Source organism: Cupressus sempervirens, chromosome 8, assembly GCF_028749045.1.
Source record: "Cupressus sempervirens isolate cs-2001-9-10 chromosome 8, ASM2874904v1, whole genome shotgun sequence".
In the NCBI taxonomy this organism is placed as follows: Eukaryota; Viridiplantae; Streptophyta; class Pinopsida; order Cupressales; family Cupressaceae; genus Cupressus; species Cupressus sempervirens.
The window spans coordinates 166,871,784-167,015,962 of record NC_143125.1 but is presented as its reverse complement, the minus strand read 5'-3'; the positions used below and the strand labels follow the sequence as shown (position 1 = coordinate 167,015,962).

Here is a 144,179-nt window from a genome sequence, read left to right as displayed (position 1 = left end):
TAATGGAGTGGAGAGAATGGAACCATGAGATGGAGTGATTTGATCATGACATGAAGGATTATTAGTGGATGGAGTAGAAGGAACATCTTCATGAAGTGGAGGATCTATGGATTCTAACTCTTGAGATGGAATGGAATCAGTAATGTGTGTGGTACATGGAATGTCTTGATCTTGATTAGCAAGCGGATCATGAGATGGACTAAGAGGGATAAATGGATCTTAAGGGATAAGGGAATAATGAGATGGAGAAATACTTGGATCTAGAGGAGAAGAGGAATCTATAATGACATGCTTTGGAAAAATTTCTTGAGATGGCACTGGATGTATGACTTTGGGTGGTTGGATCACTTCATTTTTAGTTTTGTATTTAGACAAGCTTTCTACCATTGATTATGGGACAAAGAAATACTTATTACGAGGTGGTGATAATGTTGATTTTGGAGGATTAGGATTGTGTGAAGGTGGAGGTATGGGTAGGGGATTGGGATGATATTTTTGGACATTAAGTTCAAAGTATGGGGAATTACGTGGAGGATTTGGGTTGGATGGAACATGAGGATTATGGACTTGGAATCATGGGGGAAGAGGACATATGTCATGAAAGATAGACTTTGACTTTTGATTTGATAGACTCAAGATAGAATTCTTGAGTTCCTCAATTTCTTTGGCTATGAAATTTCTATTTGAGTAATTGTGTGGGCTATGAACGGAATTGTATGAAGGATAATGAGGTGGATTTCCCTTTTCAAAGGTAGAAGAATAATGAACATGAAATGGATTAGAATTGGATATGAAGTTTTGAGGATTGATTTGATATGTAGGTTGAATGAGAGGTATAACTCTAGATTTCCTTTGAAGATCTTCAATCATCCGGTTAAGCCAATTATTATCCATGGAACTTTAGATGAGGGGTGATGACAGATTTGATGATGGATGAAATATGACCTTTGGACTAGAAGCAATTTTGGACTTTGTGTTTGATTTGATTTGAATTGGATTTGACTTGATATTTATTGGATTTGATTTGATTTGATATTTGGATGAAGGTTTGAGATAACCTTGAAAAGATTTGGGTCATTCAAGATAACTAGGATTAAAGTCCAAGGATTATGATGGTTCTCCTAAGTCTAAAGTAGAAGATTTTATGGAAATTTGAATTAGAAGAATATTTGAATCGATGAAATTAGAAAGATTGATTTTGGATGAGTATGCAAATGGATTGAATTAGGAATTGATTAGAAAAGAATGAATTAGACAAGAGATTGGATTAAGAGTCATGAAGATGAATCATTGAATGAGGGAATTGGATTTTGATGTGGATTATGAACCATGATTAGGATGAAGATTATAGATTTGATTAAATGATTAAAAAAATTAGGAAATGATTTCGATGATTAGAGAAGATTAAGATTTTGAGGAATGATTTGAATGATTATGACAAGAGATGCATGATGGTGATGAATTTGATGGATAGAAGAAGTGATGTGGAAAGCAAGAGCTTCTTTTTGTTGTTTTTTTTTTTTTTTTTGTTTTTGAAATGTTTTTGGATTTTGAACTTTTATGATTTTTTTGGATTTTTTTGAAATTTAACATGCAAAGCATACAATGAATTATATACAAGAAAAAGTTTAGATATGCATTTCCCTTTCAATGGGGAGGTTTTTTAACATTCAAGCACGTAGAACATACCAACAATCCTATAAGGCTTTAACTAGGATATACAAGCTTAGCTAGGTGTGTCCTTGATATTCGCAAGGTACTTGAGACCCAAATCTATAGATGAAAGAAAAATAATGCCACACAGCTGGGGAGAGATGGTAACCCAAATCTCTGCCTTCACTTCCCAAAGGTATAAATTTCTTTAGGGCTTAGCCAAGAGTGACAAGATTTTACTTCCAAGAGAGGTGTCTTTCGATTCACCTCCTGATTCTTATACTCTACCAAAACACTGGAGTTGAGGTCATCCCAAGGGGTGTTGAAATCCCTAAGCAGACCTCCTAAAAAAGAAGAAAATAGGACCACTTATTTCTTATGCACTCAAGATCACTCGAAGGCATGAGAGGAGAGAATATGTAAGTGGCCTCGGATTTAAAAAACACTTGTTGTTTCCCAATGAAGCTTTAAGTTTTTTAATCTTCTCTTGAAGACACTTGTGTTTAAGCATGCATTATTCTTTCCCACTTGACAATGTCGTCAACATAAAAATCAAGAGTTTTCCAACATAAGTAAATCGAGTGTCATCAACATAAGCAAGTTCGATAAGGAAAGAATCAATTCCTTTATGCATTCAAGATGGAGTGAGTGTTCATTTTAAGCACCAAATTGAAATGTGCATTAAAATGTTTGTTGATCCTTAGACATGCAAGATTGTTCTATCATCCATTCCACTAAAATGTTCAATTTCCTAATGGCATTCAAGATTGTATTGAAATATTCATTCTAAGTCAAAGGTGTTGTTCAATTAACTATGCATTCAAGATTGAATTCGATTGTTTTAGCTTTAACCATTCACAAGTGTGTTTGAATTTTGGATTTAATTTCAACATGCATTCAAAGACAAGTGTTTAATTATACAAGCTCATTCCAAAACAAATTTAAGAAAAAACCTACAAGAAATATGGTTAGTGATTTCTAGAACTCTCCACCCTTAAATACACAAGTGAGAATATATCCCTGCAAAATCACAAGTTAAAGCATCGGAAATGTATGAAAAACATGAAATAACCCTACAATGAAAATGTTAACAACAAATTTTATCTTTTGACATAAAAAATAGATATCTAAACAGCATCAAAATCTAATGAAACCAACACCATCATGACGGGCTTAGAATCATTTTTTCAACGATATTTCATTTTCCAAAAATGGATTCCAGATGCTCAAGTTATGAGAAAAAAATTGAACGTTGCTCCTTATGGTCTAGAAGAGCATGTGGAAGACTTATGTAATGATGATGTCAGCAACCTACAATCTTAAATTTGATGGGTAGATGGATGTCACAGGAAAAAAAATTTATTTAAAAAAAAAAAAGAAAAATACCCTACTGGTAGTCATTGACTGTGTATGATTGGGTGTCATGTGTTAATGTTGATGCGGCTAGTACCCAACAGATAGGTGCCATGCGTCAGCAAGTTGCCAGCAAATTCATCAAGAAATGGTCCTAGTTGCTGGAAGGTCATCAGAGGTAGGTGTTTGGCAGGGTTTGAAGGTATGGGAGAGGCAAAGGAACCTGAGTGGTGGAAGAGAAGGGAAGCGCGAGTCGAGGGACAAGTGAAGGGAGTAGAGGCATAGGCTACACGGGTAGAGGGATAGCAGAGCAGAGGGAGCAAAGGTACGGGCAGCACAGGCGAAGGGATAGTAGAGCATGTTAGGATAAACCACAGATAGAAATAAAAACTACATGCAGATATAATCAATAACAGAAAATAATAGAACACACAGAAATGAACACAAGGCACCAAGATTTAACGTGGTTCACCCAATCCCTGGGCTATGTCCACCAAACAGCAAGTTCGATCTTATTACAATCTAGTGATTACAACCTGATTACAATCCGTAATCCCTTACAGCTCAATACCACAACAAGAACCAATTTCGTATCACAACATTATAAAAAATACCCAACCCTAAGCCCTTTTATACAAGTATTAGACCACTTTAGGGTTATAACATGTCGGCCATATGTTGGCCATATGTCGCCCATAATATGTTGGCTACCATGTCAGCTACTGCCCAAAAAAAAAAATTTGGGGCAATGCCCCGAACCCCACTATTTATGAAGTATGTACAGTACTTTCCTGATCAGTCACCACAATCTAACAATCTCCCACTTGGGGACTGATTAGGCTCCACACTAAACAAAAATCTCCCACTTGGAGACTGATCCTGTAGCAATACCACTACCACATGGGGCTCCCACTGGATCAAACCATCCTGGACTCTACTGTTCTTTTATTCATGTTCAGTCTAAAAGACCAACCAAAGCTGAAGAGGAGTTCAACTTCTCCCTTTTTACAACCTTTGTGAACATATCTGCTGGATTTTCATTGGTATGTATCTTCTCTAGCTTTAACTGTCCATCCTCCAAAACTGACCGAATGAAATGGTACCGCAACTGTATGTGTTTGGTCTTAGAATGCATAGCTGAATTCTTAGCAAGATGAATGGCACTCTGACTATCTGTGAACAAATAATTATCCTTCTGAGGATGTCCCAATTCTTCCAAGAAGAACTAAAACCATATCATCTCTTTGGCTACCTCTGTAGCAGCAACATACTCTACCTCTGTAGTGGAGAGAGCATTAATCTTTTGTAACCTAGAAACCTAGCTCACGACTGCCCCACCAACAGTAAAGACATAACCTGTAGTACTCCGCCTGTATCAATATCCCCAGCCAAATCTGAGTCAACATAGCCCTGTAAATCAATAGTAGAGCCCCCAAAGTGTAAACACTTATTGGATGTTCCTCTCAAATATCTGAGAATCCACTTGACAGCATTCCAATGCTCAAATCATGGATGACTCATATACCTGCTAACGACTCCCACTGCATGTGCAATATCTGGCCTAGTGCATACCATAGCATACATCAAACTTCCTACAGCTGAAGCATAGGGTACCTTGGACATCTTATCCTCCTCTTCCTGTGTCTTGGGACACATCTCCTTAGTCAATTTCAAATGACCAGGTAAAGGTGTGTTGACAGCTTTAGCATTCTCCATAGAGAAACGTTGCAACACCTTCTCAACATAATCAGCTTGAGATAGTGTCAATGTTCTGTTCTTCCTATCTCTGCAAATCTTCATACCAAGGATTTGTTTTGCTGCCCCCAAATCCTTCATAGAAAATGCATGTGCTAATTGGCATTTCAGCCCCTTAATATGATCCATGTTAAACCAAGCTAGAAGCTAAATCAAAGAAATGTGTCTTTGTTGGATATGGCATTAATGAATTTGGTTATAGGCTTTGGGATTTTGAAAATCTTAAAATTATTAGAAGTCGGGATGTCATATTCAATGAGAAAGTGTTGTACAAAGATCTGTTGCAGCAACATGAGAAGAAAGAAGATGATTATGTAGTGTTGGATGATACTCCAAAAGTTGATGTTCCAGCCATTCCTCATGATGTGCAACAACAAATACCACACACACCAGTGAATGTTAGATGGTCAAAAAGGCAAATTAGACCTCCACAAAGGTTTTCTCCCTCTTTGTATTCTATTTTACTTACTGATGCTGGTGAACCTGAAAGTAATGATGAAGCTGTGCAGGTGGATACTAAGATTCAGAGGGAGTCTGCAATGAAAGATGAAATGGACTCTTTGCTGAAAAATAAGACATGGGATTTATGCAAGTTGTCTGCAGGTAAAAAAGCTTTACAGAATAAATGGGTTTACAGGTTGAAAGAAGAGGAAGGAGCTAAGAAAAGATTTAAGGCCAGGTTAGTTGTAAAAGGATTTGCACAGAAAAAGGGAATTGATTTTGATGAGATATTTTCTCCTGTTGTTAAAATGACTTCTATTCGTACTATTTTAAGTCTTGTGGCTACTGAAGATTTGCATTTAGAGCAGATGGGTGTTAAAATAGCCTTTCTTCATGGTGATTTGGATGAAGAAATATATATGGCTCAGCCATAGGGTTTTGAGGTCAAAGGTAAGGAGAACTTAGTGTGCAAATTGAAGAAAAGTTTATATGGCTTGAAGCAAGCACCTCGGCAATGGTATCTGAAATTTGACAGTTTTATGCATGAGCATGGATATAATATAACCATTTTTACATAACCCATAATAAATCTAAAATAAATATGGAAGTAAATCCACATGCAAGAGAATAGACAACATACCCACAAAATTGTGACACAAGATATACCCTGGGAAACCCTCATTGAGGGAAAAACCCAGCCTCCAAAAGCATCCATCACCATGTATTATTCAGCAAAAATACCATTGCCATACAACCATGGAAGCCTTCATGGCCATAGCCACAACCGAGCAAACTATGTGAACAAGCATGAATCCACACATCCCATGCCATGCTTTCAACATTCACAAATGCTCCCTTGGCTAACCTATCAAGCCTTGTCCTGCTCGACTCTTGCCTTTTGTCTTCTCCTTGTCACTCTCTACAACAACTACCCTTGTGGCTGCTTATATAGTAGCAAGTCCCACAAAACCACTAAGTGGTATTACATAAACCATGTGCTAAAACCATGTGCTACCTAACTCACTGACCCCACATTTAATATTTGGGCATTTAATTTTTTTTTTCCCAATATTAAATAATTACATGAAATATTATTACAATGTTACAATACAACTCATCAAGAATATTCTATGGGAATCTTTAAATGTTGCACATCCATCTAGGCACCACATTACATAATAAAATAATTAAATAACAATATTATGCAATGTGTGCAACACCCATTATCTCAACAGAGCAGAGGGAGTCGAGGGTTCAATGGGTTGCGCAGGTGGAGGGATAGTAGAGTGGGCTGAGCAGCATGGGTAAAGGGATAGTAGTGCAGGTTGAGCAATGTGGGCAAAGGGTTTTAGCAATTGAAGGGAGAGTAGTGGCACAGGTGGGTGAGCAGCGGTGCAAGTGGGTGTTTGAACAGTGGCAGCGAGGGTTCAACAGTCAAACGGGGAGGGAGGAGCCATGGCAGAGTGGGGAGAAGCCAATAGCATAGGTGGGGGGTTGAGCAATGGTCAAGGGAGGAGCAAGGGCTGCATATGGGGTTGTAGGAAGTGGTGGGCTAGGTTGCGCAAGGGTTGCACTCGTGGGCGCCGCCGGTGGTGGTGCCTGCAGCACTAACCTACAAAAAAAATGACTTTTAAAATTTTAATTTTTTTTCCATTTAGACTTTTGAAAACATTTTTTTTTTACAATTTTTATAAATATATATGGTAGTATATATATTTATATTGTTAATATATATATAGAAATGATTAAAAAAAAGAATAAATAAGATAAAATAAAATAAAACAAACTTTCTATCTATTTATTTGTCAACCAACATAGATTTTTTTTTTAGTTTTCTATTTTCCTATTAACAAAGAAGTATATTTAATGTATATACACTTCTATAACTTAGAAATAGACAAATAAAATATATATAGTGTTATATATCAAAAGACTTACCTTATGTGCTTCAAGAACGATGGTGGGATTTTTGGCTTGATTTGAGACTCCTCATGAAACTTGATCTCCAAGTGCAAGCCTTCAACCTACAACCTTAAACTCATAAAATACTCTCAAAAATACATTAGATGATTATTTTGAACCTGTAAAGTGGGTCCCATCGAATGTGCCAAAATGTATGCAAGAAAATCTACCTATTGGAAGCAAGAGAAAACAAGAAAAATGTTAGCTACAATAGATAATATCAATGATTTAAAGTAAAATGAATCATAACTAACACTTGCTTAAGTTTTGCAACTCAAAGCAACCAAAAGACCAGTCCTCATTCAACCTCAAACAGCTCAACAAAAGCACCCATGAGAGGCACTGTTGGTGTGTTTTAGATTGGAAGGATGTTGGTGTGCTCTCCCAAAACACAACTATGGTGAATCCCTTGATAAGAAATGAAAACATGAGAATGAAACTATACTAAATGAGTGAAGAATACTTCAAAAAATGGCTATGGAAGCAGCCATGTTTGAGAGCATTCAAAGGATATGGATGTGGAATGCAATAAAACAAACTAATCTAACAATGCAAGATGAAATGAAAGCTATTAACTACCAAGAGTTAGTAACAATGCAACTATGAAAATCACTAAGAGCTCTAGCAATAAACTAGCATGATAACAATGAAAATGAGGGAGATAAAAATGCTTGAGACAAGGGCTCTATTTATAGGCTTGAGAGAAACCCTGGTGAGGTTGCATCTATGTAGCATCCACATAGGTGCCACAAGGGAGACATGTAAGCAAGTCATGCAAGTGGTCTACATTCAAAGTTTGCTCACACATGTGTGAGAAAACTTGAAGAAGGGAGTGGGGGACAAAGGTGTAAGAGGTGTGGAAAGCATGAGGGGTGTGAAAAGTGTGAGGGTTCCTCACACATGTGTGAGCACACACTTAGGAATAAAAAGGGGTTTAGCAAGGTGCTTAGAATTAATAAGTGGAATTAAGTAATGGGTAGGCTTAGAAGGATGAAAGTGATGGGTGTAGACTAGGTTTTAGGCTAGGTTTAATATTAAATTAAAAAGGATTTAATTTAATCATAGATTTAAAGAATTTAATGGAAACGGGGGGAATTAAATAAATAAGATTTATTTAAAAGGAGAATTATGGAGGATCATGCATTAAATAAATTTAACACATTAGGGATGGAAGTATTTAAATTATACATTAGGAAAGTGAACCTATTTAATTAAATAAGTAGAAGAACATGACAAATTTAATTAATTAATTAATAATCAATTACAATGTCAAGGGAAATATTAAATAAATTAATATAGTGTTTCGGACAGTTTCAAGTGTCTATAGTACCTAAAAAGGAGGGAAATGGTGAATTTGTGTAGATTACAGAGAATTGAATAAGGAAACCAAGAAGGATCACTTTCCTTTACCCTTCATTGATCAAGTTCTAGACAATTTTCTTTTCTTAATAGTTATAGTGGTTATAATCAAATAAGTATAGCTCCTGAAGGTCAAGATAAAATCACATTTACATGCCCATGGGGTACTTTTTCATATTTTGTCTTGCCATTTGGCCTCTATAATGCACTCACGATATTTCAAAGAGTTGTGATCAGAATTTTTGCTAATATATCACATGACTGCATGGAAATATACATGGATGATCAGGGAGTGGTGCTTGGTCATCTTATATCATCTATAGGAATACAAGTGGATCTAGCTAAGATAGAGGTAATTCTTACATTGCCCATACCTACAAAACCAAAGGATGTAAAAAAAAATTTTAGGTCATGTTGGCTATTATAGGCATTTCATCAAAGATTTCGGTAAAGTAGTTAGTCCTTTGTATACATTTTTTTACTAAAGAAGTTGAATTAAATTGGACACCCACATGTAATGAACCCTTCCTACAACTTAAGAAACTCCTCACCACGGCACCAGTTCTGAAGGGATCAAATTGGTCAATTCCATTTCATATCCATACTAATGCATCAAACTATGTTGTAGGTGTTGTATTAGGACAAAATCCTACTAATTTTGAAAATGCAATCTATTATATTAGTAAAAGCCTCCATGGTCCCAAACTAAACTACATAGTAACTAAGAAAGAACTTTTAGTTGTAGCCTATGCACTGAAAAAATTTAGACATTATGTAACTGGATATCCTATTTTTGTTCATACTAACCAGTCAACTATAAGGTACTTAATGAAAAAACCTATTGTAACCAGTAGATTGGCAAGATGGCTCTTGTTGTTGCAGAAGTTTGATATTACCATTATTGATAAGCTAGGCAAGTCCAACATAGTTGTTGATTATTTGTCCAGACTACACATTGCCAATGAAGATCTAACTTCAATTGAAGATACCTTTCCATATGATCATTTGTTCCACATAGCAACTCATACACCATGGTATGCAGACATAGAAAACTATCTTGCTACAAATTGAATGCCCCCACACTTCTCTCACAAAGATAGGAGGAAGGTAGCAAAGAAAAGTTTTCATTATTCATGGATAGATAAAAAACTCTTTTATACTAGACCATATCAGGTCATGAGGAGATGTGTTAGAGAGGATGAGATATATGACATACTACGTGTATGTCACAAAGAACCATGTGGGGGCCATTTTGTAGGAAAAAGAACAACAATAAAGGTACTTACAATAGGATATTATTGGCCAACATTACATAAGGATGCAGCAAATTATACCACCAAGTGTGACAAATAATAGAGGATGGGCTAACCAACCAAGTCAGATGAGATGCTACTCAATCCACAAATTATTGTAACACCCTTTAACAAGTGGGGTATGGACTTTATAGGTCTAATTGACCCACCATCAAATGGAAAATTTGACATCTTAGTATACACAGATTATTTAACTAAATGGGTGGAGGTCAGGACAATGAAAAATGCAAGAGATGAGAAAGTCGCTAAATTCTTATATGAGGAAATATTTACATGCTAGGGAGTTCCCAGAGAACTTTTCATAGATCAAGTCACCCAATTCACATCAAAATTGATCACTGAAGTTATGAAAGAATATAGCATAAGGCACCAAAAATCCATTCTTTATCACCCTCAACAAAATGGGCAACCAGAGGTCACCAACATAGAAATTGAAGCCATTCTGACCAAGATAGTGCAAATACACAGGAAAGGTTAGAGTAGCAAGTTAATTGAAGTTGTTTGGGCATACCGAACTACATGGAAAACAATAACTAGATTCACTCCATTTGAACTTGTGTATGGAAAAGCAATAATGTTGCCTATTGAATTTGAACATAAAATATTGTGCACTACCTTGAAAATGAACATTAGTCTTCCTGCAGCACAACAAGAGAGACTTCTCCACTTGAACTCACTATATGAAATGAGAAAGACAGTGTTGGAAAGAATAGAGATCATTCAGTACCAACAAAAGAAGTGGCATGATGCACATATCAGTAATAAACAATTCCAAGTGGGAGATTGGGCTCTCCTATACGATTCTCATTTCAAAGAGAATCTAGGGAAGTTGCAAACTCAGTGGCTAGGGCCATTCGATAATGGAGCAGTTTAGCTAACAACCATTGATCATGTCCACTTCAAATTTATTTTAAATGGCCATAGGTTTCACCTCTATCATAAAACATAGGCCAAAGATGAGTTCTTGCATCAGTTCCAACTAAACAGTTTACCAGCTGACACGGTTCCTGTAGCAGAAGGTGAAACCTTCTTCCTGTAGTTGTACCATGACAAACCCTCAACGAGTACTCATAATAAAACCTCATTTAATCTGAGGTCCATTCTTTCATTCATTTTTGTTTTTCTTCATATCAACTCATCTCATTTCTTTATCTATCATCCACTCACACTCCACGTCACCCACAAATTTTATTTTTACTGCTTTCAATAAACCATACCGTCAGCACCTTTTCTATGGTCATCAAACTTTGTCACCTCATCAATTTGCATGCAGAAGTATGCTCTCAAATTTTAGGTACAAAATTTTTACTCTTTATTCATTTGTAGTGCATAGGTTTCAATATTTATATATTATACTACGTTAAATGTATCGTCTAAGCCTTAACCCATTTTCTCATTCCTATGCCAAAAATTTTAAGTGTGGACACTTGGAAAAATTTAATGGGGGGTTGAGAAAGTGTATTAATTTCTAAATGTAATCTCCACATCACCTTAGTCATGTCCATGTTATAGGTTGTACTTTGGCGGCGGTCTCATTTTAATTTTAAAAAAAAATTGTATCTGTCGTACCTTTTCATTACAATTTTACGAAAGATCTCTTGTGATTGACATGACTGATTTATTACAAAACCACTTCCAGTTAAACCTTGATGTCCTTCATAATTAATTGCATCATCATTTTACATGCCAAACATAATAGAGTCTTGATAAGAGAATGTGGTATTGGTATTTCTTAGAAAGATCAATTTGAAATTCTGAGAAGAGGGTATTTCTAGAAGTGTTAAAGGGGGTAAAACTTATTAGGGTGGTGAGAATAGAGAAATTTGAGGCTAAGAATTTTGAAGATGGGAGGATAGTTGCATAGATATGAGCCAGATGTTCATATTATTTTACTTGCAGATGTAGAAGGAGTCTAACGATTCCATGCTTGTGGATGGCTTGGCTACTTCTTGCAATTAACTAAGCTCAATGAAGAAGTAGAAATGGAGTTTATGAGAACATTTGATGAAGGGGAAGCCACAGTATGGGGATTAAAAGTAATTACTACTGAGGAGCAGATAGAAAAAGTCAAAGGACATGGGGAGCATTATCCGAATAAACATTACGCCAAGTCATCACAGGCACAGTTCTCTTAGTTGAGTGACCCTCTGTTGGACATTTCAAAGCAAGGGTGTAAAAGACTCTCTCTTCTAGCTCCATATCCAGAATTGGAAACCCATATCATTAGGTATTTGACCTGCCAAGGCAAGTTTTCAAAATTGTATGCTCACCATTTTAAGTTACTTAGTTGTATAAGACACAACTTCAAGTTAATATCCCCAATTTCCTTTATAATATGTTGTGTATTAATGTTGAAGAAACTCAGAAAGGAAATGCAAATTCTATTTCTCATCATGCCCTCATCAAACTTTTAGTTGAAAGGTCTCTTAGGAATTCCTCCCCTATATCATGGGCAAACTTTATTGAATTTTAAACCTTGTAGCCTCAAGCCAACCCTGTTCTACAAATTTTAGGGAATGAGGAAGAAATTGCAGAGCCTAGTAAGAATCTGGCTGAAATAGAAAAAGAATTAGTAATACCCTCTCCTGATAAACTTGTTGAGCCTATTTTAAAGGGTGATATACCTAGCTCTTCAAGAGACAAAGGCAAGCGTAAGGTTGGTAAAGAAAGCCCTAATCTTGAAAAGGAAGCCCCAAACCCTTCTGTTAAAGTAATAAAGAGAAAAAGGTATGTTCTTGCAACAACCACTCCTATAGTGTTTACCCCAGTCACACCTAAACCAAAGTGGACCCACAAAATGGTCAAAGCTAAAGAGTTTCTTGTGCATAGAACCCCTTGCATGTGAGGTCGAGTATTCCCAGTTTCTACTAAAAACTTAAATGCTTCAATTTCAAAATCTTATACAAAATCAGTAGTTGATAATATTCTAGATGACTCTCTTGTATAGTTGAAATGCCAAAATGTGGAAACAAATGAAAATGAGCTTGCTAATGAAATGTCATGGGGGAGTAATGAAATGTGTAAGTTAGACTTCACTGCTATCTCAGAAAAAGCCCCTAAAAATCATCAACCTACCATGCCACCAATCCTTGTATATTCTAATATTTCTAACATGCCTTATAGATCCTCCTGGTATACCCATTACTTCCAGCAAGTTGCTAAGGAGAAAAAGAAGAAAACTATGGCTCAAGAATTCATTTCGTCAACAATTCAATCTATATTATTTGGTCTATACAATCATTTCATTTTACAAAAGGCCTTGTGGAGGCAAGAAAGGGACCAAATGTAGAAAGTAATATTTGACAAGGATGAGAAAATTGAGTCACTGAAAGAGCAACTTGAGAAATAGAAACAACAAATGAATAAAGCTTTAAAGTTAGCTAACCAGGTGATGGCTTGCATGCCACCACCCAAGGTGTATTCCCTTTGTCTAAAGGAGCATTTTCTGCTATTTCAATTGATGATGACAATAAGGGATGTTGATTGTGAATTTAAACATGCTAAAGATTTATACAATGTGTATCAGACTTTGCCTTCGTGGCCGAAGAATTTGTTGTGTGGACTTTATTTACATAATTCCACATGAGACCAAGTGGAATCCTCTGCTTTACATAGGGAATGTTCACCTCAGAGCTTTAATGTCCTGGATGCACAATGAGACAAATTATGATAGGCGGTTAGATACCTATAGAGATCTTGAGAAATTTGAACCATTACCACTATGGGCTGAATCATGTAAGCCTGATGACCTTCTAAAAGACTAGTTCAGATTAACCTATGGAAGACTAAAACTAGAGATCAGGGGAAAAGTGTTTGCAGAAAGAGAAAAGGTGTATAGAGAGTACTAGACACTTCTAAACTTTACATAGCAAAGAGCTATTGCAGGGATTAGGAACCAATGGAACTGATTGCCAGAAGCTTTCAAAAAGGCAAGACCATGTAACCCTGTCAGTTATGAGGTAGTGGTTAATAGGGTGGCTAATTATATACAATCAGGAAGACAAATTAGAAAGGAACTATGAATGTCATTGACTTTTCAGCCTCCTACCCTTCTTTGGCCTCTTTATGATAATAATGCTACCAGACTAGATCCATTGGTTGAGGAACACCTGGGTGAACATTGGAAGTGCACAAAGGATTCTTCTACACTTTTAGAAATGGGAAGCAATGGAAAACTGCATTGGAAGATTTTAGAGCTATGGCAAAGAAGTATAATGCTTTGCACAAGCATTTGAATAGTGGGGGGTAGATGATGAGGCATATTAATGTCTCAATTTGAATATAGTTTTTATAGTTTGGACTTACTCTTTGTGCTTTGTCTAGAAACATTTCCAAAACATTTGTGTAAATCCTTGTGAACTTATGTTAGAGATAGCTAGAACTTACCAAACCTATGGGTAGTGTGTATGACATACCTTGCTTAATATTATACATAGAATGTAGTATTTCATATAAATATATTTTAAGCTATGTTCTAATACTTGAATGAGAGTAGAAATGTTATCTTGCATATGTATTCCAAATGTTTCTAACTTTCAAGAAATGATGAGCGACGCAAAGGGTGGTGATTATTGCATTAAAAGAAGAGGAATGATGGAGACTTATCATGGCAAGGAAAGCGTAGTTCACTTCCTATGGATAAGTCAAACCTACAGAGGAGTTACTGTTCCAAAAAATCCAGAAAGACCCGATTTGCTATATTTCCTACAAGTTGTTATTTTGTTAATGGATATGGTTCATCTTAGTAAGGAAGTAAGAAGAAAATAGATAATGTTGGTTTAAGATTCAAAATTTATTCTTTTTCTTGTTCTTCATGAATTATTCAATTGATATAATCAAAGAAGGATTTGAATGAAAGAGTGATTTTGGAATGCTTGTTGTATTCTTAGTTAGTTGAAGCCAACCAAGGGGGCCCACTTGGGAGGTGGAATAGATTTAGGTAGAGTAGATTCATTCCTTTCTATTTTCTATTTTCAAGATAGATTTACTGTGTTAGTCCTCCAGCATTGTTACTGTGAAAGTTCCTACAGCACTTGCAAAAAATGATTATGGTGGATGTTTTGAGTTGTTAACTAGTTTAAATTTTTTTTTTGAAAGCTTTCTATAGTTATCTGTTGTTAGTCCAAGTTTGTTTACTATTTTATCACAGTAGTGTAGATTCCTTTCATGCATTTTACTTTCCTGTAGCATCGATTTTAAGACTCTTATACTATGTTGACCCATTTCAAGTCCTACATCCATGGGTTGACAATTCAAGTGTATTTCATGATGGAATATGTAGTCTCCAGAATAGATATAATATCCTTGAGAAAGACAATGGAGTGATTATCTTCATCTATTATGAAACCCTTATAGGCATTAAATAGCTTGCATATCTAAATCATTTATTTTAATTTAGCCAAAAAATACATGATATACAAATTATGTAGAAGACAAAAATTACATGATGCATTCATCGAAATCATGATGATTCATCATCGCCTTGATCATCACTATCTTCCTCAGCATAATCATGATCATCATCATCATCATGATCGTCATCATCATCATGATCGTCATGATCATCACCATCATCATCAACATCACCAAAATCATCATCTTCTTCTTCTTCTCCATCATTGTGTAACAGTTTTTCATGATCATCATTTACTTCATCTTATGATTATTTAGTATCTTCTTCTTCCATCACATTATACTTTATCAACCTTCCTCTTGGATCATTTCTAACAAAAAATGACCAAACTAGTTTATGTGGAATGCCAAAGTAAAATAGTTGTTCACATTGGCTTAGAAGAACATAAAGCTCATCTCCAACTAGCTCAAATGACCTTATATTAATCATTGTAAATCCACTATCATGTTCAATAACAATCCTATCAGGATCATTTTGATTCAGTCATAGCTTGTACCATTTGATGAAAAATAGAACTAATTTGAATGAATTAAAGTCGTACTCAAGTATATCATCCAAAATATCATAGTATCAATTTTTAAATTTTTAAATATGTATGTCATTTCTAGATGAAATATTGGTGACCTCAAAGACTACACTTATCCTAGAATCACGAGCTTTCTTCATTTTGTTTAATTTTTTTATGTAAAATTTACGACTATGGTAGTACATAGCTTTGTGTTGTTTGATCTAAAATTATTCAAATATGTCAAAATTATTTGCATCAATTTGTGAGTTGATATTAAACTTATGGATCATGATTAGTAATCTTTTACGTACATTTCTATCTCTTAAGCCATGTGCTACATCAAGTACCATTGGTGTAACATTGAGATCTCTATTACAATGAGCTTCTTTAACCAATGATGCAACATCGTCTCATGTTAATGAGTGACCATTTTCTTGAGATTATTGAATTTATATTATCATCCAATCAAGATTACTTGCAATATACAAATGTAGTCCATCTCACTCACAACCAACTATAAAGAAAATAACTAGACTAGTTAGAAACAACTTATATTGATGATGGATAAGAATTAATTAACTACAATAACATCTTATAATTATTTCTCACTTTCTTCAATCTACCTTTCTCCATCAAGTACTCCCCTTTGAATAGGTTAATAGAGTTGAGATTTGAAATGTGATGTACATAGAACTTTGATGCAAATTTGAGAAGATATTCACTAATGTACACCATGGTCTGGTATACCATATATCTCTCTACTATAGAGCCCTCAGGATGTGCTCTTTGTCAAACCACACCCTTCATGAATTTCAAGTACTTCTCAACCATCCACATTGACTTAATTTGTACATATCCACACAATTCAATCTCCTCAACTTGATGTATGAGGCAGTGTTCTTGAGCATTAAAAAAAGTTGAAGGTAAGCACTTTTGAATTTCACACATAAGCTATGGAATGTTTCTCTTCCAATATTTTATATCTTTTTTTATTAATATATTTAGATGATAACCATATAAAAGAGATTTAACACGCAAGAACATATAAACAATATTTCAAATAAAAATATATAATAAGTTACATAAAAAGTAAAGCAAGTCATAAATATAATATATGTACAACAAATCTAAGAAATAACACTCCTAACCTCATGTATTTTCCAAGATCATATATAACTTGTTTAATGTTGTTTTCAAACTGGTGTGAGAGGGATAAAGGTAGGACATGTTGCAATCATTAAAAAATTATATTTTCAATATATTATGACATAATACAATAGGTAGTACATAAAATTTTACAAATATATTGTAAATAGAGAACATGACTTACCTTGACGAATGTATGTCAATCATGTATTTTTAACCTTGGCCCAAAATTACCTTTTTTTGAGACAAGACTACTTATATTCGTAGCAAATATTGTGAGAAATTTTTTTTATGACTTGTTTTAATGCATCTCTTTGCTGCTCCGTTAATAACCAATGAAGGGCACTCATATTTATGCAGTCTCCATTGTTATTTGATTCAATAAAAATTTTCAATGCATGATTGGATTCATGAATGTCATTACAAATTTTGGCAATTTTTTCTTTATCATGTCTTATATCCAATATTTTCCATAGTGTCTCTATTAAATTTTTTTCAATATGCATAGCATCAAACAAATGCATGATTAGGAGATCCTTGTAGTACATTAACTTACTAAATTGAGTAGGATAACTTTTTATTCCTCTAGGAAGTTGGTCATTGATGTCTTGACGACCCTTCACAAGCATCAATTACATCATTACTAAATAAAAGACAATATAAAAATATAAATTTCAAACTTTGAACCACAAATTGGACATTACTTCGGTGATTTAGGTGATCATATTCCAACTTCCATAGATGAGGTGTCATTCTTCATGGCCTTGATGTTGTCTCTTATTTCTTATTAAAAATATGTTTTTCAATAATTTGATACTTATGATTATTGTGGAGAAAGTGCCTAAACTCATTGAACACCTATTTTCCTAAACATCTCAAATGACAAGATTTTATCTTCCAACCACAAACTGGACATGCAAATTTTTCCTTTGTCTAAAGACCTAAAAGGTCATGTACAATTATCATGCGCAACTTAAACATATAAAAATAATGTGTAAGCACTATAACAAACAAAAAAATGTGACCTTAACAATATAACGTACCGCAAAAATGAGTTAACCCAAGGGCACCATGAATTGTCCATACAAGCATTACATTTAATTGAAATTATCTTTGTCTTATTGGTCCAGAGATGTCACACATAGTGACCCCATTCCATAACTTCCACAACTTGTTAATAAGGGGCTCAATATACACATGAATCATATCTTTAACTTACTACATACCTAGTAATTGAATGAACAAAAATATTACATAATTATTATGACCATTTTAATGCACTATTTATAAATTAATTTAGATAACTATTAAATAAAAAAATACCTGGTACAATCATTGATAACATTATGTTCTCCCTCATTATGGACATCCAAGGAAGAATTTTATTGTTAATAAGAATGTTATTGGTTATTGTTAATAACCAATACAAGCTTGAGATTACGAGGTTCTTCTTTAAAATATGGCTATATTTTTTCTATCTCTTTAAATGTAGAACTATCTACAAAAATTTGTATAATGTCATCTTGACTTCTATTGTGTGCATGGTAATCTATAAATTGTGTCAAGCTAGTGCACTTGAATAATTGTTCAAGGCGTAAATAATGAGAATGTATTGAAGAACCTTGTGAGGCACCTTTTTTTTATTTGATCTGACCGATATATATTAATATGAAAATTAGGGCATTCTATTGCAAATTCATTTTGTTTATGATATAGAATATGATCATTGGGACATGCATATATTGTCTCATACTTTATTCCAATTTGATTCATAATGGTAGATAATTCTCGATATGAATGAGGTAGAATGTTTGATGGTGGTAACAAAAACTCACCTATCAACCTACAACAACAAATATGAATTGTTATTATAATGAATAGCAATGGTATGCTAACATTGAAGATGACAAAAATGGTATACCTTAGCATGCATGACATTGCTACATTGGATAAACCATTCATAACCTTCAAGTTCACCAAAAAACTATAGTAGAGAGAAGAGTTGCTTGGGAGCTTTGGTATAGGGGCTCATATGCCTTCTCAAGTATAGGTATATCAAGACCATCTTCATCATCATTATCAAATGCGCTAGTACCATAATCGTGAGCATCTTCATCAGTTGTGCCAATACCATCTTCTTTAATCATGTGCGCTAGCACATTATCATCTTCTTTCATGGGAGTGTTATCCTTAGCTTGTATATTCACACCTCCATGTTTCTCCTATTGGAAACCCACATTCATCAATCGATAAAAATTGTGGCCCCCTTCAACATGACCATGTTGCCTACAATGACTTTAGGCTATTGTCTCTAGAATTATTTGATTCTTTAAGCCCTTAAACTTTTTGCAAAGACAGTGACATTTATCAACTTTTCTTCGAAACTGAAACCACAATCTAGCAATTGTCTCATTATTTTGTTCTGGGTTCATATTGTCAAGTGTGGTCTTTCTTCATAAGAAAATATATCTGCAAAATTATTAGACATGTTGTACTTAATGTTTATATTTGCACATTTGATTTTGAAAGAAAAATTTGGTGTAATTAATGTGTACATCTGCAAAAAATATTGGACATGTTTTACTTAATGTTTATATCTACACATATGGTTTTCAAAGAATAATTTGATCTAATTAATGTCTATATCTATAAAAATATTGGGCATGTACTTAATGTTTATATTTACACATTAGAGTTTGAAAGAAAAATTTGGTCACCTCGCTCAAATTCACCCATATTATAATCAATGAAAAGTTGTCCACTTACAATGCTCTTTGTTACTTGTCACTTGAAATGTGCATGGTTTGGTATGGACCTTGTTGCCTTGTGGAAGTTTGTGATCTTGTGAAAATTGGCATGATGTCTAAGGATGTATGTCAATGCACGTGAGTATGAGGGATGTATGCAAAATGCACTTTATTTTTTTATTTTTATATATATTGTTTGAAATATAAGTGTGAAAAAATGCACACTAAGGGTATGTATGGAAAAAAATAGAATTTTTGAAATTTTGGATTATGGAATTTTGACATCAGTAGCAGAATCTAGGCAGAATCTGACAAACTTTAGACTTCTTCTTTTTTAAGTTCTTTTTTGGACTATTTTGATCAACTCAATCCTCCAACCCTAAAATAAACAACTAAAAAATAGCGAGTTATCCTAGGACTAGCAGTGATGTACTCTCTAGCACAACATATTCATGATTAATTTACAACATATTACAATATGAATCCATGGATGATCATTGGAGGGAGGTCAAAACCTTAGGGAAACTAAAATCTAATTGAATATAAGCAATTTCATTTCAATATTTTATGGGACAGATAATTAGAGTTAAATTTGTAACTTGTTTGAACTAAAAGACTTGTTTATTCCTAGATTTTAATGTCTCAAGACTTGCAAGTAATGAAGGAAACCAACCTCCACTTGGAGGCACTCTATGATTAATCTATTATGGCTCAATATGTAGTTCATTTTAAGATTTGCAAAAGGAATGATCATTGCTTTGAAACTTGAATCAATCCATGATCCAAGGTTTGTTTTGATACTAATGCAATGTACTCTTATGAAAACATTCAAAGTTTATCATTCAATAAACTTGATTCTTTTCCCTCCTTGTTTTTCAAGGTCAAAGATGTAGGGTTTGAGAGGTGGAAGATGGAGATGATGTTACAAGCTCAAGTTTGGGACTTCGAATGAGATCAAGCTACATAAGGAGTGCTCCAATTTTCAAGATGTCCAAATGAGAGGAAGATACATCATCAAAGTACAATTTAGGTTCAAAACCAAGCCAAGTATAATCACATGAAGACATCTTCAAATACAATCGATTTCAAATTAAATTGAGATACAAGTTCAAGATAAAAATTCAAGGTAAGGCATGAGAAAGATCTCAACAAATAGAGAAGACTCGTAAGATGAGGCATTTGAGAACATCGGCCAGCGCATTCATCTGCAAGAAGTTGATAATTTTAGAAGAGCTAACCAAAGTTAGAAATGGTGAGAGTTACTTTCTAATAATTGACAAAGAAATATTTTTAGTTTTAATAGCCACATTGTACAAACCAGCATTGAAAACACATCTTCTCAAATGGGGCTATAGGATAAGGATGATGAGGTGGCACCAATTTGTCTTCTCCAATCAAAAAATTCCAATTCAAGCATAGTTAATCACATTATTCCAAGTGTCATTTTCTCATTAGCTGAAAAATTATTATAATTTTTTTATTGGCCCATAATGTAGTATGCTCTTGTAATTGGTTGTAAAAGATATGCATTGACAGAATCGAATATGATTTGAGTTTTGTTGTCCAGTTGGCAGAAACTATTAGATTTTGGTGTGAGAGAAATTACCAACATGGATTTCTCTAATATATTTATTTAAACAATTGATATTGCTTCACAATCATCTTAGCTATTTAGGGGTTATTTTAGCAAATGCTAGTGTTATTCTTCCAGTCATCGAAGTTTGATTTTTGTCATGTTATCATTTTTTATGCGTTTATCTACAAAGGAATGAGTTATTATTTAATCATATTTATATCATTAATTTATTATTTCATATAGTTATTCATTTATTTAAATCATATTTTCTTATTTAATCAAATGTTGTTAATTATTTATTTTCAGTAAATAGAATTTTATTTTTTATTTCATTAACTAATTTATTTAAAGAATCTTTCATAGATGATTATGATATTGATCATTTTGATTCAATCTATGGTAGATTATTATAATATAATCCACACATGAATTAAGTTCCCATCCTTGTTCATGACACTCAAGTCACTTCATTTTTTCCAAGATCTTATCATTGATAAGTAAACTCAAAATAATCACAATGCCCACTCTCTAGAAATCTATAATCATAAATGCAAACAGTAAAATCACTTTCTATTCTTTCAATTTTGAGTTGCATACCTCTTACAGAGTTTCAGGTGTTTTGGGTGCCTCTTCAAACAACCCTTGAGACTCAATAGCTTCCTTGTACACAGGTGTATCTTTAAAGTTTGTTGCACCAAAATTGTATGTCATGACTGCTACTCCACAAGTAAAATTTACAGAAAGAAGAGATCAATATCATTTGTTATTGAACACAAATCATAATCCCACAAATATATAGGCGTATTTAAAGAGCACAAGAAAATTATATTGCTTGAAATCCTCCTACCATTAAACATAGATGAAATATTTATGAACTTTGACCTTCTCATCCATTGCAAGATAAATTTCTTTGAATGCCTCCTTCTCAAACAACAACGCCATCATTGAAGGGGCCCTACACTACTAAAGAAGAGTAGTGGGAGTTCCCTAAAATTATATGGGGTGTTGTTGGTGCATCTTGTGATCGAAAAGTTGTGTATTGAAAACCCGGCTCTCACTATCCCAATGCTACCCAGCCCGCCTCTAGTCCCAACTTAAAACTTCATACACATAGTCTCACAATCTCAAATTCTACTTACCAAAAGATTTGATGATCTTGCTAAGAACAATCATTCAGAGTGTCATTTGCTTGCATTTGAAATCTTGCAACTAATAACCTGCATTTGAAATGGCATGGGGCCGATGACTTACCAAATAAATGAACTTGATCTCTCCTCCTACACCCACAAGTAATTGGCTCATAGTGAAAATCAAACCTCCAGTGCACTTTTCTCTTCTTCTTTTTTGTTTATAATCCTTTTTGGTCAAAATTTTGACCAAACAAACTCATGGTCAAATTTTTAACCAAATCGAGATCTTAACAAAAAAAATGTTAAAATCAAATAGAAAATGGCATAAGGTTGAAAATTAAGGTCGAAAATTAACACCAAATCTACTAGTATCAGTTCACCACTCCATACCACTATTTTGTACATTTTTTGTAGATTCCCTCCATTGTTGGACAACTTAAAGCTATTATCTTTGGCTTGATCTTACTCATTCAAAACCTCTATATCTATTGGGTAGTATGAGTATATTATTAATCTTTATATTTTTCTTTCACACATTATCATTGTTTATCTTTATTTCAGTTATCTATCACTTGTTTTAATGTGTTTAACGGTTATCCATCAATGTAGAAACACTAAAGCAAGGGCTTGACTAAATCAAGCTTCTTTATAGCCACAATAATTTTCTCTCTTTGATTGTGTGCAAGTTTTCATCATGCAGTTGAGGACTTCATTTAGGATCTCATTATCAATTGTTGAACCAAATTTATCTTTCTCTCTTTCTCTTTGTCATTTCATTAGTTGATATCTGAATTTACAAGATCATTTTTATCTCATAGTCATAGCCTTTATTCCATTATCTTTACTTTCAATTGGCATATCTAGAATAGCTCTTATATTTTGCAGCATTTTGTTTGTTTATATTGTTGTTGTTTGTCTTTTTACTTAATTCCTACTAAATTTCTACTCTTCTTGAATGAGACGATAGTGTGGTGCACTAGTGTTCATTAATCATGCAATAGTCCTCTAGTCACATGTCTATCTGAGGGTTTAATCTCATGGAGCTCACTATTTCAATATCTTAGTTAATTATTTTAATTTCCATAATCAAAACACTTAATAATTCATGTATTTGAGTTGGTTACAGTTGATTGACTTAGTTGCACTTGGATACTTACACACATGTTTAATCGACATCTAATCAATCTAATCCACACTTAAGCACCTAGATAATTGCACTTAATTAACATCTAAGCCATATCAAGAATCTTATTTCATCTAGTGTCCAATTTCCCTACAAATCCTACCTACAAACATGAGGTGGTGCAAGAAAGTTTTGCATCCCTTGAGGCTTTAACCAACCTCTAGGTAGGTGCATTATTTTCTTCCCTATATTTTGGTGAACCTAACATGAATAAGAAACTTCAATAAGGTTTGTATGAGATGGAGCTCTATGAGCATTACAACTCAAACTATGAAAGGAGTTGTTATGTGAAAATTCACAAGTAGTGTCCCTCCTAATGGTACTACCCTGCTAAGCCAGTATCCATTTTTTTGGGGATATGGATGTGAATAATATAAGTGGTTCTTAGATCTCCTTAGCACCAATCTTAGGGCTTATCACTTCTCTAAGGCCCCATTTGGTTGCAAGAATTGGGCAGGAATAGGAAAATCTAAATACCTGAGTTCACCAATTTGTTTACAAAATACAAACTTGGAATTAGAATTTGCCTATCCTAATTTGACCCCAAAATGAGCATAGCTGAATTCTTTAAAAAAATGCAATAAGAATAGCTTATTCTTATTCCAATTTTTAATAAATCCAATTTGATAGGTTTTTAGGTCCATGACTTTGTCGTTTGATTGTATTTTGCCACTCAAATGCTTTTTTGGACTATTTCTTTGTTCATCATAAGATTTAAACTAGGTCAACATTATTTAACATTTAATATGTATTTTTTCAATAACAAAAAAGGCTAATATCATATTGGATATCTTTTCTAAACCGTCAAAAAATTATTTTTACAAATAAATCCTGCATTTAGTCTTATAATTAAAACTATGTTGAAAGATCATTTAAATATCATATTAATAATCTCGACTTATTTTTATTTTTATTTTCTTTAACACATTTTAAAATAAAATAATTTTAGATTTGATCTTATACTCATTAAAATAATTTGATGTAATTTAGAATTAAATTTATAATATACAATATAATATGTCCTTTGAATTTTGATGAATTCCAAAGGTTGTGGTATATCTTTCACTTATAAAGTCAATTTAAAAAATAAAATAAAGGCTAATTAAAATAATTTGGCTTTTTAAAAAATTAATAAAAAATGAGTTTTTATAAATAAAAATCTTGTTTATTTAAAATATGACAAAACTAAAAAATATATATTATTAAAATTTTAAAACAAAAATTTTTCCAATTCATGTTTTGATTGTTGCAACCAAACATAGAATATGTACATTTTGACTCCTCTTCCAGGTCAACCAAATAGGTCCAAATGATATTTTAGAACTTATTTTAAGAATGTACTAATACTAGTAGAGAGCTTATTCTAGCATAGGTAAATGTCGCATTTGATAATTCTTGCAGCCAAACGAGCTCTAAAGTTAGGATCTCACCATACTACACCAAATAGTTCTCCCTACGATCCCCTCTAGCAGTAAACCACGATTCAACCCATATAGTTGACTTTAATAAGGTCCCATCCCTAGATGATTGCTTGAATGAATTCAAAAAAATTCTCAAGATGAAATGATGAAGGGTGCTCCCCTTAATACCATAAACACATAACAACAACAAAGAAACAACAAAAAATGCGAGAACAAAATATGGACTTCTTATTTGCACCGCAAATGTGGAATTACAAAATTCACAAGTACAATATGAAAACCCACATGAGCACCTTCATTATAATAATTTTCAAGACAAATTACAAACTATCACCTTGAGTTGTTCTAGAGAATGTTCAAGCCTTTCTTAAATAAGCAATTTTAGTCCACCCAGGAAGGTTCTAGACAATAAAACTTAATACTTAGGGTTGACAAACCCTAACAATACATATAGAGTCGGCCAAATACATCTTTGACAATTATTTTAGATATTTTGGGTGGCCTAACTTTGGAAGGCCATAACTCTCGAACTGTTGCTTTAATTGGCTATTATAACCACTTTTTGAAAAATTTGACTCCTGATCTACAAGCTCGAAACCATGCAAGCGCCCTTCCCTCAAGTTTTCAGACTTCATTTGAGCACTCTAAGGCCTCCAACGGTGAGCCTGAAAATTTTTCTGCAAATTTTTCCACCAAAAATCTGCAATAACTTCTCTAATACTTAAGCTTGAGCAATGAGATTTTTATGGTAGGCTTATAACTCTAAAATGAACCTTCTTGTAGAAAATGAGAACATTCCAAGCTCATATGAAAAACTAAAAATAGCAAATTCTCATAAATAGTAACCACCCTATCTACTAGTCCTTATTAAAATAGAAAAGATTGAAAAGAGAATATATTTTTTTGGGGGTGATGCAAGATTACTCTTACACCCAGGATGCTCCTACATCATGAAAGGTGTCTTCAGTGAAGCTAGGGAGACCATTTGTAAACTAAGGGAATTATTGGTGGTGGTTAAACAAAGTCTCAAAGTGTTTCTAAAAATAGGAGAGAGTACATGAGACTATACCTCTCCCTCCTAACCAGCAAGGAATGCACTCTGATCTAACTAGAGAACAAATAGACCTTACCATGCTTGGAGCATCTATGTACATGGTGGAGCTTTCCACTGAAACTACTCCCAAAAGTGGTATTGGTGGTCTCTGAAAGAAGTAGAGTTATTCCTAGTATCATAATAAATAAAAATATATTTGGTTCCAGCCAATAGAATATTGGCACTAATCCCAGAGGTGGTTGTGGAGGAGCTACATATAGCAGATCTTTTTCTTTTCCTGAGGGTGGAAGCTATACAATATGTCTTTCTATTAATATGGGGATAAATACCATATTGCAAAATATGGGTCAATAGCAATAGAAAATAACCAACTTGTCAACTACAACAAACCAAAGTTCCTTAACTTTGTTCTAGTATTGTAGTCTATTGACTATGTAGGTATTGAGTACTCTACTACCACCTAGGGCTGAGACCTTTAAGTTTGAGAGGTATAATATTGATGGAGACCTACAAATCTATGTTGAATCCTTTTTAACCCAATGTAGTGACTACCACATTGTGGATTATGCTCTATTCATGTTATTTTCTAGATCTATAAAGGGGACTGCAATTGAATGGTATAGTTATCTCCCTGATTACTCAATTTGGAGTTTTGACCATTGGATATATTTTTTTTTTACATGCTTCTATGCTAACATTTGAATCAAGGTTACTATAGTTGACCTTGTACATTGTAAACAAAATCCAAACAAGAAGGTAAATGATTCTATTTGAAGGTATCAATCCATCTCTAAGAGAGTAATTTAGACCCTACGAGATGTCAATCACTAGAGAATATTCATCAGTAACCTCCAACTAGTTTTAAGGGAAAATTCATCCCTTGCACTAAAATATTATCAGCACACCACAACTCAAATTGGGGTTTCTTCCTCAAGTGCTTTGCGAGGGGCCTCTACCTTTGGAGGATCCCAAAAGAATGAGGTTGTGGCCAATGTTATGGGATTACCACAACTTAGTCCCTAGAGAAATTAATTCACGATAGACCCTCAAAGGAATTCAATGATCACTAGACTTGTAGATTATTATTTTGGTATCTTCTAAAAGTTACTCAAGGGTAACTTGGTCACTCTTCCAAGATTAAACCCGTACCTGGTAATCATCCCTATCCCTAATGGTATTATGATTCAAATTTTTGTTAGTACCATCATGTGCATTTTCATAACACTGAAATTTGTGTCCTCGACATTGTTGACATGAAAGTTTACACCCTTGCTTAAAGTTTTTTACCTAAAGGCAACCTCATTTAACATGGAAACAATCTCAAAAGTGTGGGACTTTGCAATTAGAGATTAAGTCTCTAGAGAAGGCCAGCTTCCTTACTATCAGGGTGCACCTAACTATTTCTTGAGGGGAAAAGGGAGAAGGAATGCATGAAAGAAAGTTATCTATTCTAATCTAAGAGGGGTGATACACCAAATAGTCTTACCCAAAGAAGCATTTTTTATCAATATAATCCTCAGACACAAAAACTCTATCTTATCTTTGACTCAACAATCATGCATAGTTCAAAAATCAATGAAATGGTATAAGGAAGAGACTTCACTCTATATCATTCAAATAAAAATAGACACAGTATATAATCAAAGAATGAAAGAAATACATCAATATAAGGCAAAAGATGTTGCACGATATATTAATGGAAGGAGATACAGTTGAGAATTATATTCATTCATAGGCAAAAGGGGACTTACAGTAACAAAGCATAGAATACTACTGCTATAGAATTAGAGAAAAGATCAACCCTTAGAGTGTTTACAAAACTTGCTTTTATAGCTCAAGCATAACTAAGAAACTTCTACCCTAAGCCAAGCTCAACTGCTATCATTAAATTTCCAAAGAAAAATTATTGCCAATCCTAGAAAGATCTGATCAGACACACACTCAAATGTGGTAAATCTAATCTTTGCATGTAAATTAGAGCATGAAGAGACAAAAAATGATTGCTATTACTTCTTTGGAAGGGTGGATGGATAACGAGGTAGTAGAAAGGATGAAATTTGCATCTACCAAGCCTGGAGCACACTCAAAATAGTGTTTATAAGCAATCAAGGACTTGTGCACCATTAAATAATTGCATCAAATTGTGCCTCTATACCAAATCAGCTATATTATTAGTCAACTAAAGTCAATCACCTAATCCTAACATGTGGCCCAATGCCTTTCAAATATTTTTCCACCTCGCCAACCTTTTGTTTCTTTCTTTGACTTGTTGACTACCTCATTTTGCAACTTTGCAACTAATTTTCTCTATTAGTTGTTTGATCCTACAAAACTATGAAGCTATGTCTTTCTATTTGATCATTGCTTTGTAGCTTGTCTTCATCTTGGCTCTTTGATTGTTGTGAACCTATAAACAAGTAAAATTGACTGCTCTTGCACCATTGTCACGTTTAGGGACCTTAGCATCTTTATTCTTGTGATTTTGTGAAAGCCTATGAACCTAACTGCTTGATGTTGCACATAAACTCGTGGTCTATTTCATTAACTCATCAACTAACCCTGTGATTGTGTGAACAAAGCATTTGTATCATCACTGCCTTGACCAAAGTTATCCTTTAACCCTCTGCGAAGATGCAACAACACAGGCCTTAATTACAAATGGACTCCTCGCATGTTTGCAACTTGAATTCTGACTATAATGTAGCCTTGCAACCTGAAAATCTTAACTGCTTACTGACCATGTGATGTTGCACAAACCATTAGACTTTCCTATTAGATGTCATCGCAACCTCACAACCTTTATATCTTCAAGCCTCTAGCTACCCATGATCATGCAAATCATAATCTTTGCAAACTACTGGAGTTATAGATCGCAACGTCACAGCCTAAAAATGAAAGTTATCCTTCTCACTTGCAAAGTTGTGCTGACAGTTTGAGTTAACTATTTTGCACCTTTGTGACTTGTTGAGCTGCCATTTTGCACGATGCTTAATGGCAAGAATCCTTTTGAACTCCTCTCTTGAAAAGCTAATCCAAGGATCAACTCCAAGGTTTCAGGTGATCTTGTGACCTACTGGAATCTGCTAAGTTGAAGATAAATGTGAATGTTCATGCGGAGGCCTTTTCTAGTTCGAACCAATTTCAGATCAAATGACCAATATGCTTGTTGTTTTAAAATTAACCACAAAAAAAGATATGTTTTTGGTATTCTCTATTTTTAAATGAATGCAATCTAACAATGCAACTAAAATGAATTCCTAAATTAACAAGAGGGTTAATAAATCAAATAACAAAGATAAGGTAACAATAAGTTTAAGAAAATAACATGGAATTGAAATCCTAATAGACATAAGCTACAGCAAACAACACATCTGCGAGTTAAGCTCTTGAAGAAATCGGTAGGTAACCAATGAAAGTAGGAGCTGCACTTCCTTAATTCCATTGATGCAATCGTCAATGAGAAACTTAGAAATCATATGATATTTCACTCTTCATCAAATTAAAATTCCATAGAAAGTGTACTCATGCGAGACAGAGAGTAATGCAGACACAATTCGATGATTTCTTCTCGAGCTAGATATGTCATCAGAATTTGTCAAACTGTAGCAAACATCAGAACTAAAAGATCGCACAACCAAAAACAAAGCAATAAACCTTTGGCTCAATCACAATTCAATGAAAAAAACTCAAAAATATGACACATTCAAGCAAGAATCACTACACTCTAAATGCGAGCACCAAAAGCATAATTTTATTGCAAAATAACGGCGGCCCCAATTACATATTACAATGGAGTATTTATAAGAAATTGTCTCTTCAATTTGTGTTGAGAGTGAGAGATATCTTCATGTAAGAAAATGCTTTTAATTTAATAAAACAAACTAATTATATACAAACTAACAATCTAACTGGTGCATAGTAAGATTCCATCCATTTTATATTCAATAATTGGATGCATGAGCCTTTACATGTCATAAAACAAAGAAATTATGAGAAAATAAGAAGAAGAGAGCCCTTAGTTGATGTAGAAGTGTTTGAAGTATAAAAAATAGAATCTCATCCTTCACTAGGCATCTATCAGAGTTAAACTATTATCAGAATGCGTATTCGTTGCATGGAAAGCTTTATTTTTGAAACTAGCAATTAACTATCAGTGCACCTTTGGAGAAGTGCACCTACATGAATTGCGCACCCACGCACGTACATGAATTGCTCACCTTCGGACTTGTGCACCTCAACTGTGCACCAACTCAACTGCGGACTTGCAAACCTACGCACCTCAATGAAATTTGTGCAAGGTGCTCAAATCGCCAAAAAATCAAAGTTCTTGGTTTTGAAAATGGTTTTTGGGTTTTGCTCAAATGGGGTTTTAGATCACTTTTGTGTACTGAATTTGATCCTTTTGATTATTCATACCATCTTTATGGCCAAAAAATTTCATAGACTCGAACTCCTTCTTCCAAAATCCCAAGGCACTTGAGCTAAATCTTATCATTGATGGTTGCATAAGATGAAGAACCTATTCTGGTTCACATATCTGACCTCTATATCTTTGATCTTTTGTGTAAATTGATTGATTCTTTCTTCTCTCCGACTGCTCGATCCTTTCCAATCAAAGACCAAGTGATCCAGATTACCCAAAATGATCAAATATTTTAAACTTTTTCACAAGATTTTCTAGGCATTTTTAAATGGGCTTTTTCGGAGGTCTTCTGCTCAAAATTTCAAGTTGAAACTTTCATCAATCCTTAAAATTGGGCAGTCAAAAGCTCCCTATTTTAGGGACTGAAATTAGATCTTTAGTTCTCCTTTCCAACAATGTAAAAAGTTTTGAATTCTGAGCTCTAGGTCAAGTTAAGGATGCCTTTTTACCCAAACAAAGAAGCAAACATTACTCCGGAGAGATGAAAATCAAACCCAACACAAACCCTAATTATGACATGAGAAAACCCAAAAAAACCTAGCAGACAGAAACATCTAAAAACATGACTTTTACCCTTGGAATGCAAAAACAATGTGCACTTGGTGCATCTCTGAGGTCTGCCTAATGCGCCATTTCCTTTAGCCAATGTTCAAGTATGGGTGTGTAGTAGTGCACCCTATTATCATTTTGGAAAATGTTTAAGCTTTTTAGGGGGTGTGCAGCTATGCAGCTGATTAGGTGCGCTACTGCGCACCCTAATTAAGGTCTTTGCATTGTGTTTTAAGGTTTTGTCAAGTTTTTTGCAAAAAAAGGAATAAGGTGCACAAGCGCGCACCTAATTAGGTGCGCTACTGTAATGCCCCGCCAAGGGATCCAAAGAATTAACCTAAAGTTTCACTAAGTTTGGCAACATTTTTTTTTTTTAAACATGAAAGTAACCACTCATAACATAGTAGCAGAAGCAATAATATTTATCAACTGAAAGTAGACATAAACATACATAACAGGTTACATTCTTTAAGGATCCTTTAACGTTGAATCACATCTAATTTATCTATTCATCTAACATCACATCCTCATGAAATAATAATGATTCATCTAATGTACTTAAATAATATACAAGTGTCCTTTTTGTAATTACATTTCAAATTACTCAATCATCCACTGTACATGTCATAGGGTATGAAAGGCTTAAAAGAATATGCATATGTGTAAATAAAGTACAACTTCATCCTAACTCTAATCCATGATGCAATAACATAAATGAAACCATATATCATACATGATACATCTTCACAAGAGATAACCGTAAATCACCACATAATTAACTAAGTGCACGATTCTTCACAACCGTAAATAGCATCATTACACCATCGTGGGTCCTAGCCATCCCTCCATGCATAACATTCCAAATCACCAAAGAGATCATCAGTATTATCAAATGGGAATGTTACTCATAAAAACATACTACATCATATGCAAAAAGTAATCTAACATGCAAAATAAAGCATAGAATAACATCATCTAACATATGCTAATCATCAATATAAGGATACATGTCCACCATCATAATCCATGAACATAATGAAGATAGATGCCAACAAAGAATGCATTAGCCATGATGTCTCCAACGGATCTCAAATGATAAGAGTGAAAAAGCACTACCACCCGACTGCATGGTACCTAAATGGTCCACTCCCACCGCGCTAAGGAGATAATCTCAAGTCTCAAACAGGCTATCAAAATCATATAGCACAAATACTCTCTAAATCTAAGAATCCTAAAAGTATACTAACTCAAAGGTTCCAACACAAATTGACATCTAATCCAAGAGGCGCACAAAGACATGTAGGAAACCTACTATGCAAGTGAGAAAGTGTCATCGCACGGATCACGCTAGAGTTACTCTGGTAGTCTCCCAATAGACCTCGTCCCCCTAGTGATCCCTGTGCAGCCACTAGTATCCTCTCATACGGATGAGGCATGCTACAGAATACAAGGTCGAAACTAAGCGTTCTCTCTACTCCCATCCTAGTTTGTACTAGCACTCGAGGCATGGGCGAGAACAAAACAATTATCTTTTTAGGTTCATTTAGTTAGTATTAGGTGTGAATGTTTTCACTTATTAAGACAACTTACAATGAGTTACCCCGGTAGCCTCTTAGGGCCCCGGCCCCCATTGCAAGCCACTTCTTGACACTACAAGTAGATAACCTACCCTAAGCTCATGGAATCATAAATCACAAAATCACCAAAAGATAATCCACAATATAAACATCAAATCTCCATGAGTCAACTGAAAAAATCCATAGATAATCATGACCATAATAGTTCTCTATTGGTAACTGAAGGTATCCCTAATAATCACAATAATCATTGGTTCTTAACAAGGAACCAAAAAGCATTTCAAAGTAATACTGATCGAAGACTCCAAAATGGTTGAGTCAAAACATGTCACAACATGACATCATCAAGATCAGATAAACAATTTCAATTCCATCAAATGACTGTAAAGTAACCCAAGTATAATTGATCGATGACTCAAAATGGTTAAGTCAAGTGTCTCATACATATGAAACTCAGCTTCACACAAGAAGACTGGAAAGCAATAACAATTAGTAAATACAAACATCTCATAGAGCATACCATCACATAACCATGGTTGGGTTTATAAAGATCGGAATCAAAAGACATCATCATGACATCACAATCATAACCCTCAAGCTTCTGGTAGACGTCTTATAACTGGTCAACACTAGTCAACCCAAAATCCAAAATAGATAGCATAGAGAAAACACAATGCAAGCACATGTTTTGGTTTGCTAAAATTACGTAGTTGAATAAAGTGTGAATGTTTCAATTTCTGATTACAAGTATACTTTAAGTGTATAAAATTATTCATTAAATCTCCAAGTCAACCCTTTTATCTCTATAACAAAACTTATCCAATCTCAACATAATAATTTACAATTTCATTAACATTGATATCATCAATGATCATATCAGTTATACCCCTTGGCATAACTCGATAATCAATTTAATAATTAATTAGACTACATTATCTCTTCTATAATTATTTCATATATACAGTTGAATTGATTAGGGTTTAACCTCGTGTGATCTTGAAATCAACCCTTTCCAATGCCAATTCAATTAAATTAATCGAATTAATTAACACTTATTTCCAAAAGACGTCTCCCATTAAGACTTATCAACATTCAAGTAGATAGTTCACAATTTCTCTAAAACTCGTGTTACCAATAATCATATCATTTTAACTCCATTGAATAACTTAATTATCAATTAAATTTAATTAATTCTAGCATTAATTAAATTAATTAATAATTACATAACTATGTTAACAAGTCAATGAATAACAGTCGATTAATAATTTAGCAATAATTTTTTAAATTAAAAATCAACTACTTTCTAATTCCATTCAAATTAATAATCTAACAATAATTAACAAATTATTATTAAATTCGATAATTCAATTATCAACATTTTAACAATGTTAAAATCCAACACTGAATATATATATATATAGTAATTATTAAATCACATATTTAATATATTTAAAACCTATATATATATATATATATATATATATATATATATATATATATATATATATATATATATATATATATATATATATATATATATATATATATATATATATATATATACACACACACACACACACACACATATACATATACATATATATAAAACTTACAATATTATAAAAAAGCTATTATAATCGAATTGCATCATATATTAAAATGATGTATATTGATAAAATCAAAGTATAGCATCTGCGTTTTTAGAAACATGGCGCAGGCTTTAAAGTCGCTACCAATCGCATATATATTCGGTCGTGTGGTCCTGCCTCTGTCGCAGGGCCTGCGACAGCAAGCACAGACTGCCATCGATCTGCAAAAAGGGGACGGGGTGGGGTAAAACCCCCCCCTCCCATCCTTTAATTTATTTTTATTTTTTAAAACATTTTTCAAAACGTATATTGCATGCGCGATCCGAATTTTCAATAATGTATTTCCTCTGTGATTTTAAAATATGTCGCATTTAATTTTGTGTGTGTGTGTTCGCAGATCAATAAACAGCACTATAAAATTTTATATATATATATATATATATATGCAGATTTAAAATTTATATGTATTTTTAAAAAAAGAAAACAAGAAGGGCTTCCCAAATCTATAAGCTAAGAATTTTCCATTTAAAATAATTGTTCTCTAAATTTAACCATTAATCCATCTAATAGGTTTGTCCGTACGCATCTAAAAACCCTAGCCCCATAGATTCCTCAGATCTACACATAAGAAGTTTTCTCATAAAGATTTTAAATATAATAATTTTCTTAAACAAGAAGGGCTTCCCAAATCTATAAGCTAAAAATTTTCCATTTAAAATAATTGTTCTCTAAATTTACCCATTAATCCATCTAATAGGTTTGTCCGTACACATTTGAAAACCCTAGCCCCATAGATTCCTCAAATCTACACATAAGAAATTTTCTCATAAAAATTTTAAATATCCATGACAAGAATAAAACAACTAGAACATTCACACATAGAATCCTCAGAAAGTATTTAGAAGACACGAAGAAGACAGGAAGTGCAAGAAGTGAAAATGACATATGCAAAAATCACAAGTGTCTACCTGGACACTGATGCTAATCACTTCTCCTCAGAAATTGTAGAGCAAGCTCCTTCCTTCTCCAACGTTCCCCGAGTCCTCCAAACACACTCCCTAAGCTTCTAGGAGTGCTTGAATATAAAGAACTCTCAGGAAGCACCTAGAATGTCTCTAGAAACAACCAGAAGGTGTTGGCAACTAAGCATGAGTATTTTCCAACCTTCTAGATGAGTCACAAGGTTGTAGACACCATGTGATTAATTAGTGCACTAACTCCTGTGTTGTTGACATATGTGCAATCAAAAGGTGTGTTTACTCCTAGGCAAGCTTATAAATTTTATTTTAATTCTTTTATTACTTTTATTATTATTATTTATTTATTAATTTATTATTATTTATTTATTAATTTATTATTATTTTATTATTATTATTATTATTATTAATTTTAATTTCTAATTTCTTTTATTTAATTATTTTCTCAATTAATTCTCATTTAATTAATTATAATCAAAATATCAAAGATCATGATATAATATTTTTTTTTCTCAAATAATTAATTTATTAATTAAATCTATTTGTTAAAACTTAATTAATAGAAAATTCACCATAGACCTCCAAGATAAAATATGAAAACCCATCATAGAACAATCCATACAAAATCAGTCCAAAGGGTTAAAAATCATGAATTATGTCATCCGACACATTCTAAAGGTAAAATATCTTGGATACTTGTCCTACCTCACTAGGACAAATGGTTTAGGGGTTTAGGATTTGGACTTGAGAATTTATCTCCCCTCTCTTACCATTGAGACAGTGCGATAGGGTACGCTCATCCTGGCAATTCAGGGAAGTCGATACCCAAGACCTGCAACCTGCATAAAAACCATGCATGTACATACAATATATATATATTTATATATATATATATATATATATATATATATATATATATATGCTAAGCTAAACAAGCAATGGCAGGAAGTGGTGCATCATGTAGATCCCGACTAGCAGGTGACTACAACTCCCTTCCTTAACCACATCAGAAATGTAATACATAAGAAAAAACATGCACAACATACACATGCAAGTATGGGGTAAGTATCCATAATAAAACACATGTGATAATAAACCATCTAACTAATCATAATAACTGAAAGCAATGTAATAGTCATCATGCATCCATGAAATGTAGAGTCTAAGTAATCTCATCACATATAAACTGAATCCATAGCACATTATCTGATAGTCTCAAAACAATGCTACTAATCATCAACACAAAACTAGTCTAACAGAGTTTGTCCATGATAGCAACAATGCGACCTAGGGGCAGGCACTACAGCTATTGTGCACCTTAATCTTTGAAGTTTTAACATGGTTTTGTCTATGTTCTTGTAGGGACAAGGCAGAGGATGTCCACCTTGGAGATGTGGGGGGTGCGGCATGATAGAGCTCGGAGAGCAAAAGAAGACAATGTGAAGAGAGAGGGGGAACCCCCCTAGCTTATATAGCCCACGCACCCTTGCTTTGGGTTTTGGTGCACTAGTGCATCTGATTAGGTGCACTGGTGTCCCTTTCTTTTTTGCAAAAAATGTCTTCTTCCTCCAAAACTTTATTTTTCAATTTCTCATTTTTCTAGTTGGGACCCGCATTTGACCAAAAACCCTAAAAAAACTTGGACCCTGAACTAGGATTTCAAAAAGCCTAAAAAAATAAAGTAGGGGGTCCCCATTTCTAGTTGAAATGGGGTGTGCATTGTGAAACCACAACAAATAGCCCCAACGAAAAGGAAGAAATGACAAAGGCATTTCTTCATCAGAAAACATTCATTTGATGTGTATCAAACACCAACTAAATCCTAAACATTCCAAGCACATTTCAAATCCCTTTACAGTCAAAACCCACAAATAGACATTTCCTTAGTCAAGCTTGAGACCAAATTGAGCACTCTATTCATCTCTTCTAATGAAAAATCTTATTTTGAAGGAGGTATCTTATCATTATGCAATGGGGAATCAATATCATAGTAGGAAGAATTGGTATCTTCATCTTGATGACCTTCTAATTCAAAAATCTCACCAACCTTGGGATCTTCTTGTATCTCCATCACTTTTTGCAACTCCAAGGAGTTTTAGAACTTCAAAAATTTCTAGGTCCTCAAAATTTCTTGGCATGTCTACACTTATTCCAACATAAAAACTTAGAATAATTTCTACATTGAATGGGAACACAAACTCCTCTTGATCATCTTCATCATTTTGTCCTCTTGTAGATTTATCATATGATTCAAACATCATTGCACTAAATTGCAAAGGTTTCTCCTCCATGTTTTGGGGAGGCTAATCTGAAACATCATTATGCCCATATCCATTTTTACTTGGTCTCATACCTATAATACCATTATTCTCATTGTTTATGTTACTATAAATGCAAAAATTTCTACTTTAATTTTGAGAATAATTGTTCTAGGCAACAAGTTGTCTTGGATGATCGCCTTGATTTCTTGAGGAATTCATCTTTATTCTCACAAGTTCACTAGATAAAGGAGACATCGTCTCCTTCATGGCCTTAAACCCTCTAGCCATATTGTTTTCTACTTCAAATGATGTAGCTGCCTTTTGGGACTCATACCCTAAATATGTAATTGTTGACATTGGAGCAACAGTAACCTAATTTGTGAATGTAACAGCCTCTTTGAAAACCTTTTCAATGGTATCAATGTCTCTGGGTGGGAGCCTTCTCATAAAATTAGAAGTCAATGAATCCATTGTTCCAAAATAGATCTGAATGATAGGTATAATGTAAGGAAACTCCATTCTTTGATACATCCTATAGAAGCGATGATTAGACTATGAAATAGTCTCATGGGGATCCCTCTTAATCAAGATGAAGTGATGATATAAGATAGATAGATCAATATAGATCTTGAATTGTTCAAGAAACTTGCTCTTAAAAGAGTTTCAATCCCTTGTTGATGCTGGTGGCAGATTGAGGTACCAATTGAATTTCATTTCCCCTAAAGCGTAAGGAAAAAGGTGGCATACCACATCCATATGTTGAATCTGGTTTCGATTACAAATCTCCTTGAAAATTTTAAGATGGTCCTTTGTTGTTCATGATTCTCCATAGATGAACCATGGGCAAAACTTTTCAGGATTTTTGGGCAGGTCATGTAATGGACAAGTTAGATTCAAAGGTGAACTTTGGGCATTGAAGAAAGACATGGTGCATAATGATGGGAATTTGTGAAGTAGAATGTAAAGTGAATGATGATTTTGGAATGTGTAATGTGAATGGGTGGAGTTCTTGGTACCCCTTTATCACTATGATGCTTGTGACAGTGACTGAGTTCTAGGAACTTGTGTTTGTTTTGGAAAAGCACACCTCTAAAGAAGCACACTTTCTCAAAAAAGTGCACCACAGAGTTTTACACACCTACGCACCCGCATAGCTGTGGACCTATGCACCTGCGCACCTGAATTTCTTAAAAAACTCAAAAAAAAATATGAACTTGTGGAAAGCGCAGAATTTCGCAAAAGTGTAGAATTTTAAAACTTTGGAAAATTTTCCACTTTCTTTCAAGAATCAAAAGTGTGGCCCTCCTTCTAGCGCCACTTCTATTGAGTTGTCATTTTGCATAATGCTTAACGGCAGGAATTGTTTCGAACTCCTCTCTTGAAAAGCTAATCTAAGGATTAACTCTAAGGTTTCGGGCGATCTTGAAAACTCCTGGAATCCATTCAGTTGAAGATAAATGTGAATGTTCATGAGGAGGCCTTTGTTGGTTTGAACCAATTTCGGATCAAATGACCAATCTGCTTGTTGTTTCAAAATTAACCACAAAAAAAGATATGTTTTTGATATTCTTTATTTTTAAATGAATGCAATCTAACAATGCAACTAAAATAAATTTCTAAATTAATGAGGGGTTAATAAAGAAAATAACAAAGATAAGGTAACAAGAAGTTTAAGCAAAGAACTTGGAATTGAAATCCTAACAGACATAAGCTACAGAAACCAACACATTTGTGAGTTAAGCTCTCAAAGAAATCAGTAGGTAATCAATGAAAGTAGGAGAAACACTTCCTTAATTCCACTGATGCAATCATCGGTGAGAAACTTAGTAATCATATGATATTTCACTCTTCATCAAATAGCAAGTCCATGAAAAGTGCACTCATTTGAGACAGAGAGTTATGCAGACACAATTTGATAATTTGATGATTCCTTCTCGAGCTAGATACGTCAACAAAAATTTTCAAATTGTAGAAAACACCATAACTAAAAGATTGCACAACCAAAAACAAAGCAATAAACATTTGGCTCAATCACAATTCCATGAACAAAATTCACAAAAATATGACACATTCAAGCAAGAATCACTACACTCCAAATGCGAGCACCAAAAGCATAATTTTATTGGCAAATAATGACGGCCCCAATTACATATTACAATGGAGTATTTATAAGAAATCGTCTCCTCAATTTGTGTTGAGATTGAGAGATATCTTCATGCAATAAAATGCTTTTAATTTAATAAAACAAACTAATTATATGCAAACTAATAATCCAACTGGTGCTTAGTAAAACTCCATCCATTTTATATTCATTAATTAGATGCATGAGCCTTTACATGTCATAAAATAAAGGAATTATGAGAAAATAAGAAGAAGAGAGCCTTCAGTTGATGTAGAAGTGTCTGGAAGTATCAAAAATAGAAGCTCATCCTTCACTGGGTGTCTGTCAGAGTTAAACTACTATCAGAATGTGTTTTTGATGCATGGAAAGCTCTATTTTTTAAACTAGCAATTAACTATCAGCACACCTCTAGAAAAGCGCACCTCAGAAGAAGTGCACCTACATGAATTACGCACCTACATGAATTGCAAACCCACACACCTGCATGAATTGCACACCTTTAGACTTGCACACCTCAACTGTGCACCAGTGGACCTACGTACCTCGATGAAATTTGTGCAAGGTGCTCAAATTGCCAAAAAATCAAAGTTCTTGCTTCTGAAAATAGTTTTTGGATTTTTCTCAAATGGGGTTTTAGATCACTTTTATGTACTTACTTTGTTGCTTTTGATGATTTATATCATCTTTATGGCCATAAGCTTTCATAGACCTGAACTCATTCTGCTTCTAAAATCCCAAGGTACCTAAGCTGAATCTTGTCATTAATGGTTACATAAGATGAAGAACCTATTCTGGTTCATGTATCTAACCTCTGTATCTTTGATCTTTAGTGTAAATTGCTTGATTCTTTCTTCTCTCTGACTACCTAATCCTTCCCAATCAGAGACCAAGTGATCCAGATTATCCAAAATGATCAAATGTTTGAAACTTTTTTACAAGATTTTTTAAGCATTTTTAAATGGCTTTTTCGAAGGTCTTTTGCTAAAAATTTCAATTTGAAACTTTTATCGATGCCTAAAACTGGGCAATCGAAGGCTCCCTATTTTAGGGACTGAAATTAGATCTTTAATTATTCTTTCCAACAGTGTAAACAGTTTTGAATTCCAAGCTCTAAGTCAAAAGTTATGACCCTGACAAGTTAAGGATGTCTTTTTACCTACATAAAGAAGAAAACATTAGTTCATAGAGATGAAAATCAAACCCAACACAAACCCTAATTATGACATGAGAAAACACCTAAAAACTAGCTAACAAAAACACCTAAAAACTTGACTTGTACCCCTGGAATGCAAAAACAATGTGCACCTGGTGCATCTTTGAGGTGCGCCTAGTGTGTCATTTCCTTTAGCCAATGTTCAAGTATGGGTGTGCAATAGCACACCTCATGGGGTGCATTGATGTGCACCCTATTATCATTTTGGCAAAATTCTAGGCTTTTTAGGGGGTGCGCAGCTACACACCTTATTAGGTGTGCTATTGCACACCCTAATTAAGGTCTTTGCATTATGTTTTAAGGTTTTGTGAAGTTTTTGCAAAGAAAGGAATAAGGTGCGTAGGTGCGCACCTTAATCTTTGAAGTTTTAACATGGTTTTATGTATGTTCTTGTAGGGAGAAGGCAGAGGATGCACACCTTGGAGATGCGGGGGGTGCAGCGTGACAGAGCTCGGAGAACAAAAGAAGACAAAGTGAAGAGAGAGGGGGAACCCCCCTAGGTCATATAGCCCACGCACCCTTGCTTTGGGTTTTGGCGCACGAGTGCACTTGATCAAGTGCACTGGTGCACCTTTCTTTTTTGCAAAAAATGTCTTCTTCCTCCAAAACTCTATTTTTTAGTTTCTCAATTTTCTAATTGGGACCCACACTTGACCAAAAACTCTAAAAAAAACTTAGACCCTAGACTAGGGTTTTGAAAAGCCTAAAAAAATTAAGTAGGGGGTCCCCATTTCTTGTTGAAATGGGGCGTGTGTTGTGAGACCACAACATGACTTAGTTGACAGCTACTCCTTAACTGCATGCGATCCTGCAAAAGGAATGATTGCATCATCACAACTTAGAATTGTTCCTTCAAAATGAAGGTCTTAAGAGACTTAAGACTAAAAGAAAAGTCAAGACTTTATCGTATTCCAATTGCTTGCATGGTAAATAATGAATAATCCAAAGGACATAAACATGGTTGCCACCCTGAAAACTGAATTTGGAAGGAAGGGCAAAAATGGTGAACAAACACCTTTTGCAAGTTCATATCGATAGAGGAACAATCAAAGTGAACAAGTGGAAGCATAAAGACAACAAGTTTGTTGATGAGATGAATAGTGAACTATTGATTACATTGGTCCCTTTCTACGTCATTCATCTAGTTTCATCATATCTTCTTCCTCATATCCTCCATCATTGAATGGTAGCGTGTATGTAAATATGGTGACCCTCAATCCCACTCCTCCAAAATCTTGAAGGGTGCTTTAAATAATAATATATTTTTCCCCTCTAGATGATCCCTATAGAAGAGAATCATCTCCCTTATATGTCTCGACATCTATCAATGGTATCACTATTAGGGGTGTCTTGGTCAAACCTGTTGGAAATATTCAAGATATAATAGGTTACTGAGAGGGGAGGGGTGAATTAGTAACAATAAAACTTTTAAGTCAATTCAGAATAACCATATACATATAAGAACTATTAAACATTTAAACCATACATGCACAGAGATTTGGTGACCCAGAAACCTTCCAAAATAGAAAGTAAAATTGGGGTGGGGATGATACCCACAAAGCTTCGTTACTGCAATATGAAGTTGGTCGGTTAAGGCTTACAATGATCACTTATGGTGATCTGCGCTGTTAGGAGCACAGAGGATTGCTAGATCCACCTTGTTAGAGGATTTACAAACATACTTTACAAGTATGCACTCTGATAGGAGATTTGAATAAAGACGGTTAAGTCTACCTTGTTAAAGGATTTACAAGAATGATTCACCTGTTTGGATGAACCAACTAATCAACTTACAATTTGACTGGATTCTTTATTGTAGATCACCTTCTGTGATTAATGAAATCATTTCTGCTCCTTGTAGACCTTGCTGAGTATTCTTTACTGTTGATGAATTCGCATTATCATAATTCCATATATTCCAATTCTCATATCATATCTTATGTCCCTTTTTTTTGCAATATTCTATATCTTGTGTATCTTCTTTGAATGATATAATACATTACATATATATACCATTCTAATAATTATTCATGCAAGGTCGGCCAAACACAAGTAAACAAAATATAACTGAGTTGGTCAAATAGTAAAATAAACTCGGGTTCTTCAGACAGACTTGATGACCTTCTGATACGCGGCATCCACTATGTTACTCGGCATCGTCATGCACTCGGTAGAGGTAGGGGCTCGGTTCATACTAGTCATACAACGTTTCCTGGAACTCAGTAACCATTGGTGACTCGGTAGATATAGTGTCACTCGGTAGAAACTAACTTCTTTGTTAACCTCCTGAGCTCGGTTATCACTGAGTCCTTCCTCACTCGGTTAATACTGAGTGCATCTTCACTCGGTTAACACTAAGTGCATCTTCACTCGGTTAACACTAAGTGCTTCTTCACTCGGTTAGAACTGTGTCTTCAACGCTCGATTTGGACTGTATCTTCGACGCTCGGTTTGAACTGTGTCTTCAATGCTCAATTTGAACTGAGTTGCCATCACTCAGTCTGAACTGTATTACTCGGTGCTCGGTTAGAACTGTGAGATGAGTGTTGTCACTAATGGAAAATAACTTTATGCGAACAATCTCCCCCTTTGGAATTAGTGACAAAAACAATTATGATTCAAAGTTTATGTGCAAAAATTAACATACAGTTCTGAATTTTCAAAATTGATCTTTGCAAGTCTTATTACATATATCTTTCTTACATGTATCTCCCCCATATAATATGCACAGTTTACACATATCTCTTGCACAATTATCTCTTGGAGTGTGTTATCTCCCCCTTTTTGATAATAATGCCAAATTAAACAATATATATTTACACAGAGATTCCAAAATGAGAGATAAACTCATAATGTACCTTGAGAATAAGAGCCAATGTCTTATCCCAATTTTCTTGCAAAAGTTTGCTGGTGGAGAGTGCTATTTGAACTTCTGCAGAGAGTTCAATCATATGATCTGCAATTGAGAAGTTTTTGTCATGAATCAATGTTTTGGAATGGGCAATATGCTTCTACATTGTGTCCATGACAGGAAGGATCATATTTTGGATGTCAATCAGAGTACACCTGATCCTTGCTTCCTCTCTCAATAATTCTGCCTGTTTCTCTAACAAAAATCTTATTCTGAGATGATGGGATGAACTTGAACTGTGGTCAAGCTGCAACATTTGGGCACTGACCTTCATATCCTCATCAATTTTATTCAACTTTTCTTTGATTTCCTTAGTATACTCGGTAACATCACAAAGTTTTCCAAAAAGTGAAGTTACATTATTAAAAGAATGTTCAAAATTACTCAAAATTGTAGATAATTCTACCTATTTTAATGCAATATGCTGAGCAATGTGCTCAAGCACCTTATTGTCAAATTTCTTCTCTGCCTTTTCAATCAATTTTTCTTGGCCAGAGGTATCCTCATTGAATTTATATACAGCCTCTTCTAACTGAATCAAAATGTGTTGAGTAGAATCTACTTCAACACCTATAGCCTCTGTTAGAATATTCTTAGCACTTTCAATAATACTATATTCCTGGTCTCTCTCATGCCTCAATTGTTTTTGCCCTTCCTTCTGCTCTAATAGCTGACTGATCATTCTCATTTCATTGACTGATGCAATATCCAGATCTATCTTAGGAATGACAATGTCCTTATCCAAGTCTATTTCCTCATCCACTACCTTGCTGGAAAACATGTATCTCTTTGCTTTTCCTACAGTGACTTCACCTTTTCCCTTTGAAACTGAAACAATAGTTGATGACGCTGGACTGGCTGAAAAAACTGGAATAGGACTAACTAGAGGAAGACTGAGAGAAGTGCTAATAGTATCAAAAATTGATGTTCCTCCCAAGATTGATGTACAGGTTGGAATGGGAGAACTAACAGATGCAAAAATTGGAGCAGATGAAATTGTCAAAATTGAAGTACCGGTGGGTACATTTACTGTACACTCTGCAGTAGAAGTTGATATGCTTGATGAAATTATTGTTGTAGCTGATGATGAATCGGTCAATGAAGATGGTTGCAGCTCGGTTGATGAAGTGGTAGACACTTGCATAGATGGTACCCGGAGCTGAGAGGAGACAGGTGAAGATTGAGCAATTGATGAAGTTGTTGTGCACACAATCTCGCCAGTAGAAGCTATCTCCACAGTTGATGTAGCTGCTTTAGGTGGAGAGTGAGGAAGAGATGCAATGACTTTGGCTGCAATTTTTACAGGATTATCTTCCTCCTTAGCTTGTTCATCTTCTTCTTCCTCCATTTCATCTTCCTTGTCTTCTTCCTCAACATTTATCATCATTGAATGCAGATCCCCTGGAATATCTTCAATATCATCATCATCACTACTGTCATTGTCCTTGATTTCAACAATATCCTCACTGGATTTATGTAGATGATATATATTTTCCCACATGTTTGTTGCATTATTTACAACATGCTCAATGTCTTTGATTAGTATCAAACAAAGTGTGGAATCTAATCATCATATTACCTTCATGATCTTTCAGTGATTTCTTCACTTTTGCATCAGTGAGACTCGGTAGGAGATTCTTCAGGGTTTGCTCAAAGATATCCTTGACAGTCTTGATTGTAGTTTCCCATCTTGGTTGCAACCTCTCCAATAGCTCTTTAGGGATCTAAGAGGCAATCTCGTCCGGAGAGTATTTCCATCTTCCCATTTTACTCAATACCAGTTCTTCAATCTGCATTTTCTCTTATTCTGTTCTTGTTTCAAACTTCAATGCTTTGAAGTTTATGAAGCTAGCACCTGCTTCTAATTGCTTCAACCTTGCCTCAAATGTGAGTGGAGGCTTGACAAGTATAGGTTCCTTCTTCCCCTGTCTTGTTCTCCTGGAGAAGACTCCAGTAGCTTTCTTTTTAGGTTTGGTGATAATCACCTTACCTTTCTTCCGTTGAGGCTCCTCTACTTTTTCTGACTCGGTTTCCTCTTCTTCTTCATCATTTTCTCCTTTCCCTTTAGTAATCATCAGAGGGCCAACTTCTGTTTTTAGCTGTGCAATCTTCCTCTTTCCTTTGCTAATGACCTGAGGGATTTTAATTTGAAGCTCAATTCTGGCCTTAGCTTCATCATAAGTTCCAAAGACTGGTTGCTTTGGGTCTACTGGTTCATTCACCAGTGCTTCTATGATATCTTTGGTTTCATCAATATTGACCTCATAAGGAATATGTTTCACCCATGCAACTCGAGGCCTGACTGCCTGTATGTATACTTTGTCACAATCTACCATAAAGCATACATCTTCTTTGTATTCCTCAACAAGTTTAGGTGGAATCCGGAACCTATTGTTCATTCTTTCCTTAAAATCTTCAAAGTAATTATCCAAAACACTATCAAAATTTTCACCTAACTCTACAATGAACTCATTTATTTGATAAAGAACGGGAATATCTTTTCCCCATACTACTGATCCTTTTGATGGAAAAGACTTTTGAACATAGAAAAATAAACATATCAAAAGTGAACCAAATTTGCAGGAGTTGTTCTTTGAAGTCCTTATGCTTTCCATATTTTTATTAAATTGAGACAAAAGCAATTCAGACAGATCAAACTCAACATTCTTCTTTACTACCTTATATGCTAAATCTACTGCTTCACAAGGTACATTGTTTGGACAGCTTGAACTGTAAATTTTATGAGCAATGACATGAATACCAAATCTTAATTCAGCGTCAGCTACTGTACTAAGATTAAGTCCTCTACCATCCCATTCTACTTGGGATAGCCTTTGCAATTCTTCCCAACCTAGGGTTTTGGTAGACTTAGCTTTGCTCAACATGGGAAGGCCAGTAATCTTGTTAATCATTTTCTTTGTGATAAGCACTAGTTTCTCTAACCACAATTACCCGTTGTGAACCCGACTGAGTACATACCTAACCCATTTAACTTGAAAATTCCTTGGCAAATGTGAAATGTGGGTTAACCCTTTTGTTTCAAGATGCTTATGCTCGGGTTTCAAATTTCCATCTACGCTCATTTCTCCTAGGGCATTATCAATTTCTAGGTTTCCAAGTTCTTGAATGGAACATTTGAAATGAGAGAGAATGTCATTTATAAGGAGTACCTTTGGAGGAATTTGAGACTGAGCATCGTTAGGATCAAGTGATTCTATAATTGTTGGTGCCAATTTGAAGTTTGGCGCCTTCCATTCCACACCTTTAACCAGCATTTCTGAGCCTCTCTTTGCCTTGGAGCTGCTACTTCCAGATGCCATTGCTGCTCGGTAAGTGAAGAGAAATTTTGAACAGATTCTTTGCCCTTTAAAATTTGCTCGAAATTGCTTTAAGCTTGCTCTGGAATCGTAGAAGCTAACTTAGCTCTAAGTTCGTAGTGAAGAATGAGATCAAATTTTGCCACTTTTGACGAAAAATTCATCATAAATGCTTGGTACGATGGTAGATGAAATGACAAGTTGTCATCCACTTGCTCGGTAGATACTATCAAATTGGTGATCAAAAGAAAACATTGATGTACCGACGTAACTCAGTAAGGCCACGAACCGACCTTGCTCGGTTGATATAACTCGGTAAGTGAGACTTTTTGCACCCGACCGAACTCGGTTAAGTCTAGGATCAAAGTGTATCTGAATACTGTTCTGATCATCTTTCTTCTTGTGGAACTGTTTAGGATAATTCTTGGAGGATGCAGTTCCATACTTTCTTTTATGAATATTAATCGAAAATGGTGGAGTCACTCATTTCTTGAGTGATATTGCCATTGCTTGACTTATCTTGTTCGGTAGATTTTGGAATCCACTGTTGCTTCATTTGCTTCCGAATGTTGTCTGTTTTGATTTTCTTCTCATCTTCAATTCTTTCTATATTCATGCAATTTCTAGCTATATGACCAAGTTTTGTACATGTATAGCACCTTACAGTAGTGTCCTTCTTCCTTAGGTGATGTCTTGCACAATTTATGCCAGTATGTCCATATTCTCCACAATAGTGACATCTGCACCAAGTGTTGTAGTCCCATCCAAATATGGCTTTGACAAGTTGTTCAGCTGGATCGAATGATTTGGATCTGCATTGGAATGCCTTGTGACCATGTTTTTTGCATTTATGACAATTGTCTTCAAATTTTGGTTTTTCTTTGCACTCATTTGCTTTGTGACCATGCTGATTGCAATTTAAGCATGTACCATTGAATTTTGCTTTTCCATTGCTCCAGCATTTGTTTGATGTATGACCTAACTTGCCACAGTGATTACAAGTGGGTTTTTGATTCCTTTGTTCACCTTGTTTGGAGGATTCACCTTCTTCCTTGTAACCAAGACCAGCTTTACCTTTATGTCTATAAAGATTTTCCTCATTTTGTTGATTTAATTGATTCATATCTGCTTGGGATTTCATCATACTTTCATTGACTTGCCTTTCAGAAATTAGATCATTTTCCAAGATTTCATTGATTTGTCTCTCAGTTCTTAAATCATTCTGTAGACTTTCATTGATTTTCTTTTCAGTGTTTAAATCATTCCTTATTCTTTCATTTTGTACTCTGAGAATCCTGATTTCTTCATTTGCATTAGAGAGTTGGTCTATAAGGTCTTCGTGCTAATGGGATTGATTATAAATTTTATGGCTTTTATCTTCCAATTCTTCTTGTGCTTTGTTTCTTTGTTCCAAAACTTCACATAGCCTAATTGATTGTATTTCTTGCTCTCTTTTAAGCTTTCTTACCTCTTCTTGCAAATATCCATTCTTTTCTAGAAGTTCTTTGATTGCCTTGTCAGCTTCTTCTAAACTACTTGATGGTAACAAATCTTCAATCTTTTCTTCAACATAGTGATGGTTATTTATTTGTCTTGCAAGTTCCTTTCTTCTTTTTAGGGATTGAGAAAGATGCTCCTTTGCTTCTTTGAGTTGAACCATGGCCATTTCTAGATCTAACTTTTCATTTTCAATAACTTTCTCCAATCTGAATATCTCCATAACTTAGATCTTTGCTCAAGCTGTCAAACTTTGTCCTGAGAACCAAAAAGCTCTGATACAAATTGTTGGAAATATTCAAGATATAATAGGTTACTGAGAGGGGAGGGGTGAATCAGTAACAATAAAACTTTTAAGTCAATTCAGAATAACCATATACAACATTCACTCATCTAGCCTGCTGCATAAAAGAACTATTTAACATTTAAACCATATATGCACAGAGATTTGGTGACCCAGAAACCTTCCAAAATAGAAAGTAAAACTGGGGTGGGGATGATACCCACAAAGCTTCGTTACTATAGTATGAAGTTGGCCGGTTAAGGCTTACAATGATCACTTCTGGTGATCTGCCCTGTTAGAAGCACAGAGGATTGCTAGATCCACCTTGTTAGAGGATTTACAAACATACTTTACAAGTATGCACTCTGTTAGGAGATTTGAATAAAGACGGTTAAGTCTACCTTGTTAAAGGATTTACAAGAATGATTCACTTGTTTGGATGAACCAACAAATCAACTTACAATTTGACTAGATTCTTTATTGTAGATCACCTTCTGTGATTGATGAAATCATTTCTGCTCCTTGTAGACCTTGCTGAGTATTCTTTACTGCTGATGAATTCGCATTATCATAATTCCATATATTCCACTTCTCATATCATATTTTATGTCCCTTTTTTTGGCAATATTCTATATCCTGTGTATCTTCTTTGAATGATATAATACATTACATATATATACCATTCCAATAATTATTCATGCAAGGTCGGCCAAACACAAGTAAACAAAATATAACTGAGTCGGCCAAATAGTAAAATAAACTCAGGTTCTTCAAACAAACTTGATGACCTTCTGATACGCGGCATCCACTACATTACTCGGCATCGTCATGCACTCGGTAGAGGTAGGGACTCGGTTCATACTAGTCATACAACGTTTCCTAGAACTCGGTAAACATTGGTGACTCGGTAGATCTAGTGTCACTCGGTAGAAACTAACTTCTTCGTTAACCTCCTGAGCTCGATTATCACTGAGTCCTTCCTCACTCGGTTAATACTGATTTCATCTTCACTCGGTTAACACTAAGTGCATCTTCACTCGGTTAACACTAAGTGCTTCTTCACTCGGTTAGAACTGTGTCTTCGACGCTCGGTTTGGACTGTATCTTCGACGCTCGGTTTGAACTGTGTCTTCAGTGCTTGGTTTGAACTATGTCTTCAGTGCTCGGTTTGAACTGAGTTGCCATCACTCGGTCTGAACTGTATTACTCGATGCTCGGTTAGAACTGTGAGATGAGTGTTGTCACTAATGGAAAATAACTTTATGCCAATGAAACCTTCAATTCGGGTTGACATAATTGTGGAGGAGATCATCTTTATAGATATATTAAATTGAGGAAAGTGTGATGAGTGTGATGTCATCATATGTTCACATGAAACAATGTCCTTACCTTCCTTAAAATTGACCACATTAACTATTTAGATGGGACCCAAAGAAATCTACCCCACCTTCATTATGATTATCAAAATGGACCTTTTTAAGATCAAATTAGGCATCCCTTGGCTGATCTCCATCACATCTTGCCTATGCCTTTAGGGAGAATATAAAATTGGATGGCTCAAACTGTTCGCTTTATCCATTAAATTTTAGGCATCTGGAACGGATTCTTCTCTTTGGTAGTTCATAAATGTCTAGATTTCCCATGGTAAGGGACTATCCATATGGTCTAGGACACTGGATATCATCCATTGGTGTCTCATTTGGTCTTTGGACTTGATCATTTTTTGCCTTCTCCAATCGGGCCTCTACATTCCCAACAAGATGTTACCTTTTTGGCATATCAAGAATACAAAGTTAGGGAATGAGCTTATGTTCTATGGAATCTTTAGGCATCAAACCCTCTCATGAGGCTCATTCCACCAAAGGGAATGCATCTTGCAATGGTTTCTTTATCTCTTGTATCCACTTCACATGTGGACAAAAGAAATACGTGTATGTTTCCTAAGCCTAAGGTGTGTCTACCTCCCACCATCCCGATCTTGGGTATTCCTTGCCTCACCCTTTCTAGTCAAGGCACAAAGGCTCACAAGATTGTGTACTCTCTTATGGCACTTACCACTCAACCTTTAGGGCACCTCATGTTCCCCCAACTTCCAATGGGGAAAAAGGGGAAGGTCTCCCATGATTGAGCTTGCAGTGCCTCCTATGTCAACCCCACTTCCTACTCGATTGATTGGGCCCTATTCTATGTTGGCCACATCACTAAAGACCTCACCTATAGAGTATGATGCTTTTTCTCATTTGCAACCTTCTCTATCAAGTTTGCATCTATTTCAGAACCCTCTTATGTGAGAGCATAAGCATCATTGATAAGAGAGAGTCTTAGATCATGAGGTTGTTGCAAGGGTGAAAAGTGCAACTTTTGAGATAGTGCTCATTGCCTCTGCATCTACTTCTGTCTCTGCTCCCACTTCTAAGACCCCTCATCCTTCCATCACCTTTTTCAAACTTTCTCTTGCATCGAGAGCGATTATTGGGCCTCGGTTAAGAGGATCCAAATGTTCATCTCTCCATCCTAGGAGCCACTGTTGATCACCACCTTTTCTAACATTTATCTATTTCTTGAACCTATAAATATTCTACAAACATGAGTTATATCAAGTACATTCATGCTTTCCTATCTTGTCTCAACCCCATCCACGTCCGTCATGTTAGCTTCTCGGATGTCCTAAAACCAATCATAGTGGATTAGAGAGATTTACCTCCATCCTTCAAATTCAAATTTGAGCATGGACCAATATTGAAGTTCACATGCCGCAAGTCTACTCCAAAAGACCGTCTTTCTATTTTAGTTCTTGCAATGGAGAAAGCTCTGGCTTCTCCTTAGTTCATTGTTCCCTTATTATAGAGGCCAATAGGATGCTTCTTCTCCTTTGCAACCTTCTCTGCCAAGTTTGCAGCTATATTAGAACCCTCTTATGTGCGAGCATAAGCATCATCGATAAAAGAGAGTCTTAGCTTGTGAGGTTGTTGCAAGGGTGAAGAGTGCATCTTTTGAGCTAGTGGCCATTGCTTCTGCATCTACTTCCATCTCTACTCCCACTTCTAAGACCCCTCATCCTTCCATAACCTTTTTCACACTTTCTATTGCATCAGGAGTGATTATTGGGCCTCAATTAAGAGGATCGAAGTGTTCATCTCTCCATCCTAGGAGCCAACATTGATCACCACCTTTTCTGACATCTATCTATTTCCTAAACCTATGAATATTCTACAAACATGAGTTCTATCAAGCACATTCATGCTTTCTTATCCTGTCTCAACCCCATCCACCCATCATCATGTCAGCTTCTCGGATGTCCTGAAACCAATCATAATGGATTAGAGAGATTTACCTCCATCCTTCAAATTCAAATTTGAGCACGGTCCAATACTAGAGTTCACATGTCGCATGTCTACTCCAAAAGACCCCTCTTTCTATTTTAGTTCTTGCAATGGAGAAAGCTTTGGCTTCTCCTTAGTTCATTTTTTCCCTTATTATAGAGGTCAATAGGATGCTTCTTCATTCACACCTACAAGTAGGTCTCCTACAAGAATTGATTCTTTTATTTTGTATTCGCTAGAAGAGATTCTAACATTGAAAAGGATCTTTGCATGATCCCTCTCACTTGCCATAGTGGAGCTCTTGGATGAGTACCTCTCAAGTGTTTCACCTTTGGCCCTAGCCACATGTGAGGCACCAAGGACTGCCTTAGAATTTCAAGATTGGGAGGATGATGATCTACTGATGGATGACCTCTGAGTATTCTTGTATGTTTTCCCTAGTGCTTGTCTATTATTGTTGTCCCCTCTCAAAGAACCCTTGTATGTTGTTGGTACTTTAGAACAAGAGGTTTTATGTCATGCACTTCTTCTATTTGTTATTTTTTTCTTCTATTTGACATAACTTTGATTTTTGAATTTAGGGACAATGCAAAGTGTTGGAGGAATTTAAGCACTCATTCTATGTTGACACAATTTTTACTTTTTTGTCTTTGTGTGTCTTTCTTCACATATGTGGCATAGATGGAAGTGATGAAACATCCTCTAAGAATATATGTATGTCTAAACTTCTAGTTTCTAATGCCAATGCAATCAAACCCCTTGTCTTTGTGCAAGATGTTGCAAAAACATGTGTCACCCATTACAAAGTGATATTCCATGTTGCAAAAACATACATGTCACCCATTAGGAAGTGATATTCCATGACAACATCTTGTATGGTGTCATGCCATGTCATCTTTTTCCTTCCTTGTGATAGACTATGTTCCCCTCTAAGTGGCATAGTCCATCCCAAGGGGGAGTTGTGTTATATGCAGGTCTTTGATCTTGATTTGTATAATGTTGTCTCTATATTGCAAGGTTTTCTCACAATTGTTTTCTTTAGGGGTCAAACAACTTATCTGTGTTGATATTTCCCTACCATATGCCTATCTAGCTTAATGTTAAACATATTGGCAATTATCTTAAGTCACCATATCACACACCTATCTAGATTAATGTTATGCATGTTGGCACATTGTATCTAAGTTGCCTTATCATGTACCTATAGATCAATGCTACGCATGTTGACATACCATCAAAGTCACATTATCACATATCTATATAGCACTTTCTATGCATGTCAGAGACTATTAAAATAAATCACCCTATTATATGACTTGGCCTAACATAACTTGCCAACCATATTGGCATACTATCAATAATATTTTATCACATGTTGTCCTTATCATCTAGCATGAATTTTTCAGTTTGCATGTTAGATCAATCATAGTATCAAATCAAGAATTCCTAATTGGGGTAATAACACACAAAAAACTTCTTGCAGGTAAATATTTTCCTTAATTTAGCTTTGTATTCTTCATAATGATAATATGTTCACTAAAATGCGGGGAAAATGTGAAGGCGTAAATTTTACACCCCTATGTAAAGGTTGTATTTGTAATTTATCCACATTAGCATAAGACAAAATCTTGTCACCCATTTTATCCCTCTCATCACCCAAATCATCATCCAACTTAAAATTCTTGTAATGTAACCCATAACAATTTTGGACACACATGTATCGCAAAGATGTTTATGTGGTGCACTTCTATTTGTGAATTGTAGGCATGCAGACAACCATTGAAGTGTTACAAATATACCAACCTACATAGTGATGCCTCAAAATGATGACTTCCTCTACACATAATCCATTTGGTTCTTTCATATACCTTCATTTTGCATGAATTGTCTCTCCTTTCTTCTTGGACATTCACACAAGCTTCTTGGCTAGTTATTGACTCACTTGGTTGCATTGTCATAGAATTTTGGCTCTTATTTCACCACTTTATTCCAGTATTTTGTACAAATTTTGTAGGTTCTCTCCATTGTTAGAAAACTTCAAGGTCTTTTCTTTGCCTCTATCTCATGCATTTGATCTCTTTATATCTATCAGGGAGTCTATTCCATCTCCTTCACTATTTCTTTTACACATTATCAATGCTCATCTCTATTCTAATTATCTATCATTGGTTTTATCTTGTCTAAAGGTTATCAGTGGAGGTGGAAACACCAAAGCGAGGGTTTGACTAAGGGAAGCCTCCTTACAGAAAACTATTTTCTCTCTCTTATTCTCTACAGTTTTTCAACACATGTTTGAGGACTTTGTTTGGGATCACATTATCAACCATTGAACTAGGTTTTATGTCTCTTTACCTCTCTCTCGATCATTTCATTGGTCAATACATATAAACTAATTAATCACTCATTTTATTATATTGTTTTCATCTTATAGTCATAGCCTTTATTTCATTGTCTTTCCTTTCATTTTACATACATGGAGTAGCTCATATGTTTTTTTTTAATCATTTTGTTCATTATATTATCGTTATTTGTCATTTTTGTTTAATTATTGCTAAGAATGCACTCTTCTCATACAAGATGCCAACACGACAAGCTAGTGTCCACCAATCATGCTTTAGTCCTTTAGTCACATGTCTATTCAAGGTAGTGAGCTCATAAAGTTTAGGATTTTACACTCTTGGTTAATTATTTTGCTTTCCATAATCAAAACACTTTAATCAATTCATTTGTTTGAGTTGTTTACATTTAATCAACTTACTTGCACTTGGAAAATTACACATGCACATTTAATTAGCATCTAATCAATATACTTCACATTTAAGAACCTAGATAATCACACTTCATTAACATCTAAACCATGTCAAGAAGCTTCCTTTATCTAGTGTTTGACCTCCCAAGCACTCCTAGCTAGCAACATGAGGTGGTACAAGAAAGCAATGCTTCCTTAGGGTGTCAAACGACCTTTAGGTAGGTGCTTTATTTTCTTCCCCACATGGCCTCTCTCACATGATAAGGGACCTACAATGTGGTGGAAGGATGCTAACGTATCACTTAACCATCAGTGTTCCCAACTCTTTGTTTAACAACTCACCTTAGGACGATGGTGTGTCTCTTGTTGCATGTCTTTATCCCATCCCTCAAATAATTTTTAAAAGCTCTTACTATAAACTCATATCCCAATTTTTCCTTTGTTTCATAATAGAGAATGTGAACACTACTATCACCTAGACCATTGTAAGGAAGAAGAAAGTGTTTTGTAAATCACTTCACCAAACATATGTTCCTATGTTGAGCAAGAGCCCAACATGTTCTAGGCCCTTTCTTCTCTAACTAGACCTAGGTTCCTAACACTTTTATGCTATCATTGTTCCTATCTTTAAATTGTGTCATATATTTGTTTTGTTTGATCAAATTGGGTCTATCTTTTTCCCTGTCTTATGGTATCTTTTTCTAAGATCAAGACCTGATTTCTCATTCTCATATTTTTTAAATCATTTTTCACAAGAGTGAGAACTTTCAAAACCTTCACTTACCTTAATCAAGAACATTAATACACAGATAAAATCTCATCAATGCACAATATCCACATGATTACAAAAAGTACGCACATGGTTTTTATTAAGATTAACAGCCTAATAAGGGATTAAGTCTTACACAATTATAGCCTAAAGGGATCAAATAGAACAACACAAAACTATAGGTGTTGGAATTCACAAGTAGAATTCGACAATGATTTATCAACAACACACAAACAAAGCTAATGTCAAAAACAAAATTCAAAAATAAACAACCCATTAGCATTAAGGCTAGTAGCCCTCATCAAGAGTGGAAAGAGAGCTCACTCATCACATATGGAGAATGTGAGTTTGAGGATTTATTTTTCTAGTGTCGTCAGACAAGTATCTAGGTGATGTTGTCCTTTCAATCCCCACCACAAGGGGGAGTAACTAATGAAACTCCATTCGGGTATGTCACACAAATTTGCAACAAGAGAATCACCTCAATTTAAAGTAGGAGCACCACCCAGATTTATTGTAAGAGCTTCATCCTCATCATCCTATAGAGTCCTCAAAGGTAGAAGCAGAAGCTTGAATGATCAAATGACCACCATTTGCATCGTTCCAACAATCACCCTTTACAACACAAGAGATTAATTTGTAGCCAGATGACTAGTAGAGAACATCATCAAAACTAAAATGGGAGGCCCTGATAATCCAATGATTGAATCCAAGGCCTATCCCTGAGCATGAGCACCACATCCCTCGAGAGTGGTGTGGAAATATCCATGTCAACTGAGATGCAAGCAAAATTTGTTAGTGTGAATGTTGATGATACTACTTTGGGGGAGTATCCTAAGCATTGGAGAGTATTGATATGTTGCATTCATGACTATGTTTGTTATTGACGTCAACATAGCATGGTTTTTGTAAAGACTGATTGAGTAGCAGACAGAGATCTTAATGGTGTAGACAATGGTTTGATTTCCTAGTGATGTGTAGTTATGGACATTTTCGGCACAGTGTCCTGATGATGTGGTTAAGTGCACAAAGTCTAAGTTGAAGACGTATGGAAGTTGTACCTAATTTACAAAGAGCAGTTCAAAGACAAAGTATTGGGAAAGCAGTTCCTGATGTTTGTTCATTGCATTACATCTAAGACGCAGTGAGAAGATGCATAGTGAGTCAGTTATAGAGGATAGTATGTTGATAATGTTTGTGAGTGTGCAAGCTCTAGTATCGCACATGTGAAGTTTTGTATAGACTATGAGCTGACCATGCTATTGTAATTGTAATTAATTAATTATCTTATTATAATTAATTGGGAAAGCCTCAAGGCTGACTCAAGGAATTATTATGAAGATATGGTGTAAAGGAAAGATGTTGTCCTTTTTTGTAAGGGTGTGGAAAATCTATTGAAGTGTGAAGTGTGAAAAGGAGCAGAGTCCTTACTGAATGCATGTAAGCGATCCAAGGGATTATTGGATGTGAGTATTATGATCTACTTACAAGACCAGAAGGTGTCGAGGTACGGTTGATCAGATAGAGAAAGATGAAGAAAGTACATTTCATTTCTATTATTTTGCAAGGAATAATACAAAGATCATTTGGACAATGGGTTCGTTGTTCTTGCCCTTGAAGTTGTTTGGGCAGTGGGTCCAGATGTCTTCCACAACTCTTAATCGGGTTGGAATATCCTAAAAGAAATTTGAAGTCTCCTAGCAGGGACTCATATGGACTGAATGTATTCATAGACTCCTAACAAGGTCCATCCTCTAACAAGGAATATTTATATTAGTGCATCATCTTGTGGGTACCATCCCCATCGGGGTTTTCCCTCTAATCAAGGGTTTCCCTAGTTAACATATGTGGTGTTATTGTGTATGAGTATCTTGTTGTGATTTTAGTTTATATTGCTCATATGGTTAATTTTATTTAAAGTTGATAATTGTGATAATAGTTGGATAACTGACTGGCCCCCGCCCCTCCCCCCACCAGTTATATCAGTGGACTATATATTCTAACATTGATTGGTATCAGAGCATTAGGTCCTTGAAGGATAAACTTAACAACTTTGGGAGATCAATGGCAAGTTATTTCAGAAAGGATAGTCCTAAATCTAATGGAGGAAATTTTGACACCCAGAAGATGGAGCTTCTTGGTGAGATATCATAATTGTGTACAGAATTGAGCATTGAGTTTCCAGATCCAAAATCCTTTTGTTGCATACAAAAGAATAGAGGTACAAGTAAAGACAAATCTAGATCCAATGAAGACAAGATGATCAAGGAAGGTACTAATCTGCTTGTGGAAAGAAAGCCAGAAGGTATGAAAATTTTTATTTGTTGGACATGTAAAGATTTTGGTTTTTTTTTTGTCAAGATGTCCTAAGAGAGTAAGAAAAAGTAGAGAGAGTTTTCTTTCTAATGCAGATGAAGAATTTAAAGCAAGTATGGAAAGATTCTTGAATGTTTGTGATGATAAAGTTAATGAGCCTGAATTGGTTAAGAGGAAGTAGTAGAAGAGATAGCTTTGGTAACTATTGTTGATCCAAAGGCTAACCATGAAAATATGGAAGTTTTCTTTGAGACTGACAATGATTTGCAGAATGATGTGCTAGCTATTGAGCAAAGAGGAAAGAATAGATCTAAACCTACAAAAGAGATAAGAGTTGATATGTCAACTCCTACCTCTAACAGGAATCTGACAAAGAATCACCCTCTTGAGCAAATAATTGGAAGCAAAGACAAAGGTGTGACGACAAGAAACAGAGTAAATGAGGAGATATGTTTGATATCTCAAGTTGAACGTAAGAGCGCAAATGAACAATATAAAGATGATCATTGGATTCAGGCAATGAAGGAAGAATTAGATCAGATTGTGAAGAATGATACATGGGAGTTAGTTCCTAGACCTAAAGACAAGAATGTGATAGGAACCAAATGGGTATTCAAAAACAAGATGAATGAACAAGGAAAAGTTGTAAGGAACAAGGCTAGACTTGTATGCAAGGGATATTCACAGCAAGAAGGCATAGACTATGAGGAGACATATGCACCTATAGTCAGAATGGAAGCAATAAGGATGTTTTTGGCTTATGCAGCAAATAAGAAGTTCAAGGTTTAGATGGATGTTAAATCAACCTTCCTGATTGGAGAACTTGAAGAAGAAGAATATATTGAGCAGCGTAAAGGATTTCCTTTATTAGAAGACAAAGACATGGTTTGTAGACTAAAGAAAGCTCTATATGGTCTGAAGCAAGCACCTAGAACTTGGTATGCAAGGTTGGACACTTATTTGGAAAAGCTTGGATTTGCTAAAGGTATGGCAGATAGTAACTTGCATTTGAAAGAAGTTGAGAATGGTTTGTTCATAATAGTAATATTTGTTTATGACATCATTTTTGGAGGTAATGATGAAGCAAGTGATAAGTTTGTTGAAGAGATGAAGAATGAGCTTGAAATGAGCATGATATGAGAAATGAAGTTTTTCCTAGAATTACAGATTGTATAGAACAGTGATGGTATTTTCATTTCACAAGCTAAGTACCTGAATGACTTCTTGAAAAGCTTTGGTTTAGAAAGTTGTAAACCTATTGGTACACCTATGATAATTGGTCACAAGTTATCCAACAAAGATGAGACACCTACAGTAGAGCAGAAGTAATACAGATCCATGATTGGAGGTTTGTAGTATCTGACTCACACCATACCAGATATAGCAAATGCAGTTGGGATTGTAGCTATATTTCAAGTTGATCCTAAGGAGTATCATTTTGTAGCAATAAAGAGCATATTTAGATATTTGAAAGGAACATCTAACTAGGGAATTTTGTATGATAGATCAAGTGATTTCACTCTATGTACATATATTGATGCAGATTGGGTAGGCAGTATGGATGACAGAAAGAGCACCAGTGGTGGAGCATTCTTTCTTGGAGAAAGATTGGTTTTTTTGCTAAGCAAGAAGCAAGATTGCATTTCTCAAAGTATCGCTAAGGTAGAGTTTGTTGCAGCAGCCAATAACTGTAATCAAGTTATGTGGATGAAGCAGATACTAAAGGATATCATAATTGAGTTTGAAAAACTTGTTATCATTTACTATGATAACACAAGTATAGTAAGTATGTCTAAGAATCTTGTATTGCATTCTAAGACCAAACATATATCTATCAAGTATCATGTGCTGAGAGAGAAAACAACCAAAAAGGAGTTCAAATTGGAGTATGTGAGTACTAAAGATCAGATTGCAAATATCTTTATGAAGCCTTTGCCTAAAGATACATTTGAGTACTTGAGAGGTATGCTTGGGGTTATGCCCCCGCCTACTTCTAAGTAGATGATGCAGAGAGTGCATCAGTCCAATGGTACAAAACACTATTGTTAGCCTGAATTGAATGTTGATGCTTCTCGTAAGGAGGAGTATCTATGATGAGCAGAGTCGTTGAGAGCTCTTGGTATTTGGTTTTGAATAGTGCCTTTGGACACTCGAGCTGGTTGAAGACTTGGTGCAGCATATTAGCAATTGGTATGTTGTAAAACTGAGATTGAGGCCTTTGACATTGATGTCAATGGGGGAGAGTATGCGTGAAAAATAACTCCTAAGTATGGGTGAGAAGATATGCATAAAGGAGAGATATCTCTTTAGAGAGATTTTGAAAGATTCATGAAAGGAAGCAGGAATTTGCACTTGATGTATTGTGAATTGTTTAGTGTGAAGTAAAAAATTGATGTCTAAGAAGTAGGAGTGTGCACCTGTTGTATTGAGATTTTTTAGCGTGTGGACAACTGATGCAAGTCACCAGCAATAGCAGTACACTATTTGGTATTCTTGAAACTTAGATGGCTTTTCATCTATGTTGCCATCAATGCCAAAGGGGGAGATTGTTAGCAAGAATGTTGATGATACTACTTTGGGGAAGTATCCTAAGCATTGGAGATTATTGATATGTTGCATTCATGACTGTGTCTGTCATTGATGTCAACATAGCATGGTTTCTATAAAGACTAGTTGAGTAGCAAACAGAGATCTTAATGGTACAAACAATGGTTTGATTGTCTGGTGATGCGCAATTATGGACATGTTCAGCATAGTGTCTTGATGATGTGGTGAAGTGTGCAAAGTCTAAGTTGAAGACGTACGAAAGTTGTACCTAATTTACATAGAGCAGTTCAGAGACAGAGTATTGGGAAAGCAGTTCCTGATGTTTGTTCAACTACATTACATCTGAGATGCAGTGAGAAGATGTGCAATGAGTCAGTGATAGAGGACAGTATGTTGATGATGTCAGCAAGTGCACAAGCCCTAGTATTGCACGTGTGAAATTTTGTATAGATTGTGAGCCAATAGTGCTATTGTAATTGTAATTAATTGATTATGTTATTATAATTAATTGGGAAAGCCTCAAGGCCGACTCAAGGAATTATTATGAAGATATGGTATAAAGGAAAGATATTTTTCTTGTTTGTAAGTGTGTGAAAAATCTATTGAAATGTGAAGTGTGAAAAGGAGCAGAGTATTTATTGAATGCGTGTAAGCGATCCAAAGGATTATTGGATGCGAGTATTGTGATCTACTTACAAGATCAGAAGGAGCAAAGGTCTGGTTGACAGATTAGAGGAAGAGGAAGAAAGTACATTTCATTTATATTATTTTGAAAGGAATAATACAAAGATCATTTGGACAGTAGGTTCATTGGTCTTGCCGTTGAAGTTGTTTGGGCAATGGGTCCGATTGTTTTCCACAACTCCTAACAGGGTTGGAATCACCTAACAAGGATTCAAAGTCTCCTAAACGGGACTCATATGTACTGAATGTATTCATAGACTCCTAACAAGGTCCATCCTCTAACAAGGAATATTTATATTAGTACATCATCTTATGGGTACCATCCCCACTGGGGTTTTCCCTCTGATCAAGGGTTTCCCTAGTTAGCATATCTGGTGTTATTGTGTATAAGTATCTTGTTGTGCTTTCAATTTATATTGCTCATATGGTTAAGTTTGTTTAAGGTTGATAATTGTGATAATAGTTGGATAACTGATTCACACACCCCCGCCCACCCCACTCTCAATTATATCAATGGACTATATATTCTAACAAAAGTAAAGCAACCCAACAAAGTTGTGTCCTCATCTACCTTCAAGAAGTGACCAATAGAATTTCTAATGGCCTGATAGCAATAAATCCCACAAAATGGAGTGGAAAATCGGTGAGACAAAGACACACAAGGTGTACATGGAGCAGTTTGGTAAGGGGGTTGAAGGAGGCTATCCAAAATTTGGTCGAAAGAGAGTGATTTCCCCAATCCCACAACTTGCTCAACACCAAATTGCAATCTTCAAAGGAAGAAAATGCAAGCACTTAAAAACCCCTTCACATAATATTACCGATCAAAAAAAAAACTTTTGCATAAGGGAAAAGTTTAATGTTACCATATACTTAAGGTTGCCAAGAACTTATTACCTAGTGATGTGGATTTGATAGAGAAGGCCAAAGACTAGTGAATCTACAAACTAGCACATGACATTAATAGAATTCCACATTATCCACCACATTCAGGAGACACACCACTATTGTGGGCGCAGTCTTGGCAGAAGCAATGGATCGAATTTTCAACTTTGAACAAACAAGTGCTTTCCCCAAACCCATAGCTTGCTCAACACCAAATTACATTTTTTAGAGGAACAAAATGCAACCAATAAAAAAACCTTTGCACAAGGGAAAAGTTCCATGTTACTAGATACTAGGAGTTGCTAAGAACATGTTACCTAGGATGCAAATCTGGTAGAGAAGATTAGAGACCAATGAATCTACATACTAGAGTACGATATTGGTAGAAATCCAAATTATCCACCTCATTCAAGCCACATGCCACCATAGGGGAGATCTTGGAACAAGCAACGGGTTGAATTTTCACCTTTGGAGGAATATTAGTAGCAAATTTGGTAGCACAAGAATAGCTCCATCTACTAGAAGCAATTGATTTTATGGGGGAACCCAATCCTTGATAGCCCTGGAAGCAAAAACCCCTTCGCCTCTAGTGTTAAGATCTATAACACCAACTAAAGTCTCCAACCCATGCAATGAAGAGGCAAAGTGGCCTAGAAGAGAAGCCCCCCACTGCCCAGCAAAGTCAACACAAATGTTCAAGTCTAGTTTTGCCAAGTATTTTTGGAGAATACAATTTGCAACATCTAGTGGCTTTTTCTATCAAATGGTGATAGATTAGTTCCTTATCACTCAAGCAAATTGTATTTTCTATATACCACCTTCAATATTCCAAACCTCCATGTCTACTTTCCCTCCCAATGTACTCGTCAGTACATGGAAGAAGCAAATCCAATAGATATACCCATCGAAATGTGAAATAAGGTCGCCCTTTCAATATACTCATTTGTATGTGGAAAAGACATTAAAGCATGAGAGTATATAGGCACATAACACATGCACCAAATGAAGGCTTGTCCTTTCACTATACTCATTTCCACATGAAAGATTTTAAAGAACAAAGAGCGAAGAGATACATGACACAAGTAGCACATGACAATGGTTTACTCTATTAATAATCCCTACTTATATATACACCAAAAAAGAATTAGTCAGTATTTATATCTTGTGATAATGTTAAATAGATAACGAAAGAGAAATGAAAATGATAATAGAAATGTCCTTGCCTCTTCTCATAAACGAATTAGTCAATATTTATATCTTCTGATAATGTCAAATAGATAATGAAAAAAATGATAATCACAATGAAAAAAATGATAATCACAATGTCCTTATTACTTCTACTTATACAAGGTATGTGCTCTGTATAGCAGCTCAATCATAACTTAACCTTGAATACTAAATGCTATAATTTTTATGTATTTACTTATTTTGGTAAACATCACATTTATAGACTGTAAATCCTTCACCATTAAAAAATATTGGTTATAAGTCTATTTTTACTACCATATAAAAAAAATGGTCTCTTGAAAAATCTTGTTAGTTTAGATAAGGAAAAGTCTTCAATGCCATTTCAATCAACGATATGATTTTTAGGATTAAAATATATATGAAATGGAAACTTTGAAACTCAAGGCATTTGTAATTGTTGGTATTGTGTAGAAGTCTAGTTTCCAAAAAGAAAAAAGAAAATGCAATAGAAAAGTTGACCTAGTGACCTAGGCATAATGGTAAAAATATTGATGTACATATTTGTATACTTTTAAAAAATTAATTCAAAATTTTAGATTATGAACAAAACAAAAAGAAGCAAGATTTATACTCTAGACCACCTAAAAATTAAAGGAACCCAAAATAATATGGGGTTATTTGATCATGTCAAATAGTTGGCACTAATATTGACCAACATATGCACTCAATATATTTCACAAAAGACATGATAATGGAATTAATAAATATTTCATTTGAAACCTTAAAATTTTAGAGGATCTTTATAAATTGAAGAGTGGGGGATGAATAATTTACTCAAATGCCAATGATAGTCCCAATAAGGAAATTTGCCAAATAATATGAATACAAAAGGCTCAATGAATACTCAATTCATTTGATCATAACATAGATATTTAATTATATGGAAATGACTTTAAAATTACCTTCTAGATGAATGTTCAACTTCTAATGTAACTTGGAAATATAAAAATAAAATATTTTTCTTTCATATCTAGAATTATTTTCATCATAGATTTCAAATTACATCAAATTTTCTAGGTAACAATTTTTAATTTGATTGGTTAAACACAAGGACCTTAGTCTGGTGAATACAAGGTGAGGCCTAAAATTCTTGGCATGAAGGCACAACTACCAAAACGCACTAGAATAGTAAGCCAACAAGGCCTAGAGCCTACAAAACTAGCCCAAGAGGGGCATGGACCTCACAGGCACAATAACTCAACAAAAGCACAAAGCTCGTGTACATGAAAACCCAATCGAAGCACAAAACTCGTGGGAACATCTACCCACCTAGGCACCATCACATGCATGAAAACATCTAGAATCATTGGCATATACACCACAAGCAGCAAGGAAGGCAGAAGACTACAATCACAAATAGCCCACCAAGTATATGAGCTTTGGTGGCAATATCATTGCAAGACTATGGGATAGAGCCATGCCATGCAAGGCCACAATCAAGGAATCTTACCCTTGGCATGAATGCACAACACAACTCGACAAAGGCCAAAACTAAGGCATAGTAGTTTGGCTAGGGAACAAAGCTCATGAGTAGGATAGTCCATCAAGGGCAGAAAGCTCATAAGCATGATATAGCCCATCAAGGGCACAAAGCCTACAAGCACTAGTCCAATAAAGGGAATATCAAGCTAGTGCTTGCAAAGCCACGGACAAGAATGTCACAACAATCAATGAAGACACAAGCCTACAATCACAAAAGCCTAGCAATAGTGTGAACTTAGTCACAATATTAATAGTACCACAACTTAACCACCACACTTTAGAATGAACCCCATGTTAAGAGCATATTACAAGCCTAAAATGTCATGATTATTCAATTAAATTTATTTTATTTTTTAAATTGAACTACCTTTTACATTAATATCCTATTATAGACTTAAAAACTATATATAATGAATGTAATAATTAAGTTTTTAGTTTTAAAACTATATATAATGAATGTAATAATTAAGTTTTTAGTTTTAAAACTATCTTTAAATTTAGATAAAATTTTATCATGAGGAAACATCATATATGTTTTTAAATAAATCTAATAATTAGACATTTATAACCAAATTTAAATTTTTATACAAATATATGGGCTATATTAGAACCAATAAATCTAATAAACAAATATTAGAACTTATAGGCACATTTTTTTTAAACCATCTCAAATTCTATGACTTGTCATTTATCTCATCGAAAAGTTTGCCAAACTAAGAAAAGGTGTATCATAACATTGTAAAACTGAAACTATTGCATAAAAGCCACACAAACTATCATATTATATCATATTGATATAACTTGAACAATTCTATTCAAACAATTCATAGATTTGATTATGTGGAGAATTTTTAAACAAACATTTTATATTGCACTACATGATCCATCATCAAATATTTTTTCTTGTACTCTCATTGATATGTTGATATTTAGAAATTATCTCCACGATCAAATCTAGAAATTGTCTCTACATACATATAAATTGTGTAAATCTAATAGCTCTAATATAATGACATTTTTTTATTTCTAAAGTATATCATTAATTTGATTAATATATATGCATATTATAAGCACCTTATTAGTTTCTAACTAACCATGCTTTAAGATAAATTCCCTTAAATTTGACAATAAATATAGTAACACTTTTCAATTTCCCAAGTGTAATAAATTTGATGATATATATAAAAGAGGAGTGCCTCATTAGTTTCTAACATATCGGGCTTAAAGGTGAATACCCGTAAGTTTGACAATAAACATAGTAACTTATGCCCACTTTTTTAATTTCCTTCAGTATCATAAATTTGATGAATATATATGCATATTATGAGTGCCTTGTTAATTTCTAACATGACTAGTTTTAACGTAAATAGGCTTTACGATAGATATCCTAAGTTTGAAAAGGGCTAAGAAATTTGCATGTTAAAAAGAAAGGATATATAGATAAAGAGTTTGTCATCTTAATGTTTCGCCGTCTTAGTAAATACAAATATCAAAGAATCTTAAAGGAGGTTGATGGTGATATATGAATGAATAGATGTTAAAGGGGCTTATAGTAATATATAAATCCTAAAGCACGCTTATGGTGATTGATATATAAATGAATAGAAGGGCTTTTGACTGGATTTATTTTGAATATACATAATGACAGAATTCTAAAGAAATTAATCTTCAAAAGCATAGGGAATTGTACTGATATATTTGCTTAAGCTCGTCTATTATTTAAAAAATTGTCTAAAAATGGTCTAAGAATGTCTCGTCCATTTAAAAAACAAAAACATTTTACAATCAAATGTCAAATAATAAGACTGAACACCACAAAGGAAAATTACACAGTAATCTACGGTTGAGTCGACTGGGGACTTGCATAACTTAGAAATGCTTCAATTCAGAATTGCAAGAATTGACGACAGAATAATCCTTAGAATCCATTAAAAACTTGGAATACTGAGCAAAAATAAATTAATTAAAAGAGACTGCTTAGATAATATGGTATCCAATGTAGGGAGTGGCACCTTGCATGTAATGCACTGCAAACGCTAGTATAAATATTGCTTGTAATGCTGTTGTGTTTTTATTTTTGAAATAATATAAAAAAGATCAATAGATATCATTATTAAGACAATTAAAAAAAACTAAGTCAGTTTCTGTTTTTAGAAGCGAATCAACATCATTTGAAAACAAATAAATCCAATTTTTGCTTATATGGTAGGTCTACTTTTTATTTTTCTCACATTTTGCTGACCTCCTAGAGACTGCTATCATTCCAGAATGCCTCTCAAAACAATATAATTATACAAAACATCGATGCTTAGTTTATATAGTGATTCACGTTCATTTGTGATTTATACATGCTGGTAGTTTATATTGCTTAAATATATTTATTAGTATAATCTTTTGCCTTGAATGGCCAGCCATTGTCGATTAGATCATAGGCTCTCTTATACAAGGCCTGCCCTATTCTTCGGAGTTTAGAAGAACTTCTCACCCTTTAGACATCAGTAATTCAGCTTCAAATTGGCCCAACAGGTCAAATCCATGACCAAGGATTCCATTATGGAAAACCCTAAACTGCTACAAGATTTTACCCTCGAAAGCTGTAAATATTACAGAAGCTCCATTTATACTCCGCCATGCAAGAATCACAGATGCATACACATCTGCAAGAGCTTACCCCTATTAGTTATCTTTGGCAAGAGAAGGTAGGGAATTTGTTGTAATGGAAGCTTCCCGATGCCACTGTTGGAAAATGCTAGAAATAGATGCAACTCGCTAACTATAAATGGACAGAAACTACTACAGTAATGCCCTCTATATCTTCTAGGGATGACCTTGGACATGGTTCAGACTTGGCACATGCACCTCGGGTTTCCACTATTGCTGATTCTAGGATTCCTTGTTCTTAGCGGACTAAGTTGTGCCCCCTTCTTTGTGCACAATCTTCCTTGTGGAAGCTTGTGGTCAACATGTTACAGAAAATGAAGATTTTAATCTAAGTAGGGATTTGGTTTGCATATTCAACAATTGTTGCCATTCCTATCTTCACAATAGGGCCTTGGGCCTGTAGAGCTATTTCATTAAGGATCGGGCTCTTGATTTGTGCCGGGGGTTTCTTCTTCCAATATTTTGATTTCCAAAGGATAGGGATTTCGTGCTTGACAGTGAGTTGTGGTTGCAGGGAGACCACTCTCTTTTGATCAAGCCTTGGCCTCCTTCCATCAACCCTTTTTCCGAATCTATTTAACATCAAACCTGTGGATTACCAACTATCCATCCAATTTTGGGAAGATTCCTTGTAGGAGGCCATAGGCAACTCTATTAGACAATTCTTCAAAGTGGAGTCTTACCACTTCTTACATGGGTCACTCTACCTTCGCTTCTTCATGGCAACATGGTTTTGGGGAGGGACAGACCTTGGTCTAAATTGCTTGACTGAGGGTCTCACCTTTCGATTCAAAAGATACTTTACATCAACCACCTAGTTGCTGATTGTTCACTCTCTCAGTGCAAAAGTATAATTACATGGTGAAGAAATTATGAAGTTCACTTGAATATCCATGTCCCTGGCTCTTTGGTTAAAAACTCAAATACCCCTCTTAGAATTACATGTCTTTTTAGGTTAAAGGGCCTCTATTGGACCTTGCCCCCATTGCTCCATTGAGTCCCATTGAGGAGTCCTATCCATCTCTTTCTTTGGCCAATAGATCTACTTTGCCTTCAGCTTTGGTTCAGCTTTGGCCTACTCATGCGATGGCATTTATTCAGCTTCTCCACTATGTCATTCCATTATTCCTTCTGCACATTGATGGGCCCTCTATGGAGGAAACCTCACCTACTAATTGATCTGTGGTCTTGTATGCTAATATTTCATGTACTACCATACAAAGATGGAAGAAAGGTCACCCCCAATCTCATACTAAAATGTGAAGTGTGAGATTAAACTGGGCTGGCTCTGGGATTGTTTAGAACTTCAACTTTAATCTGGGCCCCAGGGCCCTGTGCTGTTTCTTCTTTAGTTGTAATTGTGTGTGGTATTAGTTTGATTTGTTCTGTCAGACTATTTGGTTTATCCTATATCTCATGTACTTGCTTTGTCTGCCTTCTAGTTGCTCTACTTTACAAGGCTTGGGCCTTTTCAATTCCACTTTTATCATTATCAGAAACAATGACACATCCTCCTCATATTGCTGCATTACTTCACATACTCATATTTTCATATTTTCTACATACAAAACATTCAAACCTGCTCTTTGTACATTTTTGGATATTAAATACTAGAATTAAATTAAATTAAACTCATCTGAAGATTTTACAATTCTTGTGCTAACAATTCTTGCAGTGGATTGAAATTAGTCCAAAAAATACTGACCTGGACGTTACATAGTTCTTTTACCACTAAGCTTCATTTTGTAATGGACTAAAACTCTGAGAGGCTAAAGACCAATCAAAGTATGAAAATGCTCTACTCCTATTTATTGAGGTCTTGCTGTCAATAACTCAAATTTGTTCTAGAATAAACTCCCCGCCAGAAACCTTAAAATCAGAGGGGACTTTCTCCACATTCAAAACTTTGATCTTCCCATCATCCACAAATGCAGACCACCTGTTAGAATGCCAATCAAACAGATCATCTTATTTATTTTCTCGCATTGAGAAGCAGTACTAAACTCCCAAGTTTTTAAAGAAAAATACACAGTGATAACAGAAAGACATTGGCTTAAAAACTTAAATACAAACACAGTGATAACAGAAAGACATTGGCCTAGCATATGGGAATAAGAGCCACAGGATTAACCAATCAGTGTCTTAAAATCAAAGTAACTAAAATTCCATGTTAATAATGTGCAGAAAACAATAAAAAAATTCAGTTAAAATCACGCAAAAGATTGAAAAACACAAGTTTTTTATTATCAGTTAGATTGCATTGAGATGTCATTTCCTATCATTTGAATTTCAATGTACAGCAATATTAAGTTGATATGTGAAATTTATGTTAATCTGGACATTTAGCATCCTATAGGCTTCAGTAATTAAAATCACCAACAAAACATGAACATATTTATCATCCAAGACATTGTTGGAGATACATACCAGAAATAAAGATAAACAGCAAAATAAAATAATGCATAATAAGACACAAAGAACTATCCTGGAAAAAACCTCCACTTGAAGGAAAAGAACCTAGCCACAAATATATCACTTCTATATTAATGCAAGAGCGGAAGACTGCTTTACAATGCCCAAATCTAGGTCAAAACTGAAGCAATGATCATCACCCCTATGATCTGCAGAAAATAAATGAAATATCCATTTCATAGAATACTCAACAAAGAATATCAATCTATTTTGTGAATTCTTTCTTGAAGAATATATAAAACTGCCTTGGCCCTCTATTGTCTTACCATTACAAAGTGAAGACTCTTAATTGTCTTGACTCTTCAATGTCTTGTCTCTTCAAGGTGAGGACCCCTAGTTGTCTTTAATAAAATAGATTATTTATATATATCAAATTTAGAAAAGAAAGATAGCTCCCGGCACTATAACATCAACACTCCCTCTTAGCTAGGGAGGTATCTTTTCAGATAACCATGTCATTGAGTCTCTCAACATGACAACCACAATGACCACACCCATTTGTGGAAAAGATTTTATAACGGAATCTCTCAACATGATAACATCACAAAATCACTCACATGATTTCCACTATGGCTAACTCCCATGTGTGGAAAGAAGCATATACACAAGTTCCCATCACGAAATCACTCAACATGATGTCATCATGGAATCTCTCAACATGATGTCCACCATGGCTACTACCATGTGTCGAAAGAAGCATATACACAAGTGCTCATCACAGAATCACTCAACATGATGTAGTCATGGAATCTCTCGACATGACGTCCACCATGGCTACTCCCATGTGAGAAAAGAAGCATATTCACAAGTGCCCATCACAAAATCACTCAATGTTATGTCATCATGGAATCTCTCAACATGACATCCACCATGGGTACTCCTATGTGTGGAAACAAGCATGTCTCAGAAGGGCTTTCACCTCATATTTCTCCATCTCAAAGAAATATGCATTAAAGAGCATCTCTCAAGAGCTTTCACCTCATATTTCTCAGTCTCAAAGAAATGCGCATTTTAACATATAAATAGAGCAACTGATAATGTGTCATGTCTCCTTTTTAGCAACACAATTCCTACGGTAGATTTGCCTATCATTGACTCTCGTAGGCAAATGATTTTGGAGAGAGAGTCATCTCGTCGCCAGAAGATTGCATTTTGCTACATCCAGTAAATGGGGCCTACATGTTCTAATGATAAATTAAGATTGCACTTTTAATTTAATAAAGTTATTTAATTTTTTTATAAATTTATTTGATAATAAAAGTGCATTATAATAAGATATTATAAAAGACGATTCTAGAAGCTTCCAGTGACTTCTCAAAAAGTGAATAAATGGAGGACAAGAGGCACCCATTTGCACAAGGGTTTTTGTGAATTCGACTTCTATTTCAGATTGGAGCAATTTGTAGTCATTTGGTCTGCAAATTCTCACATTATCCTTGGGAATGAAAACTCCCATGGGTAAGCAATTTTGAGGGTGTGGAATATCATCCGAATTATTGCAAACCGGAGGTGATAAGTCAGTCACTTCACCTGGGCAGAGATTTGTGGCTTAAGGCCAAATTTTGTGGTTTGTTGACATTGGAGAAAGGAATTAACTAGTGCCGAATTGGAGGAACTTGAAGGGAACTGGAAACACATTTGTGATCATCAATCCCCCGTACCTGGTCAAATTTGCAAGTGAATTGTTACCTGGTCTTACCTGCACCCAGATGGCTTAGCCCACATCAGGATTGGCATCTTGGTGGAAGATATGAATTTATATTAAAAGATCGCAATGGAGCAGACTGTAGAGAGAGGGGGAAGAACAGATCGGGGGCAGATTGAGAAGATACAGACCCATCCTCCCGTCCGCTTACCATCAGCAGTGAACAAGCCGATATTAATAAGCGGAAGTTGCGACTTCCTTATTACGGTTCTGGTGTTTCCCTACAGCTTCCGTATATTATTAGGACCCTTTTGAGGAGTATGAGAAATCATAAAAAAATCGCAGGTCGAGAGCTTCTCAGAAGATGATTTTGATTATTGGCAAGGATTTATAAGTTACGGGTCATGGTTGGGGGCAGATTACAGTCGAATGTGCATCCAAGAATGGTCAAACTACTTTGACAGATGGGAACAAATCAGTCGGGACCAGCTTTAAGGGAGAAAGTTGCCAACAGCACTTCATATATGGCTCGAATTACAGGTTTTCGATTTTTCTTTGGTTATTAAAAAAATTATAGATAACTCGTCTTATCCTTTTGCAATCTAGTTTGTGTTTGAACCAGACTTTTTATTCATTCCAAAATGGATTGTTATTGAAAACAAGAAGAACTGATTATTCTGTAACAAGATCTACCCTAAAATAAAATCTTTCTTTCTATCGACATCATCATAATCCATTGAATTTGCTCAGCTAGTTCAACTGGTGAATTCTTGGTATCATTATCTTTTTTGTATGCCAAGTATTTGATAAATTTCCACAGATTAGTATTGTTCTTTAGTGGCCATCGTAGTAAGGGTCATCTCATAATGAGACTCCCACTCGACAGAAACCCCCTCTCAGCAAAGGCAGCATTCTCACACTGGAATGACAGAGAGTTTCACACAGCTTTGATTATCACAATAAATTACAGTTGGCTCCAATGTTTGAGCAAGCAAGGAGCTTTCAAACTCGCATTGCTTCTCAAGTCTGTTGATCCTCTGCAAAGGTATTGGCAATCTCCATCTGCTGCCCAAGCTCCCTCTTAATCTTCTTGGGCCTAAAGAAATCCTCCCTCTTCAGCTCTTTCAAAAAATGCCTCCAAGTCTGCAACTCCAATCTTCACAGCAATACAAATTACTGAACGGTATTGGCTTCTATATATATATATATAGAGAGAGAGAGAGAGAGAGAGAGAAAGAGAGAGAGAGAGATCTTCACACTAATGCTGGAAATATAAAATTCACCTGTTTCTGCAACACTCTGTACTACAGGAATGTGCTGTCTCCCAATGGTCTGCATACACGTCATCTACAAGCAGCAAAGAACACTTCACCACTCACATAATAGACTCAACACATAGCATTAGTTTTTCCAGCATGATATTGTACAGGCGCCCATGGTGAACAACGAATACGATTGTACAGTAGCTAGTCCAAGCAAGCATTACAATCATCAAAAAAACACTAAGACTGTATCGATTTCTGCCGGTGTAGCGCACAGGATAAGAGGAATGCTAACAATGGTTGTTGGGTCTACATTTAGATGGATTGCTCTACTTGAGATTCCAAACCCATCCCCAATCATTCTTGAGCCACAACTCCCACATTGGTACAGGCAGCAAGGACTACTGCCAATTGCATCGCCTCACCTCACCTCACCATCGGTGAACACATTAAGAAAGAGTAAACATCAAAATGTCAACAAATCAAAAAATACCTTTTAAACAACGATGTGAACTAATAAGCTATATTTTTAAAACTTAATGAATCATTCTAATAATTTCCAAAGCTTCAAACAACGAATGCACTATTATTGTCTAAGAAGTGGCTGAAGCTAGACCCTGGAATTCAAAACGGTGCTATAAACATACATGCAAAGTTTAGAATCATGGACAACATACCTGAGGGTGGAGACATCGCACCTGGTTTGTTTGTATGAGTGCCTTTGAATAATGCCGTCTTTTAAAAAAAATTAACCTGCACCCTTGATACCACTAACCATAATCTTTAGCAAACTATGAGAAGTTCTAATTGACCAATTATAGAGTCGTTATCAATGCCCGCCTCCCTTTATCATGCAAACCAAAAAAGTCCTCATTGAAGAGATATATAGATGTCATTCCAGGCAATACATTGGTTTGCTAGTAATGGACAGTCACAATTTTGCCGATGCTATATGCTGCCCTGAATATCTTCACTAACAATATTCTATGCTTGTCAAACAACTACTGCTATCAACTATACTGTCATTTTGTTGAAATCGGATTTCAATATCTGCAAAATCAATAGGTGTGGTTGCACATCTAGGTGAACCTGTTGGAGAAGGAACTGGAGGAGAGGCAAGAATAGGAACAGTTGGCACCTTCCCATCAGGTGGACCTTATGGGAGACAGATATACAAGTCGATGAGACTAATCCTCTGAAACAACAGGAGAGAGCTAAAATGGCCCTCGTTCCTCATCAAATACCACATCACGGCTGAAGATGAGACAATTAGTCTCGATGTCAACCAAGCGGTAGGCTTTGTGATTATCACTATAGCCAATTAGTATGAATTTCTAGCTCTTGGCATCTAACTTGGTGCATTTAGCATTAGGGATCCAAACAAATGCAATGGAGCCAAAAACTTTGAGATCATTGATTCTAGGTTTGTGGCCTAACCAAGCCTCTTTCAGAGTTTGCTTCTTGATAGCTGTTGTAAGAAACTAATTGAGAAGATAGACAACAATGTGGACAACTTCGGCACAAAATTTCCTGGGAACATGCTTGTGGTAATATTGCTATCAAGATTCAATTGTGTAGCTTTTGAGTCAAACTCATTGACCCATGTTTCATGAGTAGTGGTTTACACAAACCCATCTCTCATGGTAATGAATGGAACACTTACACTCATTGGATCTAGGTGATGCTCACAGAGGTGAAGCACCGAAAATGGGACACTTAACATGCATTGGATCTAGGTGATGCTCACAAAGATAAAGCACCAAGACTTGTCCATTCATTGCCATGAGAGATGGGTTTGTGTAAACCACTCCTCATGAAGCATGAGTCAATGAGTTCGACTCAAAAACTATACAATTGAATCTTAATAGTAATATCACAATTTGATTTGTTGTCGAAAATATGGTACTTATCAACATGCTTGTGTTCAAGCATAGACCGGGCTATTTTAGTGATTATGCAGTTTTAACGCTCAACGACAACATTTTGCTAAGAGGTGTAGGGTGTTGTTAATTGGTGTGTTATGCCATGTTGATCACAGAAATAGAAGGTAGAGGAACAAAACTCTTTCCCATTGTCAATTCTAAGAGTAATAATATATCGGCGAGACTCTTTCTACAAATGATTTGTACTTTTGAAATATAACAAACACCTTTGATTTTTCATGAAGAAAGTACACCCACATTTTACAACTAAAAACATCAAAAAAGTAAAAAAATGCCTAGACCCAATAATAGGAGTGGCCATAGGTCCACAAACATTAGCATGACCAATTGTAATACCTTTGAAGCTCTCTAGGAGTTGTCATTGAAAGGACTACAATATTACTTCCCAGCCTAACATGCTCTACAAACTCCAAGATTCTTGATTTGAATCTCTAATAGTCCCATGAGAAGATCTTCTTGAACAAGCTGAGAAAGCTGAGAAAGATAGTGCATATTTAAGTGCACCCACTGCTACAGTGTACTAATAGAGGAGCAATGGGTTGTCGTAGTGTGAGGCCTCACCCCAACCTGTCATAGCATTGATATTGTATTTCCATTTTGTTACCTAGGACTGGATATCTCGACATATATTTTGATACTTGATGGACAGTAAATTTTGCTACTTAGCTGATGATATTTACCTTGTGATTTTCCATTATGATATGTACTAGGACATAACTGGCATAGTGGATGAATTAATGGATATTTATTCAGTACTTCATTATTATGTTAGAAATGGGTTTTACTGTGATTCTAATGCTTAATGTGCTCTTGTTAAGGAAGTTAGTAATGTACAGTTTTGAAGGCTAATGATTAAATGTTTATATGTAAATGATAGAAATGGGGAGTTAATTATGAAATGCGTTATATGCAAATTGTAGGATAATGAAATTATCATGTATCTTTATTTTCATATGTGATTTATATATATATATGGCTTTTCATTGGACTACTGATGCTTGAGTTTAGCGTGCAGTAACGAGGAAACAAGGTACAACCACATGTTAAAATGATACTGCCAAGGTGAATTTTTATAAGATTCGTAAACCTCGTTGTGATGTATTTGTTTTATAAACATGAGTTGTATGTGTGTAGTATGTATTTTTTGTGTAGATTTTGAACGTGTCATGTGTGATGTATAGTGAATTTTGTGTGTGTCACTTGACACTTGTACTCGTTATGTAAAAATGACATGTTCTTTGATGATGGATCATGTGGCCACCTTATCCCGAGTTAAATGCCTTAATTGAGAAATTTGACTTATTGCCTTAAATTAGTAAAGAGAACAAGGTGACCACCATAGGAAATTTGAAATTTGAACTTACCTAGCATTGTGAGGGCCATAAAGTAGCTCTAAAGTGAATTTGTGATAAAAATAAACCCTACCCATGTTAATACTTTAAGTTAAGGGGCTAATAATCACCACTAGGGTGCCTAGAAGACCTAGGAGACCCCAAAAAGAATGCATTTTATATTGAATCCGAAAATGTGAATGATATATAGAGGCATGGCCAAATTAGAAACTCACTTGGCCATTCTCTATCTTTAGAGACAACTAGGGTTTGGAGGAAGAGGATAAAGAGCTCTACTACAACTTTTCATTTGCCATTGTTTGGAGTGAGTTTGGTATCCATGATCCATGGTGTTCTTCATTTGCATGTAGAGTTGATATGATGTTCTTCATTCCATGGTAAATTTGGTGTATTGTAAATGTGGTTTGTGAAAAAGGCTCTTTTTGTTTGAGTGTTGCATGTGCGAAGTTTATGTGATTTCTTCCTTGAATGTTGTTTTGATTCATGTTGTGTGTTTGTGTAATGGGTGTGAAGCATCACTCACCCTTGGGAGGGAAGAGATGCTTGGGTGAAGGGGTGAGTTGGACTGACTCGTGTAGTTGAGGAACTCTCCCATGTGTGGAGATGATTTTTATGTGTTCAATGGAATGTGGACTTCTTTTTTACTTGCATTTTGGGAGGTATAAGGAGGTGTGTGAAGAGGGAAGTCATTGTAAGCCTCAAAAGGGCATGTTGATAATGAGAATATGTGCATATTTGTGAATCATAGTTTTGGAAATCCTCCTCATGGAGAGAGCCCACCTTCACCCTATAACTTGATTCAATTGTTAAATCTCCAAGCCTTGGGTTGGGTTGTCTTGTAATGTATTGTGTAGTGTTTTGTTATATTGTTGTGATCATGCATGTTATGTGAATATGTAGTGTGCAACCATTTATGCCTTGTTTCCCCAAGCTCGGGGGTAGCCTCCTTGAAGCCTAGGTTGGGAGGTGAGCCTCCATGGTTCCCCATTTTTGTCTCTCTTTTGCAAGTTCTTACTTGATGATCTTGGAAGCTTGAAGCTCGTGTAATTTTTTCCATTTCATAGGAGAAGAGGACGCTATTATTTTTGTATCAAAATGGAGGGCAAATCCAACCTGTTATGTGATTATATTGTGTTGGGAGAATGTTGTCTTGCTCTTCCATTTTTCAATAGAGAGATTGTGAGTCATCTATGTAGTGAGAAAAGATATTTCTATTGTGTATGTCTCAAAATAATGTCTTCACCACCCTATTTTCATGTATGATAAGAATGTAGTATGGAAGGAATGAAAAAACTTGAAAGAAATTTTTGTTGAATTGTAGTTGTAGTTTCATTTTCTTGGATATGAACATGATGAAGAAAAGAATTAAGTGTCATGGAAGACATTAGAAGGATGAATAGGAGATTATCATTTTGCTATTCTTATTTCCTCAAGTCTCATATGTATAATCTAGATACATTTGTGTTTAATCTCGAATCATATCAAGTGTAGGATTTGTTGATAAATAAAAATGAATTCGTAGACATGATGAGTACCTCACAATAAAATTGGAATAATGGAAGTTCATGAAGTTACAAGCAAAAGATTGTATTATGTCTCATGCAAAAGTATCTTGCAATTTAATTTGATAGTATTAAGCAATTTGTTATATTTTAATCATAGATTTCATTAAATTCATAATGTAATGTTCAAACTATGACAATTCAATTATAAGTAACCATAGAGAAATTGTGCAGCAAATAAAGCAATGAACTCAACCTAGAAGCAAAGTGCCTGTAGATGAATATTTAGTTTCTGGTAAATGTATGGGCAAAACCAAATAATGTCTCATCCAATACAAGTCAATAAAATAATAGACCCTGAATATAATAATAATATCTTGAAATTGATAAGTTCGAAATAAATCATTTCCATCATCTTCCCCATTAATAAAGTGTTAGACTTGAGTGATGAAATCCTTGATTCATGATAGGACCCTATACAAAAGATATATATATATTTAAAAAAAGAAGAAAAGAAAGAAATCTTTTTTAATCCTAAACTGACCTAACATAATAAATAAGGAAATAAACTTATGTCCTAGCCCATTTCCTCTTCCCTAAGCGTATCACATCACATTCTATCCAAAAAGTAACCCCAAGTAAAAAAAATTAAATAGGTAAAAAAGATGGGATGCCCCTAGGCGGCCATGTGAATGGTTGACCTTGGGGAATGAAACAAAACAATTATGCTAAGTCTGACATGGGCAGACTTCCTCCCTAGGCGCCTAGCTTGGGAGATGTTAAAAATAAATAACATAAAAAAAAAAACAAATCAGCACTTATACCCACGCCTAGGAAAAAGTGGGAGTACTTAGGAAAAATCTCAAGTAGCTTTTAAACTGTTTCTTGCAACTACATTGGAAAAATGAAGGTACCCACGTCCACCTACCTCAAGCTGATCCCAAGGCAGCAAGTGGGTTGAGTAATGATTTCCTTTTTGTTTAAAAACAATATAAAAACCAGTGGGGAGTTTCTTAAGTGTCCCGTCTTGGTTAAGATGTCTTTCACGCACACCTAGGGAGTAAACGTTTGGAGGCAGGCAGTGTTAGCAAAAAAGAAATTGCATTTGACTTAGATTAGTGTAGGAAGTTTTAGTGGAATGTGACCCCATGAGTTAGGAAATCGACTTGGGAAGGGAGATAGGTTGAATTAATAAATATAGAGGATGAGACATGAGCGGTATGGGTTAGATGTGCTAATAGGACATAAAATTAGTTAGATAGTACTTAGGATATTTTGGTTAAGGTGGGAGGTTTTTAGTATTATGCTAAGTATAGAAGATGTTAAGTCTAGAATAGTTTTAGGAAGATTATTTTGGGAAATGTAATGTATATTGCTTGGATTAATATTTGTTAAGGGTAGCATAGGAAGATAAGTAAATAGGATTAGGCGATAGTTTGATCTAATTATTAATTGAACATTATTGCAAATATAATAGTTTTAATTTAATGTTAAATAATAATGATGTTAGCAATTAAAATAAAAGATGTATATTAAGAATAGAAGGTATAGGTGTTTTAAAAATAATAATTATAATAATAATTAAATAATAATAATAATAATATTAATATAATGATAATCCTAATATTAATGGAAATAAAATGATTAATTGATAAAACATCTTCTCGTTGCAATCCTTAGATCTTTTACCACTACATTGACACAAATTGAAAATTTACTTGCACATCAAAGTGTCTCTTATTGGGTGCAGATGATTAAGGGCTCATAAACATAACACCTTAACGTAGTTTTGCATTCAGTAACTAGCAACCAGGTGACCACCTCATAGGGAACTTGAAATCCAAATTCCGAGTAAAACAAACTTCGTTCCATCACCTTACTTCATCACCTCCAAGTTTAAGGATAGGTTGTGTATCTTATCTTCAGTTCTCTCTCCTGTTTCAAAAAAAAATTAGTTGTGTTTTTGCCTTATAAAAATTTTGGGCATGACATGTAGCAAGCTCCTAAGAATCCCCAAAGTCACCAAGTCTGAGAAGACCATGATCTTCAACACCAATGGCAACTATAGACCAAGTTTCCCAATCAATGATATTGTGCTCAAGTGAATTGAATCTCACGTCAAGACAAGAAGAATGTCTCAAAATTTGACTAATGGATACAAGATTAAGTTCCATGCCTATAACATACTACACATCAAGGAAAATTAGTTTCCTAAAATCTGGATATTGCCTCTTTCGACAATGATTCAGTCTTCTCCTCCAAAGATAACTGCATCTGAAAATGGATGGAAGCCTGTTAACCAATCTTGGTGATAAATGAAGTGATGAGAGGCGCTTGAATAAATATACCATGCAGAGGATTTTACATGATCTATAAGTCTTTTAGCCACAAAGGCTTAAAAGGTAGATCCACCCGATTCAGTGTACTCTATAGCATGCACTTGAGGTTGTGAAATAGATTGCTTGGCTTGAGTAGCTAAGCATTTATGATATTCCAACCTCATATGACCGAACTTATGGCAGTAGTTGCGCTGAACATTTTTTTAGGGCCTCCTAATGACTGAGTAGAAGGATTTTTTCTAAGAAGATGAGAGAACAAACAGTGACATGTAGATTTAGCTAAAAAGGCTTGGCAATTAGATAATGAGCCACTGCCAAATTGTTATTTCCAGCGATCTTGTTGTAGAAGCATTTTACAAAGATTAGAAAATAAAATACCAAAATCAGCAGGAGCAATGTTGCGAGTTTCAAGAAAGTGCTCCTAGGAAGATGGGAGACTGTTCAAAGCGATTACACCATATCTTCTTCCATTTTGCGTCCACTGGCTTCCAACTGATCACAAATAAGATATATCCTTGATTTTATTGAGATGCTCCTATAGGGGTACCCAATCATCCATCGTGATCAAGAAGAGCATGTTCTTCAAATAGATGAATGGCGTTTGTCCAAGGTTTGACAAGCATGCCAGCTTCTCGATTCTACTCATCAAATTTATCCTCCTTTCTGCCTACTTCCTCTCGATGTTAGTCATGCCCAACACAATGTTGTCAAGACATCTATACTCAAAAAAATTCATCATGTGTTGCATCTAGGTATTGTAGTTTTGCAGTTAAATTTTTGGCAGCCTTCCAACAAAATCTTGGTCAAAGTTGTCATTGCACGTTTTTGGAGACAAGAAACAAGAAGACTAGATGGCTGAATGCACAAATTTGATTGTGCAGATAACATAGTCAAGTACAGGCATCAATGTCAACGTGAATCTATTGGCACAAAACTCAAAGGCACAAAACAAAGACACCAAGAAAATTTTGAAGATAACCAAATTGAGGTCTTGAAAGCCCCACCAAGAATTTTGACAAGCACAAAATTCAAGGCACAAAAAACAAGACACCCAGAAAATTCTGAAAGCAACCTAGTTGAGATTTATTAAAACCCACAAAGAATCTGAAATCAAATTTTGAATATAATATGAAAGTTGAGAGTTTCAAACAAAGCCCTAGTCAGCTACAAAAATCTTCAAAAAGATGGCAAAAAACAGATTGTAGGAATAATGCAAGCCTTAATTAAACAACTTCAGACAAACTGTGACAGAAAAACAACAGTCGTTTTTGCAGCAGAGACAACCTCAGAAACAACCAGAAGCAAGAGCGACCATAAGAATTATGGAAAAAAATGCCTCGACAATTCCTGTGAGAAAAAAAAGTGGGTTGATACATAGATGGAAAACTCGCCGAGTACTCGGCGAGTTTTTAAAACTCGCCGAGTTTCCTAGCTCGGCGAGTTTTTAACTAGTTAACTCGCCGATTTAAAAACTCGGCAAATTGGTAAAAACTCGCCGAGTAATCGGCGAGTAGTCGGCAAAAACTCGGCGAGTTTTTCCTAAAAACTCGCGGTTTACTGGTGAACGCGGCCTGTGAGGATTTAAGCGGCAGTGAGTGTGTTTTTTCTCATTCTTTCTTGTATTTGCATTGTTTAGAACCTTGAGGAGTGAAGAGAAGAAGGTTTGGAGGCATTCTTGGCTGATTGCAAGTGATTCAAGGCGGATTTGAGTGGATTGTAGAGGATTCTAACCGATTTTAGAAGACAAATTTCTTTCCAGGTATGTTCATCTTATCATAGTTTGAAAACTTTTTATAGTTTTATAACAAATGTTCTTTTGTTTTTGTTGTTTTTTGTAAATGTTTTCAAATCATTTAAAATCATTTTGAATCATTTGAAACCCTAGCTTCTAAGGATATGGTTGAAGTTTGTTGTTTGCTAAGGATATGGTTCAAGTTTGAAGTTTGAATCATTTGAAACCCTAGCTTCTAAGTTCTAACTTTGTTTATTCATTTCTCTATATATTTATGTGTAGGGCAACGGTCAACCATTAAAAAAATGACAAACCCACAAGAAGAGTGGCCACAAACACCATGCCCATCTGGATATATAGGCACTCGACCTAAAAATGCAAGAGATAAGGCATGGCGGTATGCCTATGAAGCTCCAAATCCAAATGATATTGGGAAGGTGATATGCATTCCCTGTGAGAGAATTATTTCTGGAGGCATAAACCGCCTCAAATACCACCTTGCAGGCATAAAGAAACATGACTCAAATCCTTGTCTCAAGGTAACTGATGAAGAAAAAAGATTCATCCATGCCCTACTTGCAGCTGCTGAAGAGAAAAAATTGAATAGGGAGAGGGCAAAAATAGCTATGAGGGCAGCCATAGCTGAATCTGAAGGAGCTCCTTTTGATATGCAAGAGGAAGAAGAAGCACTTGAGAACATACCTGGATCTCTTCGTGGCTCACGGATCCGCAAACAAAATTTCTCTTTTACCGGTTCCACTTCTTCTACATCTCCTACTTCTTCATCATCACCATCTAGATCCCCATCAGGGATAGGTGGTTATTTTGTGCCCAGGAACACACCTGGAGCACAGCCATCATTAGAGGGCACTGCATGGTTTAAGGAGGTGCATGAGCAAACTGATATTGCAGCAGCTGATTTTTGGTTTTTCAACAATATCTCAATGAATGCCGCTGATAGTCCCTATTGGGTCAATATGGTGAATGCAATGACAATATCAAGCAAAGGGTACAAGCCGCCTAATCGCAAGGATATGAGTGGAAGGTTAGTATTTTACTATTTAGTAATTGTAAATAATTGAGATTCACTTTAGTTCATTGTTATATTTTAAATCTTAATTGTTATAACTTATTTCCTAATTTTTTACTAACACTTACACTTTATTTAATATTACACTTAAATTTTGTAGGTTGCTTGACAAAGCGGTTGGTAGGGCAAGATTGTTGATAGAAGACCAAAAGAAAGAGTGGAAGAAGTATGGCTGCACCATTTTATCTGATGGGTGGACAGATGGAAGAAGTAGAACCATTATTAACTTCTTGATTGCTTGCAAAGATGATGTGGTGTTTTGGAAATCTGTCGATGCCTCCAACAAAGTGAAAAATGCAGCCACATTGGCTTTAATGTTGGAGAATGTTGTCATGGAGGTGGGAATAGAGAATGTGGTGCAAATAATCACAGATAATGCAGCAGCATATGTGGCAGCAGGTAGATTTAATTTTTTATATTTGAATCAATATGAATCATGAATGTAATGCTATGGTATTATTCAATTTAGATTTGATGTAATTTGTAAATACTAAATATGGAAAGTTTGTTACTGATTATTGATTTTTTGCTAATCTTTTAGGTAGAATCCTCCAAGAGAGGCATCCCACACTTTTTTGGTCACCTTGTGCAGCACATGTCCTTGACCTTCTTTTGGAGGACATAGGAAAACTTGATTGGGTGAGTCCAGTTGTGGAAGATGCTAGGCGAGTCACGAAATATATCTATAATCACCCATGGGTTCTCAGTTTGATGAGAAAAGCCACTAAAGGCAAAGATTTGATGAGACCTGCTATGACAAGGTTTGCAACGGTCTTCTTGACGTTGCAAAGTATTCTTGACCACATATTGGCTTTGAAGCAAATGTTTGTGTGTGCTGATTGGGTTGCTTCACCTTACTCAAAGAAGCCCGAAGGAGAAGCTGTGGCACGAATAGTCTTTGATGATAGCTTTTTTGCAAAGGCTAAGGAGATTGTGGAGGTAACTTCATTATATTTTTAGACTTTTAGTTTATTCAAGTTTCATTTTCAATTCATAACTTACTATGTTATTAACTAATTTGTATTTTTCAAATTTCAAATGTAGATGTCTCTACCCCTGGTTCTAGTCTTGCGCACATGTGATGGGCAGCAATCTCCAATGGGAGGTCTTTATGAGGCCATGGATAGGGCGAAAGAGGCTGTTAGAAGTTACTATCACGGGGACAGTCTCAGATTTGACCCCATTTGGAAAATAATTGATAGGAGGTGGAACAATATGCTCCACCAACCTATTCATGCAGCAGGCTACTTCCTCAATCCCAAATTCAGGTATTATGATAATTGATTGTCCTTGAAGTTGGGATTTTAATAAGTCTTTATTTTACTTTACTTTTTAAGGTTGTGTAGTAAGACTTGATATCATTTTCTATTTGTTTTAGGGCTGATGATTCCTACTCAGATCCTAATGGAGAGGTCATGGAAGGTCTCTCTAAATGCATTGAGAGAATGATATCAAGTGAAGAGGAGAGAGACCTTATTGTGACCGAACAACAAATCTATGTGGAATCAAGGGGTCCTTTGTTCTCTTCTATGCTAGCAAAGAGAGCAAGATCTACTCAAGCACCAGGTAAAGCGTCAAACATTAAAACTTTTGCTAATTGATAAGTTGTGCTTCTAATTTTGTTTTTTATTGCTTTATAACTTTTTAAATTTTGTTTTGCAGATGCTTGGTGGGCAAGTTGGGGTGGCAATACCCCCAATTTAAGGAAATTTGCTCTCAGAGTCCTATCCCAACCTTGTAGCTCATCCCATTGTGAGCGCAATTGGAGCTTATTTGAGTCCATCCATACAAAGAAAAGAAACAGAATGACTCAAAAACGGCTTAATGACCTTGTTTATGTGCACTATAATCTTAAGTTGCGCATAAAAAAGTCACAACTCTTAGAACTACCTGGTCCGCTTGATCTAGATGAGATAGATCCTTATTCTGATTGGACAGCACAGGAGCCAAGTCCATTGTTTACACCAGATGAGATCGCTGATTTGGAGAGGCAGGCCATGGAGGGGGAGGTTGACACTGATTTTCAGTTCACTATGGATGACATTGAGGATGAGGACGAGGATGATGATGATTCAGGCGAGGATCAGACATTACCATTAGGAGGAGATGCATCCTCTTCCAGGACGTCGAGCCAGTCAGTAGGGACGTCGAGCGAGGGGGCACAGCCACAGAGTTCACAGTCACGCAGCTCACGCCCTATCCCAGTGCGGGGCACTTCTTCTAGGACTAGACCCCCTCGCTTTCCTGCTAGTGCAAGTGGAAAGAGGAAGATGTGATTGGCATTGTCACATTGTATTGATATATTTAGACTTTTAGTATTTACTTCTAGTTTGACAGATTGAAACTATTTAGTAATTTACTATTTTGCTTCCTACCATGAGCATTCTGCATGAGAATGCAATTTTGTACGCATTATGCATTTATATATATCTAAACTTTGTTTCTTTCTTTTGTATTGTCTTTAATTAACTTATTAGATGCATCTTCTCATTAAATTTTGCAAAATAAATGTATTTTTAATTAAATTTCAGCGGTTTTTTAGGTTCCCGAGTTTTTCCCGAGTTTTTTTTTTAAATCGCCGAGTTTTTCCCGATTAAACTTTTGGGGGGCTTGGCGAGTTTTTGCATTTGGCGAGTTTTCCAACTATGGGTTGATAAACATTCAAAAAACACAGATAATGCATCGAACAAACATAGAAGTTCCATTAGAAATCTCAGACAACCTGTCCAATGGCTAAAAAATCTACCTAGCAACTCAGGAAAATGAGATGTGGCAGCGTACCAATACAAAAAACCAAAGAATTGGTTATGGGTTAAACTGCAAAAAAAGGCAGACCAAAAACAAACAGGCACAAAAAAAAATGTATTGTTAACCAGGTGAGTTGCAGAAGATGGCATCAAGCTCAATACAAAAACCCTAGTGGGTTTCAAAAAATAAAATTCTGAAGAAGGCAAACCAGAATAAATTTGAGAAATTTTAGCAAATAAAATGAGGAAATTAAAAAATTTGAAAAAAGACTAATCTGGCTCTGATACCATACTACAAGTGGTAAATAGTAACTAATTGAATGAGATATTAACAAAGAGCTAATTGTTCTTATAGAGTATACAATGAGATATTTCTGAAGAGAAACATACAAATAATAGAAAGAATCTATTATACATGATATTTACAAAATCTAGAGAGACAATTAAAATATAAATAAAATAATTTAGATTATTTTAAAACTAATAACAGTTGTTTGGCACCTTAAAAATCAATCATTCATCTACTACATCAGTTTTTCCCAAGCTCCTTCATGTGCCATTCTACTTTTCTCACATATTTTCACTGCCTTGTGCAATCCCTTTTATTTTTTAAGACAAAATGTGTCTAATCCAAGGCCCTAGTGTATAAATCCCGGTCAATAACCCAATCAAAGATATTAAATTCTAAGTCATGAAAGAAAGAAATGAACAGAAAAAACAGAGAAAAAAACAAAACAAGCAAATATAAACTATATCACAAAACTTGTATCATGTTTAGTTTTGCACATGATCTGTGAAAAAAGATATAATTGGCTATAACCTTGTTATTCTCTATTGATGATCTAGCGTACAAAATGGTGATGTACATCTTTATTCAATGCACGAGCAATACAAGGCGTCAATTAGTACATAACAGTCCATATTTATGATGTGGCAATGCTGACCCGGAGTCACTCCTTGAAGTTTGGAATGTAGGTGTTGACTAGTAAGATATGAATCTTGCTAACAACACCAGGATGACCATTGAACACCCGACATGTGTGTAAAGTCTGCCAATTCTTTATTCTTGAATCAGACTTATAGTTCAGTTATGAATGGCTGATCTTCTAAATAATATGTATATTCAGATTGTTTGAAGAAGATATCACTTATCTTCAATGCAGGTCCAATCCTCTATATTCGATCTTGAATGAATAAGAATATCTCTGCTTTATAATTCGTAGGAAGTAGAATACTTAGAAGAGCAGACTGCTGTGTGTTTGTGTGTCTTCTAAACTGCATTCACAACCTAAATATATATGTTTTCTAGAGGGTATGTCCCTCAAGGGACATAACCCTTAATTTGGCATTAATCATAATTATTACTAAGTCAGCGATTTCAAGAGACTCAGATTAGTATTAACAAACTAATATTAGTTTAGTCAAACACAAAACAAAAGCATCTATTGGAAATCGCCAGCAGGAGAGGCATAAATATGTATTAATTGCCAATCATTGGATATATTATCGATAAGAGAAGGTACAGTTTGTACTATCAGACCTATAGGATTATCTAGGTTATATTCTTAACACTCCCTCTTAACTTAATAATCCTACAGAGAGATATCATATCTAGCAACACCAATACAGATGTTTAAGCAAGAATTAATACTCTATATCTATCTATCTCTTCTTGGTATGTGGTATCATAGAACACATGATACAAAGTCATATTACTAAACCTATGATATGACAAATCACTGCTTGTAGTGATAAGACACATGTTGTGACTCATAGAAACTGGTATTTCCATATCACAACGAGATCTTGAGTTTAAGATCTCCCAGAATACAGGATAAACCCGGAGAATACTAAGATTCTTCCTTTATCCAATTTGTGACCCATGAACATAGCAATGTCAACATCACAATATGATCTAAAACTCATCTGGATCTTACAGTGAAATCTATTGTTTAGTACATTATCTAAGAGATCGTCATCTCTCATAATGCCTTTTACACAAGTATTCATTATTTCAAAAATCGTCACCTCTTTAAATAATGATTACACATGGTGGAGCCCATAATAGTCAATAGCCTGACAAAAATAAAATTATTTTATTGATAATCAAAAGAGTACAAATGGATTACAACTCAACCATACCAAGTCTCCTCCTGAAATGTTCTATCTTTACTCTAGATAGAGGTTTGGTGAGTATGTCTGCTGTCTGATCTACAGTGCATATGTATTCCAATTTTACAGAATTCCTATCTACCATATCTCTTACATAATGGTAAGGATTTTCAATATGCTTAGACCTGTCATGGAAAACTGGATTCACTAAGAGCTTGATGGAACTCTGATTATCACAACGAATAATGGTAGGATTGATGGCTTGCCCAAATAATCCCACAAGTAACTTCCTCAACCATATTGCTTCTCGGGAGGTCATCGCTGCTGCAATGTATTCGGCTTTTGTGGAGCTCTGAGCTACTGAAGACTAGTTTCTACATATCCATGAAATCATAGCTGATCCTAAACTAAAACAGCATCCTGAAGTGTTTTTCCTATCTTTAACACTTCCACCCCAATCTGAATCAGTGAATCCATGCAAATCTAAAGCAACTTTCTCATATTTGAGTCCATAATTAAAAGAGCCTTGTAAGTATCTCATAATGTGTTTAACAGCAACTAGGTGAATCTCCTTAGGTTCACACATAAACTGACTTAAGATATTAACAGCATAGCAAATATCAGGTCTTGTATTTACTAGGTACCTAAGGAACCCAATCATCTGTCTGTAGAGTGTAGAATCTATTGGAGGTGATTCTGCAGCTGCTTCTTTAAGTTTATGTAAATTAATCTCCATTGGAGAAGACATAGACTTCCAATTCCACATTCCAAATCTCTTCAAGATATCTGATGTGTACTTTCCTTGATTAAGTATGATACTATCAGAATTTTGTCGTACTTCCAATCCTAGGAAGTAATGGAGAAGTCCAAAGTCTTTCATCTTGAATTCTCTAGTTATGTCTTTCTTGCATTGATCTATAAGATGATCATCACCTGTGATTAATAAATCATTAACATACAATATCAGAATTACCATATCATCTTTCTCTCTTTTATAATATAAGTTTGGATCGGTTTCATTCTTGGAGAATCCTAAGCCGGTGAGATATTTATCAATCCTTTTATACCAAGCCCTAGGAGCCTGTTTAAGCCCATAGAGAGCTTTCTTGAGCCTGCAAACAAATGCATTAGGATCATGAGTTTCAAATCCTTCCGGTTGCTCCAAATAGACTTCTTCTGAAATCTTTCCATTTAGGAATATTGTTTTTACATCCATCTGATGTACCTTCCATCCCTTTGATGCGGCAATTGCTAAGATTGCTCATACAGAGGTATATCTGGCAACAGGAGCAAAGATTTCTTCATAATCAATCCCTTCTTTCTGAGAAAATCCTCTAGCTACAAATCTGGCTTTATATTTCCCAATACTACCGTCAACAGCATGCTTTATTTTAAATATCCACTTAGAAGAAACAACAATTTTCCTTTAGGTCTTGGAACAATTTCCCAAACATCATTTTTCATAATTGAGTGGTATTCTTCTGTCATAGCTTCTTTCCAAGCTGAATGTTTAATGGCATCAGAAGAATTGGTTGGCTCTGTTTTGGATAAATCAATCATATTTCTTGTATAACCAAAGAATCTTTTAGGTCTTTTACTTTCTCTAACTGTTCCTGAAGGTGCAGCAAAGTCTTGAGTTGCTTCAACTATTTTTATGGCCCAAAGTGGTCTTTTCTTTGAATTTTCTTCAAGGTTCATATTTTGAATTTCATCTTTGATCTCTTCTAAGTTCTCCCTCTGGGATCTAGATTCACTATTTCTTTCAAAACTCGATAAAGGAGAAGGTTCATCAAAACTTATGGCTCAGATTACATCTCTGCTAAGTTCAGTAGTTTTCTGTCCAGGTATGAAAATTCTATATGCTTAAGAAGTTTCACTATACCCTACAAAGATACCTTTCCTCCAGGAGGGTTCTAACTTGGTTCTCTTTTCTTTTGGAACATGAATATATACAAGACATCCAAAAATTCTAAGATGACTTATATTGGGTTTTACTTTATTAAATACTTCTTCAGGAGTTTTATCTTTAAGATAGGAGGGAGGGTTTCTATTTTGAATATATACAGCAGTACAAGAGGCTTTTGCCCAAAGATAGTATTCTAGATTTTGGTCAAAAATCATAGCCCTAGTAGCTTCTATAATTGTCCTATTCTTTCTTTCAGCTACCCCGTTTTGTTATGGGTTATAAGGAACAGTGTACTCCCTCTTGATCCCTGATTCTTTACAAAACCTTTTAAACAAGTCTGAGGTATATTCTCCTCTATTATCTGTTCTAAGAGTTTTAATTTTATGTACTGAAAAAATTTTGGTTAATGCTTTGAATTCTTTAAATCTTTGTAAGATTTCTTCTGATTCCTTGCATTTTAAGAATAAATCCATGTTTTCCTAGAGAAGTCATCTATGAACAAGATATAATACCAGAATCCTCCAAGAGAAGGAATGGACAAAGGTCCACATAAATCTGAATAAATTAATTCTAGTACATTATTTGTTTTCCTAGTACTATCATAAAAGGGACTTCTAATGCTTTTACCCAAAGCACACCCCTTGCAAATACAAGGGTGATCTTTATTTAATTTGGGTAATCCAATAACCATCTTTTCCATAGTTGATAAAGTTTTAAAATTTAGATGCCCCAATCTTCTATGCCATATTTCGTTTGAATCTTTAGCTTCGTGAACTAGGGCTTGAATGGATCGACTAGATTCTGTATTCAATTCATACAAATATCCCTTTCTTTGACCAATTAACTTTGCTTTCTTGATGGAAGAGTTCTTAGCCCAAGTTAATACTTTGCCATCCACGAATGCAACATTGTGTCCATCATCTTCAAGTGTTGTAATTGAGATTAGGTTTCTTTTAATCCCTGGTACATAGAGTACACCTTTAAGAAGAAGAGTATTTCTTATTTTTAGTTGCAAAGTACAGCTTTCAATTCCTTAAACTGAGTGTGCAGAGTTATCACCAATGGTAACTTCACCGTTAACTTTCCCTAATAAAGAATCTAGAGTTTCTTTGTATCCCGTTATATGTCTGGAAGATCTACTATCAATTACCCATGCCTTATTTGAGATTTCATTTGATAGAGAGGAATACAAAACACAGTTCTCAGGATCATAAGTATCTTCTTCTCTAATGACATTTGTACAATAGACATTTGTACAATTTGCCTATTGTTTGGAATTTTCAGGACAATTAGATCTATAGTGTCCAAATTTTTCACATTTGAAACACTTTATTTTAGATAGATCTTTCTTAGGCTTTCCATTCTTTTGATTTCCCCTTTTCTTCTTGAAATGCTTCCTCTTGCCCTTATAGGAGTTTGCATTAAGAACATGAAGTTCTTCATCTTCTACTTTTGGTTTCCCTCCTTTCTTTAGTTTTCTAGACTCTTCTTGAAGACAATCATTCTTGAGTCTATTAAAGTCCGGAAGCTGATCTCTAGCACTTATTCCTTGTGCGAATATTTCCCATGAATTTGGCAATCCATCTATAGCCATAAGCATTAGTTCGGTGTCATTAATGATGGTTCCTGTGCTTGATAATTCATCTCTAATGCCAGCAACTCTTTGGAAATAAGAGTTTATCGATTCTCCTTTCTTTATCTGGATGTGATTCAATTGCCTTTTTAGTGCAAGAACCCTAGTGCATTGTTTGCATTGATGATCTAGCATACAAAATGATTATGTACATATTTATTCAATGCACAAGCAATATAAGGCATGAATTAGTACATAACAGTCCATATTTATGTTGTGGCAATGCCAACCCGGAGTTACTCCTTGAACTTTGGAATGTAGGTGTTGACTAGTAAGATATGGATCTTGCTAACAACACCGAGATGACCATTGAACGCCCGACATGTGTGTAAAGTTCTGCCAATTCTTTATTCTTGAATCAGACTTATAGTTCAGTTATGAATGGCTTGGAATGATCTTCTAAATAATATGTATATTCAGATTCTTTGAAGAAGATATCACTTATCTTCAATGCAGGTCCAATCCTCTATATTCGATCTTGAATGAATAAGAATATCTCTGTTTTATAATTCATAAGAAGTAGAATACTTAGAAGAGCAGACTGCTGTGTCTTTGTGTGTCTTCTAAACTGCATTCACAACCTAAATATATATACTTTCTAGAGGGTATGTCCCTCAAGGGACATAATTAATCATAATCATTCCTAAGTCGGCGATTTCAAGAGACTCAGATTAGTATTAACAAACTAAGTATTAGTTTAGTCAAACACAAAACAAAAGCATCTATTGGAAATTGCTGGCACCTATAGGAGAGGCATAAATATGTATTAATTGCCAATCATTGGATATATTATCCATAAGAGAAGGTACGGTCTGTACTGTCAGACCTGTAGGATTATCTAGGTTATATTCTTAACAATGTGTGGTATATTCTAGTGACAATTAAAAATGGAGCAGTATGTACCGATGGCACTTCTCATCACATTGGAAGAACTCTAAACAATTGGTACCCACCATTCTTAGAACAAAAGATGTCTCTATTCTCTGCTAAGGGAACAAGGATTATCAGCACTTCTATACAATATTACAATATTATTAAAGTAATTATGTAATGTTTCTATAATGGTCATTCAGTTGGGATCTCTCCTTCTCGTAGTTAGTTCTTATTTAGAGTTCTTTCTTCCAGTCATTTGTTTTTGTTTTAGAAACTCTGCTTGTAATCTATATTTAAGGAGCTTCCATCCCTTTTCTGATTCAATCAATCGTCATTTTATAGTAACAGAGCAGGTTAAATTTTTAGACAGATTTTCTATTTAAAAACATTGTAGGCATCTACCTAAATTCTTTTCTAGAAATTTTTTATTTATTCTTTAATGAAAAAACGTAATTTTATTTGTTGTTGCAAATCTCACAAGGGTTCTTTTATCCTGAGATTGGGCTTGCAGAGGGTTTTGAGACCTGGTTCTTCTTTTGCTTGCTTCTAAAGCATAAAGTCCAGTGTTTTGCCGTGTGGAGGACTTCTGCTCTGAAGAAATCAAGAGTTTCTTTAGACCTCAGAGTATTAGAACATTTAATTATATGTAATTCGTTATTTTTATAGTTTTAGTTCTGTTAATGGTCATTTAATGTATTTTTGTAGGCTTCTTTTATAAGAAGACATAGCTGCTATTTTTATTTTGTTAGACGGTTTGCTCTTTCTAGAATACTGTCTTGTAAATTGCTCTATATACCTTGTACAATCATGAAAAAGATAATGCAATTACTTCAACATGGTATTAAAGCAGGTCAATGGGAGTTTTTAAGATTTAGCCAAAAAAACTGTGGCCTCTTGTTATTTGGCAAATTTTTTAATAATAGAAATTCATGAATTTTTATTACCTCCAGAAAATCTAAAGTTGTTCCCCCTACAATTTTTGAGGGCTTATTCAACCCATTTTTGTCCACAAATTGCGTCTTTTTGTGAAGGAGGGTTGTCTGTGTCCATAGCGACCAAAAGATAAGCATTCATTGTTTTGGTGTTATGATTTGATTAGTCTTGGAATGCATTTTTGGCTAAGTGCGTTGGAAGACAGATGTAGAGTCATCTTTGTTTTCTAAAGGCATTATCATTCAGTATTATTCATATTCTGTATTCATGGCGAGGTGTTTATGAAACAATTGTTGTAGATGTTCATTTAGTGTTTTATCATGATTGTTAGTTTCAATATTTATCGTGAATGTAAGTATCAATGTTTATTGTGATTGTTAGCTTCTATGATTACCGTGGGTGTTTTGACAATTATCGTGTGTGTTTCTTCAGTGATTTTGTTGGTGTTTGTTCTGAGATTATTCAGTCGTTATCCCTCAGAGAAGGATTTGACTTTATTTCAGTTCCTGAGCTTCGTAAAATTCGGACTCCTATTTTTATAAAGAACATTTTTGGTGTGGCTGGGGTAGAAACAGTCACATTTGCCAAAGGATGATTATTATTATTGAAGCCGTTCATTAGTCTGCGCATTATTCAGGTCAAGTGTGTGGGGAATGTGAAGGAGAACTTATATTTTGCCAAAGACTAGATTCTAGCATGCCTTCAAGTTTGAATGATGAGGTGTTCAGACTATCATCCGCCACTAATTCAAGCCTAGCATAATACTCTTGTGGCCTCCTCTCTGACCATTCATGTTTGGTGAAATTCCAAGCTCGAGTCGTTTGGAGACGTAGGAGAATCTGCTAGCAATCTGTTGTGAATCTAATTCATAAAAACAATTGTCAGAGTGAAAGATTAGAAGACAAGAATACATTTTGTATTCCTCATAGAGCATTCGACAGTAAATGTAGTGATGGACCGAGAAGGCTATAAGAGCCGTATTGCATATAAGGTTCCCATGTAAATTCATATTTTTTATTTAAGACCGTATTTCAAATTTTTTTTGTTGCTTTTCCTAAGTCGGCAAGACCTGTATCGAGCACATCTTATTTTGGAATGTCAAGGTTAAGTAATGTTCGTTATTTGCTTATTAGGAGCATTTCAAGTATTTCAATCTCACACTTTATGAAATTGCAGTGAATAAAGTGGAGAAAGAGAAGTATTTTTTCCTTGGGGGATAAATATTAAAAGAAATTGATAGACTTATTCTTGTGAACTGGAGGGAACCAAACAGTTTGCTGCACTACAAGAGGTCTGTGCAAGGAAGAGATAAATCATAATACCATCTCCACCTGTCAACTTACGTGTTTAGGGCATGGCTCTCTTGTCTGCAGGCAATATTCTTACAATATGTGGATCAAGAAATCAGGTCTGCATTGGTATTTGACACAAGATCTATTTGTATATGAGAATGGATTTGCATGTGGCTTCTGAGCCGTTTCAAATAGGTCACTTTTCAAATGGAAGTTTTGAGAGGACAATTTGGAAAAATCTGTGCAAAAACATTCACTGATAAAAGTGTTTTATTAGCTCGTTATTTGAGTTATTGTATAATATAAAAGATTTACTCTTTAATGCTGAATAGTTAAAAGATTGGCTTTGTCTTATTAGTTAATGATATATACAATATTATATGAACATTTAATGTAGTCTTTCTTCTGTATTTTGTCCAAGTGTGCAGATTTAGTTATAATTTTATTATTTAATTTGGTTTGTGTAGTCATAAATAACTTCTAATTTTGTCTCACTTATATAATGAGAACTATAAAATTATTCATTAAATTGTTAGGTTCAGACATAAGAGTAGTTGTGTCATTTTATTTTGTTGATGTTGTAAACAAAAGTTGTATTTTATTTTATTGTATATGATTTGGATAACTGTATGATTTCCAGGTCAGGCTGGCTGGAGTCATGATCGCTGCATGTAGTTTGAAATTTGTATTACCGTGAAAAATGAAGTTGCAGACTGGGAGTTTTGAAAGAGCACACTTCTTTTTTAATAAGGAGCTATTGAAGACTTTCAATATTTATGATGTCAGTTGCTAGCTGTGGCACCATTTGAGGTTGAAATGACTGTTTCAACTCTGCAGATGGAAGCCAGGACTCATAATCAGAGACTTTGTATATTCATTTTGTGTGAAATGTGGACAAGAATTTACAAACAATGGGCTTGTATCTAGATGTGACTGAAACCTATCTGTTCCTTCTTTGCATTGGGCAAAGCATGTACAGTATATTGCCTAGTTCGGGCATGCAAATACTCTACAATGACTTCCTTCATATTGGGTAAGAGATTCAAAGGGAGCTTGAGTGAGATATGGAGAGTGCCAAGTCCTTTGCAAAGGATTAGCAAGCTCACGAAGCAGAGTGGCTTCCAAAGATCCTTGTTTGGTCAAACATTGGAGCCAACTATAATTTATCATGATAATCAAAAGTTGTGTGAAGCTCTCTATTCAAGTGTGAAATGCTACCCTAACTGAGAGGGGGTCTCAACATCAGTTGCTCTTATTATGTGCTAAAATTCATACTTCTCTGAGACAGAGATATATGAAGTGAAAGCCCTTGAAGAGATGTTGCCCTTGTAATGTGTATTTCTCTATAAACTTGTATGTTCCTTTCCACACATGGGAGTAGCCATGGTGGACGTCATGTTGAGTGAATCCATGACATTATCTCATTGAGAGAATCCATGATATATATTTTTTACTCGCAAACGGGCGTATTCATTGTGAGTGTCATGTTGAGAGATTGACATGAGTATTTGAAAAGATATTTCCTTTGCTAAGAGAGTGTTGGCGGTATGTATCTGCAGGAGCTATTTTTATACCTGTGATGGTTGTCTCTGTAACATTGTTTTCATCCATCTTCATTCATGATGTATTCTGATGCAATGTGTTCATTCAAATGATTATTCTCTTATTCTCTGATGCCGCCGGCGAGTTTATTTTATTGTGGGTGGACACTTAAGACTATGAAGAGTCTGCATTCATAGATGAACAGTTCGATAAATACAAAATCTTCTTTTTGAAGTTGAACGGTTCAAGAAAACATGAAGAGTCACGCCTTTTGTTTCTTCAGTTACTCCATGTGCCATGGCAGCCCGAAGATGAAGCAATCATCATTTTCGTGCTATGATTTGATTAGTCTTGGAATGCATTTTTGGCTGGGTGTGTTGGAAGATGGATCTAGAATCGTCTTTGTTTTCTGAACGTGTTATTATTGTTAATGTTTTAACTTCAATCGGATTGATTAAACCATGAGATACATTGTTGTGATTCTAATTAGTAATCATTGGACAATTAATGTATACACACACACACACGTGTGTGTGTGTGTGTATATATATATATAACAATTGTCTAACAGTTACTAATCATAAATAACGAAACAGTATGTGTTAATGCACAGACATGCATGGGACATGTCTCTCCTTGTCTCATCCACAATATAAATACAAGAGAGATTACTGCCTTTGGAAGACACCGCTATCACAAGCATGTTATTACATTTGCAGCAATTATGCTTTAACGTAGTATCAGAGCAGATTTCGATCCTAAGGCATTACTGAATATTCTTTGTTAAGGGTGTGGCCAGAGGAGTGGGCAGTAAGAGACATACACCAATTTGTTTCATTAATAAAGCTGAATCGGTTGCAGGGTATACTAAAAGGACTTTGGAGGCTTTAATATAGAAGTTCACTTTTCCGATAGCTTCTACAAATTTAGTTGCATGAATCTAGACTACGTATATACAAGACTCGAAGGAGAATTTGATTGCCCTCCCTTCGTGGATTCCCCCAAAGACATGCGTGCGAAATGTGTATTTGGGAAATATTTGGAGAGGGACTGCATGATTCCAATGATGAGAAACATAGATATCAGGCGTAATATATTGCTAGAAACACGTATGCAAATATTTGTTCCTGAAGATGGTATCTGCAGTGTTAAAGATTAAAATGTTGAGAGGCAAGTTTCCTTATTTCCCTGCACATGGATTTGGAATTTGGCATTGAAATAGCTATAATATGATGGGCGGTTGCTTCTCATACTTCTTATATACCTACAGTATTGTATGACAATTGGTGAAGAGTGTCCCAATGCCACCATGTCCGAAGATTGCAGAGACCCCAGGCCATGTCAAGCTTATTAAATGACAAAAGAAAGATTAGTGGTGTAAAGACACACCACATAATCTCAAAACTGTTGTCCAAGGTGCTGACTCAACGGTCAAATGTTTTAAAAACCGCCTTAGCTTGTTTCAATTATCAGGATGCATATGATAAAGGAAGTATCAAAGTTAATAAGGAATGAGAGAAGGTTAATTGGATTGGACCAAATTAGTACAGAAGTAATGGCAGAAATATGAGTCAATGTTTTTATGTCATAATATTCGAGCCAAAGATTACTGTTACAGCATTACATTAAATTTATAATATGGTGCAGGATTTATTTATCCCGCCTAAACTATCCACAGAAAATTGAAGTTTTTAATATATCAGAAATGCATGTTATAGGATGTGACAAGGTAAATGACGATGGTGTAACTTAACACTATCAAGTGGGCTTTAAATAAATATTAATAAAAGGGGGGATAGCCCAGATAGCTTGCAGCTCTATACAATGAAAGAATTGAGAGGGTCGCAACAAGGTTGACAGGGAAGTAAGATTTTGGCAAGCTCTGTAAGATTTAGGCTTTGCATAGATCAAACTTGGATTGATCAAAAATTAAGAATTTCCAATTTGCGAGGGGCCAGGGATCGAATCCAATAGTGGATTTGGCACTTAAATTGAGACAAACAAACCTTACACTACATTGCTACAACGCCATTTCATAGTTTGACACATATAAGAGTGGTTGGGAGTTCTACTATTAAAATCTGACTGGGAACCTCCTCTATCCAGTTGGAACTAATTTATTAATGCAAACGAATATTGTAAAGGAGAAGAAATAATAAGATTGTAGTGGTCCAACACTGATACTTGAGGTATTTTCTGGTACAATACAGTTCCACCTAGGTCACTGTGAATGCATATAACAATATCACAGACAGTCCATTATTGTCATTGGAGCTTCAGCTGGAAGGAAGGATTTAGTGTCACATATATCAGATCCAATGATATTGTAGAACATCAAGGGTTGTCTACTGTATCCTTGTGATGAAGTTCAGAATTTCACTTGTGGAAATGAAGGAGGTTCTTACATTATGAAGGTGACTCAGTTTGGCATGCGGTTAGAGGACATAGAGAGTGAATGGACAAAATAGCCTGCTTGTCCTTAAAAGCCCTTTGAGCTGTTGCAGAACTATGAACTACACTAATGTCGCAAAATCTTATATATGGTGCAGAATATAATGCAAGACAACTAGACATTAGATGAAGGCGTGATTGATATATTTCGTGTTCTAGTTTATACTATCTTGTACTAACTTGGCTTCATCAACTGATGTTGCTGAACAAGTATGGATTCTCCCTAATTTTGTTGTCCCAAGTTGCTATTCGCTCCACAATCATGTAGCTTGCGAATGATATCATTGTGAAATTGCAAAAGACAATTATTTATGTACCAAACTTGAGCACCATGTAGTCCAATATAATCTGGGTCGAATTAACGGCAGAGCGGGATACATCTTCTAGCCTGGCAAATCCAAAGCACTCATATGTAGACCATTGCTTCTAATTACTAGGAGTCATGCTAATATTCCAAATAAAATAGATGCCAGAATGTCCAACAAGACAATAGATTTTTTGGACTGAGAACAAACATCTGCAACTACTTTGGACTGATTGGGTATTTGAGGTTTTAAGTCATCTGATAGTCGCTTGAGATATAAAGATCGATGACTAACAGAGTTAGAGGTTGAAAACTCTATAAAATGGAATAAGTGGGAGTTTTACATTGTTGGGGGGGGGGGGGGGGAGGGAATAATAACCAATGTTCGATTCCTATTGTTTGACAAATGCTTACATGGAGGCATTTTCTGATTTGATGAATATAGATCCTTATTGGAGCAGCTTGTATCAAGGATTTTATTTATTATCCTTGAGTATTACATTTATCTACTCATTGTAGTCTCTCTTTTGGGTATTTCTATACATGCTATAAGAGCTATTTACATTGATCTTTTCTTTTGTCTCCGGGGATGTTCTTGTAGGAAATGAAGATTGGTACATAGGGCATGCTACCAAATATTGTGCATAACTCAATCTTATGATAGTAGCTCCAAAAAAGTTTTGATCTAGGATTCATTAGTCATCTGATGTTCATGCTAGATAAAGTGAGGCTATTGGAACAAGATATCTTCTATGATCAGAATTATCAATATCCTTCTATAACAAGAGAGAGTCTAGCATATCTATCAGAGATAAACCCATAGTTTAGCACATTCACTCAAGTTACTATGAATCAAAGTATGCTTCTACAACAGAAGGAGCAAATAGAGGATATGTTTCAGTGGACTTTTGAGGATCTTGATCATATTTATTTAGAGGAAGTAGACCATGTCAAGATAGATTCTTCAGTGATCAAGAAATTCTAGCAATCAAAGGAAATGGAGTTAGATATGTGCAAACTAAAAGGTCTTTATGCGAATGCCCAAACTGTAGATGGATAGTTGGAATACTATTCATTCAAAGTACATTTCACTGAACATCTGGCAATCGATATTTTCTCCAAGCCTTCTGCCTAAGTGAAGTTTGTACATTATTGAAGACAAGCTTGAATTAATGGATCAGAGCATTTAGTGAGAGGAAACCTTAGCATTTGTGATTACTTGAGATGTATTATAATGCATCCTTCTCTGTGAGAGAGAAGTTTGAGGTGAAAGCCTCCAATGGACCTTGGCTAAGACAAAAGTATTGTATATCAATTGAATAATATAATTGTTTATTGCTTATGATCATTATTGTTTAGATAATATAATGGTAATATTATTAATGTTTATTGATTGTTTATTGAATAATATTATTAATTGCTTATTAATTATTTATTGAATAATATAATGGTGATATTATTGTTTATTGTTTTTAAGTTTGCAAATTGTCATTTTTTATTCCCAAGAACAATTATAAATCAAATAACTATAATCATAATTAAATAAAGTATATGTTCATAAAAAAATGTGGGCCCGCCAAAAAATTTATAATCAAAAAGACCCGATTGGGGTCACGTCACTTCATGCCTATATTAATAAGTAGTGGTCAAAGACATAGGGGGCATCGAAGGAAATAAAAAAGATTGGATATTGGGCAGTCACATCTTAGACATCGTCAATGACGATACCTACTTATACACCAATCACATCGGATGAAGGACAATTGCCACCCGTAATTGTAACCTCCCTCAACACAGACGAGCATTTCAATTCACGACCAAGTACACATAGATATACCACGTCGGACAAGTACGCCTCAGAAATAAGTCATATCATAGGCAAGGGATTCCATATGCGATGCAAGCTTTGGAAGGTGGACCCCACTGTTAAAGATAATGAATTGTAGTTATTAATAACTTTGATTTTCCTAAGTTTATTAAGCATACACGTTTATATGAGAAATTCAATAGCTGAAGACAAAGAATTTTTTATGGAAATAAAATGAGCATATTTTTAATAATCCCTATATAAAGAATAATGGAAATTAGATAATATTGTGTTAACTTATGGGGTTAGCACCATAGAGATTAATGAGATTCGAAGCATGGGATATGCAAGATGTTAAGATCTTCATCTGACCATCATGGTCGGGAATCAATAATCTTCATGTGCCAAAATATTTTGATGTTGTCAACATATGCATATGACCACCATGGTCGGGAATCAATAATCTTCATGTGCCAAAATATTTTGATGTTGTCAACATATGCATATGTGATTGGCCTTAGATAGAGGATGTTCCGTCCACAAAGAATCTTAAGGGGTGCGCTCTCGAGAAGACGGCGAGGTAGCCATGAGATAGAAAGCCCGATCTAGAGACGTCCTTGAGATTAGGGTAGATTAGAGAGTAGAGTAATAATGTAAATAAAAATATTATTATTGTGATTCTAATCAATTTACTTGCAGGTTTGTCTAATCCATTTAACACTACAGACATTACACTTTCCATTTAAGAGTAATAGATCTTATTCCTTTTATGTGACAGACTGCATGTTTCCAACTCTAACAATTCCTCCATCACAACTGTTCAATTCAATGAACTTGTTCATATCTCCAGTCATATGATGTGAACAACCACTATCTATAATCCAATCAGATTTCTTCCTTTCAACTTGTGACACTAATGCTTTTTCTTCTCTAACTTCTTTTTTAGGACTTTCTTCCTTAGTAGCAACAAATCCTATTTCATCACTTTCACTTAAAAATCTTTCCACGCTAGCTTCTAAATACTCATCATTTGCATAAAGACATTCTCTGGTCTTCCTAGGCTTGAAGTTCCTTATATACATCTTTACTCTCTTAGGGCATAGTGACCATATTCATTGCAAGTCCAACATTAAAGATTTTCTTACCTTTAGGTTCTCTTCTCATAAGTGTTAAGTTTGTAGTTACAATCAGATTGATATGATCATGAGATTCATTATTGATGGTAAATCATCATTAGATAAATATCCTTTTATATATATACTTTATTATATATATAAAATATATATTACATATATTATATTATATATATAATGATTTATATATTATACATATGGTTATTTATTTTATTAATATAACTAATGATGATTAACTATAGAGACATGTCTCTTCATGAGACATGTCTCCTCTCATATTTATGAGTCCTCAAATCTGCATTTGAAAAATATCAATAACAATGGCCATGCTATACATTTGCAAAAGACGATCCATGTTACTCAACATGGTATCAGAGCCTAATTGCAGATGTAAATCAAATAAGAATAGGCATTTAAAGACACAAAGTTTTGCACATGTCATCAATAACCGATACGAGGCAAATGATTTGAAATCACTTTGGCGTACTCTCTACTAGAGAAGAAGGAATAGTGAGAAAGCGACTGTTAAATTCCAACCGCATGAGAAAATGTTTACCCTACTCCATTTTCAAATTACTTGTTGGGAGCGTTGATATGTGTGTGTTGCAAAGGGTGAACTGGGAGAAAGCCTTGCAGAGAACCTAAATTTTGGTAGGTCTGATTGCAGAGATCATAATTATTGGAGCTCGAATAAGATGTGTTTTGTGCTGAGGTTAGGTTGTTTCAACTTTAGAAATAGTGGCCTAATGGTGCCAAGGGAGTTGCGCTATGATGCAATAAATAACTGGTGCAGGCGGAGGGAAGGTCAACTTCTCGTTGAGTTGTGTTTGGGAATCACAGGTTGCTTCTCTACAAAGATTACAAAAGTAGTGGAAGATTGGAAGTTGCATGGTGCTCCAAAATGGTGGGTTGAGGTCTTTGTGTGGGTTGTTGGATGTGTCGAGTTTTGCAGTGTTTTTTGAGTTGTAGCACAAGCTGAGGGGTTAGAGGTTGGATTGCAAGAGTCGCTTATATAAGGTGATCTTTGTCCTTGTCTACAATTGGGTTGCGTGTCCTTGATGCCTCGATTTAGGTCTATGCGTAGGAGGTGGTCCACAATATGTGGGACGGATAGGTTCACTAAGTCAAGCTACTCATCTACTACAAGGAAGCGAATATTATCAAACCATTTGCGAAGTAAGGCAAGGATCCCACCATATACAAATAACAGTCCTTTGGAGAATACAATTCATCTCTATGTGGAGATCCTCATGCCATAAAATAGAACACATCACCAGTTTAAATAGACCACATCAGCACAATGAAGACCCAATTAGGATGCAATATCATCATTACAATAAGGGGTAATATCTACAATGCTCTATGTTTAAAGGTGCCTTACGTATTGAAGAAAATACACGAAGAAAGGATTTTCATGTGGTTAATTAGTGCTTCTCTATAATCTGATCGAGCTCAATGTGAAGCACTTAACACGTCATTGTCATACCCTAGGCCACGTTAGCAACATGGCAATTAGATTGGAAGCAATAAAAATTAAATGGAATGCACCACGAAGGTGGTGAGCACTTATATACATCTGAAATATGAAGTAAAGGACATGCATGGCCATTTAAAGAACTATAAACATTTTTCAGTCTTCCAAATCTGATGTATACAGCAATCAAGCCAATCAAAGACGACCATTTTCTCAAGTATACAGCGGTATCAGGAATATCGATATTCTTATTATGATCAAGAGTTGCAAAGAAAACTTCATAAGTTGGCTAAGGAGAAAAATTCATCAAAGGATATTATTTAGATATGCATTAAGTATATACTCAATCAACATAATTCTTTAATTTTGAAGAGTGTAATATAATATTCTGATGGGAAAAGATAAGAAAAAGATGTAACTCTAAGTACGGAAGAAGATATAAATTAAGAAAAGGAGTGAAATCTACCTAATTGTATAAGAGATTGTTGATAACTAACATAATTGAAGGATTTAGGCTACAATGAAACATGGACAATAATGCAGTTGCCCCAAGCATTCTAATGGTCCTAAGTTTATGGAATGATACATGACATAGATTCAGCAACGAATTTTTAGAGAATGAGGAAGCTCTTGTTCATCATCTCAAATAACCACTATGAAAAGTATTTCAAATATATAGGTTGATATCATAATTGTCTCTCATTTGGGCTTGATTAAAAACTCTATAAACAATGAAGTATGTGGGAATTATACATTGTGGGGGGGTGAATAATTACCTTAACCAATGTTACATTCCCCATTGGAGATATTTTCTTGTTTGATGTATGTGGACCTTTATTGGAGCAACTTGTATCAAGGATGCATAGATAAATATTTGTTAGCGTTGAGTATTACATTTATCTACTTACTATATTCTCTCTCTTAATCGTATTTTTACCATAAAAGTTATTGCCTTGATCTTTTCCTTTATGTGTAGGGATGTAAAAGAAGATTGGTACCTTACACGTGCTACCAAATATTGTGTAGACTCAATCTTATGACAAAAGCTTCAAAAGATGCTTTGATCTATAACTCATTAGTCATTTGGTGATTTAGTTGGATAAATTAAGGCTCATGAAGTGAATATCTTTGACCATTGAGATTATGAGAATCCTTTCATATCATGAGGCAGTCTAATACTTCATCAAAGACAACCTTATACAAGGAGCTCAAAAGATTGATATTTAGAGGGAGTCTAAAAATACATATATGTGATTGCATGATTTTGATGGGCCTACCCCTATATACATCATGAGGAAATAATGACTTATCACTAGAAAGTTGAAAGAATAATATAAGATTCAGAGGGAGTCCAAGAGGCATCCTTGGGTGAAGAGAGTCTCAAAAGGAGTAACTATAGGACCTAACTTCCCAGGATCTTTGTTCAGAGGGAGAAATTTTGAGATGCAATCCTTTTTGGATGATATCTTCTCTATGAGGACAAGTTCTAAGAGATATTCTTTGTAATGCACTCTCCTCTATGAGAGAGAAGTCTGAGGTGAAAACCCTTGTTCCACCCTCTAGTAGCAGCTATGGTGGGTCCACCCTCTGACTTGGTTCATGGTGGATATCATGTGAGTTACTACATGATGTTGTTCTAATTATGTCATGAAAGGTGACTATCTTTCATTGATGTATATATTTAGAGGGGAGCTATTAAAAGGTGACGATCTTATCAATAGTTGGACTTGTTATCATAACAAACTACATTAAGTTGTTGTCCCGGAGTGCCGAAAGTTAGGCTAACAAACAAAAGGTAACTATTGAAAGGTGACAATCTTATCAATAGTAGACCTATCTCCTAACACCAAAATGTGTTAGAGCAAGTGTCATCATGGTTCTTCGGACCAGATTTTGCCAGACACCTTGATAACCAACTCATCATGGTTCTTTAGGCCGGTTTTTGCCAGACACCATGAAATTAAATTGTTATGGTTCTTCGAGCCGAATCTTGCCAAACACCATAACATAAATTTATTATAGACCTCACTTAAGGTGATGTTTAAACTTATATTAAAGTTATAGAAATTGCTTCAATTACCTTTTTGCTAAAAAGGAAGTGTTGAGAAATTTAGCCTCATTGTGAATCGAAGCAAATTCCATATGTAGTATATGTTAAAACTTAATATATATGTGTGTGTGTGTGTGTGTGTTGATGGATTTATGTTGATATCCTTAAATATGTCATTCTAGGAATATCATATTGAGATGATATCTCTTCATATACTCAAGAACATAATATATTCTATATCAATCCTTCCTAACTAAGAGGCAACGATAAGTTTGTAGTTACAATCAGATTAATATGATCATGAGATTCATTATTGATGGTAAATCATCATTAGATAATATTCTTTTATATATATAATATATATTACATATATTATATTATATATATAATAATTTATATATTATATGTATATTATTAATATACTAACTAATGATGATTAACTATAGAGACATGTCTCTTCATGAGACATGTCTCCTCCTCTCATATTTATGAGTCCTCAAATCTGCATTTGGAAAATATCAATAACAATGGTCATACTATACATTTGCAGAAGACGATCCATGTTACTCAACAACAAGTAGGACAATTCCTTCATCAATCTTCTTGTCTTCTTCTGATTTTCCTCTGTTGCTTGTCAATGTAGGTCTAACACTTAATGCGCTTAAAGCAATCTCAATTATAGGCAGATCTCCACTTTGTCTCAAACTAATCTCAGCCGATTCCAATCTTCCAAGAAGAGTTTCTCTTGTGAAATTCTTTGTGCAAGGTATAACCTATTCAATCATCTACTTTATCTACTTATATGCACGTGTCAAAGTTTTCAAGATCTTCCATACAATTTCATCTTCATCTTTCTTTCCATTACAAACCTTAATTCCTACAACATTTTTTTATATTCTACTAAAATAACTTCTTACAGAGTCATCTTCCATCATTTTAGCTTCTTGAAATAAACATATCCAATTCTGCAATCTGACCATTCTAACATGCTTATCACCTTCAAAAGTAGATTCCAAAGCTTTCCAAATTTCGTGAGCTAGATTTAAAGATTTTACCTGACTATACTCATTTTCACAAAGAGCTATCAAAAGCACTTCTCTAACAAGCATATTGCACATAAACAATTTTCTTTGAGGTTTAGTACACTCCTCAAGCTTTTCTTCTTCAACTACTTCTTTCTTGCTCTTAGTTAGCAGCCAATATTAAGGACCCATGCATAGCAAATGTGTCTTCATCTTCTCTTTCCAACTATCATAATTAACTCCATCAAACTTCGGACTTTCTTTTCTTAAATGACTCACCATGGATCTCCTTAAATTGTTAAGTATTTCCTTCAAGGACATGATGCTCTGATACCAATTGTTAGAAAGTAAAATCCACCAAAATAATTGAGAGGGGGGGGGTGAATCATTTATCAGATTAAAACAATTCTTATTAATCTTATTAAATCTGAAATATGTATTAAAAAAATGCAACAACCATAGGAAGATAACCATACACAATAACACCAGATTTGTTAACCACGGAAACCCTTGATCAAAGGGAAACCTCCCGTGAGAATGGTACCCACAAAATGATGTACTAATAACTTCCTTGTAAGAGGATGGACTCTATTAGGAGTCAATGAATTACATTCAGTACATTTCAGTCCTTGTTATAAGACTCTAAATCCCTGTGAGGAGATTCCAACCATGTTAGGAGTTGTGGAAGGCAGTTTAATGTCCCCCATCTTTTAGGTGCTCAGTGGAGTTCTTCGCCTTTCATTCTTTGAACGCTAAGTGGAGAAATAAGGAGAAATAAATTAAATTAAAGTCAATAAATAAATAAATAAATCTAAAGGTAACTTTATATTTAATTAATTTAATTTTCTAGAAGAACAACTAATTATTGTATTGGAAAGGGAGAAGCTTCTAGAGTGCATTTTCGAGAAACACAACTAATTATTGTATTCGAAAGGGGGAAGCTTCTAGAGAGTGAAATTAAATAATATTTTATTTCCTTCTAGAAGGGTGAAGGAAAAGAATAAATAGAGGCGAGAGCTTCATGGCTAAGCATCCATTATTTGTTTATTTGATTATTGATTTCTTTGAGCGTTGCGCAAGGGTTTCAGCATTTGCCACTGGAGAACGGAGTTCTTTTGTGTGCCTCCATTTGAGCTGGTGAAATACCCAGTGAATTTGGTATTGGGAGGACATCATACAGGTATTCTATTCGAGCATATTGGTTAAAGATCCTTTGAAGGGTTGCAACTATTGGAGAAGACAAACCAGTCTTTTCATTATGCCAAATTTGTGGCCTAGGGCCAAATTGTGGTGTATGATTGAAGGAATAAGTCGAATATTGCTACGATGATTTGCTACAGTACCGTCGCTGCTACAGTGACTCACTACAGTAAAATCCAGATTTTTGAGTGGTTTCCAGGTTCGTATCCATTTCATTTTGCATTGCATGGAGGATAGATTTGAATATCTTAGGGCATGTGTAAGAATTTAGAAATCAATTGTGAGGTATTGCAATCTTATTTATATTAGAGTTTTACATCAGAATTTGTTATAAGGGATTAGAATATCATTGAACATCATAGAAGGCATTGCCTTAATGTCTTATTGCTGTAGATGCATATTTTCTCATTTGTAGTCAATGCTTATATATTTCAAAAGAATACAAAAAAATAGTTGCATCTTTAGTGTTGGTTGTTTGGAGTTTTGCAAGCGTATCAATTCAAGTTTGGCATTTAGACAAAAAACATAATTTAAATCAGCGATATATTCCTTGTGTCCAAAGTGTTTGACGAAATTCTTAGGTTAAGAAATCAAAAAATTAAAATCAGAATTGCAAGGGATATTACAGGCAGAAGGACCCACCGTCCAAATAGCTTCAAGGGCAAGACCACTAAACTCACTGCCCAACTAGCCTTAGTAGTATTCCTTCTCAAAATAATACCAATAAACAACTGTCCACAGCAACCTCTTTGCCAAATACTGTCTCTCTGTCAACTCGTCATGTCTTAACCACACCAAACACTTCTTTAATCAAAAAATATTCAATATCAGGTTCATTGGATCTCACTTTAAAATTTGCATACTCGCATTTTACAAATATCCACATTGGATCTCACAATCACAAATCCACACTCTACTACAAGAAAAATAACTTTCCTTTATACCAAGTCCTAACTAATTATTGAGTGGGCTTTGAGGCTTTCCCAATTTATAATTATAATATAGGACCACATTAAGATAATACAGTACACATTACATTACATCTTTTCACAATTACAACCAAACTGTCAGCTCACAGGCTTTATAATTCTTCACACGTGTCACTTGAGACTTTGCTCACTTAACCTGATCATCTTCAGCATGTCTTCTACCACTGCCTAACCATGCTTAACCAGATTCTATCTTTGCTAGGAGATATAATCAAAACATCAGTAACTGCTTCTCAGGAACTCTGCCTAAACGTTGTCTTTAATAAATCTCGACTAATTGTCAACTGTTTTCATATTCCCACATGCGCACTTAACCACATCATCAAGACACTCTATAGAACACGTCCTCAACTGCTCATAGCCTCATCTGCAATCCTCGAACCTCGCGACCTCAATCTTTGTCTGCTGTTTTGTCAAACTCTATAGAATGACATGTATGCTGACATCAATGACAAACACTGTCATGAATGCAACATATTATCACTGTAGCAACTCTCCAACAATGCTAGAATACTCTCCCAGAGGAATACCATCAGCATTCATGTTAAACAGTATAACATCATTTTAAATTTGTGGAATTGTTTCAATTTGCTTGCATACTTAACACCCATTCCCCTGACACAATGGAAATTTAAGACAATTCAGAAATGTAATCATACTTTTGGGTGACTTCATTAAAAATGATATAATGGGTACAACAATTATTAGATTAGTTTGCTGAAAATTTACAGGGATCTGTCTACAATCTAACATAGTGTCATCCTCTTCCACTGATGATTAAACCTGTTTATTTGATGAAAAAAACATTGAAGACCTTTCAAATTTGCCATTTAGTTTATTGTGTCCCTCACAATCAAATGATTGATTCCAACCAGCTAGATAGAGACACAAAGGACAAAACTGGAAGACCTATTACAACATGTAGCAATTCAGAGAGGATCAACAGAATTGTTCAAGCAAAAAGAACATGAAAAAAACATAGACAAAAAAATTCATCATGATAGGCACATCACCTTTGAGAGCGAGGTCCAAGCAACGCAGCAGATAGGTCCAGATTTAGCTCCAAACTCTTGTGAAATTGCCCATCAAAATCTCCATAGAACTCAATCTAATTTGAAAAAGAAAAACAAATAGTCAGTATCAGTAAACCTAACAAATATTGGGACACCATAGGTGGCCATAGTTAACTTTCAAAATCTGGTTTTGTATACCTAAATTTTATCAACAATAATGAAAATGAAAACCTGTCACATGACTTAAAAAAGTAAGCACCCAGAATCTATAGAGAATTTGTTATCTAAATGGTGACTTATTTATTTTCATAGACAATTTTTATGAATGTTAGCCTCCTGCTTGTGACTGACCACTAGAACAAAGCTCGCTCTGCTTTTTGACACGTGTTATAAAATAAGATTTTAGGGAAAACAAAAAAAACTGCATAGAAGAGCTTTAACATCAACATTTTGGATCTGTTGTGATTTTAACTGCAAAAGATGATCAAACAGAAATAACATGCAAAAGGAACATATTGCTCTCAATAAATACATCAAATGGCTGCAAATATGCTTATATATTTATGAATCAAATATGAACTATGGCAGGCCTCTTTGAGGGAGCAACCTCTGTCGGAGCAAAAGCTCTGATACAAAATATGTTCAAGATAATCCTCTCTTCATTACACCACTAATATAGAAAAATTAAAATTGAAGGGAGATGGCGCTCTGCAGGCCGATGGTGAGTGCTAGGGCCCATGTGCCCTAGCCGCTGTTCCTTGCTGTGCGTTGGCCGGAGGTGCAGGCGTCTTCGTGCACGGGGGGGTGTCTATTTTTGCTGATCCGCAGGGGCTGCACGGGTGGGGTTTGCTGACTGTGTGGGAGAACTTATAGCTGCGTTTTGGGCGGTACTGCAGGTTTATATTTTATATTTTTGCTGATTGCGGGTGAGAGAACTTATCTGTGATTGTGCATAAGAACAGGTTCTTGGGCTGGTGGTTGTGGGGGGATTGGAGACCATAGGTTTCCTATCCCTTCCTCCTTTACTGGTGGATTGTTGGGTTGGCTCTATGGTGAATAGGGGCTCAGTATTATCGCAAATTGCTTCTGAGGATATGGAGATGATTGAGCCGTCTTCTTCAGCGCTGGTCAATGGTGTAGATCTGATAAGTAAATCCGCATTGGGAGATGGAGGTTCATCCTCAAAAGGAGTACCCCGAATTAAAAAAGTTAATGGATGTTTGGAAAGATCGGAAGATCGACCGGTCTTAGTCATCCAACCTAAACAAATTTCCGAGGATGTTGAATATTGGCAAAATCATGCCCTCGTTTGCAAATTTTTGGGCCTTCGTCTTTCCTTACCAGCGTTGGATTCCTAGGCTCATCAGGTTTGGAATCCCGAAGGCGATATGGAGATTATTCTGGCTGCAAATAATTATTTTCTAGTTATCTTCTCATGCATGTCAAATAGGAATAGGGCATTTGAAGGCGGCCCTTATTTCTTTAATCAGGTGGGGCTTTTATCAAGCCTTGGCACATGGGCTTTAATTCAGCTAAGGAGATCCCCTCGAGGGTACCTATTTGGGTGCGGTTGACGAGACTGCCGCTGGAGTTTTGGAGGGAAGATATTCTTCATTCAATCTCATTACTGCTTGGAAAACCTGTGGGAGCGGCTACACAAACTCAGGATCGTAAGGTAATCTCTTATGCTCATATTTGTGTAGAAGTTGATTTAACCAATCCATTACCAGATTCTATGGAAATTTGTATGGGATCCTCTTCATGGATCCAACAGTTGGATTGTGAGACCCTTCCTTTCAGATGTCGTATTTGCCATGAATATGGCCATTTACTCCGCAAGTGTCCCAGATGCAGGCCTGCTCCTTTGGATACTTCCGGACCTCTTAAGAGTGATAAGGGGAAGGCTACAGTATCTACTGATCCTGTGGATAAGGAGGGTTTTACTCAAGTCAAATCTCGTAACAAAGGCAAAGGTAAGAAGAGAACCTGGCTGGACAGACACAATGATGGTATGTTTAACAGATTTGTTGTTCTTGAAGACCTGGTTCAGGAGGAAGGTATTCCAGTTGAGCTTTCTTATGATAAGGGTCTGCATGTAGTTCAGGAAGAAGAGGAGAAGAAAGAGTATGAGTTGCTACCTTCAGAGGACCCTCAGAATGTACAGATTGATATGGATTTACATCCTCAGGTTCAGAGTACCGAGGATCACCAGGGGTTACAGGTTATGATGAGTCCGATAGAGATGGTTCCAGCCCCCACTGCTCCTAAAGGGGCCTCAGATCTGGCCAAGGGAAATAAAGCCCATCCTACATTAGGCTTACAACAGAAATCTTTTAAAAAGGGGCCTCTTGATAAATCGTCAAGGAGTGGTAGGAAGACGGATCAAGTGAGGGTGAAGATTATGGGGGATGCTTTGGTTGAATCTGGGTCTGTGAAACCCATTGATTCTCACTTCTCTCACCCCCATAAATGATTGTTCTATCATAGAATGTTAGGGGATTGAACAGCATCCCTAGACAAAAGGTTGTTCGGAAATTAATTGATTCTCAGTTACTTGATGTGGTTTTTATCCAGGAAACTAAGCTTGCAGTGGATGGCTTAGCTAATTGCACTCCTCACATCTGGCCCCAAGGCAACTGGCAAGGGGTGGGAGCTCGAAACAGTTCAAGGGGGGTTGCTTGTTTCTGGAACCCGAGAAAAGTTCTTCCCTTATGGTGGATTTCTAGTAGATCCTCTATTTCTTTGGTTGCTTCTTGTTTGGATACTGGTGAAAGATGCCTTCTCTCCAACATTTATGCTCCTATTGATATTTCAAGCAAGTCAAATCTTTGGGCTCATATGAGTTACATCCGAGCCTTAGATCCATTTCTCCAATGGATTTTGGCTGGGGACTTCAACTCTATTACTAGTCTAGATGAAAAACGAGGTGGGATTGCCAAGCTGGACCCTTCTGCAAATCTTCTTAGAGATATGACAGATTCCTTGCAGCTCATTGATGTGAAGCCGAACAATGGTGTTTTCACATGGAATAACAAGAGATGTGGTGTTGAGGCTATCTCAGAAACACTGGATAGATTTTTGGTTTCCTGTTACTGGATGAACAACAGGTTGACAACCAACTCAGAAATTCTTGATTGGAGAGGCTCCGATCATTGGCCCATCAAGCTCTCAGTTACTGCTTATGGAATCACCAAAAACAATTCTTTTAAGTTTCAATTAATGTGGTTAAGAGACCAGTCTTTGCATGACTTAATGGTGGATTGGTGGTATGAGGGGATGCCTACGCATGGGACAGCAATGTACACTTTCTACAAGAGACTCCAGCATGTTAAGTACAGGCTTAAGAAGTGGAATAAACAATGTTTTGGGAACCTACAGGCGCAGAGAATTGCTGCTCAGTCTAAGTTAGACAACATTACTCGGTTGATTCGAGATCAAGGGAGGACTGTTGACCTAAGTGAAGCTGAATCCTTGGCCCTTAAAGGACTAGAAAAATGGGAGCTTCGGGAGGAGATTTTTTGGAAGCAAAAATCTCGTGTTGACTGGCTTCAGGAGGGGGATAGAAACACTGCATTCTTCCATAATTCGGTCAAGGCTCGGAGACAAGGGAATTCTTTATCCTCTTTGATTTCGCCTGAAGGGGATCACCTTTCTTCCAATATTGATATTTCCAAGGCTGAAATCAATTATTTTTCAGATCTCTTTTCTAAGGAGGATATTGATGCTAGGGAGGAGGAAAGGGCGATCTTGGATTGCATTCCTCACCTTGTTTCTGAGGAAATGAATGAGGCTCTCTTACGTCCTATTTTGCTACCTGAACTGGAGAAAGTGGTGTTTAATATGAAGAAAGGTAAGGCTCCTGGCCCTGATGGATTTCTGATTGAGTTCTTCCAGGAGTTCTGGGAAATAGTAAAATTTGATCTCCTTGAGGTGGTTCAAGAATCTCATAGGAACAAGCAAATGCTCAGGTCCATGAATTCTACCTTCTTGGTTCTTATACCTAAACAGGAACGGGCTAATCAGCTGACTCAATTTAGACCTATTGCTCTTTGTAATGTCACTTATAAGATTATCATCAAACTGATTGCTAAGAGACTTAAGCCTCTTCTCAGCTCTCTGATCTCTCCGCAGCAGGGGGGTTTTGTTGAAGGAAGACAAATTTGGATGGGGTTGTGATTGCAATGGAAGCTATTCATTCTATGGCTAATTCTAAGGAAAGGGCTATGTTTATGAAGCTTGACATGGCTCAAGCTTATGAGTGGGTGAGCTAGGAGTTTTTACAGGATATTCTTTTGACGTTTGGTTTTGCTGAGGAGTGGGTGAACTGGATTCTTAGTTGTGTGACTTCTCCTTCCTACTCAGTTCTTGTTAAGGGGGAACCATCTGATTTGTTTAGTGCTTCTCGAGGACTTCGACAGGGGGACCCTTTATCTCCTTATTTATTCACTATCATGGCAGAGGGTCTTGGAAGATTCATTAAGGCTCAAGTGGAGCCGGGTCTTATTCAAGGTTGTGGGACAACTCTCTCCCTTCCTATTCTCACCTTCAGTTTGTGGATGATACTGCATTGATGGGCATTGCCAGAATTAGTGAAGCTATGAACTTCAGGCGAGCTCTAGATATCTACTTAAGGGCTTCAGGTCAGTGCATCAATGATGACAAATCTTCCATTTACTTCTTCAATACCCCTCAGCCTATTCAAAACAGGATTGCTAGGATCCTTAGATTTCAGATTGGTTCTCTTCCTCTGATATACCTTGGGGTCCCTTTGGCTCTAGGGTCGCAGTATCGGGTGTATTGGCAGGGGATCTTGGATAAGTTCTAGAGCAAAGTCAATCATTGGACTAACAAGTGGCTTTCTTCTACTGGGAGAATGGTTCTTCTAAAAACTGTGGTGCAAACTCTCCCTATTTACAGATGTTGTGTGCAAGTTCCCCCTTCCTCCTTTGTGAAGGATTTTGATGCTCTTTCTCATCAGTTTCTTTGGTCAGGTACCCTCCTCTCTTCAAAGTGGAGCTTAGTTAAGTGGGAGTATGTTTGCAGGCCAAAGCATGCTGGGGGCCTTGGTCTCAAGTCTATGGCACTTGTTGTTACGGCACTGGCTGCTAAGTTGTATTGGAGATGGTGCAACAATCAGCAGTGGATTGGGCCAGGATTCTTACTCACAAGTATCTCCCTGGGGTTGATAGTTCAAATGTGTCGCGGATCGCTTTGGTGGGGAAAGGTTCTTGCGTTTGGAATACACTTAAGAGGGGAGCCCAGCTGATTAAGGAGGGTCTGTTTTGGATTTGCAACAATGGATCGAATGCTCTGTTTTGGCAGGACTCTTGGGATGGCCACCCACCTTTGATTACTAGCTTTACCCAACTTCAGCCTCTTTGTCACGCTTTTACTAATGCTGGCTGGTTTAAGGTGGAGCACTTTAAAACTGTCAAGCATTTGGGCCAAGTGGAGGTGACTTGCTGGAAAGATTCTCAAGAATGGCTTGTTGGTGGATCTGAAGAGGATCGCGCTCTTCTTTCTCATGTGTTGGAGGATAGGTTTTGTAGCTCCCTCAAGGAGAGGGATGTTTTGGCTTGGAGTCCTAGTCCAGAAGGAAAATTCTTCGTGGCTCAGGGCTATGCTACACTGGATAGGAACCTGCATGGTCTAGCGGAAGTGCACTGGTGGAAGAAGGTTTGGAATAATTTTTCTTGGCCCAAGTGTAATTTTTTCTAATGGTTGTTAGCTCAGAAGAAGTGTCTCACACGGGAGAATATTCGCAAAAGAGGCTTCCAGGGTCCTTCTGTTTGCTTCTTGTGCACGCACAATGAAGAAAGTATCTCTCACATGTTTTTCCTATGCCCTTTCTCGAAGGAAATATGGCATAGATGGTGGAAGTCCTGGCGCCATGGTTGTATCCATGCCACTTCTCTCATTGACTTTTGGGAAAGCTTGGGTAGACCTCCAACGAAGACCTCCTTTCTACAGGTGGCCTAGATGGTTGGACCGGCTCTTATTCTCTGGAACCTTTGGTTGGAAAGGAATCACAAAATTTTTTGTGATTCCAAATTGGATAGCCTTCAGCTGTGGAGGAAGATTCTTGGTAGGCTTCAGGAGACTATTTTCGCAAAATGTGATATGTCTAAAAGCATAGAGCCAGGTGATCAAGCTACTATGAGGAAATTGAACCTGGATGGTATTAACCCGAGGCATACTTTTGGAAAAAGGCAAAGCTATGGTAAGCAACGAGTTTGTAGGGTTGGGAGATGGACCCCTCCCCCGGTTGGAATCTTGAAGATTAATATGGATGGTTCTTCTAGGGGGAATCCTGGCCATGCTGGCATTGGTGCTATAGGTAGAAATAATGAGGGTGGGGTGGTTTTTCTTTTCTCTATCTATAAGGGTCGGCACTCTAATAATTTGATGAAGGCCCTGGCCATTAAGTCTGCTATTGAGAAAGGATGCTCTTTAGGCTGGAAAAAGACCATCTATGAATCTGACTCTCTGATTGTTGTTGATATGCTTAATAACCAGAGGTTGGAGAATGTTAATTGGGAGCTAGCCTCTTTGGTAAGACAGATTTTATATATGTGTTGTGCCTTGAAGTCTATCTCCTTTCGCCATATCCCTCGTGAATGGAATAAAGTGGCAGATTGTTTGGCAAAGTGGGCTTCAGAGAATCTGGATAGAGAATCTGGATAGTTGGGATATTAGTGGTAGGGATGGATTACCTCCTGATTATTGTGGGATTATTGACCAGCTTTTATTGGAGGATAGACATATGCAGTGCTCTGTGGGCCTCGAGCCTTTGCTTTGTAATCTGAAGGTGATTGAATAAATTTTTACCCCTTTTTCAAAAAATTAAAATTGACACGTGCCTTTTTTTATTTCTTTAAGAACTGTTGATTACAAGAGGAAATCGGGATGTTCCCAAAACATTTGCAACATAAATTGGCACCAGATATCTTCAGTTGACAAAGGAGTTTAAACGTAACTAAAAAGTGAAATATTTCCCCCATTCAGCGTTCAGAGCTTATTATTGAAGGCCCAGTGCTTAAGGTAGCTGACCCACATGAACAATCAAGGAAATAGCGAATCTGAACTTTCTTTCAAGTTACAGGCACATTCAATTTACTAGTCTTAGAACCACCAATCCACCTGTAATTGTATTTTTTAATCAGAGCCGACAGGTAAATAGGTAAACTTACAGCTTCCTTAGCCTGCAACTTATCTGCCCATCCATTCATGACATATGGGTCGTTCACAGCAACACACACAATGGAATCCACTCCTTTTTCCTTGAATTTCTCTGCATTTTTCAAATAGCTCGGCACATGCTGAGCCGAGCAAACTCCAGTGAATGCACCCTGCACATGATCACACGATTGTATCAAGGCTTGACAACGCCCATAAATTAGATGAAATGCAATTTAGCGGACCTCAAAGTAATGAAAAAAATAAGCAACAAGTGTAATTGTACAGTACTAGTCAGGTCAATTGACTAAAGCTCTTAAAAAAATTATTCTAAACCTAAGTACTTATTGAAAACAATCTTTCAAACAAAAACCAAGAACCCCCTCATCATTCGAAATGCATACTAGAATTAGATATTCGTTACAAACTACTTCGGCCTGGCGAACCTAAATATCATTATTGTCGTCATAAACCATTAAAACGAATATTATGTAAAGGAAAACGAAGAAAGAAAACCACTTACTGGAAGCCCGAATATCACCACTTTCTTACCCTGTAAAACAAAAAAGAACAAACACCCAAAACTTCCATTAACCATGGCGTTGAGATCTACTGAAATTGAAGAATATCAAATGTTTAAATATGAATCAGTAACTCAAAAACTTACCCGAAAGAGTTCAGAGAGTGGGGTTGTGGAAAATTGAGAGGAAACCCCTTCATCCCATGTTCTTGCCTTCTGTAACTTCACATCAGGTGCTGCATTCACAATGTCTATTCCTGCAGTGGCTGCAATGCCCCTCGCGGAGGCCCATGACATTCTCGTCAGAACAGGCCTCGCCTGTCTCAACAACGCGGCCATTCTTTCCCAACTTCTCTGATAGTTTCCTGCCTTTCTGTGGTCGGATGCTTTGATGTCGAGGAGGTAGTTGTAGGGTTTTTCTAAATTCTGTATCTCTCGTTTTATTCTCTCTGGATGTTTGTATTAGTCATTTGGTATTTACCTTTCAATTTGTAATGGAGCTAATGTCCGGGAAAATATTTTGTGCTAACTAATGAGATATTTGGGTATTTTTTTCCATTTTGTTAGTCGCTGTCTTATATATAAGGCAGGGAATTAATGTTTTCTTTTGACCGTCCGCTCTAATTAGTTTTTTCCACCATGCATCATTTCTTAAAAGTTTAAGACTGTATATTTTTTAATTCATTTATCAAAACTAAAAAATCTTTTTCTGATTGGTGGAAGCCTATTTTCTTGGGCTTAATTTCTATTTTTCGAATTGAAAAAAATAGAAAAATACAAAGTATAAGTACATAGTTAATGTTTTTGTCAGATTTTATTCAACATCTTCAACTATGTGTCCATAAATGTGTTCATAAAAGCACTGAAAAAAATCTCTAGAAAATTCTCGTTGCTAACATCCACCATAGTTCTCGTTGCCCGACCATTTCTTTGATCTCTTATCCGTTGTTTGAAAACTCAATTGTTAGTCACTGCCTTATATAAGGCAGGGAACTAATGTTTTTGTTTACCCCCCCTCTATTTCTTTTTCTCAAAACAATTATCATATTGCTAAGGTTTTTATGTTGTATATTTTTTAATTCATTTATGAGAACAAAAATCTGCTTTTCTGATTGGCTTAATGCTATTTTCCTGAGGATTTTTTTTTTTGAATTGAAAAATGCAAGAAAAACCATAAAGATAAGAATGTAATTAATATGTTGACTAGAACTAATTTATGAATTGTCATTTCTAATCTCATTTCTAGATAAGCAAAACCAATAAATGGGTCTGAAAGAAAAGAACAAATTTACGAACAGTTTTAGATAAGCATCCAACAATTTTAGGTAAGCATCCAAATAATAGCTATCAGATTTTGGGACGAGAGTTTTTGATAAACATCCAAGTAAAAGCCAACAGATTTCGAGACGTGTAAATAGAATTGATACAATAACTCACCTGTACTCAAATTTGATTGCATTTCATTTATTCCTATTTATCCTCTCATCAAACATTGAACGACTACAACATTTTAGAAGTCCAAAATTTGCTTGACTTTATTCTGTCATTAATCAATACACTAACTTAATGCATGTATTTTCCTTCATCTATTTGTTGGATAGCACATCTAAAACATTCAAATAATCTTTATCATTCATTTACTCGCCTAAAAATATTAATTACTTTGACCTAAAAAGGTTTGTTAAGAAGTTTGGAGAGCGATTATATCTATTGCTCAATTTTATAAGTCATGTCACAATTCATCCTAACTTTTAAGCCAAATATTTGAGGTGATGTTTTATTTGGTTTTTTTCTTTTTTTTAATAATAAAAATTATAATTTACCATTTGTTTATATACTACAATTTAAAAATAATAATTTACCATTTGTTTAAATTATATTTTTTAATGTAATTAGAAAGAATATAATTGTTGTTTTCAAAAATAAATTAATTTTTTTAAAAGAATTTATTTTCATTTTCATTATTATTATTGTTTTTGTATAATTAAGTAATATAAGTTTTTCTATCATTTACAATTTAAAAATACAAAAGAAATATTAAATTGTAATAAATATATTTAACTTCGATATCATTGATTATGATCACTTTGATACAAAATTTCTAATTTTCTTAATGAATTTCATAATATGACATTTTTTTGTTTGGAAAAATAATAATTTCAATGTGATTTTAATTTTTGATGTGAATTTGCATGTGAAACATTGAATGTAGTTATAAGCATAATTCAAACAATTATAATTCGTTAAAAAAATAGTGTCATCATCATACTTAGGAGGTAGAAGGATGATATAGTGAAAATTGAGAGCAAATTAGCTAGAACTTCACACATAGATAAAATAAATTGAAAACAACATAGGAAATTGATTTAGTTAAAAGGGTTATTTTCTAATTTATTTAAGCATTTTTTTAATAACACTCAGAGGTAACGAGAAGTTCATGATATGTTTAGCATAATTTATCTATGTTGTATACTTAAAATGTAAATGTCTCTTGTAATGTTCAGTTTTTAATTAATTTAGAATTATCCATAAAATGTTGAGTTAAGGAGAAACTATTACAAAAATAAGTTGAATTGTCGATGAATCTCTCATTTGAGAAAAAGGAGAAAAGGGGAAGTTGATTCTAGATCAAGTAAAAGTGGGACTTTCTACAATGCAAGACTTGTGTTGTCATTTGCGAACAACATAGATGATAATAATGAGTTTTTACTAATTATTAGTCCAAACCCATGTATGTAGAGAATAATGTTTTGAATGATATTTTGTCACTAATTTGTGCATATGAAAGCTAAATTTCTTATTTTTATCTATAGTTTCTAATGTCTAAGATTTTATAATATAATTCTAGATAAAGAGAAAAAAAATTTCTTGACTGATTCCTCATAAATCTCCTCATAGTTATATTCATTTTTATTATGAAAAATTAGAAAGAAGTTGCCCATATCTAACAACTACATGTATAAATAACATGTTTCCTTAAATATGGCCATCAAGGCATGTGTTGAGGGCAAAACGTTCTAAACAAATATCTTTGCATCAATCTTCTTCTAGGGAAATATCTATACATCAATTTATCTTTCATTTTTGACAAAAGGCAAGGACTCAAGCTCCATTAGAGCTCTTGTTATTCTTAAAAACAAAGCAAAAGTTCTTTCCTATTTCTGCACTCATTCTCTCTACCATCTCATGATTTGAATTAATTTATAGTTGTGTTTTCAATGAAATATATAGGTTTACTATAGACAAGATTTCTTTAGTTTATGTGGGTTTTTATTTACAAGTTGATAAGCTTAATATAAATATTATCGTGAGTTTTTTGGGTTAAGATTTATAATAGAAAAGCTTATATATAATGCAATTTGAAAATGTGTTAATCTTCTAAATTTTTTTAGATTCTTTATTGGTAGATAGTCATTCTTTCATTCATAAGTTACTTTAGATTTTACACAGATTTCTTTCTTTTTATAAGACAATTTAAGATATTAAAAAAGTATTATCTCTTGTATCATCCAAATCTATTAAAAAAAAATTACATAAATACTAAATTAAAATTAAAACTTTAACTTGACAATTTATCATTTTCAACCTTCTTTATTAATACATTTCTTTGTCCTTTGTTATTTTATGTAGAATTCAATATATTTTGTTTGATATAGATTCAAATTTTATTTTATTTCCATATTAGAATTAATTCATAAATGTTATTCTTCAATTTGATATAAAATGATCAATATTTAAAAATAAATAAAAATATCAAAATGATACTTTATATATTACTATATAATATAGTTTAAAAAATAATTATGTCAAGTTGTTACTTAATTTCAATTTATAATACATCTTTATTACTCTTTAATTTATTAATTTCATATTTAAAAGTGAGAATTAAAATTTAAATGAATAATTGTTTAAAGGACTCAATCTTTATTAACTTATTTCAAAACTTCTAATTTTCAAGGTTAATATTTCAATGTATCTTAAATTTGTATTAATATATTAATAAAATCCTTTCCAAATATCATTATTAATAAACACACGAATTTATAATTTAAAATACAACAATACAAAAATGAATAAATTTAAGAATGTCATCAATCATGTGCTCTCTCAATCTCAAGTATCAAAGCTTTCAAACTTTATTTCGTTTTGTAATCTCTATTTCGTCGATTATCATTTTTAATTAAAAACTAATATACAAACTATTTTTATGAACCAATTATACCTAAAATATCTAAACATACATCATTTTACGATTTTTTTTTTCTGCATATTTCTAATTATTTTATTTATGACTTCAATTCCACTTCAACTCCATCGTATATGTCTTACATTTAAGTGAAATGAAAATGCATTAAAAAGGGATAAAATATCATAGGACCTTTTGTTCTACCAAACTTACATATCTATCTTTTAAAAGATACACAAAATTTAAACTGCTTAACATTTTCCCAAATAATTATTCACACCTACAACCCCAATTATGAATCCAAAAGGCAGGGACTCCAACTCCCAAAGAGCTCTTGTTTTAGTTTATGTCTTTAATGTGGTGGATTTTGGTATAAGAATTGAGTCATGTTTCATATTTAATTGTGAATTTGGAATAGAATGTCAGATGTGCTTCCAATTCATAAAGATGAACTACATCAAATTTAATTTTATAAGTTCTAAGAATCTATAGTCAATATAGATTTTATAGTCTATGATTTAACTTTCAATATTTACTATCTCTTCTTCCAACATAAGCAAATTAAATTATTCATTTACTATGGAAAGACCATTGTATAGTCTTATTATAAAACACTTAAGCTTTCAAATATAAAAATCATCTAGATGTATAAGTCAACCATGTGCAAATTTTAAAGCCTTGCTCTATTTTTTTAAATTAGTTTAAACGTCGTAGTTATATCCTTCATATGTAAGTAAAATAAATAATTATTTTTTAAAATTATTAATTTAAATTTTATAGTTATATCCTCCACATGCAAGTAAAACCATAAACTACTAATACTAATAAATTTGTTGCTTACATGTAATAAAAGTACAAGACCCTACAAACAAGATTTTCTTATATGTGTTTCCCTCTCATGTTGTTGAAATTGTAACCACTAATCCTATCACTCATTACGAGATTCCACTATCAAGCGAACCGCTATCAATGCTATGTAGGAGGAAAAGATATGGTTGAAAAGTTCTTTTTACAAATGTCTGTTAATTGTATCCCAAGCTTTCTTGATCATATAGGTAACGTGAATAGCACGAGATGTGGCTTTATTTATTTTCGTTGCATTTTTTTGGAGAATTTCCAAGCCTTTGAACCAAACTTTTTGGGGTTATACCTGCAATCATACAAATCTCAGATCATTTGCCCCTGCTCTCCATTTTGCAAAAAAATCTATAGATCTACTTTAGCCTCACAGACTGGGTGAAATGATAACAAGAGTCTCTTGAGGTAAAAGCATAGGATTTACTAAACTAGACTATGGTGGATGCAATTCTGGGTTTTGTTTTAGATCTAGGCTTACTGATTAGAATCAATATTTCGTAATAAAAAGTCACTATACTGTACATTTTTTTAAATACGGATATGAATGCATAAAATTTGAATACTTTGTGCCTTTTCTTATTAATTGTGCATGAAGATGTATTCAGAGTCATCAAATCTTTCTTGGTCACATCGATCCATATGTGATTATTTTCTATAACTTTTCATTAGTCTTGCTTGAGATTTTTTTAAGTCTTTAATACAGCAAATCCAAATTTTGAATGTGCAACTCCCATTTGGACCTCCTATAGTGAAATTATGAAATGAGATTAGAGCAATTGCAATATTGGATATGAATGACTTATTCGGTGGTGGAAATTCAGGTTTTTGCAAGTGGGTGAATAGGAATTAATTTAGGGTACAATTTTAAACCCACAACCACTTGCACCTCCATCATTGTTGGGCATCCAAGATTCTCCACTAGGTGGATGTATAGGAATATTAGGGGAAATTTGTATGCTTGTGCAACCAAACGCCCCATGACTTGTCAATCGAAATGATTTATACCTGACGTGTTTGGAAAAAAATTGTACAAGATACTACAAGAATGGATTGCAAAGAGTAGCTAAAATTGAATGGAGTGAAGAGAAGGAGCAGAGGGCTACAAGCTAGGGCATGTATATCAGGGGATGCATTTGTATTGCAACTTAATGTTGATAGGAAGTCTTATGAAAAGATTGATGTCATAAATTGCACTAAACAAATGTGACATGGGTTGTAATGTTCTTAGGGCATAATTGATGGTGTTTTTACACTAATTTTTGGTGGTGTTATTGATCCTACAATCTTTAGGGCCCTTTCTAGATGGTTTTAATAGAAAGTTTGACATCCAAAAAACCAAAATTGCACATAGAAGAAATGACAGAAGTTGTATTAGCATTCATGAATCCCACATAATCTGAACCCTCCATTTTTTTAATTCCTGGCTTCGATGGGTTCATGGAGATTGTCAATCCTCGTCTTTTGATCCTTCAAATTCATGGACTTGGAGAGTTGAAATGTCTTCTCTTTAAGTGGCCAAGATCAACAAGGATGTTGAGCATGCTTCTTCTACCAGCCCAATAGCGCCTGAAATTCTTGCAAAAATGTCATGGTTGACTGACACTATAATTGTTGAACTAGAAAAATTTTGTCTGCTTCAAAAATTTAGAAACAATCACACCCAATAGTACCTAAAATTGGACAAATCACAATCACAGATGCAAAGAGAAAATTCTACCCAAGAAGAATCCTTGAATAATAAATTTTCTATAGATACATGGAACCTTTAAGCAGGGGAGGTTATGAGGGAAAAAAATCAACTATGTGTGGACACTCGATCTAGAAATGGTTCAAGATCAATCGCATCAGCCACTAGTGCTTGGAATGTTGAGAGAAGTGGTGGTCTTGTCTTAGCTCCTAGCTTTTCTACTAAAACCCATACCTTTTCCAATGCCTTTGTTGCCACTTCTATCATCTAGAAGCAGGGTAGGTTATCAAAGGTTACCTTTCATAAAGCATGCAATTGGGAGAACTTCCAGAGAGCACTGAAAAATTTCTAGAATTTTAAAGTAAGCAGTCATATTTTTATAATGTTTAGGAATTTATTTTATTTATCTTCATAAATTTTGATTTTTTCACTACCCTAACCAATGACAAAAAAGAAAAAATCATGAATTTTAATTTTGAAAAATGAATGTTAATAATCTAACTAGAAAGTGTGTGTTAATATAAATTAATACTTCATTTTAATTGGTTGATTAGTTTAATAAAATAAAAGTGTTGGAATCAAACAATTCCATAAGTTACCTGTCGTAGGCAGGAACTAATAAAATAGATGTAGAAATGTTGAGCTTTGGAATTGGAAGACCAAGAAAGCATTCTTTGGTCTATTGGTCATACATGTTTCTCTTTATGGGTGTAAGATTTGGAGGGCAGTATGACAAAGTGTGGGTGGAGACAATTAGACAGGATCCAAAAATACTTAATTACTAACAATATCAAAGTCAAGGCCTTAGTTCCATATGAAATTCTCTTGGTAGAAGTTGCAATGCCCAGCTCGGGAACCCAAAAGAAATAAACCTAATATGTTATAAAGTTTACTAAACTATTTTATTTTTTAAAGTTCAAACAACATCAAAGTAACATTAATATGGAACAAATATATACATACACATCAAAAACATGTAATCAATTAAAAATACAGTTTGAATTCCTCAAGGGTTCCTTTACATTGAGTCACATTAAAAAGAGTTTTATTAATAAGTTTAAGTCTCAATTACAATGTCCATAATCATAAAATGAATAAACACATACATAGTCATATGAGCAAATGCATAAGTAAAACTAATAATATGAAAGCACATCTAATGAACATCATCCATTGCACATGTCACAAGGTATGTGAAAATAGATACGAGTACATCAATATACAATACAATATCCCCTAAGATCTCAAAACACGTGATACATAGATAGATCAAATGAATAGAAGTCTTCAAGATGAGAGGAAGAATGATAATGATACCATTGTATCAAGGAGCATCCAACATCTGTGAATTTGAGGGGGACATAAATGGTAAGAATACACTACCTCCCAATCGTGTGATCACCTAATTCGGCTTCCACTCCCACCATGCAGGAGAGATAATGTACAATCCACACACAGATAATCAAACTATAAAATAATCCTAGGCAAGGAATCCGGATAGCCAAAACTATCTCAAAGGTAACACAAACTACTCAAGAAGAAGAGATAATCAAAATCGAAAGGACACTCATTCCAATACTAACATCTCATACCAAGTCAACATACAAATAGCAAGACCAAAAATATACAACCACCTCGAAATCAATGTCAAGTGTCACACGCACAATGACCAATAAATAACAACTGTCATCAATAAAAGAAAACCACCAATCACTAACTCCAATGATAAAAACACCACCAATAAATAACTGATCATTCATTCATAAAAGTCAATTGTCAACAATAAATAACATTCAATCAATAAGTAACAACTCACAATAAACACACCATCAAAAGTAATATCCAACAAGTACACCATAGAGGCAAATATATTTAAAAAAACATGGAGACTCAGGCTACATACTATGGAGTGTCATCACATGAGCCAACTCTAAGGTTACCCTGGTAGTCTCTTAAGATCTCAACTCCTAGTCACTCTATGTGGAACTAGAATACCCTCTCGTAATGATGAGAAAACTAGTCATACCTCTCAAAGTATCATCTCCATCTCATCCTTAGTCTATACAAGCACTCAAGCCATGGACAAGGAAAAATATCTAACTTATCTTTTTAATGTATCTCAAAGGAAATGGCTATGCAAGATATTTTAATTACTATGTTATTACTTGATACACAACTTACAATGAGTTACCCTAACAACCACTTTGGGCCCCGACCCCGATTGCAAACCACTCCCATAGACATGCACCTAAACTATCTTCCCAAAAATCACCAACCACAATAGTGTCCTAGACCACAAGAATAATATTGATTGAATTTGATTCCTTAACAGGCAACCCAAATAAAATAGCATTGGTTCTTGAAACTCAAGTTCTCATAAATGCTCAATAGTATAAAGCTCATAAAACATAAATCTCAATTCAAATCATAAAGTTCATCATGACATCCAGTCAAATAATCATAAAAGAAATCTCAAAAATGCCTCTAGTCCACATCCTAACTTGGCCAACTAAACAACCCACAAAAAAAAAATATCAAGAAAATAAACTTCACAAGACTATAAATAGAATATTAGAAAATGCATAGTTTTCAGCCACATGATTTAATTCCACTAATTTCTTTTGTTTAGTTTGGGTTATAAGGATGTGTTTAGAAATAAGGTAAGAATATTTATGTTAATATAAATCGTTATGCTAATATACTTATTTAAAACAATAAGTATTTAAATGTCCAATCTTTTTGTGTAGATAAAATATCATGCAATATTATCATGTAACTAATTTAAATTATCTTAAATCATAAATAATTTAATTAATAACACACACACATACACATATTTTATTAGATTAAATATTAATATTAATTTCATTTCTAAAATATTAATTTGACTTCTATTTAAGTATAATATTAACATTTACTTTTCCTCTAATTCATAATGCAACTAGAGATAAAATTATAAATTGAATTAAATTATTTAGAATTTCTCTCATAAAGTCAAATAGTTATTAACTAAATGATTCCAAAGTGAACTCTACCACAACTTCTCTTAAAATATAATAAAATTATAAATATTTATTTATTAACTTCCCTCTTGCATTAATAAATAGAAAATCATTTATATGCAACAAAGAGTTTGATTTGACTTAAATAATCACCAATACTAACATCCACTTTGACTAAATGAGTAGTGTTAATTTAATTTTTGAAATTAATTAATAATATATTTTTTAAAACTTTTTTTAAAATTAATAAATCTAAAAATTATTTATATTTTTATAAAGTAAAAATAAATATGCAATTAGTATTTTTGCATGTCTTTGATCTCTCAAATCATGTAAGCATACTATACTTAGTTTCTATTTTTAGCATGTTTGTTTTCACATGCATGTAACCATACTATACTTAGTTTCTATTTTTAGCATGTTTGTTTTCACATGCATGTAATCATGCTATACTTAGCTTTCTATTTTTAGCATATTTGTTTTCACATGCATGCATAAGTTTAGTTACAACATGCTTTCCTCTCAATTAATCTTTTTTCTTTTTCCAATAAATTTTGCAATTAAATTATTTTAGATATAAGAATAATATTTATCTATATTTAGAAAGTTCATGATAATCTCATGGTTCTAATGACAAATTTATAGTTGAAACCCTAATTATTCAATTTATTATTTTCTTCTAAATTTTCATAATCAAATATTCTCTATATTATCTAAAGGGGTTTTAGATAATACAATCATAATAATTTTTTTAAGTTTTTCTATAATTTTCCTCAGCCAAATTTTCTTTATAAAAATCTACAACATAATTCTTTAAGCAACAACCACTACAGTAAATTAATAAGCAATATGCAAACACCCAGGTAGACACAAAGTAGACAGATCTTTCAATAAAATTCTACAATAGGTTTTCGAGCCCTACCTCAAAATCATAGCTAAAATCTAAGACAATTTGTGATTGCATACAAATCCAAACCTTTTGAAACTTTCAACAATTCTTTTTTATCCAATTCTGAATTTTGTGCCCCAAAACCTATGTAATTGTAAAATGAGCTCTAGATCTCTGATAAAAAGTTCTCTCCTAAATTGGGGCTCTGATTGTGCAATCACGAGAGGAAACTCACTGATCTATTATTATTTATTACTTTATTACCTTTTACCTTTTCATGCACAACTCTTTTAGATATTTAATTACAAAATATCTTAATTTAAATAATTAACTTTCTCTCTTTAATTAATTTTCAAAACAATTTTAATAATATATTTATTAATTTAACTAATAACATTATTTAGAGTTTATTATTAAAATAAAACTCCTAAATAATTATCATTAAATTAAATATATATAACTAGGCCACAATTAGAACTATAACTTTATCTTTAAATTTCATTCTTTTATGTTTTATTTTTCTCCAATTTATTAATTAGTGCAAGCACTAATTAAAGTGTAGTTTATTATTTAAATTAATAATAATAATCAAAGCTCATTATTTAAATGCAAATCTAATTTAATATTATTAAATAAATAATTACAATAAATCAATATTAAATCTATAAAATTTTAATATTTTAATTATCTCTTTGTCCAACTTCTCAAATTAGACTTTTAAATTAAAGTACATATTTAATTAGTTTTTTAATTAATTAAATATTCTCATGCTTTAATATTTTCTTTTTAATCAAATAATATTTAATTATATGATTAATCCAAATATTATAATTAAATCATTTACCAAATAAATCACATAGCAAAATCCACATAAAAGCAACATTACCAAAATAGACCAAAACTCAAAATCAAACAACAAAGACAAAGATAAACTCAAGGGTTCTAAAAAGAGTGGAAAGTCAGTTGCAAGTCCTCCTTGCAAGACAAGTATTTAAGCTATGCCTGGGATTGGACCTAAATATTATCTCCCCATTCTTACCATTGAGTTATTGTGATAGGGCACACTCATCCTAGCAATTTAGGGAAGTCGATGCCCGGTACCTACATTATGCATAAAAGACGAGCATGTACATATATATAAATATATCTAAACTAAACAAGCAATGGTAGGGAGTGGTACATTGTGTAGATCCCAACTAGCAGGTGACTATGACTCCCTCCCTTAACCACATCAAACATGACAAACATAAAGATAAAACAGACACACGCACCATACACATGCAAGTATGAGATAAGTACTATAATAATTATAAGTCAAACATCAAATGCACAGATAAAATAATGCATCATTATGAATATGAAGTAATCATCATTAAAGCATCATCTAACATTGCTATGAAATAAATCATATTTATTAACTACGAATCATTAAATCATTATCAATGCACCAATAACCATAATCATTAAATAACACATAAAATATAGTCAACTAAGTAATCATAGTTGATATATCTCTAGTCCAAGTTATGAAATAATATCCTTGAAACTAACACATCCATGAAATAGGCATAAAAGAGTTTGGTAAATATAATGGAAAAACAAACTATAGGTGGGCACTACAGGAGTCGTTATGTACCTATTGGAGGCAACAACAACAACTTGGTTAATAAGTTATTTAAAGAAACTTGAAAACATGAATAACTAGCTTTGGCCTAAAATTGCAATGAAAGAGAGTTTGGCTTGTAGGAAGAAGGCTTGGATGAAACAAAACATAAAGTGGTTGTATGCTTGGAGCATCAAGTTGCAAGATTGTCCTACCACCAATGTGGAAATAAAGAAGTTTGTCATGGGAAATTTTCAAACTGCCATGTGGTCTCATAACAAAGGGCAAAAAAAGACTCAATATATTGAAAACTTCAACCCTACTAAGGGGCGTGGAGATCAGGCTTATCTTGAGTCTATTGTAAATGATGAGGCTAGGGTGTTAGCACCTTGGTTGAGGACTGGTTCACATTATCTTATATGTGAGACAGGTAGATGGAAAAGGCATGTAAAGGAATGGGAGGAGAGGATTTGTAGGTTTTACAAAAATGGGTTATTGAAACTGAACAACATTTTCTCATTGAGTGCATAACATATGTGGACATCTAGGCCCACTACAAGTTCATCTTGGAGGTGGGCATAAGCATGCATGGTTTATTTAAAGAGGATAAGATGAGGTAGAATATCGGTTTGATTATCAAAAGTTGTAGCAAGAGATTAGATCTAGAAAAGGAATATGGAGTTAGTTTAAGGTTTTTTTGGCTCGTGGTCCCATAGGTCATTGTTCTTGTGGACATCATTAAAACCTTTCATTCATTCATTTTCCTATGTCTAATTAGTCTACGTAATAGATATTATTTAAATCTTAAAGCTTAGGGATGAATTTTTTGTTTTAAATTATTTTTTCCATTAATTCCCTATTTTAATTTTGATTATTTTCATTCATGTATATCTAATTAGTCTCCATAATTATTGAAGTTCTAAAGTTTAGGGATAGATTTATACTATTTTATTTTTAAATTAGTTTATTGTTAATATTTCCTTATTTTGGTTTGTTGTTGTTTTTTTTTTTTTTCAATTCAAAATTAACAATAATATAAAATATATGGGAGTTTCCATCAAATGTTCCTTACTTTTGGAAGTCTCCATCAAACTCTGGAATCAATTACATTAGTCAAATTACTATGGCGAGTAAGTTATCAAAGAAGCTACAATGAAGCCACTTACATGGCTTTGCCTATAGACCTTGGACACATTATATTTTAGATTTGTAATACATATTCCATAGATATACCTTTCCAATAAATTGTTTCACAAGCTATTTGTTATTTTCCAAGTGGACCAATCTCTGGTGTCAATCTATTATGTCAATTCTCACTAGAGACCTTTTTAGTGAAAAAGGGGTGTTGGATTGAGTTTGTGTAGAAGTTGTGAATGAATAAATGGAATATTTTAATAATGTCCACAATGCCAAAGTAACCTATGGGACTACCTAGAAAAGAACACTCCTCAAAAAGGGTGAGAGAACATTAAGCCCTTGGAAACTATTTATTTAGTTCTGCTCCTCTACAATTGATGTTGATCATTAAATTTGTTGTCCTGTCTAGTTGTGTCAGTTTCTAGGATATCCCAATAGTTGGAGCAGATGTCAATGTACATTGGGTATTCTATCATAAAATGTTGATCTATCTCCACCACTCTCATTTTGCAAAATAAAAATATTCTCTCCTCCCATTCCTCCTTTGGTATCATCCATCTACCATTTTCACACCTCAAGTGATGAAAACCTAGTATAAGCTGTACTATGAGCATTTTAGCTTTCCAATTGACATAAGCTCCTATGTAAGCTTTCTCCACATGATTAGTCATCGAGTTAAATTATTTGATATAATATTCTTTTTTTTGCCCTTTTTGTTTTGACCATATTATACTCCTAAATTTTTCATTCACAATTTTTTTTATTCCCTCATTATTATCTAGCCATTCATGCATAGTAATATTCTAGTTTTCCATCCATTTGACATTTTGTTTCATCCGTGTGTTCTTTCTTCTATCAAGTCTTTCCTCTATGATCAATTTAGGCTCATGTTGATTCTCCATTCTTTGGATTTTATTTAAATAACATAATAACCAAATCATGGTTGTCGCTTCTAAAGGAAATATGTAGGTTCATGTCGACAAGATCTCATAAGGAACCATGGTTTTGATTTTGAGATTGTTGATGATTAAATGATTTTGAATTCTTTCTATTTGTCTCTATTTCTTATCCAACATATTTTTGTCCCGTCTCTCACATCCATAAAGGATCGTCAGGGTAACCAACAAATTGAATAATGTCTGTTTGGCTTTCCAGCCCTATGATTCTCTATTCCTACATTTGTTATGTAAAGAATAAAGTGCTTTCTAGCCCCCTCCCCCTTGAATTTTTTTTTTCTACACGTTTCCCAACTGAGTTTGCTATAGAAGTTGATTCTAAGATACTTGTACCCCTCCACAATCTCCAATGGATCACCATCAAAAAAGAAATTGTTTCGTTGCCTCTTGTTTCTTCTCAAAGAGAAAATCATGATTTTGGTTTTTTAGTGTTCACTTGTATCACAGCCAAATGATAGATGGTATCAAGCACCTTCAAATGTTCCTTCAACCCGCAATAGTTTTAGCAATTAAAATGATGGCATCCACATATAGGAGTAGCTTCATCACATAATTAGCCAATTGAACCCAATCTTCATTGTTCTTGTCTAAGCATACTTCTAACTTATTGATATATAACCCAAACAAGTTGGAGAAAGGGAACATCTTTGTTCAACAACTATATCATTGCTAAAGTACTTCTACTTCCCATCCATAATTCTCATTTTTGTCATGACCTGCTCATATAGTCTATGTGTCACAGCTCTAAATTTAGTAAGAATTTTTAGTTCTTCCATTCTAAGTCAAAGTTTTTCACGCAACACCATATCAAAGGCTTTTTTGAAGTCAACAAAGTAGCAAAAATCCTATGTACCCTCTGCATTCCATATTTTTTAAACCAAGAATCGAAGTGTAACCCCATGATCAACAATGGAATGCTTTGATCTAAAACCTACTTAGCCATTTTACCTTTTGATTTAGTCCATTTGGTGATTTTTCATTTGACCATGCTACCAAAGAGCTTCCCAAGGAGGGGGTTAATCGTAATACTATTATAGTTCGATGGGTCATTTATGTGTCCACTTTTTTTGGAGAGGAAACACTACTAGTTGTCCACTTTTCAAGAAACTCTTCCTTATTGACATTGTTAAAGATGCAATATATATGAGGTGCCAAGATATTGTTGCCCCATTTTAAATGCTCATCTTGTAGCCCATCAGCATCTTGAGCCTTTCCCCTTGCCAATCTCTTTATGCCTTCGAAAATACCTTCCATTGATTTTTGACTTGGGTATCAAACCAAGGAGAGGTAGTTGCCTGAATATATAACCCTCTAATTCATAGTAGGGGTAAATGTAGTTAGAGTAATAAAGTATTTTCTTATTAATTAAATCATATTGATTTAATTATTAAGTCACTTATTATATCTAGTTTTCTTAATATAAACTTTGGGCATATAATAATTATTTATTTTATTAATCATTATCATGCAACCTAGGTTTACTTGTTAGGGTTTTGATCTCCTTTTATAAGGATTGATCTCTTTGTAATTTATTTATTTCTTTTTTTTCTCATCAAGAATGTCTCATCTATGGATCTGAGAATTCCAGCCTCCATAACTTTTGCTTCTCTCTTTTTGTGACAGGTGTTTGCATGCAGGTGATTCTTGGGAGTTGTGGGGTTGATCTTTCATCAACTTCAACAAATATTTGTTCTTTTTTTGTCTACAGGCTTCCCAACCATTTTTTGGGTTTCTGCATGGAGAAATCCTTGAGATTGTAGAGACCTATCATATACCATATGTCACAACATTTTTTGTATTGTAGAGCCATCCTCGAGATTGTGGTATTATTATGAATAATTTCTTATGCTAAATTTTGAATCAATATACCATCCAATGTTCCCTATGTAATTTTGAGAGGAGGTGACAATGTCAATTTTTTGTTAAGTGGATTGTGTGGGATCCACCTCACAGCTCACCTTTGTATTTGGAATTTGCATCCCTTTTGAGAGTTACAGACTATTTGTATTAGGTAGTTTATCTACAAACTACAAATAACCAAGTGGAGCCCTACAAGAAATACCCCATCAATCATGTGAGGCAAATGTGAAGTGTGTGAGTAATTAAGATTGTAATAGTTGTGTAAGTTACCCTTGTTGAATAGGTTGTGGTTGAGTAAGTTTGGTGGGGGGCACATAAGAGCAACCCACCCACACTAGTATTTTTTGGTGTTTCAAGAAGTGAGTGGTCAAAACACGTTTTATGTGGAATCTTTATGACATATAGTGTGTTGAAAATTGACTTTGAATGAATTTTTAAAGAGGCAAGGATGAAGAGAAATGGGAGGGAAGTTGGATGAATAGGATTCAAAATTCCCACAAAATGAGATCCTTGAGTAGAGGGTGAAGGGGTTAGTTGATGCATGGGATTAATTTCTCCTATAAACCATCTCCCTATGGAAAAGGAAATAGCCTTCATGTGATGTGAATTTCTTGAAACTTCTCATGCCCAAGAATTGCAACAATTATTATTAATCATATCACTATCATTTGTAATATCATCTAGATGTATATATTGTCTGGCATGTATCCCCCACTCTTTTAATTAAAAATGGCATGCTTTCTATAAATAAAAAATTGAATGTCTAAACCATGTTGCTTCTCTCCATGGCCAAAAAGATGATATTATTTCAACACATGGTCATCAATGATATGGAATTTATTATATGCAAACAAGCTCCGTTATCCAAAAATTGGGAAAGCTGGAAGAAAAATGCTTAAAGGTTGACATAGTGAGTTAAATTATTTGATTACCAATGAGTTAAACTATTTGATAACATCCTAAACCTAGACAATTGCAAATGAAAATTGGCACCCGCTTCGTCTAATCCTAACACTCATACAAGGCAGGGACTCTAGCTTAACCTAAGCTCATGTTTAAATTTATTTTTTTCAAAAAATAGAATAAAGGATTTAGTAGCTAGGTGTATTTTAATATAAGATGTTGTTGTTAATTATGACTATTCATAATTGAATGATATGTGTTCTTTAGATTTAAAAAGAAATCAATAAGGTGATGTGAAATTAGCTAAACTAACATGGGTCTTCTTTTTGCATGACCATTGGTCACACCTTTTTGGGGTTGTTTTGGACACCTTGGAAAAAGGTGTACAAATGTGGCATCATATTTGATGATGTAGCCTGAAAACATCATTTATAGCTAGGGGATTTGCCAAGTAAGCTAGTAAAAAAATTGGGAGTGATATGAAATTTTCCTGTAGGATTTTTGAGAAACCTAGAGTTAGAGTGCTCAACTATTGAGTTCTCTCCCCTAGTATGCATAAGCTTTGGTTTAAATTGTATGTATGTTGAATTTGATGAAAGATCAACCCTACAACTCCCAAGAATCACTTGCATGCAAAAATCTGTCAAAGAAAGAGAGAAGCAAAACTATGGAGGTTGGAATTTCTAGATCCATAGATGAGACATTCTTGATGAACAAGAAGAGAAATTGCTATTATAAAAAGTGATTGAATTACAAAGAGAGATCAATCCTTGTGAAGGAGATCAAAACCCTAAAAAGGTAAAACCTAGGTTGCATGATAATAATTAATAAATTATTATATGCCCAAAGTTTAGCTTAAGTAAACTAGAGATAATAATTGACTTAATAATTAAATCAATATGATTTAATTAATAAGAAAAAAACTTTATTACTCTAACACCCCCCCTTAAGATAAACTTAGAGAGTAGCTAAAAACCTAGAAACTACTACTGAAAGTAGATTTGGTTCCTGACAACAAAGCTTGATGAGATACCCAAACATAGCCAAATCTCTGTAAAGAGGAGAGAAAAACAAAACCACATGGGAAAAACCCTACTCCAAAAAGAGATAGAAATAATGTTAGAAAGAACTAATGAATGACTAAAGAAGCCTCCAAACTAGGGAATGTCTCAGAAGATAGGAACAAAATATGATCATGAAGAACACCATTGAAGCATGAAGTTGCAAACACTACCAAACTACTGATCTGAAGAACCTCCACTGTATAGAACATGGCTAGGCAGAGAAGACTAAGTCCGAAGAGCTGATCAATCAAAGATGGAAGGTATCTTCATGACCTCCAAAAATAGGAATGAAAGAATGTATATATGGTAAATGATCCATCTCACCAAAATGCATAGGTATCCAACCATTGCAATTGCCTACTACATAGGATCAAATACTGAATAAATAGCTCACTCCATCGAACCAAGAAAGAAATAGAACCAATATAACCCCCTATAATGTTGAGAGGGAAGACATGAACACTGAAATTGAATGCAATATCTCATGCTAAAAGAAAAACTAGGAACATTGAGAATGCAAGAGAAGTACAAATACCTATAATGGCACATGTTGGCAACACATCATGAGGCTAATGTCGTGGAAGGTACACTAAGTTAAAAAAGGAAGATGGAAAATATCGCCAACATCAAACCCTCCAAGGCACTTTATAATGTATTGATAGTACAACAAAACACAGAGATGTGTAAGATCCCAAAATGCAATAAAGTGACACTTTATCTCAGTGTGTTTGCAAATATAGTACAAAAGGATGTCAACAAATATCAAAAGGGCATAAAGATGATACAAAGGTAGTACAACCCATGAAAAATCAGTTGAAGCAACAAAATTGATCTCTGAACCTAAAACAATCAAGATATCCACTGGAATATTTTTTTAAAAAAACTAAATGGGATGTGCCTGGAGCAGAATCCAGAAAATCAAATGTCTCAAGATATGTTTCCTAGACTGCAACATAGAACCTTTGACTTTGAATGCATAAATTGGCAACCAAATAACATCAAAAGTCCAAGTAAATTGACCATCATGATGGGCTCAAAATCAACTTTCCAATGATATCTTTTTTTACAAAAAGTGGAGTCTAGATGAGCAAGTTACAACCAAAACACCATAGGTAAGTCAAATTCGAAACCTATGCCAAAATGCCTCAGGAAGTGTGACTAACATCACTAGAAATTACACAGGGAAGTGTGCAAGTTTTGTACTAGAAGTTGTATTGAGAAGCATACTAATTTTTTACCAAAAGTGCATCAGGAAGCATGATGGAGCCATACCAAAATTGCATCGAGAAGCGTGCTAGTTTAATACTAGAAACTATCTCAATTTGCATGCCAAAAAATCTCAATTTTTGTACCAAAAAACTCAATTTCCATGCAAAAATCTCAATTTTGTGCCAAAAAAATCTCAATTTATGTGTACCAAAAAACCTCAATTTTGTGCCAAAAAATCATAAAATCATTGCCTCAAGAAATGTGCCCAAATTGGGAGTAAATTTTTTTCCCTCAGATTACAACCGTGTCCAAATTGAACAAATTTTATATGAAAATAGGGGTTTGGGGCACTTTGAGCTCAATGGTGAGGTCCGTTTGGGCTCAAAGTGCACTGAAAAAGGTGACTCCTAGATCCAATACAAAAAAAACTTTGAAAAATGAAACCCATTGAAAGAAAAAACACAGATCTGAACGCTAAGCCAAAACTCTGATAAACATAATAGGGGCATGAAGATCTAGAGCTCTAATACCATGTTGAAGTTGATGAAATATCAACTCCGTAGCTCCAAAGAATCACTTGCATGCAAACACCTGTCATAGAAAGAGAGAAACAAAAACTATGGAGGTTGGAATTCCTAGATCCACAGATGAGACATTCTTGACGAGCAAAAAGAAAAATTACTATTATTAGAAGTGAATGAATTACAAAGAGAGATCAATCATTGTGAAGGAGATCAAAACCCTAAAAAGGTAAAACTAAGGTTGCATGATAATAATTAATAAAAGAATTAATTATTATATGCCAAAAGTTTAGCTTAAGTAAACTAGAGATAATAAATGACTTAATAATTAAATCAATATGATTTAATTAATAAGAAAGAACTTTATTAGTCTAACAATTTGTTCTCTTCTTCTTGAGGGATTATTGAGTGTGTTTTAAAATATCAAACAAAATCATATATAGGTTAAAAATTAGAAGCTTATTACTCAGAATAAAGATGTTCCAATGGGCTCAAGTGAGTACCTAAGAACTAAATGAGGTAGTGATCCTTCACCAAATATGTAATTTAAAAGTGGGAAAAGATGAAAGAGGTAATGTAAATAACAAAATAGACAAATAAAATCAAAACTATAAATAACAAATCGAAAATAAACTGCTATAAACTAGATTCGATTTGAATCAAGGTCCAAATTGTTGTACTTGTTTGAGATTTTAGTTTGGATTAAAATTGTAGGGTGCAAGATGTTTGATATATTCTATACATTGGTACAAAACATTTCAAACATTTTGTATATAGAATTAAATATTTTAGACATTTTGTACATGCCACTTTTGAATGAAAGTTTTGAGAATCCTTCAACTATACTCGATTTATTTATAAAAGATCCAATAACTCTATAACTTGTTCTTGCACCAAAAAAAAATGGAAAAAAAAAATTTGGTTATAAGGGGTTTGCCTTGGTCAAGCCCTTATTTAGGAATCAACCTTGAATAGAAGAGGACGTTGCACAAAGGAAAGTGTGTAAAAAGGTAAATGTTTGATTCACCTTGCAAATTAACCCTCGTGGATGGATGTAGGGATCACTCATACCCATGATTTTTTTGTATGTGCTTCAAATAAAGGACTAGACCTTGAAATATAGAATAGGAATCAATGATATACTCACAAACTCATGAATCTATGAATGTTACGCCTAGACCTTCAATATAGGTATGTTTGATAATCACTTGCAATGAAGGAGAGACAAATACAGATGGAAGGAAGGATTTTCTTGCTTGATTGAGAATCTACTTGGCCATTTTAGGAGAGAAGCTTACTTTAATAGATAATGTTGTCTTGGATTGGCTTAATTGAATTGGATAAACTAGATATTGGATGCTTGTCTTTAAATATTGAATCCAATAGCTCAAGAACTCTTGATCCCTTGATTGCACTTAATAGCTTGATTGCATAATAATGGATAGATTACTAAAATGAAGTGATAGTGTGTTTATATGTTGACATTTGGTATTATGCGATTGGCTACACCAAGCCAAATATGATCAATGGCATGTTGTCATTGATGGAAACTATAAGAGATAGAATGATTAGTTAGGTAGCAACTAAGAATAGATGATTAGTGATACTTTTCTGTTGGAATAATCAAATGGGAAGAATACTTCTAAGAGGGGGGTGAATTAGAAGTATTGCACTTTAACCTCAAAAATTTTTAATTGAAAATAAATTGCATGCATGTAAACATATCAGTTAAGCATAAACACATAACAACAAATTTGGTAACCCAAAAACCCTCCAAAATGAGAAGGTAAAATTGGGCGGGGGGCGGGGGGGATGATACCCACAAAATATCACTGTAGTAATAATGTTTGACCACTTATGATGGTCTCGTTTGTTAAAGGCCTGCCCTGTTAAAGGCTTTACACTATATCAATAGTGACCTATTTAAAGGATTTACAAACACTTTACATGAAGTGTCACCCTGTTAAAGAATTTTATCACCTTGTCAAAGGTTCTACAACCTAGCTGTTAAGCTAACCTATCAACATAGGATTTTATTTATTATACAATTGCTAAAGAGTATTAGATTAATAAACTTGATAGCTTACAATCCTTGATTGCTAAACTCAGGCACTTGATCTGCTCTCTCTGATTTTGATCCTCTGAGATCTGATATCTGTTCGATGCTCTTGCTCTGTTCTGATCAACTAAATATGCAATGCTAATCCAATCACTAAGTCTTTAACACCCCTGTTACTTGCCCTGTTCTGCAATTCGCTTACCTCAATTATTCATCTGCTTAGCAACTTCAAATCGAGGGGTCTTTCCCTTCTTATAAAGGCTTCGAAGACTTAAGTTTTGAAATGAATCCACGAACTAATTTTTCCTATTCAAATCCTTGGATTTATCCTATTGGTTGCATGCAATCTCTACTTTTCTTATTGGTTGCATGTTGATTGCATAGGTAAAAGAAAATATTCAAACTTATCTCTAAAATCTTTCGAGATTCATCCAAAAATGGTTTTCATTTGAGTTTGTGAAGGCACAAACTCATATGTTGATTTTGTGTTACTTGACACATACTAGATTACTGGTGCTCAGCACATGTATGATTTTGGCTTGCTCGACACATGTAGCATTCTGGCTTGCTCGACATCAATTGTGACTTACATATAGATCACTCAGCATCTATATCATGCTTGGCACTTGACGTCACTCAGCACATATTGGAATTCTGGCTTGACACATATTGTGGCTCGGCATATATAGTGTACTAGACTTTTATATGAAAATTGGTTAAGTGTGTTGACACTCAATTGTCAAAACCAATCTGAGACCAACAATCTCCCCCTTTGACATGAGTGTCAAAAACACTTAACTAAGCATTATACTTTATCTTTATGAGTACATCATTTACTCTTGTTTGGCATATGTACAAAATTTCAAAAACTTGTTCAAAATTTTGTAAAGAACAATAGACCTCAAAAATCTTATAACTCCCCCCAAGTTGATGTGCCATTTCCATTCTTGTAACCAAAATTCTTGTGCTGAATTTGTCTCATGTTGATGTATCTGATATTCTTTGCCTTTTCCATATTTCTGCTTTCTGTACTACCTTCCATTTTTATTTACAACTCCCCCAAAACATTATATCTCTCCCTTTCTATTTACACATTATGTATTTACCCTTGTTATTGTTTCTCCCCCTTTATTATATCTCCCCCTTTTTGACACTGATGTCAAAGGGTACTAAGGGTTAAGACCATATTTTGCCAAAAATGTACTATTTACCTCCATAATCATCTTAAGAGATGCATCCCAATTGTTCAAAACAATTTCCAATGATTTATGTTGGATTGCTATCTTTGTTGCAAGATGAACAAGTCCATCTAAAGTAGAAAGATTAGGATCTTTCTTTAGAACAGTCTGTGCATAGGCTTGTTCTTTATGGAGTATTTCTAGATGTGGGGTAATGGAAGATTGTATTTGCATAAGTTTGGCCTTGATATTGGCCTCTTTTGCTATTAGTGCAACTAATTCTTTTTGTGTGTGAAGCATTTGAGAAAAATGCTTCTCACTTTGAGCTGGATCTTTTGGTAGCTGCACACTAGAAATCTTTAGATTTCTCTCCAAGCTCAATATCTTTTGGCTTATCTCTTGTGTGAAATATGAGAAGTCACACAACTTTTTGTACAATGAGAATACATTCTCAAGTATAGTCTTTGTCTTTTCGATCTTCTTCGCCAATTCAACTTGTGAAAGTGCTATATCACTTGATATTTTCTCATTTACTTTTCCTTGGAATTTCTTTTCAGATCATTCCATAAGTTTTACATTGGTTTCTTGGTCTTCATTTGTCACTTGTTCTACAATATCTGACAATTGTTCCAATATTGGCTTGGTTTCATTAGGTGTTTGCAAGCTGAAGGCATCCAAAAAGATGTCCTTAATTTCATGTAATGCTTGCTTCTATTTATACTCTTTCCTGAGTATCTCCTGATTCTTTTTCCTTTCCAATTCATGTTGCGTGATTTTTATTTGTTCAAGGCTCATGGTTGCATAATCAAATTTTGATATCTCTATTTCTTCATCTAATGTAGGGTCTCCATAGTGAAGTACCCTTGTAACCTTAGTAGAGCTCGAGCCTAGTGTAGAAATTTGCAATGGCATTGCATCAGTGCTTGGCTTCTAAAGACTTATGTAGGAGTGCCAGTAGTTGGTAGATTAACTAATGTATGTATGGCGACTTGCTCCTCTTCCTTTGGTATGTCCTTGTCTTTATCTAATCTCGCTAGATCAATCACAATTGATTGGGGTGTACCTTCAGTTTGTATTGTAGGATCAAATGTATCAGTCTATCCTGTTTGCTTTGTTGATGTATCTTTTTCTTCTTCTGCAGTCAGCTTCTGTTGCATTGTGTCAACTGTTCCTGATGTGTCAATGTTGGAAATGGTAATGGAAGCATTAGAAGTTGAGCACTAGTAGTTGTAGAGATAATTGAAAGTGACTCTTATGGATTCACCTTATCTCTAATTGAGTTAACTACTACCTTTTGCAACTCATCCACACCGAACAATACTGGATTTGTATATAACTTAGCCCATTGAGTGGATTGGTCAAGGATCTTTTTGAGATCCTCTATAGACAATGGATTGATGTTCTAACAAGATTTCTCAAGAACATCTTTCACAGTTATGGTATCTGCAGATATGGTGATGACATGTGGAGGGCTAGGAGGTGGCAATTGTGTGTCTTACACACTTTTTTTCTTGTTGTTGTTGTTGTTGATCAATTGTTTCCATTTCATCTCCTTTTTATGTCTCCTCCTCTTCTCCTTTTTCCTTTTCTTCTTCCTCTTTCTTCTCTTCTTCTCCTTTCTCTTCTTCTTTCTTCTCTTCTTCTCATTTTTTTGTTTCCTTTTCCTCATTTTGTTTCTCTGCCTTTTCCTTCTCACTAGCCTCTGCCTTATCTACATTATCATCTTCTTTAGTGTTTTGTCCCTCTTCTTCTCCATCCTTGTCAATAGTCAAGTTATATATTGACTTCCACAATCTTGTGGATTTATTTACAACTTCTTCAATTTTGTTTTGCAAAATGTAGAAGGCTCTATATTTTGGTGCAAAATTGCCCCCATGTTTCTTATTCACCTTAGCAATTTGACCTCTAGTCGATTCTGGCATCACTTGTGCCAATGTGGATTCTCTTATTTCCTTTTCAATTTTCAAACAATAATGCTACTTATTTTCAATAATTTAATACAACTCCTTAGGCATTGTATTTCCAATTCAAGAGGAGTATTCTTGAATTCTGCCATATGGCATATATTGATTCTTCTACCTTATTCTAATCTTCTCTACTCAATTTATTAAAATCAATACTTTTTAATTCAGAAAAATCTGCATTCTTTCTAACATTATTACATATTTTATCAATATTGGACATGGGAACATGGCCTACCACTCTAAATTGTCTGATGTCTTCTGATTCTATTCTTTTCTCATCATCAGATTTTGGTTGTGCAACATTTTTCTCCTTGGTTTCTTCAGTACTGCGTTGGTTTTCTCAATAGTATTCTTCTTCTCTTTGACTTGTTCCTTTGCCTTTTGAGTTGAGGCCCTTATGGTAGCTCTTGTCATTGGTGTTGGCTTGGCTTGGGTTGGTTTTACAACCTTCTTTGCTTTGGGCTGGGCTGTAGGCTAAACTTTGGCCTTTCTCCTCTTGGTCTCGGCTTGAGCTAGTGCTTCCTCAGCTTCTTCTTCCTTGAAACCTTCTTTGTTTTCTTCATTCTCACCTAAGCCTTGTGTAATCTATAGTGGGCCTTGCCCCTGTTCATCTTCTTCACTCTCTTCTTCTTCTTCTTCTTCCTCTTCAGCAGCCCCTTCAATTCCTTCTCCAAATTTCTTCTTCAATTTCCTCACCAGTTTATCCTTCCTCTTTATCATAGAGATTGTCTTCAACTCTGTTTCAACCTTGGATTTCACAACATCATATGTTCCAAAAGGTTTGGCAATCTTATCAATTTCCTCTGCAAGCAATGTTGTGATTGTTGTTGATGCTTCATCAATGTCTAGCTCATATCCTAAAGGTCTTAGCCATCTAACCCTTGGAACTGTTGCTTGGATATAAGTAAAATCAATATCAACTAAGAAACAAATATCATTGATGTGCTAATCCACTAAGGAAACTAGTATCCTAAGCCTTTGTTTCATGGAGTTCTTGAAATCCTCAAAGTAACTTGTCATTTGAGCTTCAAAGTTGTCTCCCATTTGCTCAATGCACTCATTGATTTGAGTAATAACTGACTTGTTTGATTTCCAATTAAATTTTCCAATAGAGGGAAATTCTTCCAAAACATAGAAAAATATGTAGACTAGGACTGATCCAAACTTACACTGAGCACCTTTTGATCTTCTTATTGCTCCCAAATTCTCCATGATCTAATGTAACAACAATTTTGCTAGATCATATGTATGATCTTCCTTGACAAGTTTGTAAGCCACATCCACAGCAATGCAAGGAACACTATTCAATCTGCTTGATTGATAGAACTTGTGAGATATCATACTCACTGCAAAATCTAGAAGGGGATCTGTGATAGTATCAATAGTCATGCCCCTTTTGTTCCATTTAGCCCCGGTGTTTTTTTCAATAGCTTCCTTGGAATCACTTTGTAGGGTCTTGTATTGATCTAGGGTTGGAAAACCTATACCCCTATGCACAATTCTCTTCGATATCTTGATGGGTCCTCCTTCTAGCCATAAGCAACCATTATGTATTCTACTTAGGACAATTCTTATCCATTCTATTTTGAAAATTGTGGGGAAAACTAGGGCATGTGTTAAACCCTTTTTCTCAATTATTTGAAATTGTTCCTTCAACACTTCGTTATCACACAATTTATCATATGCTTGAAAAATCTCCAACTCTCCTATTGCTCCTACCTTACAATTGTAACATTTCCTCACATCCTACACCATCACAACTTTGGGCGAAATAATGGAGAGTGCACTGGTAGGGTCATTTTTATACGCTACCTTTGGAATTGGCCTAAAATTGGGTTGTTTAACCTCGTTGCTAACTAACTGAACCTTGAAATCTTCCTTTTCCTTAGGATTTTTAGAAATGGATACCATTTTGTAAATCTAGGGTTTCAAAAGATATAAAACTTTATAACTGCGCAACTTGACACTCGAAGAATACCTTAGATCGATGAAAATGGTGCTTGATCTTATCGAAATCCATGCAAAAGCTTTAATGATGTTCGTCAATCACTTATGTGCTCTTCTTGTTCTTGCTCTGCATTTGAATTATGAGAAATGATTGAAAAATTGACCTTATACTCTTTCAGAACCTAGCATTAAATGCTTAGTGCATATACAGTTGTACACTCGACTCTTGAAGATTTCAACATAAC

The 144,179-nt window shown here is 34.8% G+C and overlaps 3 protein-coding genes across 3 annotated transcripts; 2 read left to right on the top strand and 1 right to left on the bottom strand.

The window, feature by feature from the left end:
• Positions 1-68,990: 68,990 nt before the first annotated feature.
• Positions 68,991-117,375, bottom strand: PRXIIF (peroxiredoxin IIF). The gene is made up of 5 exons (XM_089797127.1): positions 117,059-117,375; positions 116,915-116,944; positions 116,406-116,564; positions 109,216-109,310; positions 68,991-69,336 (listed from the first exon to the last, which is right to left on the bottom strand). The coding sequence occupies exons 1-5, from the start codon at positions 117,248-117,250 to the stop codon at positions 69,231-69,233; spliced, it is 582 nt and encodes a 193-aa protein (XP_089653253.1). The 5' UTR covers positions 117,251-117,375; the 3' UTR covers positions 68,991-69,230.
• On the top strand, positions 82,313-83,694 carry LOC149542081 (uncharacterized). Its single transcript, XM_089796505.1, has 3 exons — positions 82,313-82,689; positions 82,835-83,133; positions 83,276-83,694. Exons 1-3 carry the CDS (start codon positions 82,313-82,315, stop codon positions 83,692-83,694), a joined length of 1,095 nt encoding a protein of 364 aa, XP_089652631.1.
• LOC149542080 (uncharacterized) lies at positions 83,795-85,182 on the top strand. Its single transcript, XM_089797126.1, has 3 exons — positions 83,795-84,002; positions 84,113-84,300; positions 84,397-85,182. The coding sequence occupies exons 1-3, from the start codon at positions 83,833-83,835 to the stop codon at positions 85,008-85,010; spliced, it is 972 nt and encodes a 323-aa protein (XP_089653252.1). The 5' UTR covers positions 83,795-83,832; the 3' UTR covers positions 85,011-85,182.
• Positions 117,376-144,179: the final 26,804 nt, after the last annotated feature.

Coding starts and splice junctions, on each gene's coding strand:
- LOC149542081 (XM_089796505.1), top strand. CDS start 82,313: ATGCAAGAGGAAGAAGAAGCACTTGAGAACATACCTGGATCTCTTCGT. Junction 82,690..82,834: donor CGCAAGGATATGAGTGGAAG/GTTAGTATTTTA, acceptor TAAATTTTGTAG/GTTGCTTGACAAAGCGGTTG. Junction 83,134..83,275: donor AGCAGCATATGTGGCAGCAG/GTAGATTTAATT, acceptor CTAATCTTTTAG/GTAGAATCCTCCAAGAGAGG.
- LOC149542080 (XM_089797126.1), top strand. CDS start 83,833: ATGGGAGGTCTTTATGAGGCCATGGATAGGGCGAAAGAGGCTGTTAGA. Junction 84,003..84,112: donor TTCCTCAATCCCAAATTCAG/GTATTATGATAA, acceptor TATTTGTTTTAG/GGCTGATGATTCCTACTCAG. Junction 84,301..84,396: donor AAGATCTACTCAAGCACCAG/GTAAAGCGTCAA, acceptor TTTGTTTTGCAG/ATGCTTGGTGGGCAAGTTGG.
- PRXIIF (XM_089797127.1), bottom strand. CDS start 117,250: ATGGCCGCGTTGTTGAGACAGGCGAGGCCTGTTCTGACGAGAATGTCA. Junction 116,565..116,914: donor TGGTGATATTCGGGCTTCCA/GTAAGTGGTTTT, acceptor GATCATGTGCAG/GGTGCATTCACTGGAGTTTG. Junction 109,311..116,405: donor AGTTGCAGGCTAAGGAAGCT/GTAAGTTTACCT, acceptor TTTTCAAATTAG/ATTGAGTTCTATGGAGATTT.